This window comes from Triturus cristatus, chromosome 12, assembly GCF_964204655.1.
Source record: "Triturus cristatus chromosome 12, aTriCri1.1, whole genome shotgun sequence".
NCBI classification, from domain to species: domain Eukaryota; kingdom Metazoa; phylum Chordata; class Amphibia; order Caudata; family Salamandridae; genus Triturus; species Triturus cristatus.
In genome coordinates this window covers 750,095,642-750,217,237 of record NC_140595.1, presented here as the reverse complement: position 1 = coordinate 750,217,237, position 121,596 = coordinate 750,095,642, and the positions used below count along the sequence as shown (strand labels likewise).

The window sequence follows — 121,596 nt, the reverse complement described above, 5'->3', positions numbered from 1 at the left end:
CATTGCAAAACAAGGTTGTTTTGTGTTCATCCTTTTTTATGCTTCTACAATAAGTTTTGGGCCCTTACCTGTTGCGGGCCCTTGGCCCACCCACACAAATGAGGTAGTATTTTTATTGTGAGACTTGGGGGAACACTGGATGGTAGATTTTTAGTGTTGTTTTGGTGATCCCACAAACTTTCCACACAGAAATGAGAGGAAAACATGTTTGTTTTTGTTTAGCTAAATTTAAGGTTTGCAGGGGATTCTGGGTAATAAAACATTGGGGTATCTATGCAAGCCACACCCACCTAGACTCCCCTGGATATCTAGTTTTCAGAAATGTCTGGGTTTGGTAGGTTTCCCTGGATGGTCCCCGAGCCTGGGACAAAAAACACAGCTGAGCCCCTTGCAAAAACAGTTTGTTTTGTGATAAATAGTGGGCATCTGAGTTTTTGGTCCTGGGCTTGGCGGCCATCTATGGAAACCTACTAAAACCAGACATTTATAAAAACTAGGAACCCAGAGGAGTCCAGGGATGTGTGCCTTGCGTGGATCTACCAAGGTTTTCCTACCCAGAATCCCCTGCAAACCTTAAAGTTAGCTAAAAAGTTACATTTTTCTCACATTTGTGTGTGGCAAGTTTGGGAGATCACCACCTGCGTTACCCTCAATCACCCTATAAAAATGATACCTCACTTGTGTGGGTGCCCAAAGCAGAGTCCGCCTAAACTCTTATGGACCCACTTTGGTTCCACCTCAGTTTTTCATTTTATAAGTTGTTAGGTTCTGTGCTATGAGCAGCCACAAAAGTGAGGTATCATTTTAATCAGGAGACGAGGGGAACGCTGGGTGGTAGGAAATTTGTGCCGGCGCGGTGATCCCACAACTTTCCCACAGAGAAATTTGAGGAAAGTGTGACTTTTTAGCTAAATTTAAGGTTTGCAGGGGATTCTGGGTAATAAAATACTGAAGGATCCACGCAAGCCACACTGCCGGCCAAGCGCCATCCATGCACACGACCAGCCAAGCGCCATCCATGTACTCCACCAGCCAAGCGACAGAGCATGCACACCACCAGCCAAGCGACAGTCCACTCCTGACACCAGCCAAGCGGTGGTCCACACACACCGCCAGATATGTCCCATCCATGCAGACTGCTAGCCAAGGGAAAATCCACGCACACTGCCAGCCAAGCACTAGTCCATACACACAGCCAGCTAAGTGCATGTCCAGACACACCGCTCGCAAAATGCAGGTTCACACACAGCCAGCCAAACTCCAGTGCACAGACCATCATCCGAACTCCAGTTCACACACACACAGAAACGTTCGCTAGTGTCTAGTGGTTTTCTGCCCCCTTGGGGCAGATGAGCCTAAAAACAATTCTGATGTTCTGTCCCCAAGGGAAGACAGAAGCAGTCAAAATGTGTTCACACAAAAAGGGTAGCAACGCTTGCCTAGCGGGCAGCTCCCTGACATGCCATAAACATATCTCTGGTGCCTAGCAAGCCCACATATGCCCATTTAGGACAGACCCACCCCCTATATTTAATGGGGGGAGCAAATGCTATTTACCAAGGGGCCCCTCCCCTCTCCCTAGTGTCTAGTGGGAGGATACCTGCTTGGGGATCGCCCTTCTGTGGGAGAGTCCACCCTTTCCAATGATACATCTCCCATTTGTCTACATGCTCAAGGGCTGAGATAGCCCCCTGAGCACATAGGCAATGAAATTTAAATGAGCCGATCAACTCATTTCAGTTTAGTTTTAAGTGTAATAATGTTGTCACTACACTGAAACAAAAAAAATGCCCCAGGCAGCTGGGGAAGCTCGTACCCAGCACCCGAGGCTCAAAAAAAAAAAAAAGAAACCCCTCTGCTGTTCTCAGCAGAGGGATTTCTGACTGCTGTGCCGAAGATGTCATGGTTACGTCCTTGGCACAGCAGCACCACTGCCGAGGACGTAACCATTGTATCCTTGGCATTGAAGGGGTTAAAGGCTGAACACCCAGCTTTGTAGAGAAAGCAAAAAGAGGGGTTAGTGTCCTCGCAAACTGGTCAATTTTATTGTTAACTTGCTGCTTCCACTTACCTACCACATCAAAATGAACCCCCAAGTTCGAGAAGGTCATGGTATGTTTTAACTAACTTCACATTATTCACAAAGAATCAATGATGAGAAGGCATGCAAGTGCTACAAGTCAAAAATGAAAGTAAGATCTAGATCCCTCCTGAATATCATGAAATTATCCAGAAACGTCTGTGGTGCTATTGGATTTCACATCAAAAGGACTGCATTGTACACATACAATAACGCAGGGATCGGTCATTGACCAATCGGGGGCATGTCCTTGCACCTCTTCATCAGTACGATCTGAAAATTATTGATATAGAGGGTAAAGAAGAAGGGGCAAAGTTCACCCCTTATTTATAGAAACATCCTCTGTTCATTCCTCTAATGTGGATTTTCACTTTAGCTGTAGAAGTATTATATATTTAATTCACTAAGTTAATGATTAACCTGCTCACCCCAGCCTCTTCCATCAGATGCCAGAGCTTACTGTGTGAGGCTCAATCAAATGTGCTGCAGGAATCCATATATGCTAAATAAATTGTGATCTGTTTCGCAGGTGTATAATTGCTGATTAATAACCCGGGATGGGTAGTTAGGGGGAGACACCTTTCATGCTGATTTTGGACCTTACATGACACAATCAGCAAACGTTTACAAGATTTAATCAGGGCCTTGGAGGAGCAGGTGTTAGTTTTATTGGGCAATGAGCACTCAGAGGCAGGCGTCTACTTTTTGTGCCCTCAAAACAGGAAAAAGGGAGGCCAGCCAGGAGACCCTTCTAAACACATTCCAAGTCTCTGGCTGCCATGAGAACACAGGAGTCCTTGAGCTCTTGGGTCTTTGAATGATTCTTCTTCTTCTAGCAGGAGTTAGGTGTCTTTTTCCAATCTAGCTTTTTTTCAGATTGAATCTTCCCAGGTTCAAAAATGTTCTGAGCAGCTGCTAGTTAATGTAGCAGATTTATCCTGTGGGCTAACGACTGTTTGGAGAAATTCTACCACAAGTCCTAACTATGTTCTTGCTTTCCTCTCACCTCCTATTGCCATACTACCTCTTTGTGTTACCGTATAATTACCCATGAACCCCTATTTCAATATTAGATAACCCTTTTGCTACCAGACAGGTCCATCTTCTGCTTCTTAGTCAAGCCCTGATTTATATGAGCTTTCCCCCCAACCAACTGGATCAAAACAGTGTTTCTCCCTTCTCATGACCATAGCCTGGCTGTTAGTGAGGGTCAGTGGTATAAATGGAAGTAATTCCTGGCATTTCAGACTCAAAAGACATAGTGCTAAAAACTGCCCTTTGTTCTGCCATATGTTTTAGTCCAGTCCCAGATAGCTAAACCCTGCTAAGTAGCCAGCCGTTAACACCAATCTGCTCTTCCTGGTTCAGAGGCAGGTTATGGTCCTTTACGCCACATTTCTTTACTCGCCAAACCAGGGGCGGGTATTCCTGTACAGAGGTGGGGCTGAGCATATTTAAACAACAATCCTGCCTGAGCACAGTCAAAATATATTTTTGTCCAACATGTTGATGGTGTAAATACACCCAGCAGCCCTTATGTGACATTTAACTCCCAAACATAAGGTTTTCTGTACCAATCCACAATGGTTTTACAGAACAACTAAATAGACCAATTGAGAGATACCAATATTACCAATACCATGTCAGGGGCAGAGTACATGCATTTTGGTACTGAATATCAGTGTCACAGTTCAGTGTATTTGAATGCAAGCAAACATATGGTCCAGGAAACAAGCAAAAAATCTGGGATGACCTTGCAGATAAGGCAAATAGCTACACATGCTTATTGCACAAAAACAATGCCATCCCTGCAGCTAGAGATCTTAATAGCATTGTACAGAAACCAGGCCTACAGCAGGTAATGGAAAATTTGGAGTTTACATTGCTTCATCTGTGCATTTGAACACAAGACATATGAGCTTGAAAACTCATTCTACCTTTTTCTTTGATTCAGAAGACCTTATGTTCATTGCATTAACATTCCCTGTGTTGGACCTTAACATTTTGGCATGGTTTTCTCCCAGACTTTTTGGCTTCACTACCCTGTTTTTGCTGAACTCATTTTTGTTGACATTAGGACTCAGTGCACTTTACCCATGCTAACCAATGGTAAAGTGTCTGCGCTCTCCCTTCCAAACATGGTACAATTAGTATGCACTTTTAAGTCTCAAGTAACTTGTTCTACATGTACCCAGGGTCTGCAAATTAGATGCTTCAAGTGAGCTGCTGCTCTCCTTGTGCCACACACTAAAGTGGCACTGTACAACATGTCTCAGGCCTGCCATTCCAGTCTATAGTGTAGTTTTAAACTGTAATTTCGGCCTGACAAAATAAATATTTTTGCCAGGCCTAACTTTTGTTTTTTATACTAACCTTTCTTTTTTATATTAACCTTTCTTTACTATACTTATAAATCACCTATTAAGGCTGATAAGGCAGGGCGCACAGTATTTAAAAAGTGAGTCTAGTGCACATAAGTTGTTCATGTCCAGACATTGAAAAACTTCTAAAGTCCTTTTTCACTGTAGCCAGACTACCTCCCCCATAGAGTAACATGGGTTTCCTTATTACGCTTAATAAGTGATAACTTCAATTTGGGAACAGATTGAAAAATGCTTCCTTCACTCATTTGAATAGCAATTTAAAATCCTCTTTCATGGTAAATTTGGATATTAAATTACTATTTTGAAAAAAGATGCTTTTAGAAAGTTGCATTTTTCTGCCTAAATCAAATTTGCCTTTGTAACAGTGTCCAGGGTCACATGACTCTTAATGGCTCTTCTGCTGTGTAATGTGTATTTGTTCCAGAAATGGAGGGGAAATGGCCATGGGTTTGGGGAAGGCTGTTCCTCTCCTGAGCAAGATGGCCTAGGGGGGTTATACTTTCCTGCACTTTAATGGGTAGCATTAGGGATGTCCCCAACCCTTCCTGACTTCTAAGATTTTCTGTCCTGTCACTAGTAAATGTAGCTCACACTTCGGCATGCCTGCCCCTTGGTTACCATAGGCAGATTGGAGCCAAACCCAGGAAGGAGGATGGTTAGACAAAGGGGTCTTCCCTCACTCACAGGTTGGCACTGGGTATAAAAGTGGCACCCTCAGAAACTCTCATCAGAGCACTCCTGGGCCTGTAGAGAAGATTCAGATGAAGGACTAACCTAGCATCTGAAGTTGGAATACTTTATCTGCTTGCCTTTAAACGCAGGATCCCTGTTGTGATTCCAAGAGTCCGTAAGCTAACCTCCTGTTTGAGCTAAAGGAACACTTCAAGCTTCCAGAAGCCTCTCCTTCAAATGTCCACCAGCTGATTAGCACCAACTGGAGCTGCCTGGCCTTCCCTGGACGCTGCTGCTGGCCTCTGCTGACCCCCAGGCATTGCCTCTCCAGGTCCTGTACCCTTGGCTGGTGTCAGAGTGACTACTATTACTTTAAAGCTGTACTCCAGGTGAAAATCAAGAAGTTCTGGGCTCTTAAACAACAACCATCCACGCCACCCGCCAGCATAAAGCTCTAGTGCCGACCTTCTCTTCACATCAGCAACTACCTCCTTGTGATTCCCGGCAACACAAGCTCAAACGAAGACCTGCTCTTCGCACTGCCAGCAACCTCCTCTTTGCTCCCCGCAAAGCGGAGCTCCTGCGATAGCCTTCTCTGTTCACCTGGAGCAACCTCCTCCTGGCCCCCATCAACCTGAAACTCCAGCTGAGGCTCTACACATGGAACAGAACTAAGTAGAAGGTAAATGTTTGCTGGTATGAAGCTCGTCTCTGTATCAGACCCATGCTCATCACAATCAGTCTGAACTTCTGACTTTGACCCAGTCCACCTCGGCCAGGAAACCATGATTGGCACTTTATGCATCCCACCAATGATCTTTAAAATGTACCTCTTCTGTGACTATAAAGTTTTACTTAAAGCTGCAGTCAACAGATAAGCCAGTTATTATGGGTCAACCTTTGGGGTCCTTGCAGCTAACTGTCCAGCACAATTATGAATAGCTTTTCCAGGTGACTCCACAGAACAAGGACACCATATAGCAATTTTATGTTCAGGGCCGGCATTAGCGCCGTGGCGCCTGGTGTGACAATCATTTTTGGCACCCCCACACCTAATGACGGCTTCCTCAGATCAGGCCCAGTTCTATAGGATAGGCTGGGTGGGCCAGGCCCACCCAATCATCACCCTCAGCCCTCCCAGTCATGACATGAGACCAATTGCAAAATGCACATTACATTTGTCTTAATCTGTGTCATGGGGCTGTACATTGTGGTGTTCTTGAGCTGCTGAGGCATTGGCTATGCCGTCTGGTATCCCATCGCAGCCACACCAGAGTTTTTCACAGGTCATTAAAAGTCCATTTACATGTCTTTATGGACTTCTTAGCCCTGCTTTTTTTCCACTGCTTCTAGTACCCCTTGGGCCACCACTCCCTTACATTTACATTACATTACATTTGTATTTTAATTTTACTGCCACAGAGGGAGAATGCATTTCATGAAAAGGCATATCACGGCAGAAAATCATATTATAGGTATTCATTTGAAAGATGACTTTTCGTTTTTTAATTATTAGCCATGGATCATTAATGCAGCTCTCAAAAACATTAAAATGTACTTTGTATTCATATGTGCTGTTTGAAGTATGCACAGATAAGTACTAATAATACCAGCTTTTGGTGCTTTGTGTACTGACTGGGACATCAAAATACTGGTCTTGCCTGTAAAAATCCAGTCAGCTGACAACCCTAATCACAAGATTTTGTTTGTTGTAGGATCAGTAAAATATTTAATTCCTTCACCCTCCATCGCTGATTGATGCCATAATAGCAGCATTTTAACTTATATCTGAAACCCTAGTAGCCAGCAGTCAATAACATGCTTAGTTACTCCAAGTGTCTGGGCATACATCCTGCATTCAGACAACCTACGCCTCATTTTTGCCACTCACACTCACCCTGCACTCACAGCGATCACACTGTACTCACAATGCACTCATGCCCTGCATACACACAACTGACACACAGGCAGACTAGTCACCCTGGATTTACACTGCTCACACCTCCATGCGCTCACTCCTCTCACTCTGTATCCACTCCTCTCACCTGACCCTCACATGGGCACTCCTCTCGTATTGCAGTCATGCAGCACAATCGACACTCACATCGGCACAGTTTTCACCCTACACTCGCACCACTCATGCTGCACCCTCTCACACTGTTCCCCTTTACCCAGCAGAAGACAAGAGATACCAGGGTGCAGCAGGTGCAGTGGCACCTGGGCCCAGAAGCCAGAAGGGGCTACTGAAATCTGATCATTGTGGTATTTCACAGTTCAAACAGGAGATCTTTTTTAGGTCGAGCCTAGCGCATTGCGCATGCGCTGTCTATGGGGAGGCTTCTAGTAAGCACTCCAAACTTCCCAGAGACTTCTCTGTGTGGGTCGGACTCCTCCCACACATTCCATTGGCCTTTGCGTGTGGCTTTCCATAAAGAAGGCTCGCAAATGGCTAAAGACGTGTGCATGTCCGGCCTTTCCTCTAAACGTTCACTCCCATGGCGTTTGGGTCTCAAGGTCGAGTAGCGGCGCGCAGACTGGCAGCTGGTCGTGGATCAGGTTACTAATTTAACATAGCGCGGCCGCTTCCACTTTCGCGGCCGCTCCTGTTTTCTGCTTGTTTCTGGGACATTTTTTTTTCACTCTGACGTCTCGCACCACATGCACTGGTGGTTTTATTGTCCAAGTTTACTGCGCCAGTGTTCTAAGTGTGAGCCCGAGTGATGAAAGGCGTGCACTGATGTCACCGATCATCCATGAAAATTGTTGACCAACAGCACTGTTCTCAGAAATTTCCTGTGTACTCTTGTCAGGCCGCGACTGTATCACTGCACGCCCCCAGTCAGAGAGCTCGTTCGCCAGGGCTTCCCAGCAGGGGCGGGTTACTGCACCCCTGGTAAACATTCACCATGCTGACAGCCGAAAATCACTCTATACACCTTGGCCCTCTTGAAGAGCCTCGGCAGCGGATTGAAGCTGATACTGACCCCCCTCCCCACAGAAGGCCCAAAACAGTAACAGAACATCGAACATGAGCCGCTCTTTGGTCGACATTGCCCTACGTATTTCGGAAAATACGCACAGCAAATAATATTCCCTCATTGCCAACTCTCACGCAGAGGAAAACTGCCATAACGTGCTGTCAGATCCGGTCTAGCTTTTTATATGTCGGTTGATGCCTCGATCGTGATGCTTGTAGACAACCCTTTAATTCACAATAAAATAATCCGCCCCAATCAAAAGGGAAAGGTTTGGCAGGAGTGTAGCGTCGTCAGTTTTGATCTCTGAATCCACGGCATTGCATTCGTGCACACCTTACTGGCTATTTCTTATAGTCACTGCTGATCGCCGAGCTCTGATGTAACCGTGATCACAGATAAGGTAGGAATTGTTGTGTTGATTGAGACCCAGAACGTTTCTACCAGACGGGGAAAACCGCCACAGGCCAAGAGTCCATCTCATCACAGTGTTAGGTGTCGCCTATGTGAGATCTTTTGGCTTTGTCAATGTTTTTATAGTATACATGCCATTAGACCCGATCGAAGTGGGAGACTCCCGAATTTAAGGCAAAAAAATGGCTTTATTTTGGCCGTCTCCCATCTGAAAATATCTCTCCTTCAATAGAAGTCAATGGGGGAAATACATTCTCCCGATTATTTTTTATAAATCTCCCACTTTCCTCTTTTAAAATGTTGGCAATATAGCCATATTGTACAGCAGGGCTGGCTTCAGTGCAGCATGGCTGGAAATAATTATTAAAAAAGCGCTATGACGCGGTCAATGCTGGCTGTGTCATACATTTTTGTTTTATTTACTTTCAGCCGTGTTGCAACTTGGTAAAGGAACATTGGCAAAGCCAATAGATCTTACATAGGCGAGACCTATTGGCTTTGCCAATGCTTATTGTTTCTTGCACTCTGGCCCATGACACACTGGCTGCGCTATTGACAGTAGTCAGAGATGAAGGCTCTTGGAGGTGAGGCTTTTTATGTTTGCATTTCAAGTTTAATATTATAGCCAAACACTGTAACTTCTTCCTCAACCATTGGAGAAATCATGACGTGAGAATACAGTGCACCTTTCTTAAGACCGCAGTGGGGTCAGCAGATTGATGTGGTGGGATCACCTGGACCCTAATGGAGCCAGATCATTCCCAAAGGCATAACCTAAAATGATGGGGCCTCCTTGCAGAATGGATGAGGGGCCCTTGAGTTGCCCATATCTCACAGATATACATTAGCCTTGGGATGACTTAAGCCCTCTGAAGGGTTGAGGGCCTCCCTGCACCGAAAGGCTGCAGAGGCCCTGTTACACCCTTGAGCATCCTAATCTATGCTATAATCAGTGTAGAAATATGAAGAATGTAGGTGCTCTGGGACACAGCTTTCAAATTTAAATTACAAGAGTAAACTTAGAGTTTATCAATAAAAAGTTTAACATACCGTCAGAAGTAGAACAAACAAGTTTTATTCCACTTTTTTAGACTTTGATTGATGGAAATGCACAGATCATTTAATGCATTATCACGGGTTATCATTTGCACTTAATTGTTCATTGGGGGTGGTTGATCAAATCTGGAAGAAGGAGCCTATGTCCTGCTTAAGGCCATAGGGTTTGATCTCCTGCATTAAGTGGCAACCATCGCTTGTAAAAGAGGCAAACACCTTAAAGTTGATGTAGGCTTAACTGTGAGCCGGTTGCAGGCCTGGTGCTTGTGGTAATGAGATTCTGTTGGCTCTATTCACATCCAACATCAATGCAAAGTGTTTTGTGTAGTTGTACTAATAGACTAAATGAGAGATTAACCCAGAGAGAGGTACCATGAATCAGATGGCTATGTACCACGCTGCACGCAACCAGCTTCCATTCTGTCTGGGATGAGAGGTGGCATCTTGTTGAAGGGCCTCATCTTGAACTTATGATTAAATGGCATCCTGAATCTCATGGTATGGGAGCTTTTTGGAGGTGCACCGCTGTTACTCTGGGTTCACTCACTTGTGGCCCTTCAATGCTTGATCTTGAGGATTTTCTTCGGCTCAACTTCACTTTTTGAGTCTCGCTTTGCCATCAGTTCCCATACATTTCTATTATATCAACCTACTCTTGCGTATCTTCCTTACTCCTCCTACTCAGTTGTCTGAGATGGTGGAACTCCGGTTTTAACAGTTCCACATGATATGGCATCCCCAACCTCCTGGGCAAAGGACATGAGGATTGCAGCCCGGAGAGCTGGTAATTTCAATCCCAATTCCAGCGGTTCTGTCAAGGCGTCATTCCATTTAGAAAGCTTTCTGGAGGTACGAGGAGCATTCGCCTGTGTGTGTAGGATGACAACTTCCCTCCATGTTCACACAGACATTGTTTCCAGTCATACAGTTCAAACTCACAAATCATTGGTATTCAGTGTTTGTCTAATTTGAGAGAAGCAAACTGAGACCACAACACACAAAATGCTTACATTCCTGTACCACTACCCACTCCTAACCTCTTGAACAGGCGCCCCCTGCGCCTAGGGGAGGGGCGCCCTTAGTCGCGCCAGGGTACTTAGCCACCTCCAGGGCCAGGAAGGGGGCTGGTTGTACGAAGAAGCTAGGTGACGTCATCGGGGGGCGCTAAAAGACCTGGCAAGGATATTTAAGGTTGCGCCCTGGGGTTTTCACCCTCTTTGTCCCCTTGGACCTCCGACAAGCGGCAGGAGCGCATCATCAATGATGAGGCATGTTTCCGGTCGGCGGCTGGTGGCACGGTAGGTTGGAGGGGGCCAAGGCGTAGTGTGTCGCCCGCATATTTGGGCGTTTAGTAATTTGTAGTAGTGGTTAACCATATTGGTAAACGCATATTTGCAAAAATGAAAATGCGGTCAGTCTCAGCACCTCGCTAAACAAGCATTTGCAATGCAATCGGTCTCACCTTCGCGAGAGTTTGAGCTATTGGCACTGTAAACGGCAATGCATTTTATTTATGTGTTGGTTTTAAAAACAGATACATTAAACACGTCATTTACAATGCCGTTAGCTCAAACTTTCGCAAATGTGAGAATTATTGTATTGCAAATGCTTGTTTTGTATTTGTCACCCCGAATGGGGCGGGTATGCACAGATGTGGGTCCTGTGCTTTCCATGCCACTGGAGTCAAGCTATCCTGGCTGATGAGGGGTGAAACCCTGAAACCAGTCCTAGGATGCTTTTTTCTGCTGCAGGGAGGACCTGGCCTGGCAGGTGAAGCTGGACTGTTCCCATGGGACGCAGGGTCAAGACTGGATGGACAAGGAAAGCAGTAACGACAACATGGGAGGGGGGCTAGAAGGGACAGGGGCAAATGTGAGCATCTCGGGAAAGCATGAACATAGGAGGCACGGGGAAACAATAACGCAGGAGGGAGTAAGCAACGGAAGTGGTGGCTGTAAACAATGCGGGTGTCAGGGAGAGTGGAAGGACACTGACCAAAAAAGCAGTACTTGGGCCATGCCCCAGCGGAGGGGGAACACCTGAAGAGGAAGTGAAGCCAGCATGTGCACACCAAAGAGAAGCAAGGAAATGAAAGTGACGCTGAAACTTAGGAATGCAAAGCAACGGGCGGGCTCCCCTGTAAGTAAACAAATTGTGCGCTGCCTCAGATGAGACCTAAAACGGAGGCAGAAGCAAAAGGGTTTTAAGGAAGGGATATGGAACAGTCCATAAAAGCAAGAGAGGACAAAACAAAGGGTCACAGGGAGGAGAAGGGATAGTGCATGGAGAGAGAGAAGCGAGACAGCAAGGAGATGAGACAAGAAAAGATGAACAGAGTGCACGGGGAGGATAGAACAAAGGCTGAGGTATGGGAGAGAAGAAACAGATGCTACAGAGAGTGTAACTAGCTCGTGGGAGGAGAAAGAGGAACAGGGGGAGCATGGCGAAAGCAGAGTTCTTGCAGGGTCCAGGAGAGAATGGAGAGAATTTTAGGGAGAAGAACAAGGAGAGAATGAAAGAATAGAGGAAAAGGTCAGAGGACATAACAGAAAATAAAAGAAAGAGTGCATAGAATGGCTGAAGAGAGGGAGGGCAGGTTTAGTAACATAAGGGAGAGAAAAAAGCGGGAGGGGGCAAGAGTGCTGAATTATGCAGGGAGGTGGGGAAGAGCAAAGGAGGTGCCGGGTGAGAAACGAGTAGGGATGGGTTGACAGAGGAAAGAGCTCCAATGAAATCCAGTAGTGGATGTGCGTAAGAGGAGGCCCTGTCTGGGTGAGTGGAATTCTGTGCTCCTGTCAGTCCTTTGAATGGGCAGTTCCTGTTGGGCCCGGTACTGAGTGCCTGAGCTGCTTTCATTTGAAAGGGAGAGTACCAGTTCTCCTTAGTTACAAAAGGTACTTTCCAGGGTCGGGAGCATCCGCACCTATGGGTTTAGGGCATCTGAAAAACAACACTCCAGGGCAGCAGAGGTCGGATGCGGGGTAATTAAAAGATGCAGTCAGGGTCTCAAGGTGCTGGCGATGCTGGCTGTTTCACGGTGCTGTGTTCATTTCCAACAGTACTGGGAACAACGCTTCATTGCAAGCGCTTTGAGTCACCGATCTGTAAAGTGCTTGAAGATGGACTCGCTGATGTAAGACCTGTATAGAATTGGACTTAACTAGGAGCGAGAGCACAGATACAATTCATGGCCAGTGGGGTACCGAGCCTGCCAGAGGCCCCATTGCCTCCTGGTTGGGTAGTAAAAGAAAGCTGATATCTGTGGTGCTGTCATAGGCCCCGGTGACACTGCACCTGCTGCACTTCTGGTTGTTGCTCAAGGAGAACCACTTGGACTTGTTTAGACACGTAGGCCGGCCCCCGTCCCTGAACAAATTGTTGCACACAGAATGTATGCCAAGCAAGTGCACCCTCCTGTGCCCTAAGATGGAGATCTTCGCCTTTGAAATCCACTCCCTTTGATGCAAAGCGTTGTGTGTGCATCTTCATCTGTCACCGACCAAGGAGGCAGACCAAGTCCTTGGCTAAGAGAGGAAACTAGGCTTCACTCGTGGCTTCTGGACCCGTGCCAGGGACACGCCCTCCTGTGCCAGATGTTTTTTTTTTATTGCCTGCAGATGGCGCTGGCAGCCATCCCCGACACTGCCCACGCCAGTGCTGGGGGCACAAACTGCAGTCTAATGCACACGAGAGATCTATTGTGTCAGAGAGCGTGGGTCACTGGTCACTGCAATCCTCAGGGAGAGGGTCACTGCAAGTGTAAGGGTGGGGGTGATTGCAAGCGTCAGGGTGGGGGTTACTGCAAGTGTCAGGGTGGGGGTCACTGAAAGCGTCAGGGAGGGGGTTACTGCAAACTGCAAGCATCAGAGAGTGGTGTCAGTGCAAGTGCCAGGGAGGGGGGTCACTGCAAGGGTCTGGAAAGGGGGTCATCGCAAGCCTCAGGGAGGGGGGTCACTGCAAGCGTCAGGGTGGGGGTCACTGCAAGCATCAGGGAGGGGGTTACTGAAAACTGCAAGCGTCAGGGAGGGGTGTCAGTGCAAGCGTCAGGGAGGGGGGGTTACCACAAGCGTCCAGGAGGGGGATCACCGCAAGCCTCAAGGAGAGGGGTCACTGCAAGCATTAGGTAGGGGGGGTCACTGCAAGCATCAGGGAGAGGGGGTCACTGCAAGCTGCAAGCATCAGGGTAGGGGTCACTGCAAACGGCCCACAATACCAGCTCTCACGTGGAGGTAGAAAACTAGAGCCGGGCAGGTGAACTTGTGATAAGTGTGCACAATAGTGCCCAGGTGTGCTGCTGGCTGAGCTCAGTACAAGCACTGCAGAATGCTGCTGAGGTCGCACTATGTGAGGAGCGCACACATACGAATGACACGCTGTGTAAGCGTGTGCACGGGCGACTGTTGTGGGCTTTTGACGAGAGCACAGACCTGCTGGTGAATGCTGCGTCGATGTGTGGAATGGAAGATGTGCAAGGGGCTGTGTGCTGCATAAACATGTGACCAGACCGTCGAACATGTGCACAGGCCATCTAGTGTGCACCGCATGAACATGTGACTGGGCGCAAGCCACCGTGAAACATATCTGACCGACCTCTCAAACCTGCCAGCACCGCAGCACGCTTCTTTTCCTGCTCTGCTGGGTGGCCTCCTGGGTCCTAGTAAACACCATCCTTTTTGTGCGCAGGAGCATCTGTATAGCGGCTGCTGGATGACGCATGCGTAATATAGCCATTTGGACAGGTCAGGCAAAATATAGTGCGAACTCACCCAGCCAATCCCAGGAGGAAACAAGCATTTACAAATGCAATAGGACTCGTATTTATGCGAGACCAATTGCATTGTGAACAAAAGTGCGGGAGTCCAAGAACATACGAACGGGATTGGGGGGGTGGTGGTGGGCAGAGAAGTTACAAACAGCAGGAGGGAATGGGGGAGGCAGGAGAACAAAAGATTTTTTAAAGTAAAGGGGCTGATAGCCGTGAAAGGAGAAAAATGATGACATGGCTGTCAGGAGGAGGGACTAGCTAGCTGAAAACCAATGAGAATGCAGTATTTACAATTTAAGCCAATGCAAAAGATGCTCGGAAAGTGGGCGGAGCTTCCCCTCACTATTCTGTATACCACATGCCTCGCAAAGCGAGCAGCAAGTTGTGCTGCAACGCTACGCGTGACCTAAAAAAGGACTTGGCGGTAAACGAGATTAACATTGAGGCCGCTGCAGGCTTGTCTGACCTAGCATCGCACCCAGAATGACGATTCTCCAATTATTATGCAGAGAGAATCTTGATTTCATTAAAGACAAACGGAGGCTAACATTATGCGATTATTATAATCCCACATTCACAAACTGCAAAGAGTTTCTTAAGTACCATTTTCCTCGTGAAAAAGAAGGACAAGGGCTGGCGTCCCGTCATAAATCTCAAGTCATTAAACAATTTTCTAATATACAGACATTTCAAGATGGAAGGTATCCATCTTTTGAGGGACATCCTTCAGAACAGGGACTGGTTAGTAAAGTTAGACCTGAAGGATGCCTATTTTACCATTCCCATGCACGAGGGATACCACAAGTACCTTCGTTTCACATGGAAAGGAACCCTCTACCAATTCCAATGCCTTCCTTTCGGCCTATCTTCAGCCCCTTGGTGCTTCACCAAGGTCCTACGTCCAGTAGTCAGCTTTCTCAGAGAAAGAGGGATTCGTCTTATTATTTATTTAGACGATATCCTTATCATGTCTCAAGACAAGCTGGAGATTACGAAACATTTAAACACAACCATGAATCTGCTTCAAGATTTGGGATTCATCATAAATTTGGAAAAGTCTGTTTTGATTCCCTCTCAAAGTCTAGAGTTCCTGGGCTTCAACATGAATACCGTTCTTTCCAATTTAACCCTCCCTCACAAGAAGGTTGCCAAAATAAGGAAAAATGTTTCTCATACTCTTTCCAAAGAGTCTATCCGTTTAAAAGACCTGGCCAGGATATTAGGACTCCTTTCTTCATCCATCCAAGCAATATCACCGGGTCCGCTCCATTACAGGGGCCTACAAAGATTAAAGGCTCTAGGCCTGAGGAAGGGGCTCTGGTACCAAGACTCCGTTCCTCTCTCACAAGATGCCCGAGAAGATCTTCATTGGTGGACCTAGCATCGCACCCAGAATTGCACTAATGAAATGCGGTAGGTGCTGCAGTAGAGTAGATAGATAATGAGGCCGCTTCCATATGCAGGGGGCACTCCATCTCTCTCGGAGTGGCAGTATGGTGTCGCGCAATAGTTTGCAAAAATTTAAGGTGGGATTGTATCAGATTAGGAGGCTGCCCCCGTATGCAAGGGGTATGGGCAATACTATTAAATACATTTGTGGGATAAAGAGGCCGAGGGGTATGGGCAATACTATAAAATAAATTTGCAGGATAACGAGGCCGCTGAAAGAGGCGGGCCGCGCCCGTATGTGGGTAGCAGAGGTAATTGGGGCTCGCACACCAGCCAGTATACCTTTGAAAAAATGCCCGCGGTGGGGGGTGTACCATTGATGTAGCCTGGGACAAGGCTGCAGTAATGCAACAATAGTGCAGTAAATAATTTGGGGGGTTTACAGTACAACTGACACTGGAAACGGATGTAATCAGCTTATGGGGTAAACCATGTTTTGGCTGATCTGCCCGGGCAACAACACGATGGGCAGGCGAGGTAAGCAATCCTAGTGAAGGCATGCAGGGCAGGGCCTGGCTCACTGCATAGAGGGGCACAGCCTGGGGAGAAGGAGCAGTGTGCCAGGGGAGGAAGGGGGGAGTTCTCGAGGAACCGTGCTTCTGAGCCAAAGCTGGGAAGCTCGAGGGGCTCTGCACCAGCACGAAGGCATGGTCCATTGCTGTTGCACAACCAACGTGAATGCTTTTCCATCTCTTGACCAGTTTATTCTATTTCTTCTAACTTCGCAGGGTTTTCTGCTGACGGTTCAGCAGCTGGAAGTGTTTTCATAGTTTCATTTTGCTCTCATTGGCCAGGGGAAATAGATCTTTTCACTTTGCTTAGTAAAACAGGAAAGGGAGGCTTTGGTAAATGTCTCATGTATAAAATCAATAGCGGCCATTTAAGCTTATGAATACGTTCACTTTCAATATCACCTGGTTCGAAAATGAATAAATCCAGTAGAGGAACCAAAGTAACAAAAACAATATTGCCTTGCCATGAAGGAGCATGTTCAGACTATTAACAAATGCGGATTGGTGATCTGCTGGGGCAACAAGCAGGAACCTCCTGATGCCCCTTTTGGCCTCGCCTTTGAACTGGGATTACGGGCATGTACGTTTACTGTTTAAGCCTCTCAACATAAAGGGCCCAATACCTGCTGCGAGGGTAGTAAGAGGTCCTGACATTAGTGTTGGGCAAATGAAGCCAAATGAGAGGCGGGCGAGTGTACGGTCTAACAGGGAGCCCTGTAACCAATGCCACGGTCTGTCTTGGCTCTGAGAGCACAGACAGGAGCAGTGAAATATTGAGGAGGTATATCATGCAACAGGCGTCATACTCATAATAATAGGGTATAGGTCTTTAACGAGTCAGGACTTGCACATTATTGCATTAAGGGGTATTTATTAGGCTTGTGCAGCGTGGTCACTATATCAAGGCCTCCTTATATACCAGCTGGTAGGTGATTATTGACCTAACCCCGATGTACGTCAGTGCAGCATTTGGTTTTGCTTCACAGCGAGTTACATTAGCCTGCAAGGTGTGGTACTTTGAAATTTGGGACCGCGTAGGCGGCAGGGCCCTACCCCTGTCTATTCCGGTATTAGCGAACCGCGAATGGTCAATGCGGTATGTACAAGTGCTTTGTATAACGTTTTGGCTATAAATGCACTGTGTATATGATATTATACACTGACTACGTGGGTTCCATCTTAGAGCGGTGGCCATCTTATGGTTGCCCTCACATAGGCTACACATTACGAACAAATACGGGCCTTTACATCACATGTGCTTTCTGTTTGACTTCTCTGTGACCTGTGCAGCTTGGCTCCGCTGCCCCAGGTCAGTCCGGTCTCATGAGCTCCCCGTCCTACGGCCACCTGTGATTAGCATCAGGGTTTGACACACCATAAAGCCTTTTCATCCTACACAAGCCTCCGGCTAATCTCTTTCACACCTGACTCTTTCTGCTTTATGGCTTGTTTTCCAAACAGGAGATGCCCGTGTTTATTGGGGCCTATTGATATCTGATGTGGGATCTGAGCCTCGCTGGGTAAAAAATTGTGGGCTGGCTTATCTGGAATGTGGGATGGTCATCATGACTCTGCCTTTTCGTTTGTAATGTATACATGTGAATGACCATACCATAAAACAAGGAATGTGTGCCTGAAGCATGATATTTTGTATTTAAGGAGAAGCTCGTTTCTGTAACTTTAAGCAGTCTCCTGAGAACATACATTGTGGTGTACTTCTCGGACACCTGTAATTGGTCTGCAGCCAATAAATCGATCTTTGACTTCACCCAGAAGACTCTGTGTTTCTGTTGGTCTGAAACAGGAAGAACCCGAAGTCTTAGGGTGTGTTCCCCTGCACCGCTGGGCTTAAAATTCCCTGTACTTCAGTTGGCGCCCAACTCGGGACGATTTCAGCGGTACCGGTCCAAGCCAGAGGTTCGCGAGGAGCTTCGTGTGGAAATTCTGGAGGAAGGCCGCCACTTCATCGACCCCTGCATGTCGACGTGGTCCGAAAGTCTTTTCTGTGAGGTTCACCGCGTCCCGACGGCTACGAAGGACTGCTGCCCTGATTAATCGCCCTGTTTTGGACCCTTGACGATTTTGGTAGAGTGAAACAATCGAGAGAGTCTTCTGGTGACGCCATCGATCATCGATATTCAGTTAAGTATAAGTGGAGCGTCTCCCAGTTTGTTTGGTATCCTTCGGGATTTTTGGTATCCTTCGGGATCGCTTTGATTTGGAGCTTGCAAGCGCCAAAGCCAGAGGACTCGTGTATTCACGAGACTATCGTAATCGATAATCCTTTGAAGTTTGAAACTAGACTAGTGAGCGAAGATGCCTAGTTCTAGTGTATTTGGAAGAATGTTTTGTTTGGGTTGTGGAAGGGATTTCCAGTTGGAGGATTCATGTCCGGTTCCTCCAATTGGAACTCCAACTTATGAGCTTTATGTAAAACATGGCGTGGGCCCCATTGCATATAATGAAGTATGGATCCGATACACCAGAAAGGACGGTGTTTTAAAATAGCCCCAAAATGGTAGTTTCGATACAGATATCTTAGATAATTTGGAAGTTAAATTGTTTAAAAAGAAAGCCCGGCTGGCGATGTTTGATTCTTTCTGCCCATGGCGAAAGGAAGCCAAACAGAAGGAAATTAAGCTAGCGAAAAGAAATAAGAGAGAAAGAGGTATGTCAATAATGCAAGCAGCTGTGCAATTTAAAGATAATGAGGAGGAACAAATGAATGAGCAATTACATAGACAGCGCAAACTAGGGATCGATAAATGTTACCCTGTTTTGTCACCCCTTGTGCAAGATGAAAAAAAAAAAAGGAAAGAGAAAGATTCCCTAATGTCCCATTTGCTAAGTTCGCCACCCCCGTATGCGCAAAATGCCACAGCGCCTCCACAGCTTGTAAATGTGCAGCCTCCAGTAAATATGCCGCAATCCTTCCCACAGCCGCCAGCTCCTCCTCAGCTGGCTCCTATCCCTGCAGTGCAGCCCTCTCAAGGGCCGCCAGTTGTGTTACCTATTGCCCCTGCGCTTCCTGCGACTTTGCCTAGCACATCGGCTGCCTCCCCTGGCGCTCTTTCTTACACTACCCAGGTACCTGTATCTGAATCCGCTTTTCTTTCCTCTGTCTATCCCCCCGTTTTCGCCTCAACTTCTCCTTCAGCACGACAACGACTAGCTAATGTAGTTACTAGTTTAATGTCTCCTCTCTTTGGGTCATCTAGTGTGACTCCTGGTTTACAACTTAAGCAATTGCGTAGTCAGCTGCCTGGTCCCGACGAAAAAGAGGTGTTAGTTCATCTGGCGCGTAGGTGGATTGGTTTCCCTTCACTCTATAATGTGGAATCAGTTGTTAACGTTTTCGACCAATGGGATGCCCCAAAACAGAGATATGTCTTTGACAAAATGTGTGAATGCCTCTATGAGGAATTGGAGGATCATGGTTCAAGCACAATCCCGCAGGAATTGTGTCGAGTACGATTCGATTTCGACAAATGTATAATTGTGGGTCCCGATGTAGATAAAGCAGTTGCGATTTTACTGTCCTTCAGGAATAGCGATTGTCAGCAATCATTGTTCGAACAGGAATTCCCTGTGGGGAAGAAGGTAAAAGCGCGCCAATATCCGATGCGTGAGGTTCCCCCAGTTTGGAGACCTGCTGATCCAAATGCTAATCCACCTGTCTTAGCACATTTTCAGCGTGTTTGGGTGCATGTCCCTTGGAAGCGTTCTGAGGTGTTAGCGCTTAAGCAGACATTGCCTGACCCCCGTAAAAACCCTATAGGATATTATAAGGAGTTATCCCAAACTGCAGAATCGTGTGTCATGAATCTGGCTGACATAGATATGTTATTCGGGAATGTTGTTCCACAACCTTTATGGGGATCCATCCGTAATACGGATCATGCTGCAGAACTAGGGGGCACATGGGCTAATATCGTTGCTGCAGACGCTAGACAAGTTGGTGGCGCAAAGCCTGACCCTTTGGTAGCAGAACTCCCTGGTAGAATTATTACATACATGAAAACTATAATGCCCGCGATGCGCGTGAATTGGGATAAACTGTCCGCATGCAAGCAGAAGAAAGATGAGACAGTGTCCGATTTCTTTACACGGTTTGAAGAAACGTTCATCGACCACAGTGGTCAAGACATGAGCACTGAAGGTGGCCAACGGTTATTTGTTGATAAATTTGTACAGAATCTACTTCCCGAATTGTGTAAAAAATTAAAAGATTCAGAAAGTTCTTGGGCTGTTTCCTCTTCAGCGCAAATACTGGCTACTGCACAGTATTATGAAAATAGAGATAAAGATGAGAAGAATAGAACAGATAAGAAAACGAAAGAACTGAAAACGAAGGTCCTCTTGCAGCAGGCTTATCCGCCACGTGGAGGACAGAATAATTATAGGCAAACCCAAGGTATCTATCAGCAGCCCCAACAGTTTCAGAATAACCAGCAAATGAATGGGTATTATCAACCACGTATCCCTGTAGGTCCCAATCAATGTTCATATTGCAGAGAGGAAGGTAATTTCAAGTATAGTTGCCCTAAATTAATGCAGCGCACTAGTAATGCGTATGGCGTAAGAGGTAGAGGTGGTCAGCAAGCTCCTAGAGGTAGAGGGCGTGGAAATGTTCCCCAGAACGTGCGTCCTCTTCCGCCTCAAAATACCATAAATAGCTTTGATCAGCAAGCCAACGCGACTGGTAGTACAGCTCAGTACTACAATAATGATTATTATGCAGAAGACGACAATGTGGAAGGTAATGATTACTAGGACAGTCATAGACAGAGAGAGGGAGTTGTTTCAGTACCAGTGGATCAGAGTGGACCGTATGTTAAGGTGACTACAGCAAATGTAACAGAGCCCCTTCTGCTGGACACTGGTGCTGCAAAGAGTTCAATCATGCATTCAAAACTCCCTGGCGCGCCTTTGTCTGGCGAAATGAATGTTTCAGTAGGTTTTTCTGGCGCCCCAGTTAGGAACCCGATTTCTAGTCCTATGCCACTCTCTGTTGGACCTTGTGAGCTAAAAGCACCCCTCATCCTAACGACAGGATGTGGTGAAAATCTGCTAGGATTAGATTTGCTAAAAAGACTGCATGCAACGCTATATTGTTCTCCCTCAGGAGTACAACTTACATTGGGTAAGAAAGTGATTTCCCCAATGTATTTGTCTAAGAATGCAATGCCACCTGAATTGTCATCCCTTCCAGATTTCCTTTGGGCTACTGGTCCCAATGATGTGGGTCTCTTGGAAATACCGCCATACGTGGTAACTTTAAAAGCCAATGTTAGATTGCCACGCATTCCCCAGTACAAGATCTCAAATGAGGGTCAAAAAGCGTTGTTAGCAATTGTCAGCGATTTGGTTAAAAAGGATGTAATTGAAGAGACAAGAGGCAACGTTTGCAATAGTCCTGTTTTACCTGTCTTAAAACGAACAGACCCTTCACAGCCACCTGTTTACAGATTTGTGATTGATCTTAGAGAGGTTAATAAGATTGTTGTGCCACAGTTTCCAGTTGTCCCTGATATAACTGCCTTGTTAACTATGATTCCACCTTCCGCTGCATGGTTCTCAGTGATCGATTTAAAGAATGCCTTCTTTAGCATCCCAATTGCAGAAGAGAGCAGAGACATTTTTGGCTTCAGTTTAGGAGGTCGAAGCTTCCGCTTTAAACGCGCTCCCCAGGGCTACTGTGAAAGCCCATCAATATACAGTCAGGCTTTAAAAGCGCAGCTTGATGCACTTGTTTTACCCAGTGGCGCTATCCTCATTCAGTATGTTGACGATTTACTAATCGCCGTGGATACTGAAGAGATTTGCAAGAAAGCTACACTGTCTTTGTTGCGTCATTTGTCTGCCTTTCATCACAAAGTGTCTCTCTCAAAAATACAATATTGTCGACAAGAAGTAACCTATTTAGGTCATCTCTTATCGAAGGAGGGAAGGAAACTGACCCCAGAGAGAATTCAGGCCATTGCACAATTAAGTGTGCCAAGAACACAGAGAGAAGTGCATGCTTTCTTGGGCATTACTTCATACTGTAGGCACTGGATACCAAATTTCTCTTTACTGGCAAAACCTTTGTTAGCATTAACATGTAAAGACACACCAAATCCTATTCCATGGTCTGAAGAGTGTCAGAAAAGTTTTTGGGAATTGGGAAATGCATTATGTTCAGCTCCTGTGTTGGGTACCCCCGACTACAGTAAGCCTTTTACATTGTATGTTCACGAAAAGAACGGTTGCGCATTATCAGTGTTGACACAGCCTTTTGGTGACAGACCGCGTCCATGCGCATATTTTTCGTCAACCTTGGACCCGGTAGCGAGGGCATTGCCAAGTTGTCTGAGAGCTACAGCTGCCGCAGCTATGTCTATTCGACAGTCTGCTGGACTAGTGATGGATAATACATTGATTGTTATAGTTCCACATGCTGTGGACACATTGTTAAACAGGACCAAGACACAGCACTTAACTAGTGCGCGATTGTCTGGATATGAACTGACACTGTTGGCAAATCATATACACATAAAGAGATGCAACACGTTGAATCCAGCTACATTATTACCAATCCCAGCAGACCTAGATGAGATTGAGCAACATGATTGTCTGTTCAGAACAGAAGAAGAGACAAAAGGGAGAATAGATCTTAAAGATACTCCCCTGACTGAGTGTGATGGTACCTTATGGGTGGATGGTTCGTGTTTCAAGCTTCCGAATGGTGATACGACTGCTGCATATGCTATCACGACTTTGCACACGATTGTTGAAACTGCACGTGTGCCACAAAATTCGGCTCAAGCAGCAGAATTGATTGCCCTTACAAGAGCATGCGTGTTGTCTGAAGGAATGAAAGTGAACATATATACCGACAGCCAGTACGCCTTTGGCGTGGCTCATAGTTTTGGGCGATTGTGGAAAGAACGTGGGTTCCTGACTTCGCATGGAGCTAAGATTCAGAATGGCAAGTTGGTGAATGATCTCCTTGAGTCACTGACCCTACCGTTACAAGTTGCGATCATGAAATGCAGTGCGCACAAGAAAATCACTGATGATGTTGGTCGTGGTAATGCGTTTGCTGATGAAGTCGCGAAAGAAACAGCAAAAGATGTGAAGACTCGAATGTATGTTGCAGGCCCTGCAAGATGGGTTGGTGATGTTGGAATGTGTGAAAACACGATAGAGAGTGTAAAGTCCCTTCAAGCTGAAGCCACAGAGAAAGAGTTGAGCAAGTGGAGAGAAAGTACGGGTAAATTGGATGAGAATGGCTGTTGGATTGATTTGTCAGAACATCGGCAATGGTTGTTACCTGATGCATATGTGCTTCCAGTGGTTACTATGGCACATGGAATGGCACATATCAGTATGAAAGGAATCTGTAAGTTGTTGGCTCCAGTATGGCAGAATGCTGGAATTCCCAAGTGTGCAGAGAATGTGGTCAAGAATTGTATGGTATGTTTGAAGTACAACCCTGGTAGGGGAACCCCAACTCCAGCTGGTCATTTTGAGCCTCCATCATATCCATTTGAAGTTTTGCAGCTAGATTTTATCCACATGGAAAGGTGCAACAACCTGAAATATGTATTGGTTGTTGTTTGCGCTTTTTCAAAATGGATAGAAGCATATCCCCTAAAAGACAACACTGCTTTATCCACAGCCAAAGCCCTTGTGAAGGAATTTTTCCCTAGGTTTGGAAAACCAAGAATGGTGTGGAGTGATAATGGGAGTGAGTTTGTGGGTCGAGTGATGAAGAATGTGTGTGAGGGATTAGGGATTAAGCAGAAGTTCCACGCTGCAAATCACCCCCAATCAGCTGGATTAGTAGAGCGCTACAATGGCGCTCTAAAACTCAAGCTGGCCAAAATCCAGGCGAGCTCCGGTCTTAAATGGCCTGACGCTCTGCCTTTAGCGCTCCTATCCACCAGAATGACCGTACACTCATGAGTGGGACTTAGCCCATACGAGATTATTTTTGGCCGCCCGGCCAATGTATGGGGTGTGCCAAGACCGACGAAATTCAGTGAAATCGAACATCCAGTACTGCTTGATTATTTGTACGAATTGACGGCTAAATTGCGTGTTTTACACCAACAGGTGCATGATACTCTCCCCCAGGCCTCTGAAGCTCCAGGACACCCTATCGACCCTGGCACGTGGGTTCTGGTGAAGAATTTCCAGTGAAAGAGCAACGATGAGCCCCGTTGGATTGGCCCTCACCTCGTACTTTTGTCTACAAGGTCAGCTGTTCGAGTAAAGGGGAAAAAGAATTGGATCCACGGCGCCCACATCAAGAGGATCCCTTTGCCTCTACCGTATGACCAGTGGGTCCAGGAGGGTATCGCCGACTCTGAAACAGACACTGTACCTCGTTTCGTACCATTTAGTGATGCACGCGTAAGAGGCACAACTTCAGCACAACAGAGTGACGATATTTTGCAAGAAGCTGTGCCACCGTCAATTCGATTGGACACCACAGAGCCTGAACTCTTGTTTCAAGATCAGACAGTACCTGGCCGTTTCCACTACAACCTGAGACCAAGGCCTATGGACAAATAAAAATTCCCTTACCTTTTTGTTTTTTGATACCATAGCTCTCCCATCTGAAGGACTTTCTTGATTTTTGTTTTTCGAACCACCATCCGGGTTCAGCCGCAGGGTCGCGGTGCCAAGACTTTGGGGTACAGGCCGAAGACGTTAGGTCAACGGTTCTGGTTGGTCTAGGGCGTTCCCTGGACTGACAAGCGTACTCCTTAGCAGAAGATACTCACCCGCCGCGAGCGGCACGATTAGAGGATGGAGTTTTTCAAGATGGAGAGACCCGCTGAGGAAATGAACTTTAAAGCAAGAATATGTAAAATAATGAAGAGCAAACGTTTTGTATTGTTATGTCTGTTTATACTATGTAGTATGATAGTGTTTACTGTAGGATTTGTATTCTTCTCCTCTCAAGAGCCCTTTGCACCCACTGTACAGCCTATACCTCCTCCTACTGTCTCCTCACACTCTTTTCACCCTCTGCCTGAACACGAACAAGCCAGACGATCAGAGTTTGTGAACAACTCGTTTATTCAGCTCCTGCACCAGCACCAACTAGTCATGAATACAACCAATTGCTGGGTGTGTGGTTTAATGCCACATACCATTAATAAGGGTATTCCTTATCTAGTGCTGCCGTTTAGTTACAATGGGTCGTCATGGGCATTCCAGACCATGTTTCTCTTTGCACTAGATGCCTACTCCCCGCGACAACCGCGTTCCATCAGACCTAGCACAAATAATAAGGCCTTAATGAAAGGAGTTACCGATATGAGCAGAGATATCGACGCATACTCACCTATACCCAAGGATGAATTGAGAGCTTATGTAGGGAGGAACGCGACGGGGTATAGCATTAGTCTGGGTGAAAGGCAGCGAAAGATCTCATCCCCAATCTGGGTCGTACCCCACATAGGTCGGTTCTGTTTACAAGGTAATGGTCAGAATCCAAGAGCTCAACTGGGGAAAAGTGACTGTACTGAAACGTACACTTTCCCATCACAGTTTTCCCCTGCGTTTTTGGCTGCCAAGGGTACATATTTTGTCTGCAATGACCGAGCATGTACATGATTGCCCCCTGATTTCTCGGGCACATGTTATATTGCAAATTTGCTACCGCCGACATTTACTGCTGCCTCTGACTATCACAAGACCAGTGTTGTTAGAGGCGTGATTAGTAAGGAAGATACTGCCGGTCAGGAAGCGGGAGACTTCTTTTTGGGTTTCCTGCCATTTTGGGGACCTATGGTCAATAGTAGGAACCTGAGACAACTGACTTGTGTGGTTGAATCCACTGTTAATGTTACGGCTGGTGCCCTTGGTAATTTGACAGCTCAGCTCCAAGCGGATCGCCTCATGACTTTGCAGAACCACATGGTTCTAGACGTTATACTTGCAGACCGCGGTGGGGTATGTAAGGTTATCCAATCTAGTTGTTGCATTTTCATACCAGATAACGCTCCAACAGTTTATCAAGCCATCTCCAAACTGCATAAAATATCTGAATCCATACACGTGGATAAAGGAGATTGGTCACTGCTGGGGTGGTTCTGGGAACTGATATCTGCCTGGGGTTGGAAAATTCTGATGGTCATTGGAATGATTTTAGCCATCCTTTTCCTGTTCTGTCTGTGCATACAGTGTGCTACTGCGATATGTGGCCTCTGTGCTACATTATGTGTAAGGAAACCTGTATCGAGGGACGAGCTAAGTAATAGGATGATGCTACAGCAACATCTCCATGACTTCGTGAATATTGACCTAGACTCGGATTGATGTGAGTATAGTTATTGCCTATGTAAGGGCAAAAGGAGGGTCTGTGGTACTTTGAAATTTGGGACCGCGTAGGCGGCAGGGCCCTACCCCTGCCTATTCCGGTATTAGCGAACCGCGAATGGTCAATGCGGTATGTACAAGTGCTTTGTATAACGTTTTAGCTATAAATGCACAGTGTATTTGATATTATACACTGACTACGTGGGTTCCATCTTAGAGCGGTGGCCATCTTATGGTTGCCCTCACATAGGCTACACATTACGAACAAATACGGGCCTTTACATCACATGTGCTTTCTTTTTGACTTCTCTGTGACCTGTGCAGCTTGGCTCCGCTGCCCCAGGTCAGTCCGGTCTCACGAGCTCCCCGTCCTACGGCCACCTGTGATTAGCATCAGGGTTTGACACACCATAAAGCCTTTTCATCCTACACAAGCCTCCGGCTAATCTCTTTCACACCTGACTCTTCCTGCTTTATGGCTTGTTTTCCAAACAGGAGATGCCCGTGTTTATTGGGGCCTATTGATATCTGATGTGGGATCTGAGCCTCGCTGGGTAAATAATTGTGGGCTGGCTTAACTGGAATGTGGGATGGTCATCATGACTCTGCCTTTTCGTTTGTAATGTATACATGTGAATGACCATACCATAAAACAAGGAATGTGTGCCTGAAGCATGATATTTTGTATTTAAGGAGAAGCTCGTTTCTGTAACTTTAAGCAGTCTCCTGAGAACATACATTGTGGTGTACTTCTCGGACACCTGTAATTGGTCTGCAGCCAATAAATCGATCTTTGACTTCACCCAGAAGACTCTGTGTTTCTGTTGGTCTGAAACAGGAAGAACCCGAAGTCTTAGGGTGTGTTCCCCTGCACCGCTGGGCTTAAAATTCCCAGTACTTCAAAGGGAGGAGTAACTTGCTACAAAAACAGCACATGAGACGGTCCCGGATCATTCCGAGATGTGATACATGTTCCGTATGTGTAATCCTGGCTTGTCTTTGGATGGAAAAGAAAATAATTTAACCCATTTGCCATTTGATACTTTTGAAGAAGCGTGATGGCCTCTGGGTTCTGGCAATTGGTGCGTTTTGCGTTCCTGCTTTGCTGCTCGGTCAGGGCAGTAAGTTGGTTGCTGGTGTGGTCTGGAACGCACCTGTTATCCTGTTCCACCCACGTCCAGGTTATAGTCGTTTTTGTTAAGAAAAGATGGCATTTAACTACAGGCCTTATGTCAAAGGATTGCTATGAACATTCTGTGGTAGACATGGGCATTGGTACGCAGGTGCCTTTAGAAGATAGGGGCCCTGTCTTTAATTTGAGTATGCCTTAATGGAGGGTGTTGTTAACCAGCACCTCCACTGGAATCCAGCATAACAGGGGGCACGTAGCAGCAGTGAGTGCACAGCAGGGCTCAAATACTCAAACCATTGTGCTGCTGCATTGGGAGCCCAGCTTGGAGGTGTTCGCTCCATCTCCCCCGACAGACAACGGACAATGATAGAAATCTTATGAAATAAACTCTCCTCTTCTTAGAGCCAAGAGCCAGTTGGCCTTGCCAGAGGGGCACATCTATGGTAGGAAACAAACAAGCTGCTCACCATGGTGAGCCGTTTGTGAAAGATTAGTTGGAATCTTGGAATAGGGGAACCAAATTAGTTAAGATCTATATAGTGGATGATTAGGCAAAACGGACTAAGGCGTTCCGCAAGATGCTGCGCATCCGGACTCTCCATCGGGGGCATTGATTATTCACACTGGTATCACAGCCACTGTGGGTATAGTTAATTCTGGCCAAGCCAGTTAAGCATCGCTCAAGCGTCATGCTGACCTAGACCTAGCTAGCGTCCAGCCCCTGCTCCCTTCAGCCCCCATATCTAGTGCATATACATGGTATGCATTACAACGGTGAGGTGCCCTGCAGACCCCTGGGGCATTCTGCCATGTTTGTTTCCCAGAACTTGCGGTACAACATTTTCACCCATTTGTTAGGGGATTCATGTACTCGTGCATCATGATAAGGGTGAGTTTGTCCTCCAATATCCACTAACTTATCCAGAACAGCCAGCGCAGGAGGTGAGGGCACACAAGTAATGACTGCATTTGCTGGTGATGGGCCTTCACTGGTGTTGGTCACCCCAGACAAGGAGGCACAGAACTCTAGGGCCAGGGTCTCGCACCCCTTTTTTAGTATCAGAACCCAAATTGAGAGGGGACGCTGTCTGCTGATCTGTTTCCATGTTGGGCTGGTAGCCTGTTTTAGATGTAAATGGCATAGCTGGAAAGGTCATGGGTGTACACAAGCGTCCAAGATGGCAGTGGGATGAGTGGAGCGGCACACCCTTTAGAAGGAGAAACCGAGGTCATACTTTATTTGGGCCAGTGGTTACAGGGGGGGTCCACTAGCACTCCTTCGGGGGTCCAGCATATACTTTGCTAGGCAGCCTGCTGAATTGGGGTGATACTGGGTGCCAGGATTCTTGAATGTCTGTGCACTCAGGTGGTACCCTCTGGCCAGGGTGCTCCTCTTCCCACCCCTCCCACAGCGAGGCTGTGGCTGTAGCAATCGTCTTCAAAGATTCGGCCTGGTAAGGCCAAGACTAGAAGCTAGTCTGTGGAATGACAGTAAAGCATGGGAGGTGTCAGTTATTTTAACATGCATAGGTATCAAAAGTACATGGCTTGGAAGTGAGATAGCATTCCACGATAGAGTGGCCTACAATAACGGGGTAGGGAGTTAAGCCTCAATGGTCCATTACCAGGAGTCTCAGAAGTTGGCTGAGAAGTGGGTGGAAACCCTGGAGTAAGTGAGGGGTGCGTTGGGCCCTCACACAGCGTACACGCTGACCTGGCATAGACAAGGGCTGGTCTACAAGCATTAGGCATATCGACAACTGAGAATTGGTCTTCGAGGGGCGGCAGCGCAGAGTCCATGGATGTACGGACGGTGTGTTATGTGGCTTTTGGGAGGCACTGGTAAGGGGGCTGATTGGCTGCCATCAGCCGGTAAATAGCTGGTGGGGCACCTGGCTGGTGGGAGAGTGGGCTGACCTGCTGGTGGTCCCAGACTTTCCGGCCATACCTTAGAAGGGTGGATCTTTGGGGGTGGAATCCTTTTTTGGAGGTACTGGATTGGTAGTTCCCTCTGGGAGGGAGGATAATGGAAGTACAACTGGGCACTGGGTCTTGTCGGGCAGGTATGGATTCCTTGGGTGGAAAATGGAGATGGAGTGAATGGGGGCCTTCCCTACTCAATGGGCACTGAGATAGGCCTCGGAGCAAGGTGTTGCTACTGAGGTTTGTGACCAAGAATTATTTAGGATGGGGTACATCTGTCAGATAAAGGGCAGGAGCTCTTTATCCAGACTATACTGGGGGCTATTGTGGAGCACAGTAAGCGCCGGGGGGGGGGGGGGAGGGCGAGTGCGCCAGGTAGCTTCACACCCTGTGGCGGAGCGCTGACAGTTAACAACAAAGGGGGATGTGCAACAATGGAGGTTCAGCAACTGGATGGACCCCAGGAGGGGGTAGGATAGACGTGTGCAGAGGGTAGGTGGAAAGGGGGGACTGACCTGCTGGTGGTCCTAGACTCTACTGCCCTAACCCGCAACGTATGGACTATATAGAAACTTGGGGAGGCTGCCTGTGTGCAGGTACCCCGGTGGGACGGTGCGTTATGCGAGGTCCTGGATTGCAAGTTGTGCAACTGTTTACTCTAGCGCATTGGGGCCTGCTGGCACAATGCGCGCAGCAGAGTGGGGGCTTGCTGGTCCAAGACAGCCAAGTTCAAGTATACGGCCAAGCTCAATTTCGAATGTAATGTCGTGCCTAATTTCCTTACTGCCATTGGCATGTTGATGAGGCTAAAGCGTGATGCTGTGAGTAATTTTGTATATCCAAGTAGGATACTCTTACTCTCATATTGGTTTGTGGTGAATTACCTGGTTGATGTGAATATAAAGGCTACGCCTTGGACAACATGCTCTGATTCTGAGAGTTCTTGGGCACAGCGGAGAGGAAAGGTAACGGAAATTGGGGAGGAGGGAATGTCACGTTGTGCGCGTACTATAAATGAGCCTTAGCTCAATTTACCACCACTCTACCCTCTATATGCACTGCATATACACAGAGTCTACTGCTGGTATCATGCTGCCTGTTTGGAAGTAGATATGATGTAATCTAGCGCTTGTAGGCTACCTCCAGATGGACCACAAATTGGTCCCACCGTGGCCTATCCGAAGGCACCTTTGGACCATCCAGATGAAAATTCCTGGAGCCGGACCTGCATTGGATTCTCTCATTACCACAGGGCAAAAGTGCCTCTCATCTCTTCAATCATAAGTTATTGGTAAACACAGCGCCCCCTTGAGGTCAGGACCCCTCCACTGGTCTACGTCCGGTGAGGCTGCACCGGTGGTACTGCCCTAAATCCGGCCCTGACTGTGTTTTTGATTTGCCAATAATTGTTTTCAGCAGCCTTAGTCCAATCGGCTGACTTGAAAGAAGCAAGACTACATACCCCAGGTGCCACAGGTTGAAAATTCAAGGATCAGCGTGGGGAAATGGAGTCCCATTGACATGGAGTCTTCAGGTGGCGGTAATTATGGTTTGCTCTGACAGATCAGTGAAAAGTGTACTAAGATTTCTGCATAATTAGCCCAGGACAATTAATTTAAATGGTTAACTTTTTCACACTTAATCACAAGACGTAGCTGCTACCTCTTACCCTTCTCTCGAGAATTCAAACATATTTAAAAGCCTCGTTATGTTGTCCATTCACTTCTTCGCAGATGTGCTGCAGAGAGAAGTGTCGCCGGCGTGCACTCTGCAGGGGGCTGCCGGGAGCGCCACCCGCGTGCATTCTACAGGGGCAGCAGTAAGTGCCGCCCGCGTGCACTCTGCAGGGGCTGCCGGGAGCGCCACCCGCGTGCATTCTACAGGGGCAGCAGGAAGTGCCGCCCGCGTGCACTCTGCAGGGGCTGCCGGGAGCGCCGCCCGCGTGCACACTGCAAGGGCTGCCGGTGACTCAGCTGAAAAGACAAACATAGAGATCGTCGCCTTTTCTACTTCTCATCCAGAGGCAATTGCAATTGGACTGTCTGGTTAATACAGGAAACCTATGTTTAAGAGTCAAGGTGCGCTCCCGAGGACTCTTCAGGCCTGTTTGGAATTATTAAGGTGAATCTAAGTGGTTTTACATTTGAAGGTATTTTAAATTATTGCAGCAGCTTTACAGGCGACGTAAGAAGCTCTCAAGCTTTCCAGTCCCATGTATTTCCACGAGTATCTCACTTAGTCCAGGTATTTGCTTTGCATTTTAGGACTAATAGTCCTGATGTTAGAATGGGTCATACAGGACTACAAATCCCAGAATGTATCTGAAAATATATGAACTAGATGAGCCACGCATAGAACTGGGAAATGTGAGAGCTCTGCTTCCTATCGCATGAGTCGAGATAAATCATAGCGGCCCGGTTTTTCAAGTCCACGCGGTGTTATTTGTTTCCCTTAGGATTCCGGAGCTTGCAGTTTTATTTAAAACCCAGTAGAAAAATAGGGCTACTAGTCCCAGAAAATAAAACAAAGCACGGGAGTGCCCTTAGTCACCCATGGAAATGAAAAACTTGACTGCAACATTTGTTTTTGGTTTCAGTGCACATCGATTGTTTTTCTCCCAGAATTGTATCTCAGAATGTTTGCACCACCAGCGCGAAAACAAAAAGCGGTATTCTGTTTACACCATGTTTGCTGCTTGTCTAATGGGGCAAATGGAGTGTTTAACAGAAACCAAATCCTTGTGCCTTATTTTTTAACAAACGGTTATTCATAGATTATGATGCATTTTTTTAAATGTGCTTTTTTTATTTGCGATCGCTAACGTTAATACGTGTAACTCAGAAGTTCTCCAAATGAATGCATGAAAGACAGACAGCACAGCTCCGAAACAGTGAGGCAGGGGCTGCCTCTTCCTGTTGTGCTGCGTAAAGTCCATGCGTTATTTCCGAGACGTTCCGAGCTATAAGCATGAACTTTTAGACATCCGATACGCAAAAAACACACGGGTGCTATTCAGGCCCGGTTCTAGTGGGTGAGCCAGGTGGGCCAGGCCCACTCAAAGATGAGCCTGGCCCCCCCAAACATGAGCCTTGGCCCTCGCAGTGAATCAGCCACCGATGCGCAACAATAAAGAATGTTCAGATAATAGGTGATTTACGATCCTGCTGCAGAGCAACCATTTGTCTGTTGGTAGTTTTTAAATGCTGATAAACTGAATTTTATGGGAATAGCTCAGTGGGCTACTGGCTTTGTCACAGATATCCTTGTGTTACTTGCAGTTGAGAAGTTGCAATCCTAAAATAGGACAGTGACCTATGAGTTGCATACAAACTTCGCTTTTTTTGTGTTGTGATATAGTTAGAACTTCCCCATTCTTTTATTATTCTAACGCTACTAAAAAGAGTTTGTTTGGGCAGTTATACATTTTTATCAGTAAAGCCAACCCCCAACCACTGGAGTACTCTTTAAATATATTGCCCACCAGCATGGGTGACATGTGATTCCTACACCATGTAATTCTCATTGCCTTATGTGACATTCCCTGTAGACTGATTTATTATCTCTGTATAATGTGTGCGTGATCATGCGAAGTAGTTAGACCTCTTACACTGATATGAGTAGCGCTATACAACAAATTAAATGCATGAGAGAGGGTCAACGGAGAGATGAGGCGCACTGGTGGAGGGTGGTAGTGGGGGAATCCAAGGAGGAGGTCATGGGCTTGGTGGGGGGGAGCTATAGAGATATGAAGGGCACTAGTGGAGGGTGGCAGTGAGGGAATCCGAGGAGGAGATCACGGGGTGGGGGGGCTATGGAGAGATGAGGAGCACTAGTGGAAGGTGACAGTGAGGCAATCCGAGGAGAAGATCATGGGGTGGGGGGGCTATGGAGAGATGAGGGACACTGGTGGAGGGTGGTAGTGGGGGAGTCTGAGGAGGAGGAGGTCATGAGGGGGAGGGGCTACCGAGAGATAAAGGGCACTGTTGGAGGGTGGTTGTAAAGGTATCTACGGAGAAAGAGGTCATTGGTGGGGTGGCAAAAAAGACTTTCGCACCAGTGCTAAAGCCAGTCCTGTCATGGTCTTTCTGTTTTTGGTTGTTTAATTAATAGTTGGGTCATTAGGGCAACCTTGGAACATACTTTAAAGTACATGCTAATTACATTTGCTGCTATATTCAATGTTTCAAGTTTGAAGGTGATTTTACTGATGTTTTTTCCAGGAAGAATGAAAGTGGAACCGGATGGTGGCTGATATGGGGCTGGGGCCCAGGGTCAACTATGAGATAATGTGCACTGGAGAGGGGTGGTAGAAAAGTGGAAAATTAAGCCTGTAAGGGAGCGCTGCAGAGTCCGGGGTCAGGTGGAGGTAGTAATCAAGAGGAATTTTCCCTAAAGGCTCGCACAGAGGGAGCCCGAGTAGTGTCACTTGCCTGATACCCCCACCAGAAACCTCCTCTTCCCATCAAAGGGACATTACATGGAAAAAAATACTTTTTGAGAGTGATAACATTTAGAAAGCGATTTGGAAAAGAGTGCGTTTTACTGGGCCTGGTAAGATTAAGAAGAGATAAAGGAGGGCCCAGAAGCAGGCCTGGCTAGACATATAGGAGACAAATAGGGCCCACAGTGGCCCACCCTAATGCACCCTTGGCCCACCCAAATAAAAACTCCTGCAGCCGGCCTGGTGCTATTGTGTTACCTCTGAGCAGAGCGATCTACGCGACGCAGTCCCTGGGGCTCATGAAGGTGTGAATTCACGCAAGGCAGTGGTGACACTGCTTGCGTGTGATTGCACCTTTTTAGGTCTCGCCTGAGCCAGCGCCTTAGCGCTGCTCTCGCGAGAGCTTTTGTAAATGGGGGATCTGGTAGTGCAACGAGTGCTTTCAGGCCTCCAAATACAGTGCATGTGCGCCGGGCGCGCGCACCATTTGGCAGCCTGCACACCATTTGCTTTCACTTTCGTGGCCGCACGGCTGCTTTGATGTTTGATCGCGATCGCGATCACTTTCACTTTCGCGGCCGCACGGCCGCTTGTTCTAATGTAAACCCGTTTCGTTCTTTACGTACTTCTCGCTCCCCGTCTTTATTTTATTGAACAGTTCAACGGTCGATGTTACCATTGTGAAAGTGAAATTCGAGAAATGTTTGCCTCACCAATTGCATGTCGCAATCAGTACGCAGGAGACAACTCTCATAATAGCCATGAAGTCTCTTCATTGTGATTGTTGTACCTTACAGCGAACTCATTTCATTCGTGTTTTTTTGTCAAATACCTTTTCTGTTCAAAACAAATACTCATGAAAAGCATGTAAGGCACATTCCATGGATGCAGAACCACGCGGTGTGATGTGTTGTTTATGTCCATGGTTTAAGGAGATGCGTTCTGGGTTCTGATTTGAGCCACTTGAGGTTTCGCCTCTCTTGAGTCATGGCCCATCAAACCATGGCAAGAAATAGTATATTGCACCCTGCACATCATCTCAACATAGACACACAATAAAGGGACACACAATTTCGCAACACCATATTTAACACTGTAGTATGTGCCTTAACAAGCCATGCTCAAAGCATTGCAGAAGTACCTGGCACCGCTTGGTGCATCATCAAATAAGGATAAGAGAGCATCTTAAAGTCGATAACCATTAAACCGATGTTTTTTTCATCAGTGAGCATGCAAGCTTTCATGTCCTCTGTGATTGGCTAAGCTCCTCTTCTGTTGTATAGCTGGAGGAAGATTACTCTCAACGAAAAGACCCTATAAGCAATATTGCACTATTACCCGAGCACAAAAGCAGAGGCAATACTGATAGGGTCTTGTCCTTAAGGTCACAAGCTGCAGAGGGAGGCAGGTTAATGAAGAAAGGCTCTTACCCGGGACCAGGAAATGTAGTCCCTGCCAACAGGTATGACTTCACCAGGCTTCACACAAACTTGTATACAACAAATTATTTTGTATAATGTAAATTTTTCTTAGCAAGCATACAAGCGACATCAAACTGAGGTGGCCTTTTTTCCCCCATTTTAACTTTCATTTTACTAAACTATTTTAAAGTGTTAAGACCTAGCGGTTGATGGTCACATTTTAAATGAATAGATTTTTAAGCATTTCTCTTCTTAAAAGTCAGAAAAACACAACCACAACATATCGTAAGAACATTGGAAACAGTCAAATAGATGCACATTTCCCCAACACGGTAAATAATGCCGATTTGCTTTTAAACGTTATTACTAAAAATGAAAGCGTAATTTCGCAAATAAAACAGAGGCGTACGCTACACAGACCCCATGTTCATTGCGCCTACACAACTCAAGACTGAAAAATGCACTAACACGTTAGTGAAAAATACTTGAGCGCAGCTTACAACTCAGGGGCGCCATCCAGGAGTACCTCTTCAGCAATCCTGAGCACGGAGGGCGATACCGTGGGCACTGCCCTCTGCCCACTCCTATGGCTGAGCACTTCACGCTCCTTTCCCCTAGCCTTTCTAAAGGCATTACATGGAGGTGGACGGGAGACAATCCCCTAATCATGAATTCGTAGCTAATTTATGCATTCCACATTGATCTGGGCCTGCCATAAAGATTCCTGACGTTCCACAGGGCGGTGTGAGACAGGCCTGGCCTGCTTTGAAGTTGGATCACTAAACTAGGAGAAAAGCGCACCCAACCCCGGACACTAAAAATAACTGATAACAGGCAAAGGCCGCTTTAATTGTTTTTAAATGGCACAATAAACACAAGTATTTACATTGCAGTTCACTCCCACGCTTGACTTCCAACAGGGGCTGCTCCCTGGTAGCAGATTGGGCATGCGCTACTATTTATCGATTGTAACCTTTGCTTGGGTTTATGAAGAGTTAAACAGTCACCTTTCAACAAGGTGAAAAGCAAGGCCTCCACTTAGCTCCAGGAATTGTTTCATATCATGAGCAGTACCAAGAATGTTTCTATATAAAAAAACAACTTCGAAAACAAACATTTTCCAATTCTAATATCCAATTCCGATAAAACCATATATAAAAAATCCACATAAGACAAGCATTTGCAATGCAATAGGTCTCGCATTTACACGAGTTTAAGCAATTGGCAATGTAAATTACAATGCCTTTTATTTATGTTCAAAAAACAAAAATAAAAGGCATTGTCATTTGCAATGTCAATAGCTCAAACTCGCGTAAATGCGAGACCTATTGCATTGCAAATGCTTGTTAATACATGCAGCTCTTAATGTCTCCGAGATTGTGCACGTGCTGCTCACCGCACTGCTCATGAACAGTAAGCAGTGATTGGCTCTCTGTTCCCGAGCTGTGCTGTCTGCAGCTCATGCACTAACGGAGGAATTTCGAAGTACAATTATGAGCTTTAAACTGAATTATCCCATAAGCAGGGCTTGAAATGGAAACATTGAATGCAGGTACTCTGCATCAGAGTACCTGCTTGTTTCTGAGAAGTGCCGGTACTCTCCCATTAAAAGATTTATGTCACTCTTGAGAAGGGCTGGTACTCTCCCTCTCAAAATAAAAAAGTGCCGGAACTCAGTACCGGAGAGTACCGGCCCATTTAAACCACTGCACACACCCTTGTGATAGAGGCCACGATCGTTGTGTGTCTTGCTTTTCTGTTGTGGTGACTTCAGTTATGTATACCGATGCTGGGACAGTATTAGCGCCTCATTTTCTGCGCTGTGCGACTCTGAAGTGACCTGGGCGTTTATTTTTGACGCCTTTTGAGCATAAATTATCTCGAAATGTCACCGAGTTAGTGTATGTTTTATTGACGACAAAACTTGGTAACACACGGCAGCAATTGCATCTTGGAGCCATATCATGATGGGCCGGTTCAATGGAGCACTGCGCATTTAAAAAAAATTATGTTTACTAAATTTCAGACATATAACTCAGGAAGTTAATGCATAAACTTTAGACAGAAAAAGCTGGAAATAGTTCGCTCTTGTTCTGACTTGTTGCAAGTTTTATGTATGAACTTTAGACACCTTGAGTCACACACAAAAAAAGAAAAATGTACACGGCTCTGTGCTGAGCTAGCACGACCCATCCCCATCACAAGGCCATTTGTGTTCCTGAAATCTGCTGTCAGTAAGACGTGCATTAATTAGTCGATATTTCGAGTTAATGTATGCGCTCAAGATGCCGATGTCTGAAATAGCTACACACTAAACAATTACTAAACAGCAGTGTTCACATTTTTTCCATTTATGTGGCGAAAGCTTTGATCAAAAGTCTCCATAATGGAGGATTATTCTTTTTAGGTTAAAACAACTTTTATTTTTGCCATGTTTCCTGAAAACGTCATGCATGATTGTTCTTGGAAGAAGTGCAGATGGAAGAAGTGCAGAACAACATTTCTGAGTCCAATATCCGTCTGAATCTTTTCTCTTTCAATGCACTACCACGAATGCCCTCCCAGGGATCCAACAAATAGTGGCCATTTCCAAATTTTGAGCCCTCTACCCAAAAAAAAACCCAGCGCACTTCAACAAACTAACAGGTGACTATATCCAGTGCTTAATTTGAGCTGGTGGCTTCCACTGGCGCCCACATGCCCTTATTTTTGGAGACCGGCTCTTTTTTTCCTTATCGGATGTTGACCTCGAGCAAGAGAGAGAGAAAAACACACAAGCGGCAAAAAAGAAGGAGGAAAAGAAAGATGGAAGAAAGGGGACAGACGGAGGAGGCAGGACTAGCGACAGTGAGATAAAGGGACAGAGAGTGTCTGGCAGTGGATCATAGAGGCCTGAGGTGGATTTGTCATTACGCATCCCTGGTATTTAGAGGCCGATTTTTAAAAGCGCCCCGGGAGCAGAGCTCTGGGCACTGGCACTCATTCTTTTACATATTAGGCACTAACTGCATCTGGGGTCCCCTCTAGCTGGGGTGCAGTTATCAATAGTGTGTATAACAAGGAACAGTGGTTCCTGTGGACAATGTGTGCAACATCTGGGTATCTTTAGCTCAATGGCAATATTTCTGGGTGAGGAGATGTCTGAGAGAGAAAAAGGAACCATATACAGCAAAACATTTATGAATATTTGCGTTTTATGTAAATAAGTAATCAATTAAATCATCAAAGGTGTGGGGTGTCAGAAGTGAACATAGAACCTAAATATCAAATTTGTGACAGCTTGTAACATACAAGTAGGTTTCAAAAACACAAAAACGACCATGTCATAAATGTTCATTAATAAATCACCGCCATCTAGAACAATGGTAGGGGCTGGAGAATGGTTCGTTTTGGGATTCTGTCGACGGCGTTTCAACCCCACCATCTACAGGGCTCTCTTCAGGACCTAGCATTGACGGACACCTGAAACAATTCTGAAACAAGTCTGTCAGTGTCAAGTGCACACCACAGGGAAGTGTGTTGTAAGAGAGAGATACTCACACGGGGCCCCACCGGGCACCCAGAGAGGGGAAGAGAACTGACAGTTCTTACGGCGTGTATCCTGGTATGCCACATCCGTAACTGTGTTGAAGAAACTCTAGAATTTGTGTTTACAGAGGTGATCCGTTTTTAGCAGCAAGTGAGAAGTCTCAAGTAAACGCTCAGCTCGCGGCCGCCGTAGTCAGCCTGCAAGCTGTTCCAGGTTGGAATGTAAATGTAAATCCAGTATTTTTAAAGCACACAGCTACCCAGAGGCATCCCGGTGTTGGGGGCCGTCGGGAAGATTAAGCGAGCTATTGCCCAGAGTCACATGGTGCTGGTCTGACCTGCCACTGGTGCCGGGGATCGAACCTTGAGCCCCAGCATCCGGTGTCAGTTGCCCTGGCCGCAGCGCCACACCTCTTCCCCAGGTGGAGGGTGGAAGACCACCAAAGTCGGCCTTCGTACGAGAAATGTCGGGTTAATTGTGCAGCAGGAGCAGTGACAGCAGGTCCCAACTTCTGCTGTGCCCACTGCACTCAAATATAGCTGTTTTTATCAAACCAGGGGATAGGAGACCCATTTCCCGTGCTTCTATTAGGGCCCATGACACACTCACTATACTGATGCCACCTTGCGCTACGTCTGGTGGTCGCTGGCACAATCTGTGTACACAGCCAAATGAACAGGTGGTCCCCAGACAACTAGCAGTCTCAATAGTAGTATCGCAAGGAGGATGGTCCACTCCCAAGGAGAGTGGGTGGAATTCCAGACATGCTCATTTCTTATTGACTGTGTGTATTATAGTGCTTTTTACATATGAGTAAAGTTCCAGGGGAGCTACAGCACTTGATTTATGCATCACCGTTGGATGAATGCTAGTGATCAGGGACGAATGGAGAATATATTTACGCACTGAGAGAGGTAACCAATGTACAATACGAACATAAATTCACCTTGATGCCTTACTGGGTGATTAGCAGCTCTATAATAATCCAGATTTATTGATTGAATCCTGAAAGACAGTGGCATAGGCATGGAAGGGCGGTCCGCTCTGGGAGGAAAGAATTTTGGGGGCGGCGGCCTAATGAAATTTCGGAGCAGCAACCTCATGATTTTTGGGAGCAGCGTTCTCCCCCGCACTTAGCTGCTGTCTCGGGGCAGGTAATCGCCACCAGCAGCCCCGCTCTCAATGCGGCCGGTCGTGGGGCGGAAATAAGAGGAATGATTCTTGCCAGCACCCCTCCCTCCCCGCTCTTTAATGCGGTGCGGCAAACGCAGGGACCACCATGGGCGGCCAAAGGGCTAGCTACGCCACTCCTGGCAGAACATCGAGGAGTGCATTGCCTGGTTGCAGAGACCAAGTTACCAGGGAAGATTCGCGACAATGACAAGCATGTGAAAGAGCACGGCTACCGGGAGAGTCAAGTGACAGAGAATAGCCTGTGGATGAGCGCATCCTGCCAAGTGAAACTAGTAATACAGAGGAGTTAGAGTTAATGCAGCCGGTCCGATGAAAATAGTGCCAGAGAACAGTCTGTCAAGGAGTGCAACTTACCATGTGAAGTGCCACCCCATTTGCCATCTCCCTCAAATAAACTATTAAAAAATGGGTTTTAAACCCATTTTATTATTGTTTTATTTTAATCCTCCTAGACCTGCCCCCAGGACTCTGACAAGTCTTGGTGGTTGATCCAGGTGGATGACACTGCTCCTGAGGGAGTGGTGGTGCACTGTTAGTGCGCAGCGCATGACGGTTTGGCCGGCCGCCTCAGGCAGGCTAAACCATTATGCACACTGAAGCTCTCGCCAGTCCCAGCTGCATTGCTGGGGATGGAGAGAGAAGGCAGTCTGCCTGGGAGCGCAACTTGACAGCGCTTAGACCAATCCTGATGCTGCTTTCATGCACAATCAGAATTGGCCGCTGTGCAGTTTAATTTTTGTTCCTAGCCTCACCCTCCCCATCTCCCTGCTCCGGGCCACCCACCACTGTGCCATGGGATGGGCTGCTACGGTTTAACGCAGATCACTCTATGGATTAATTCAACCTGTTTGGTGAGATTAGTGTCAGAGAACAGTCTGTGACCTATCATGTGATACTTTTAACACAGATCGGTCTATGCATTAATGCAACTCCAGATACGGCTGAGGCTAATGACAGAGAACACTCTGTGAAAGAATGCTACCTGCTAGGCAAGTCTAGTGACAGAGAACAGTTTGTAGAAGAGTGCGACCTGTCAGGTGGGTCTAGTGACAGAGAACAGTTTGTGATGTGGCGTAGGAATGGGGTGCGGTGGGTGCGGGCCGCCCCGGGTGTCATCAATGAGGGGCATGACAAAATGTCACTGAGGAGGTAACACAATGGCAAACTTCCATTCCCCCAGCTCTCACCTTCCGTCTTCAGTGTGGAAACGTCACGGGGCGGCAATCCGTGGATATGCCAGCACCCCCCCTTTCATGGAGTCCTGCCGCGGTGCGGCACATGCAGGTACCGTCCTGGACTGTCTCAGGTCTAGCTACGCCACTGAGTTTGTGGAAGAGTGCAACCTGTCAGGTGAGTCTACTGACAGAGTATATCCTGTAAAGAAATGTAACCTACCACATGAAAAAAATGAAACAGTCTGTCAATGGATTAATGCAACCTGTCTGGTTAAATGTAGGGGTGGGCGGAATTTGCGTAGTCACGCTACGCAAAGCTCCACAAAACGTTAAAAAATCTCCTCAAGAACGCAGAGTTCCGCGAACACGCGGAATTGCTTGTACTGCCCGTTCGCGATGCCTTTTCCCTGTTTGTGAACGCTGTTTGCGCGCTCGGGGGGGGAAATATCTCGCGAAACGCATTTCGAAAACGCGAACAAGCAAAAAATTCGGCAAAGCTGCGGATCGTGGAATTTTGGAGAATTCCACATTGTCCGCGGAACGCAAAATTACCCAGATTCCGCAAATTCCGCTAGCGGAACGGAATTTACCGCCCAGGCAAAGTTAAATGATGACATGCCTGCGAAGGAGGGCAACCTGCCTGGTGAAACCAGTAACGCATAGGAGTCTATGAATTAATGCAACCTGTCTGATCAAATTGGAGACAGAGAACAGTATGAAGAAGTGCAACTTGCCAGGTGCGACTAGTGACACAGAGCAGCCAGTAAAGGAGTGTAACCTACCGATCCTCTAACTTATCGCTTCTTCCTCCTATTTCTTCCTGACGTGTTGTTTTGGGATATACAACACTGGGCCTTTTACCACTGCTGATCAGTGCTAAAGTGCATATGCTCTCTATGTAAATTGCATTTATGGATTGGTGTTTCCATGATTGGCATATTTGATTTACTGGTAAGCCCCTAGTAGAGTGCACTGAGTGTGCCAGGGCCTGTAAATCAAATGCTACTAGTGGGCCTGCAGTACTGATTGTGCCACCGACATGAGTAGCCTGAAAAGTTATCTCAGACCTGCCACTGCAGTGTGTGTGTGCAGTTTAACTGCCATGGTGAACTGGCAAGTGCACCCACTTGCCAGGCACTAACCTTCCCTTTTTTACATGTAAGGCACCCCTATGTTAGGCCCAAGGTACCCCCTGGACAGGGTGCAGTGTATGTGAAAGGTAGGGCATGTACTGGTATGTGTGACATGTCCTGATTGTGAAATACTGCCAATTTCGTTTTTTCACTATTGAAAGACTATCTGCCCCATAGGATAGAATTGGAGGTACTTTGTAACATCTTACAAGTATAACTTCCCATTATGACAAGATAGAGAAATAAAGTTTAGGCTCTATGAACTCAGAATTTAATTACATATCTTTTAGTAAAGATGTTTTTTAATTGTGTGTTTGAAAACGCCACTATTGGAAAGTACGCATTTTCTTGTTTAAACATTCTGTGTGCCTCTGCCTGTTTGTGGATTGACTGTCTAAATTTGGAGTGACAGGGGCTGGGGATGTGCATTCACTGTAGACAGCCTCTGGGGGCGTTTGAGGTGTGCCTGGCCCTTCCTGGATGACTCAGAGCTGAGCTGAATGGGGCTTGGCTGCATTTAGAGAAGTAAGAGGAGATTTACTTGCACCTGAATAGGGCCTGTCTCCCTTGCACAATGTGGTCTCCACCCCCTGTGATCGTACTGCACCAGTGAGACAGAACTGGCTTGGACTGGGCTTGGAGACCCTTGCACAAAGAGAACAAAGACAATAGACCTTAAACCCCAGATCTTTAGATCACTTCTGGACTCAAAAGGAACCATTGCTAAGGAGAAGAGCTGTTACGAGGAGTACTGCCCCTTTGCTGTGTGCTGTGTGAGGTTGGCCTGCAGTTCCTGTTTCTGCCAAGGAGAAGACAAAGACTGAAACTTTGCCTTGAAACTGCTTGAAGAAGAACTCCAAGGGCCTGTGTGTGCTGGCCTCCCGTTTTGAAGTTTCAGGGACACAAAGATTTCACCCCCAGCTCCACTGAGCTCTGCTGCTGAGAGTTCTGACCTGTCAGGATGTGCCTGTTTGAGTTCTAGACCTCTGGAGGTTGTTCCTGCTGTTGGGGGCTGGAAGAAAGCTAAAGAACTGAAGAAATCGATGCATCGCTCTTCTTGTGGCTGTTTTTCCTATGCAGCACCACTGTGCAAGAAGAATCTCCATGCATCAGTGCGCCGCTGCAGAGCTGACGCAACGTCTGTTGCCGCTGCAAGAACCAACGCTTTCAGGGATTGCGGCTGAAGAAACCGATGCAGTGCCGCTCAATGCCGCCACATTGATCGCCGACGCATACCGGATTTCCACTCATCACACCTGTGCGGCAAGTTTTCCTGTCGCATCACCTGCCACCAGAATCGTCTTGCAGTCAGCGTATCACTTCACCCTACAGACCGGATTTGAGGCATCACTTCTCCTGAAACAGCAGAACTGTTGCATCGCCTCCCCATTGTCTCAGGAACTGACTCATCCATAGTTTTGTATGGCCCCAGTTGCTTGAAACCTTTGAAAAATCATACTCTTATTACATGTATGTTGGATTTTTGTTGTTTTGGTCTTGTTGAGTTGAGTTTAGATAAAGATACTTTATGTTTCCTTAACTGTGGTGTTATCACTGTATTGCTGTGTGTTTTGAGTACAAACACTTTTCACATTGCCTTTGGGATAAGCCTGTCTGCTGGTGCCAAGCTACCCAGGGGATGAGCAGGGGTTATCCAATGTGTGCATCCCCCTTACCCTGACTAGAAGCAAGGGTCCCTATTAGGGCAAAGGTAACTACCTCTGCCAACTAGAGACCTCCATTTCCAACAATGCAATTTGTCTGGTTCAATTAGTGACAGAGAACAGCCTGTGAAGGAGTGAACCTGCTAGGTGAGATCAGCGATGGAGAAGATTCTGTAGAGGAGTATAACCTGCCAGATGAAGCTAGTGACAGAAAACAGCCTGTGTATATCTAGGGATGCGGAGGATCTGTGACCCCTCCCCATCTCGTGCCTGAGACCTGATTGGCTGCCAACACTTCAAACCAGGAACCGAGTCACAAGAAAAATTGTTAAAAAAAGAAAAGGGGGCAGAGTAGAAACACCCCGACCTCCTAGGCCTTTTCAGTGGTCCCACAGGGACACCCTGGGCCAAAAAAGCATTTAAAAGAATGTTTGTCGAGCGTAACGGTGTGTCGGCAAATCTGGCAGAAATAAAAAAAAAAAAATGAAGCATTTAAGTTAGGTCCCTGGGTGGACCAGGTTCTGAGGACAATAAAAGATAATTATGGGGTCCCCACATGGGCCCCCACCTCCCTGGGCCTGATTCACTGAAAAACTGGGGGCACGCACCCCCTCTGCCCCAGGGACCGCCACCACCCTGGGGCTGTAATAAATTATAATGCGTGGGGAGCTCCAGCACCCCCACACAGCCTGAGGGAATGCCACCTCCCCGGGGCTAATACACTGAAATGCAGGGAAGTCATGTGCCCCCCTCACAGCCCCAGGAACCACCCACCTCCCCGGGGCTATATTTACAAATAATGCATGGGGGCTCCAAACCCCCATGCAGTCACAGGTACCACCACCTCCCGGGGGCAACTGTATACTCACTTAGATACAGGGGCCACAGCCCCAGGGACTACCACCTCCCCAGGGCATGCATGGGGGGCTCCAACCCCCCCACTCAGCCGAAGGGACCACCACCTCCCCGGGGCAACTGTATACTAAATTAGATATGGGGGCCACAGCCCCACGGACCACCACCTCCCCAGGGCTTGATTTTTGTTGGAGGGACACCGCTCGTGATGCTGTAAATGGGCCTGGGAACCGCCACCCCCAATGTCCCGGGATGCCCACCTCCAGGACATTGCAGTTTGTATGGCTTGGCGGGATCACTGCTTCTGCCAAGCCACAGCAAACTCCGGTCCGCTTCATGGAAGCTAGAGCAGTAAAAATGCTTTTGCTTCCATGAAGTGGAGCAGAATTGCTTTTAGACAGAGGGAGCTGCCTGTTTGCAGCTCCCTCTATCCAAAAGCAACGCTGGCTCCTGCAGGAGGTGGGAAAACGGCAGTGACCATGGGGGCCTTGAGGCGTCCCCAACGAGATGGCCATGCCCCAGGGGTTGGGGTCCCTGGGACAATTTCGGTCCGTGGATGGGGAGCTGCACTGGCTCACCTCCCCATTAAAAAAAACCTATTTTTGAAGGCCTGCCCTGGGGGATGGGGTCCCGGGGTCAAAATAGGCCTAGGGCCGTGTGGCCACCCTCCCATGTAAAAAAAAAAAACAATCAAGACCTGGCCTCGGGGATGGGATCCCAGGGCCAAAATCGTCCTCGAGAGGGGAGCCACGTGGCTCCCTCCTATTAATTTATTTGAAACAAAAATGGCCATTGCTCGTACTATTGGGTCCCCGGGATGAAAATGGCCCGGGAGGATGGGCCCCTCGGCCCCGCCTCCCTTTGAAATCTAAACAAAATAAAAATCAAGGCTGGGCCCCAGGTGATGGGATCCCCGGGGCCGAAATCAGGTGGGGGGGACCTGACTTCCCTCTCATTTTTAAATAAAAAAAATCAAAAAAGGATCAGGAACTGGGGGATGGGGTCCCTTGGCCCCAAAATGGTCCAGGGATGGGAGGCCATGAGGCCCCTCCTTTCAAAGCTGCAACTCGAGGGAGGCCCTGCTCCCCTTTCTGCACTACTCTGCAAATGCACCTCCTGGTATGCTCCTGGTTGGGGGATGAAGTCCCTTGGCTGCTGAGGGTCCTTAGGTGCCAAGAAGACCTCCTGTTACCTCCAGTAAGCCCCACACAGTGGGATTGCTGAGAGGTAGTCACAGCCCACGCCCCTTTCTTGTCTCCTGAGGGCCTCAGGACTAATGTGGACTTCTCCCCCCAATCAGCAGTGCACCCGGAGGCGTGTTTGCAAAATGATTGAGAAAGGGGGCATGGCCTCTGACCAACTTTCAGCAATCTAGCTGTGTGGGCCTAACAGGAGGTCACAGAAGGGCTTGTTTGCCCCCAAGGACCCTCAAGAGCCAAGGGGACTTCATCCCCCAAATTGTAGTGCACCAGGGCGCGCGTTTGCATAGTGGTGGAGAAAGGGGGTGTGACCTGCTATCAGATCTCAGTAATCCTGCTGAATGGGACTTACTGGAGGTAATAGGAGGGGTAGTTGGCCCCCAAGGACCCTCTATAGCCAAGGGGACTTCATCCTTCCACTAGTAGTGCACCTGGAGGTGCGATTGGAGAGTGTTAGAAAAAGGGGTGTGGCCTAAAGGATCTCAGCTATCCTGTTGTATGGGAATTACTGGAGGTAATAGGAGGGGTCACTGGCCCCTAAGGATGTCCTTTTGCCACCTACCCCTCCTGTTAACTCCAGTTCCACACAGCAGGATTGCTGAGAAGTTGTCAGAGGCACGCCCCCGTTATCCCCCTCTCTGCCTTCGTGCGTCCTGGCACATTACTTGTTGGGGGATGAAGTCCCCTTAGCTCCAGAGGGACCTTGATGGCCAGGAAGCCCTCATGATACCTCCTGTAAGTACTACACTGCGGAATTCCTGTGAGATGGTCAGAGGCCCTGCCCCATTTCTACACTACTTTGCAAATGTGACAACTACTTTAAAACCCATAGAAATTCACTGAAAAAACCAAAGGTTACAGGACGTTATAGTTAGGAATTAGCATTTAAAAAAACCTTAGAAATGTACTGAAAAAGCCAAAGGTTACAGGGACGTTATAGTTAGGCTGACATTTCACTTGTACAAAACCAGAGAAATTCAGCACTCATAGTTTGCTTAGATAACTATAACTCACTCCCCCGCAATGCACTACTTATGACCTCACATATTACATTACTCATGACATGGTCCATGACATCTGTCAACACGTGATTTCTCAGGAACTTGCTCGCTGCCGGAATGTTCCACCTCCAGGCCCCACCAAGTCTGAATGACATTATGGAGCAGATTATTGATGTGGTCAGGTCAGGGAAAGGGTGTAGGGATGAGAATTCCAGGGAGAAAGACCTGTAAGAAATTCATAAGATTTTCATAAGTGAGTTCCAGACTGACCTCTCTTATGCCCGCTAGTATTGAATATCTCTATAAACAAAAAAACAGCTGAACCCAGCACCACAGACTCTTGAAACAAGGATGGTGTTTTCTCCCCTGGTCTAAATCAAGATGTCTTGAGTTGACCCTTGTATGACTTTTATCAACAAAATATATTATTCATAGGTAGTTCTACATTTCTCTTTATGTACAAAAATCAAATGTGCTTTTTAGTTCTTCTTACATCTGGACCAACCTCGCAACTTAAGATTACTGATTATTCAAAGGTTCCAAAAATGAACTCAAAGTTTTTCAAGATTAACTGTCAAACGTGACTTTATTCTTGTTTATGAAACTCAGAAGTTTTTACAGTCAGAGATTAGGCCAATCTCAACATTTTCTGTATTCACTAATGTGGGTTTCCATCTGGCAGCAATGTTTCCCTTGACTGTGGACAGCGAACCGTTGTCTAAACTCGCCGAAGGCTCTGAAAACATCCACATGCTCTCGGAGCAGGAACACGATCAAGACTGCATCTCCAAGCCAGAAAGAATAGCGAGTGAGTGGTCTAGGGCTGGGCTCTTTTTATACTTGAGTCTCCCGCGACGTAGCCGTCACGCTCGCATAACTAAACAAGGAAGTTTCTGGTATGTGTCCGTTCTCCTGCAATGGAAACAGCAAGGAACAACGATACAGCGATATGTGCCAGTGATGATTCAATGTTCCCAATTAACAAAGACAAAAAAGGAAAATGGCAAACAAAATAAGAAGAAACATAATGTCAGCAAACAAAGAATAGTTTTTGTGCAATTCTTCTTGCATCATGGTACCAGCCTTATTAGATCCTTGGACCCCTAGAAACACTGGTTAAAGTCATGACACATCACAGATGACATCACTGGTGACATCTCAAATTTCATCACTGATGACATCACTGACATCATCCACATAATGTCTGATGCACCCACTCACACCCCAATATAACCTTTCATACACCCACTCCAACTTCTACACTGCCATTCTAAAAACCATTGACACAACCATACCAGTGTGTACACACCCACTCACTGATTCATAGGTCTACACACACATCCATTCAGTCACCCATACAGCCACTCATACACCAACTCACTCACTAATACCGCCCCTGATATACATAGTCATACACCCATACAGCCACTCACACACTTTCAGTCACCCATAGACCTACTCACACACCTACTCACCCATTCATAGTCAGTCACACATTTACTCACCTCTACAGTTGTACACACACAAACTCACTTTTTCATATATTTATTAACATGTACTCACTTACCTATTCACTCACTGATAGAAGCACACACTCACGCATGCAGCCACTCTCACAATCACTTACTCACACATAAAGTCACTTATATACTTCAACTCTCACTTATACTGCCTTTCACATATGCAGTTACTCACTCATAAACCACTGGCACATCGATTCACTCACTGACATAGCAATACACACAATCACTCACCCATGCAGCACCTCAAAGACGCACTCATGAACCCACACAGCCACTGACTCAACCACTCACTCATCCATGTAGGCAGTCACACACATGCTCACCCATCCACACGGACACTCATACACCCGAACAGGTACTCAGACAAGCAATCAATAAGCTATACAGCCACTCATGTACCTATCCACCAACCCATACAGCCACTTACACACCATCTCATGAGCAATAGTTGCTGCCCTCCCGGTACATGCTACATTAATGTAAATTGCGGATTGTGCGACGTCAAAACTGCAACAGGGACACACACATAAGCACACTTCCTTCCCAGGCAGGAACTGAACAACGTCCAGGTCCCCGGAATAATTGTTCACACCCCTACGCTGGCCTAGCGTACGCAAGCCCAGCCCACTTTGCATACGCATAAATAGGAAAACAACAACGCCACATGTCCCAGTTCTTCCACACTGCCTCAGGTGATATGATCCACCTCGCATATCACAATACGCAATAAAAAAAAAAGGGATCCATGAGGTGTACACCATCTTGGCAATCAAAACTACATCTGAATTGTGAACCCTGCTGGCCGTCGTGTTTGGACACACACCAATGATAGCAGGTGAGCAGTGGAGCCGGGTGCACAGGGGTTGCAATTGAGCGTGTTGCGGCGGGAGGGATGGGATGCATCAGCCTGGGTGCGCAGGTGCAAACAAGCGATGTTGCTGTGTGTAATGACTGGTGAGACCCACCTTGCATATTTAAGTAAAGCCCCGGAGGTTGCCGATCCCCGGACTTGAGTTGGCCTCGAAGCCCCCCGAACAATTAGTAAACAATACCCGAGGAGGTGGCGATCCCCTAGGCTGCAAAAAGTTTCTGTGGCCTCCCACGCCTAATTTACATGTGAGATTAAGGTCCCCAGTGCTGCAAAGACCGCTGCAATATAATAATAGGATTGGCCCGGAACATTACCCACCAGGGGGCTCATTTAAATGAACGGTTGAGACCCCGCTTCATTTTTTTTCTCAATTTTTACCATCCGCATCCGCTTTCTTGAAGCAATCGAGGTTTTCCTCCTCTCGCTTCAACGAGGCAAACAAGGATTTGCTATCACAGGGTGGAAGCCATGCTCCCGCCCTGTAATAGCAAACATAAATGTCCCACGGATGCACACCCCGGGACATTGTATGAGCTGCGCCTGGGAGGTGGCGCTCCATAGGGCCATGATGCATTGGTTACTGCATAACTACAGAATTAGTATAAACGCATACTAACACTACTTGCACACGTGTAGTACAGCGACCAGAGTGTAGTGAAGAGGGAGAGGAAACCCAAAATCAAAAAATATAAATCCTACCAGAGGTAGGATCACATAGTTCGATGAGCCGACGACCCTGGGATGAGTAGAAACAGCTTCACAAAGAAAACGGGTCTTCAGCAGAACGCAAGGAAGCTCAAAATATTGTCGAGTGCCGCCTTCTTTTTCCCTTCTCCCGCTCGTCGCCAAATTCATGAAGTAAAGAGGAAGACAGCAGTGGATCCGATAAGTAGATTTATTGCAGGAAAAGAAGACAGTTTAAACAGCCACCAACAGGAGCAGACAGCAAGGCAACCGTCTTCCCCAGCACCGTGTACAAACTCCCCAAGTTTCCCCTCATGACAGCCCTACATTCTAACAGTGTGAGAAGTTCACTTCCCATTCCCTGTATTGTATAAACACAAACTAACACTACTTCCACAGGTATGCTACAGCAACCAGAGCACATCACTTTACAACAATGAGCTCACGGTTTAATCCCAGAGTATTCAGACCAGTAGGGGTAAGTAGCTCACTTCCCACTCCCTGTATAGTATAAACGCATACTAACAGTACTTACACAGTTATACTACAGCGGCCAGTATGCTACAGTGCCCAGAGTCCATCACTTTACAGCAATCAGCTCAGTTTTATCCCTGAGTCTTCACACCGGTAGGCGTGAGTACTTCGCTTCCCACTTCCGGTATAGTATAAACGCACGGTAGAGGTCAGTAGTTCGCTTCCCACTCCCTGTATGGTATAAACACCTACTAACACTACTTCCACAGGTATGCTACAAAGACCAGAGCACATCACTTTACAGCAATGACCTCACAGTTTAGGCTCTTGGTTTCATACCCAAGTGTAGCAGCATCTCATCTCAGCACCATGTCACTCTGAGCAGCACCGCACTTTCGGTAGGAGTGACTACTTCGCTTTACACTCCCCCACAGAGGTTACAGTGCTCCTATCCTCCTGTTTCCTACTCTTTTTGCCCTTTTTCCCCCTTACTCGTTTCAACGGAATCACAAAATGGCTGCCAACACTTCCTAGTTGCAACAGCTCGAAGCCAATAAGCAGCAAGCTCGTGCTCGTAACGCCTGAGCCAATCAGATGGCAGAATTCCCAAATATCTATCTGCAAATTTCTCCAAAACTACTGAACAGATTTACACCAAATAAACAAAAGCGTGCTTGCTAGACCAAGACCCTTCTCCCTGCCAAATTTGGGGTAACACGTTCGTCCTGTAGCCTTGTCTAAAGTTTCCTATGGAAATTGCATGGAGAAAACATGTTTTGGGACCCCCCTTTTTTCTCAGCCCCCCTTGATGAATCACCCCCAAACTTGTAACATAGGAGCTGATATGAACAAAGAATTAGTTTGGAAAATTTCATGAAGATTCATCAAACGACGCCAAAGTTATAAGCAAAACAAAAAATTCTCTTCCTATGGAAACTTGGTCCTAACTATAACTACCTACTGGCGACCACCAGTAGGTAATATATATAAATATATATATATATATATATATATATATATATATTTATATATATACATATATATTATCTACTGGTGGTCGCCAGTAGATAGTTATAGTTAGGACCGTGTTTCCATAGGAAATCTCAAAATTCTATTTTGAATAACTTTGGCGCCGGTTGACGAATCTTCGCGAAATTTTCAAAACTAATGGGGCGCTCCGCTCAGCTCCTACCCTGAAAGTCTCGGGGGGATTCATCAAGCGGGGGCCGAGAAAAAAGGGGGGTCCCAAAACGCGTTTTCCCCATGCATTTTCCCATAGGACCTTTAGTCGAAGGTACAGCCCGAACGGCTGAACAGAATTACTTGAAATTTGGCAGAGAGGTAGTCCTCGGGTCAGGAATGTGTCTTTTGCATATATGGAGTCAATCTGTTCAGTAGTTCCTGAGAAAATTGCATTTAAAAGCACATACATATCTATAGCCGCGCACCGTGCACGCACCGTGCGCGCACCGTGCGCGCACCCTAACGTGCGCGAGCGTAATTCTGATTGGTTGTTACATGTCAGTCAACATTCCAATCGGTCGAAATCAGGAAGTGACGGCCGCCATTTTGTTTGTTTTCAGTGCGAGAGTGGAAAAGGAAGGTGGCGAACGTGAAAAGGGGGCAGGGTAGAGACCCCCTAGCCTTTGTCAGGAGGTCCCTGAAGGACCCCGAAGGCAGAAAAAAAACATTTAAATGTTTTTTTTTTAAATCGCGGGGGTGCACGGTGAAAAACCATTAAAAAAAAAAAAATTAATACGTAGTTTATTGAAAAATAAATATATAAAAAAAATAATAATACATACATAACTTAGTATTTAAAAAACCTTGCAAATTCACTTAAAAAACCATAGGTTTCACACATGTTATAGTTAGGTGGATATTTCACTCATAAAAAAACAATGAAATTCCACCGTTATAGTTAGTTCAGATAACTATAACTTGCGCGACCGCCACTCTATCACAAGGATGATGTCATCAGTGATGTCAAGAGTGATGCCACTGACCATGTCATGAGTGATGTAATATGTAAGGGTGCATTTGTAATGTTAATTCTCATAGGAACATTTAGGCACACCTACAGCCCGAACCGCTGAACGGACTTGCACCAAATTTGGCAGGGAGGTAGATGGTGGTTCAAGGAAGTGCCATTTGCCTACTTGGTGTAAATCCATTGAGTAGTTTAAAAAAAATGTAAGTTTAAAATTATAGTGATATCTCAGATCGCAAAGTCTTCACAAACATGATTGCTCGTGAAGGGAAATGCACTGCTCTGATCAGCTGCCAACACATCAACCAGGAAGTGTTGGCAGCCATTTTGGGACTTGGCTTCAAGCCACGTCCCCCCAAAAAGTGAAAATAAAGAAAAGGGGGCAGCGTAGGAATACCCCAACACCCGAGCCATGATAAAAAAAATTGCTGCAAATTCACAAATTTGTGGCAAAGAAATTAAACTTTTGATTATCTCCATCTGGTCATTTGCAGCCAGCGGGCGTTTGCTTTCGTCTGCGCTGTGAAGAAGGGTATGGACCCTCTCACATTGACTTGTGTGTCAGAAAACAGGCTGAATTCTTCCGGAATGTCCTTGAACTGAGCCCAGCCAAAATTATCAGCAGTTCTTTTCTCGAGTCTGAAGCAATAGAGTTGTTTTCTTCTGTGGCAGATGTTGGTACAACTCTGACAGATCTTCTCCAGGGATGACCAGGGTAGGGGTGGTAGGGGTGTGTATGTTGACCTGGGAGCACAGACCTCACCATCTGGGGACAAGCTGGGTGTAGGCAAATTCACTGCACTGCCACTATGTATCCATAAGTGTGGAGGTGCCCCATTGCATGTCCATTACGTGTAGTATTGCGCCACAGTTCTCATTAGTTCTGAGTGGAATCGCTTATTTGCATCTGAAACACAAAGAATACAGTGTAGGTTTCCATACCATTAAGGATTGCCCCTTCCGTTCCAACCACATGTACCTTTCCCATATTTACAGACCGGGGTTATCTATACTGGCATTCAACCCTTCCCTACAAGACTCATTTCCCTTTGTGTTATCGAGGTGGATGGCCCTACACTGAAACTCCATGTCTGGCATCCATTTGTTGAGAAAGAAGACTGCAATAGACACTCTAAATGCCACCCAGGGACCACAGATGCAAATGGGAGTGGACATGCTTGAATCCCTTTTCTCGGAAGTTTTGTCAAACAATTCATTAAGAATTCATGCTCCAACTTCACGATGACACAAGCCTTCTGCCCAGGAAAGACAGAGCACTACTAGACGTCTGTTAGGGAACGAACAAAGGACATACAAGTACATTTTGATGATTTTGTTTAATAACTATATTATGAGTTAAAACACTGTTCTTGCAATTCACAGATACTCCTCTGATCAGGTGTTTGCACAAGATGGGTGACAGGTCTTTTTGAGACCCACAGTAGCTGCCACAGAGGAGCACAACAGCATCTTGCTTGTCTTTCTCAACCCCAACCGCCTTTCCCCTTGGGGCCTGGAATGGTACAGTGTCCTTTCCTGCCACCGGACGTAGACCCTAGGAGTAATAAGGGATCTAGTGTCACCCTATTGGAACCGCATGGGATTTAGGTGAGTGGTTTGTAACACCTTGTGTCCTGGGTGTCGAATTGTGAAGTTCTGCATTGGCCTGCGCTAGCTAGCGTTGAGAAGCTGTCAATGCTAGTGAAGTCCCTGGGGCTATGTTGCAACAGAGGACATTGTGCCGCATTGAGGGCGATGAAGCCCCTGGGGCTAAGAAGACATGTGATGAGGTACATCAAGCATGACCAGTAGGCGACATTGAGATACGCTGTGCTGGGTTAGAGCTTGCAAAGCCTTCAGAAGTTGTGATGCACAGTTCTGAGTGAAGTTGCTCCAGTCTTATGGAGACTGTTGTGTCCATGTAGATCATGTGAGCTGAGCCGGTCCCTCTGAAATGCAAGGGGGGTAGGCAACAGCTCCACCCCCTATAAAGTCCAAGATGGCCAATCCTGGCAACACAATTCTCCCTGTGTCACACAGGCAGGGAGGAATACACAAAGGCCAACTGCTAAGTACACCTATTCAAATGACCCCAGGACAGGCTGCAGGCACCAAATGGTTAGGATAAGAAAATTGCAACTTTCTAAAAGTGGAAGTTTCTGAATTGTGTGTTAAAATCTGACTTTACCATTAAAGAGGTTTTTAAATTACAGTTATTCAGGCTCGAAACATGACTTCAGGACTTGCTTCCAATCAAAAGTTATCACTTATTAAATGTAATAAGGTAACCCTGTGTTATCCCATGGGCAAGGTGGACCTTGCAATAGTGAAAAACAAATCTGGCAGTTTTTCACTAGTAGGACATGAAAACTTAAAAGTACATGTCCGACTTTTTAAGTACACTGCACCGTGCCTCATATGATGTTACGGCCTACTCTAGAGGTGAATTCTATGTATTAATAGGTTTAGGCCTGGACAAAGGCTTATGTTGCTAGGTTGAAATGGCAGTTTAAAACTGCACACAAGTTTCTACAGAGCTACTCAAGTGGGTGGCACAATTTGTGCTGAAGGCCCACTAGCAGCATTTAATTTACAGATCACAGGTATATGTAGTACCAATTTACTAGGGACTTAAAAGTAATTTAAATATGCCAATTGGGTGTAGGCCAATTTTACTATGTTTAAAGAAGAGAGAACAAGCACTTTACCACTGGATTTCTAAGGTAAAATGCACAGTCTTAAAAGCCAACATACACTGGTTCAGAAAACAGGAGAGTAAAGGCAAAACGTTTGGGGATGACCTTGCAGAGGGGGTCACGTCTAGCAGCATTCAACAATAATTTTAATGTTTAAGGGGCTGCAGGGGAAGACCCATAGCCTTCACGACCCTGCCATATTCCCTACCAGTACCCATCCTGGGTGGGGCAGGAGTCAACCATTCATTTTGTTTGGTGAGCGGCCAGGTCCCACCTGATGCACCTACACCATCGCCTGATGTTGGGGACTATAGGGGGAAACCCATGACCACTGCCAGTTCACCTGCCAGTACCCATCCTCAATTACTAGTTGGAAGTCAAGGTGACTGGTTTGCTAGAAAGGAAGTATGTCCCAGCATGGATAGAGTGAGCTAGAGATGCCTATCCACTTGTACTCTTTCAAAACCTATTTGCTCAGAAATACTCAATTGTACACAAATTTGTGTATGGAATAATAAAGATTCTTTTAGTATAGATCATGGAAGTCACTTACGACTCCCTAAGGGTCGCAGCTGAAACCCCGATCTTGCCCCTTGAGACTCCCCCTCGTCCTGTCTTTGCAATACCTGGCCTTAGAGGTGGCAAAAGCAGTCCCAGGGACAGAGGTAAACAGTTTACTTCCTGCTGCACAAATTCGGATCTAGTTTTGTAAATTCATTACATTCAGCAGAGCAATGTTAAGTCTTTTGAATAAATAAAAAGTTAAATAAAATCACACATTCTTAGCAAGAGTGACTGTGTCTTTCAAGTGATCATACATCAAAGCATTTAAGGAATATAGAAAGCTAATAAACTAATTCACAGTCAATGCATGGTCTATTTGAATGAATAGAGGAGAATGTAACCACTGTTGTCAAGACAGCTTGACTGGTTTGCTCCTTCCAGACAGGACCAATTCTTTGTGTTCTGCCAGCAAAACCGCGGGCAGCAAAACATGTTTCTGCTCCCGTCTGGCTGGGGCCTTTTTGCTCCCACCAGGTGGGGGCAACAAAGTCTTACTTCATACAGTGTCCCAATAGATGAGGTCACCAGGACACTATAATGCGATGGGCCCCCAGGGGATGGGGTCCCCGTGGCCACTAAATGGCTTTGGGAGGAGATGACATGCCCCCCTCCCCAAACAATTATTATGTGGCAGGCCCCAGGTGATGGGGCCCACATGCCATCAGATGGCTTGGCGAATGGGAGCCCACATCCTCCTCTTCAAATATATTTAATGTGTTGCAGGCTGGGCGGATGTGATCCATAGGGCACTTTTGTGGCTTGTAGGGCACATACCTACCTCCTCCCCATAATTTGTTTGGAAAAAATGGTTGCATCGACCCTCGATCCTTGGCCAACATCAGGGGGTTTTATATAATAAGGGAAGGACCAGAATTTTTCTTCACTGTACCAGAGTACCCAAAACAAAAGAAAAAGAATCGGGGTATCCATACCGTGCCCACTCATTTTATTTTCAGGACAAGGGAACTGTTGGAAAGGGCCCTTTATGCCAGGTCCCCCAGTACTTTTTAACTTCCTACTCCTTTTTTCGGACCTTGTTTTTGTTGGCTTTAGGACCCTTGGCACCTTACCACTGATAAATAGTGTTAAAGTGCATGTGCTCTCATCCTAAAACATGGTAACATTGGTTTAACCACAATTGGCATATTTCATTTACTTATAAGTCCCTTGTAAAGGGCACTACATGTGCCCAGGGCCTGTCCATTAAAATCTACTAGTGGACCTGCAGCACTGATTGTGCCACCGACTTAAGTAGACCTTTAGAACATGTCTCGGGCCTGCCACTGCAGAGCCTGTGTGTGCAGTTTACTCAGCCATTTCAACTTGGCATTTAAATCCCCTTGCAAAGCCTTAAATTCCCCTTTTATTGCATATGTGACCTCTAAGGTAGGCCCTAAGTAGCCCATACGGCATGGTGCTATGTAATTGAAAGCTAGGACATATCCTGGTAGTGAACACAAAATCCAAAATTTGCCTTTCACTACTGTTAGTCCTACCCTTTAAATAGCTTATCATTGGGGATTCTTTGTTAGATCTGATAGGTGTAATTCCCTAGTAAAAAGGAGATAAATCTGTTATGTTTAGTACCTATGTAAGTCTAATGATAAAGCCTCTTTAATGGTAATCTCATATCTTTCATAAGTTTTAAAATGGCACTTTTCGAACGTTGCCATTTCTTTGGGTTTAGCCGTGTATGCCTGCTGCCCATCTCTGGGGTGGGTGATAGCTGGGCCTTGTGCATTCCATCTAGACATCCACACATAATGTGAGCTTAGGTGTGATTTGATGGGCCTTAATCAGCCATTAACTGGCTCGATGAGAGGCTTAGCTGAGCACTGACTCACTTACATCTGAATGGGCTGTGTCCTGTCCCCACACAAAGGACTGCTTGACCCCCTATAGTGAGTCTGGAGCCAGGGAAGGAAAGGAGGGCCCCCTGGGTATTTCAAAGCCACTCTTTGAAGTCTCCCCCACTTCAAAGGCACCACCGGGTATAAGAACTGGACTTCTGACCCTACCACATCAGAATACTTCTGGACCTGTGGCTACTCTCCCAAGAGACTGCTGTGCTGCTGATGGACTGTGACTCTTTTGAACTGCTTCTTTGCAAGAAATGCTTTTCAGCCCTGCTGCCCTGCCTGCTTCCCTCTCTTCCTGGGTGAGAAGGACTGAACCTACACTACTTGAACCCATGGTGACTCCAAGGGCTTGTTTGCTTGCCTCCTGTTCTGAAGCCTCAGGGACATAAAAGACTTCCAGCAACCCTGCAACAGCACCTGGACTCTGGTATCTGAGAGTCTTGCCCTGCCAAGTGGTGCCTGCCAATCCAGTCCTGATGCATTTGAAGTGGACTTTCTGTGCTTTAACATCCAAACTCATTCATTGCCTTCGGTGCGTCGGTTGAAACCGACCCATGTCCTTCAGTGTCGATGCATTGCCTCCATCAAGAACATTTCAATGCTGGCTGTGTGGCTCGATAACGATGTATTGCCGATATCCATTCCTGCTCGATGATGACACATCTCCGAGTGTGCGGCTTGATGATGACACATTGCCTTCGAATCCTAAGGATCGGAACTGATGCATTGCCTCCCTGCTCCCTGCATCTCGCCCTCCCCCCGATGCATCCTCTAGCCAACATACTTTCTCAACGGGACAAGCTTGATTCCTGTATATGACCCGTTCTCCATCACAGTCGGCCTGAACTTTAGCCTCCTCAATTGTGACTAGATAACACCGGTTGGCGCTTTATGCTTTTACTATATTTGCAGATTTTCTTTAAAAAATCATATCTCTGGTTCCTTATTGGACTTTGTCATTTTGGTTTTCTTTTGTTAATTAAATTAGGCTCTGTTTTGCTAACCTGGTGTGGATTATTGTTTCGTGGTGTTTTCATTGTTTTACTGGATTGAGTGTTGCACAAATACTAGGTTAATTTAGGGTGTGTATCTTACTTACCCTAAGTAGGATTGTGGTTCCTGCTTAGACAGAGTGCATACCTTTACTAACCAGAAACCCCAATTTCTAACACTGGTAATCACCAGTGGGATAGGACTTGTGTTTGTACAGTACCTTACAGTAATTTGGTGTGCAGTACCAATCCATACCTAAAGACCATTTCCATTTTTTTAAATTCTCCCTTAGCTTTTAATTGTCTTATTCCCCTCTTTTCCAAATTTAAATGCCCTAAACCTTCAATTGTTGAACCATGTATGCCTCTAATTTGAATACCCTCAACAGGTATGAGCTGCTGAAGCTCTGCACCCAGAAGGGGCTGAAGGCAGACCAGAAGGCTATCAAGTTGGATTTGAAGGTAGCCCTCAGGGCCTTTGAGAAGGTACAAAGATGGCAGGCTACCTCAGGAGAGTATGAGGTGGAGAACGAAAAGAAGGAGAAGTACTCTGACGATGAGGAGAGAGAGACCCCAGACCAGGGTCTTGGCATCCAAGGAGAGTCCTATGTTGTCCCAGCAGATGACATGGATGCTCCTGATGCTTAGGATCTCAAATACACTCTCATGGGCCCCGCAAATTTCCAAGAGTCTGCTACCTCTACAAAATGTAAGCACAGCCATATCTAAAAAATGTAAAACCTCCACTTTTAGGCCTGTTATCCTAGCAATCGAAATCTATCGGTATTGATGAAGCACTTTATGGTGCAGAGCTATGGGGCCTGAATAACGTAGGGGGCCTTGAAAAAACAGAGAATACCTTCATGAGACCAGCCTTCGAACCTCCTCAGAATGCACCATTAACTCCTATGCATTTGGCTCTAAGTCGAAAAAACATAGTGCATGTGGCCGCATTTAGACGGCTAACTTATTAAACCAGTATATGAAGAAAATAATTCACACTACCCCCAGAGAATATAATTTTGTGATGTAATCACACTTGATACCAATGGGAGTATACTCTGGTTGAAATATATAAAGAAGTGGTTAATCAGACTGTGATTCAAAGAAATGTGGTCCAATCCAGAACACATACAGAGAAACACCTTAATGTGCCATAAAATAAGATACTGGAACCATATCAATGGTCTATGGTTGAGTCACAGTTCTGTTGGGAGTTAGCAAGGAGGTACCTGGATTTGTAAGACAATATGAAATGTGGGGAATTTTTAAACCCAATTGAACCACCTCATGTAAAAATATTATATTTGGAATTGCAGAATGGTATCCTTCCAGTAAAGGAGTTCTGCAGCAGGTGGAACAGTTGTGACACATCAGCAACGTGCCCCTCTTGCTTGTCTTGCTCTGAAACAATTGAACATTTTCTTTTCTTTTGTCCCAGATATACTGATATTAGTAGGACTTGGCTAATCCTAATCTGTCGCGTTTTATTTATGAGATCCTTAATGGGCACTAATAAAGTCTTCAAAAGTGATAGTACAGAGTGGTTAGTGTTCACATTGTCTAGATACCTGTTATATGCATGGTGGACGAGATGTAAGAACAGAAAATAATCTGTTATGACATGCATCTGATTCTCCTCTCCAAATAAACTGCATTTTTGCTATTTTTTTGGAAAGTTGTATGCATTACCTTTAAATATGTGATGTTCCCCCACATGAATGGTTTGCTGTTCAAATTGAATGCACAAGCACTTTTTGGTTTACAATGAAATTGACTATCTTCTAAGGCTGCTATGCCAAAGATAGAGTGCAGTCTATAACTAACGCAACAGCACTTTAGGTAACTACAGTTTTATTATCATTTTATTGTTGCTAGTTACGGAGTGTTTTAACTGTTTGATTTGGCGAGCAGAAAGAAGTAGTAGTAATACCTTTATTCAGTTTGTAAACATAAAATATAAAAGCGCAGGCATATATACAATAGACAATCCTAACTTCCTTTGGCCTCTAAAATATAGTTATATATCCAAACCATCTATAGGGTGTAGGTATTTTGAACAGGACATAAAATACATTAACTCATCAGCAAAACGTCTGGCAATAAAGTGTTCTTAGTGCATTGTTTAACCAATAGTGCTTGTTCATTGTATATCCAATAGTGCTAGTGCACTGATTGATGGCTGGACACTAACTGTATCTTATATGCTGTTGCAGAGGAACAACATTTACTGTCTAATGTGTACTTAAACCTATAAACAATTAACAAGATTTATAATAGCTCACTAGTTTAAATTCACCACCCTCTTCAAATTGAGGACAAGACCTATATGCTGAATGCTCTCCAAATAAAACAGTTAACATAACTCCATAACTAGCAACAATAAAATGACAATAAAAATGTAGTTACCTAAAGTGCTTTTGCATTAGTTATAGACTGCGCTCTATCTTTGGCATAGCAGCCTTAGAAGAGATGACACGTCATTAGATAGTCAATTTCACTGTAAACCAAAAAGTGCTTGTGCATTCTATTTTAACAGCAACCCTTCTTAAAATTCTTGCTCTCATGTGGGGGAACATCACATATTTAAAGGAAAAACATCAAACTTTCCAAGAAAATAGCAAAAATGCAGTTCATTTGGAGAGGAGAATCAGATACATGTCCTAACAGATTATTTCCGGTTCTTAGATCTCATCTACCATGCATATGACAGGTATCTAGACAATATGAAGACAAACCACTCTGTACTATCACATCTGAGGATTCGAATAGTGCCCTTTAAGGATCTCATAGATAAAATGCAACAGAGTGGGATTAGCCAAGTCATACTAATATCAGTATATATGGGATGCACAGAAAATAAAATGTTCAATTGTTTCAGAGCAAGATAAGCACAAGGGGCACTTTGGTGATGTCATAACCTTTCCATCTGCTGCAGAACCCGTTTACTGGAAGGATACCATACCGGAAATCCAAATGCAACATTTTTACATGCTGTGATTCAATTTGGTTGAAAAATTCCTCACATTTCATATTTTCTTTAAAATCCAGGAACCTCCCGGTTAACCCCCCGAACAGAACTATGACTCAACCATAGACCATTGATATGGTTCCAGTATCTCTTTTTAAGGCACATTAAGGTGTTTCTCTGTATGTGTTCTGGATTGGACCAAAGTTATCTGAATCCCAGTCTGATCAACCACTTCTTTATATATTTCAACCAGGGTATAATCCCATTGGTATCAAGTACGATTACACCACAAAATGATTGTCTCCGGGGTGAGTGGTGAATTAATCATCCATATTCTGATCCAATAAGCTAGCGCTCTAACTGCGGCCACTTGCACTATGTTTTTTCAATCTAGATTCAGATAGATAGGGGTTAATGGTACATTCTGAGGAAGTTTGAGGATTGAGCTTATGTAAGGTTTTCTCAGTTTTTTCAAGGGTCCCTAGGTTATTCAGGACCCATAACTCTGCACCATAAATAGCTGCATCAATACCCTTTGCCCAATAGATTTCTTTTGCCAGAATAACAGGCGTAAAAGTAGAGGTTTTCAATTTTTTATATATGGCAGTGCTAACATTTTGTAGAGATAGCAGATTCTTGCAAATTTGCAGGGTCTGTGAAAGTGTATTTGAGAACCTAACCCCCAATTGTTTTACTTGCTCCCAAAAAGTATCCCCTAATTTGACCTTGCTTCCGAAATGATCTATGTGGGTTATAAGTCAAAAATGTCATTTTGGCTATGGTGACTTCCAGTCCATGTTTTCCACATGCAGCTAGAAACCGGCCTAGTAAACTTTGTAGCCCTATGGGGTCCTGGATACTAGTAAGGTGTCGTCAATAAATGAAGATGATTCCTTATCCTCTGCAATCTTAGGAGGATCTCCATGGCAGTCAGCTAGAGTCTCAATCAGCCTGTTGATATATAGGATGAACAGAGTTGGTGCTAATACGCTCGAAGCGTTCTCTCAAAGAGTTATGGTTAGAGGGTGCCAAAAGGATGATCCTAGAACTTTCAATGTTTAGAAAAGTATAATTTATCCCATTTTGAGATGGTCAGAGTCTGTGTAAATACTGTTACTCTTTAGGTTAGGTATTGGAGTTTAAAGTAAATGTGTATTGGCACCACTTTTACCATGGTAAAACAATGAACCACATTTTTTAGCTGCCTCTTGACTGATTTTTCTTTTGAATATGCTCTTCTAGGAATAGATATTTGAAAAAAGGGAAGGTAGATTTGGTCTGAAGACTTTTTTCTACGTTTGAGAAAGAACATGGTTCTGAAATATTTTGTGAAACTTCCTTCGAGTACAAACTTCTTCCTCTGCTTAATAATAACCTCTCTGAGGCCAGAGTGTGTTGACCAGACTACAATGCTCATGTGTGATCTGCAAGGATCTGAGGTGACAGGACTTTCACAGGATGGAGATATTCTCATTGGTGGGATCTTTAATGTTCATACTGACATGTTTTACCGAGAAATCTACTTCACAGAAAATCCTCCCCCAATCACTTGCCAAAGGTAAGATATTCTTGTTTTGTCTTTGTCTTCAACGTAGTCATCTGGTTCAAAGTATGGTAGTTCAACCTCCAGTTTCACTGAATTGGTCACCATGCATCCTATTCCAGTTTTCTATTAATTTTTGACTAGCTAGGAGGGGTTTGATTGTCTCAATAACATAGGTAAACACTAAGCTGTTTAACAATAGATACTTTGGACAATCATTGTCAAGTGAAGACATTAAAAGGAGGATGAAGCCTATGGAACAAGAATATAGTTGTCAGAATATCTTCTGACAATAATATTTTGTCCTTAAAATTGTTTGAAAAAATATTGCCCATTGGAGTACATAATCGAAAATCTGCACCCTGTGGGCTAATAATTTTGTAGGTGATACTTAGGAGACTATGGGGCAGGTTTATGTTCCCTGGCGCATTCCTGCAAATCAGCATGGATGCGCCAGGGAAGATGCGTCACGAAAGTTTACCCTTGCGCCACAATAGATGCGCCGCATTTACAATGCAGCGCATCGTGGCGCAAGGATAAACAGATGCGTGACGCATCTGATGGCGGAAGGTTGGCGCATTGCTGGAGTTGCGTCGCAAGTGCGACGCAGCTCCAGCAAGGCTCGGGGGTGCCCTATCGTTACAATGCTGCGTCAATCCCTACGCCTGCTTCAAGCAGGCGCAGGGTTTTGACGCAGCATGGCCGGAAAAGTGACTGAGTGAAATCTTGTAGATTTCACTCAGCCACTTCTCGGAGGCGTTCCTGCGCCGGAATGCCCCTCCCCCTGTGCAGGTACGCCCACATCTGGCGCAAGCTTTACAACGTGACGAAGCTCCCTAGATGTGTCACGTTGTAAATGGAGCACAACATGGAGCAGGGTTTACGCCGCCGCTGCGTCACAAAAGTGACGCAACGGCGGCGTAAAAGTGGCGCAAGTCCGTTATAAATCTGCCCCTATATCTGTACCAACCTAAAATTCATTAGACGATAATCGTACATATAACCTTGAGAAAGATCTGAAGTCTTTCTGAACAGATGATATTTCCTGAGTGTCCTGCTGTCTGCTTTCTGTGAAAGTTATGGGTGGAGGGTGCCACAAGGATGATCCTAAAACTTGCAAGGTTTAGAAACCAAAAGGCTCGAGTCTTGGCAAATTGTTGAGGCGCTCTGTTGTGGTAGTCCAATTTAGATGTATGGTGGAGTGGTATGGTGCAATTAATCTAGGGAGATGAGTGATCCTCAATGATATAATAATGTGTGACTAAGGCATAGTATCCTTATTCAATACTTTACTTTATTGGGAGCAAATGGAGGGTCATTAGCTGTCAAGAAATGTTATTCTTGAGCTTTGAGCTAAGTAATGATCAACATGCATTGAACAGAACTCCCTGAAGTTTGGTAACCACTTTGACAAGGTGGCCTATGTGAATCTCAATTAAAGTAGGTCCATGTGGGAGACAGCCAATGAAAATATGTTGGAGATTTACTGTGGCATTTTGGGTTCATGATTTCACAGAAGATGCTTCGAAGGCAAATATCGCCTTCATGACACTATGACTCTGGGGCAGCTGGTATAGGTTGAAGCACACAATTACACATAGATTTAGGATTTGTTTAGATAAAGCTAGAGAAATGCCCATGGATGGGGGCCACACTAATGAAAGCTCTAAATTGCAGTTATTCACAATTGGCCAATTCAACTTGCCAAATCCTTTAACATTTTCCTAACAATCCAAAATTAACATGCGTTCTCCTCGCTCTTTGACCAGTCTGATTGTCAATCTTTATCCCACGTTTTGGTTGCTGATAAAGGATTGCAAGGAAACGATGTGGACTCCGGTCTAGAAATACATAACCTGAGTTTAGGAGTGGTGTGATAGTCTATAGCTAGTTCTAAGCAGAAAGGTGTATGAAGTACAACTCAATTGCAATAGCCACATAGAAAACATTCAAATTAAGAAGAATGGAAAGGTGCAACAGGTATGTGATTTATGACTGGGTGCTCCATGCTGTCCCTACAACAGGAGGACATTTAACAAAGCAATATATACATGTGTATATGGGGAGAAGATAGCAGTGTTGCAGTCCTAGAATGGTGGTGCAGCTTCTGTTCTAAGCAAAGTAGCATAATATTTAATTGATAGTTGTATATAGCAACCCAGCGTTGAAGACTATTTGGTATCCTTACATGTAACTCCGATTCAGTGCAGAATTGAGATTGTGCATGTAGGAATGTCAACATGTGTTTTAATAAACACTGTGAATCTCCACTGATACTGTTGTTTGAATTAGAATATTCTCCAGAATGCCAGAGTAATACAGTGATTTTTTTCTTCATAAACATGCTTGAAGAACCGTAGTTTTTTCTAATGTTTCGCCTAGCACAAATAGTGGTCCCTTTGGTTCGAGCTAGTTATCCTTACCATTGCAAAACAAAGCAGACTGATATTGTGACTTGTAATTGTAAAGTGATACTCTCTGTCGATGGAATAATTACGATCCACCCATCTCTGAATGGGTGAGAATGAGTGACATTAAATATACATAATAGATATAAAGTATGCATCCAGATGCACTAGAGGTCAGAAGGGTTTAGTTGTCTCCTCCTAAACTAATCTGGAAATGGCAGCATGAGTACATGACCATTTAATATTGCCAAGTCTTCCAAGATCACCTTGTGCCTCTCATACCTCCTGGTCCATCCATTTCTAATTAAAAAGAAAGTGCATGAATGGAGCGGGCATGAAAGAAACATTGTTAGTATATTATAATAGGTCTCACACTTGTTGTCAGACAACTACAGTCTCAGTCAATGCAGGATAAGCAGGACCTATAAGTCAATGGTCATTAAATGATTTTACAATATAATACAGATGTACAACACAAACACAAGGCAAAATTCGAGGTCAGCTCAAGAGTTGCAATGTTTTTTTTGTAACGTGATCTCATTTATTTCCATGCCTGTTCTCTCACTAATTGAATGTTCCGGAAAAAAGTTTAGGTTTATTATTTGTGAATGAGCACAAAATATGGTCATGCAAGATTTTTTGAAATATTACAAATGTATTTGTTGTATTTTATAAATTGTATTGCATTTACAATATGCTCATTTTATCCATATCTGACATCACTGAAATGTCTTAAGAAAATACATTTTGGGGCTAATTTAGAGTTTAGCAGAGCGGTAGCACTACTGTAAAATCTTGGTGTTACTGCCCCATTACATTTACACTTCCCCTCCCACCACTTTGTATCAGGGAAGTTCTGAGTTTCTGATGGTGTGGCATCAGCTGACATTGCTGTTGGAAATCTCTGATCTTGCACCTGTTCCACCACAAGACCATCAGTTCACACTGACGGTTGTCCAACCTTGTTTATAGTGGTGGGACCATCGCTAGAAACATGGCGGTTTCTACATCCATGGGTTTGGGGATGGTTCCTGGAAAGTTGAGTGAGATGCATGGATGCTCATTTAAACCTTTGCAATTTATGCACTCCCTAATTCTTTCATAGCAACTCACAGACATGACCAATGCTTCTATCTTTGATCATGCACATATATTTTGTTATATAAATATTATTACAATTAATTTTTAGAATTAAATTAAACTTAAACACTTCAAATCATGGCGGATGCTAGGGGAGAATTCTAGCAGGCATCACTGACTATAGTAAAATGTACATTCAAGTGACAAATTCTCATGACTGTCACATGCTTTTCAACAGATTGATCTGTATGCCCTCTCAAGTGTGATGTGTAATTTCCCAGGTTTGGTTTGCTAAATTATCAGTGGCTGCAGGCCCTGATGTTTGCTGTTGAAGAGATAAATAGAGACCCTGACATTTTGCCCAATATTACCCTCGGCTTCCATATCTATGATTCCTGCTTAACAAGGCAACGGGCTGTGGAAGGGACATTCTGGGCACTAACAGGGTCATGGAGGCCGGTTCCAAACTACAAATGTCATCGGAATCGTGACATCGCAGGAGTGGTTGGAGATGGAGGATCATCGTGTTCCATTGCCATAGCCCGGGTCGTGGGTCTTTATAGGCTCCCGCAGGTATGAATAAGTAGGGATCTTTTAAGGAAGGTGTATATCACAACAGTACAATTGATTGGACATCAATGAGTGATGTGTGAGATAGACATGAATGGGAGAGCCTATGATGTAACACTAAACATGTCACTGGAACATATTCAAAGTGATTGAAACCAAGGCTAGATGGTGAAGAAATACAACACTGAATGATACATAAAGCAAAGGAATTATCTTACCTCAAGTCTACGAATTCTTATAAGAGTAGTCCGAGGCCCAGAACTCTCCTAAAATGCTGCCAGTGGTACTTTACAAATGCCCAAGTCAAGATTTATGAAAAAGACCCAGACCTTTACCTTAAAGGAGCTTGATTGCAGCCCCAATCTTTTCTTACCAGATCATAATAACCATCCATGTGAAGAACAAAATTGTAAATAATTCAGGAAAAGCAATATGTTAAAGTGACATATGTATATAGGACAAAGCAATCTTTGCCCTACACTGCAGGTCACCGAGAAGTCCATGATCCTATAGAGGAACAAGGTCAAAGGCTGCGTTCCTTTATAAGCTCATGGGTCTCCGAGCTGACTTGCAATATCCTTATAATATATATCAAGGAGTACTGTATTCCTTGTAATACATGGTCACACCATCACCCTTCCTACAAACTACTTACATTCTTGGGTGTTGCTCTTTCAAATGAAAGAGATAGGATATTTGTAAACATGAAGATAAGGTAAATCATTAATGCAAATCAAACATACTAAAAGCAGTGATTTGTTACAAAGAGATATTAGAATTAGTTTAATTCAAATCTGTTTTTTAAACAAAAACACCATGGCTCAGAATGTGTAGAAACATGAAGAGATGTTCCGTTTCCTAACATTTCCTAAAGAAACATGTTGCCATAAAATCCTACTGTCATCTTCTCACTGCTCAGCTAAAGAAACTAGACAGAATAAGGAAAAATCATGTTTCATTGTTGTTTTTGAAACTGAAGCTTTACATATGCTCTGTGAAATGCCTTTCCTCTCGGCTCTGGCAGAAGGTAATTAAATGTCAGACCTCAACTGTAATGTCATTGCAGTTGAGCGGCTATGTCATTTCTTTATTACAGGCAGTCACCTGTGTCACAAGTCACCTGTAATAAGGACATTAGAGACAGGCTTTTATACAGGGATTGCAGGATCCCATGCATCAGAGTAAAATAATTTAGGCTTTTACTAATTGCATTTTTTGTCAGGGAACTACCTCTTAAGACTTCAATACAACCACAATTAGCAAGGTAAGGAAGGAGCTAGAAAAACGTCATTTATTGTGCCACATGCAAACTCCACTGTGATGTAAACTGACCTGGGTTGAATCCAGGCCATATATTAGGATATTAATATAATACACATGTACTAAATTAGATACATTTTAATACCTCGTGGGCATCTGAAATGTGTTACAATTCTTCAGTCCTTGGCTTGAATTTGGACATTTTGATACCTCTGTTCCAGACATTTTATTCAAAGTCCAGACCTTTAGTAACCAACCTATTATAAACCTTTGGCTCTTAAAAATGGCCCAATCAGTTACTGGGGATAATACAATAAAATGTTGAGCAAACTATTGCAATAAACTGAAAATGTGCTCCAACATACCATTAAGTGCCCTCTGATAGTTGATATTTGTTAAAAATATTGACTGATAATCCGAAAGAGCAATCACTATAAAAGAGAATAGTGAATCTATATAATAATGTGGTTGGGATTCAGGGTTATGCAAGGCAGCAAAAACTGATTTTATTACTATAAATATTTCAACATATATTTTTTCCATGGAGATGGGAATTCAGATTTCAACAAACATGGAGCATCTTCACCTGTGTTTTCTCTATTTTTGCTTCTTTTCATGCAATATATCCCATTTTTGAAAAACGTCCCTTACTCTTTTAAAAAATGCTCTATCACACAGCCCCACTATTTTTTTATAATCACACAGCAAATTAGCAACCTGGGTCTCGGTGTACTAATGGTTTTTCATGATACAGCAAATTGAAATGTCACAACTAATCATCTGTTAGCTGTCCATCATATTTTTTGTATGTTACTCTTCTACTAATGATCCAAATCACTAATGTTTTTTGCAAGAGGGTCCAAATCATCCTACCCCATAAGTATTAATTAGAAAAGACCCTATAAGAGAGCCCTATGAGCATCTGCAAACACAAAGATGGAGGCCTGTGGCAGAGAGCAGACATGTGTCCCTGCATTTGTGGATAAGCATAATTTTGTCTCCATCCTTTTACATTTGGTTAGGCCACATATATATTTATATTTGGCCTTATGCATTCATTGATGTAATAATACCAATGAGATATGGTTCACTAAAGGTATGCAAAGTGCATTTATAGTGTGTTTTGAAATGTATGTGTCTGTATATTAACATTTTTCTTTTCCAGAAACATCTGAATTGCTGATATTAACCTTCTATAGGTTTAAATTGTAAGGTGATGTGCTAAAATGCATTTAATGTACTGCATTCGCCAGGTATTAGTGAGGATGAATCATGTGGGTTCAATGCTTTCTTCATAATTGACTAGTTCTCGTTTTGCTGCATAAGACTTGTATTAGTTTATTGGGCCAAATACATTATGTACAGTATAATATAGTTGGATTCTTTATGAAAGATTTCACTGTTTGGGTTATATGTAGGTTGCAGAACTAATGTGCAATTAAAGAAAACTGTTAAGTTAACATGATTGAGACATTGAATGTTAACGTGAAGGCTGTTTTTCTGCATGTTTCTCCTCTGCAGGTGCAGACCAAAGGCAGTCATTAGTTAGTGAAATGCACATTGTATTTCAGAGATAGTGTGGCAAGGAACAACTGGCAAAGTCAACTAACTTTAACAAACTAAGAGAGTGTTACCCGTTGGTACTATCAGACAATGGGAGTAATCCAAGGACACTTTGGAAGTGGACACTGAAACATGGGAGTAGGGATCAAGTTGACAAGTTTTTTTCTGAGAGCTGGAAAAGTATTGTTAGGCATATGAGGTCATATTTCTCAAATGTTCTTTGTGCCCTTTAATTAGTGAACCCACCTTGGGGTTGGTCGAATTCCCTTTAGATTTGGAGAGGTATAGACCTCAATTCATCTCTGATTGTGTGGCTTTATGCCATACATGACTCCTTACCTATAGAACTTCTACAGAGGTTCTGATGCTGACGCCTTTCTTGCTTCCTTAGTTTAATAGGGTTTCCCCTCTTCTTAGTTTAGTGTAGGGTTTAGTAGATGTTGCAAATCTTTTCCATGTATGGACAGAAGGATCGAAACCATTTGTCTAGTCATCAAATCATTTTTCTGATCTTTTGCATTGCAGCTACAAAAATTCTTATATGCTCTTTGCTATTTAAAACCAATATTGTACAATGCTTTGATTTTCCTTTTGTAATCCTTTATTTTGATACTATGTTCTTGAGACTGATATATATCAGTCTGGTTTTGAGTTTGTGATAAACCTTTTAACTTCAAGTCACTGACTCAGACTTTTATTGTGTGGTCCTGATGATCACATTGTACCTTAAGATTTAAATTGTTGTTACCACTTTTCCTCTCATGCTACTAAAAAAGTCTATTGACCATGGTTAAATTGGACAAAACGACCCAGAGCATTCTCATTTGCATTGCAATCCCTGGAAGTCAACATTTTTCTAGAAGCAGCCAGACTTTATATAGGAACAAGACTTAGCAAACACCCTTGAGTAGAAAGACTTTTGCAAGTCACAAACTAGCTTTGGTACATTGTTGAAATTTATTTTGTGGTTCAAAAGCTTAGCAACTACAATGTGCCTTTACACATTGGGTGCATGGAATTTTCTCTTGCAAATGCTCATGAGCTAAATAGTGCAATTGTCTGTCTGTGCTACAGGCTCTGAATTGACAAATTGGGGCAGAATCAATGCCAGCTACTGATTTACCATGCATAGTCACACTCTGTGTCTCTGGTAGTGCACAATCAGGAGGATGGCTGTAGCCACCTCCGTTGTCACAAAGTAGACAAGTACACCAGGCACCATTCCTGGTGCCAATTATACATTTGCACAGGCAGTCCTCATAGTCACCAATGGCTTTTTTGAGGAAAATCTCAGCCCCTCACTTTCTTCATTCCCTCTTTCTTAAGCTACATCATTACAGTGTCTCCAGTTGGAGCGTCAATCTGATGTTTTAAATGGAAACAATTGTTGTAAACCTAAACGTTGTAAGGGGGGGTGTAGCCAAGTCCTGCAAGATGAAGTATTCAAAGTGCTTGAGCTCCCTGCCCGGTCCATCAATATCAAGCTCTCTGTTCCTGTAGAGGCTCATCTCTCACCTGCAAACTTGTCTGTTGTGTTATGGAGTGACTGCCGGATTTGCGAATGTGTTTGCTGGAGCGCAAAGACATGAATGGCAGTTGAGGCACCTCGACCTGAGCAGTGAGTGGAGCATAGTGGAGACTGCGTGGCCTGGACTGCCTACGACTGGTGTCTAGTGCCCCTTTGTGTGTTGCGGATGGCACTCAAACTGTGTGAGGGTTGCACTTCAGACCCTGACCCTATTGAGCAACTATGGGGCTGCTGGGCCTGGAGATTGATGCACACTGCTATTGACACCCCTCTCCACTGTCACTGCTCTGACGAGGTGAGCAGGGATTGGGAGGCAGATGTTTTGCAGTGAGTGAAGCACCATCTTTTCTCTACCGCTGATTGACCTGATTACCGAAACCTGCCACCAATTGTCCCAGAGGCCCAGGGCGTGACTAACCCATAGTGTGAACACCTGCTGTGACCTAGATCTAATATGATCATCTCATACCCTTGTCAGTTTCTGGCCACCAGAGCTCAAGATTGGGTGCATGTGGAACTCACTTATTCTGCTGCCCCGTCATGATGGACTGCTCCTGGTGCCTAGGTCCCCCATCGGACTTTCATTCGCTTTATTGTCATGAAAGAGGCCCTATACTCCTTTTTGGTCTTCATCAGAGCTTTCTTGCTTCTTGCACTGGCCACCTAACACCAGGATACCAACAGCTGACACTCTTGTGCTTGGATGGAGCCACTTTGGACCTAACCCTGCAACATCTTTGTGATCTGACTTTGTCCACCCTTTTTGACTTTCTGTACTCTATTTACTGTTGTGTCTGTGCTTTGAATCTGTGCTCTCTAACAGGCATGGTATGCTGACTGATGTGCTGATTGTTGGAATTACCTTCCCCATACCCCTGGAGTGCTAGTGTTTGCGCTCTGTCATATGAATTGCCCCAAGATCACATGTAGAGCTAATAGAACGCTAGATTTGGTGGGCCACACTGCATGGTTCACATACGTACCATCACCAAGTGCCCACAAACTAACTGCTGGACCTCGACTCTGCAATTGCCCCCCAGCTTCACTTCAATAATGAAAAAAGGATAGGGCAGGAAGGATTTTAAAATCAAGGCTTTCCTCCCACAGTCCTCGCATTACAATTCATAAGATGATAAATGACCATTAACTGAATTAGAAGAACCTAGCGACTCTCAGGAGGTCTAGCCACAACATATTACCAAAGACATGCTTCAGGAATTCAAGACAAAATCAAAGGGGGTAAAAAATATTATTCAACAGCGTATTCATGCCCTCCAGCATGTGGAAGATCTAGGGGAGAGGCTGGAAGATCAACATATTCTCTTTCAGGAGATGTTTGAGGGCCTTGAGAACATGTCTCACTGTAAAACAGTTTGTGTTAGAAGAGTGAATGCTTTTTTACCAAAATACCTCTCTGAGCTCCTCAATGCTATCTTTAAAAGGAGCAGAGTTGACCCTATGCACAGGTAGAACCCAGCAAGTCTGGATCCCTCCTTTTACGGCCAACCCCCAGCATCTGATGACTGGGATGCCACAAGGGTCAGTCTTGAGCCCTCTGCTGTTCAATATCTATATGTCTCCCCTCATTCGGAACTAAACTCATCGCATACGCTGATGACACTCAGCTGCTCTTAACTTGAAGTTGTCCTCTTCCCATGTCAAAACTTGTTTGACAGCAGTGTTCCACTGGCTTTTTGTGGCCCAGCTAAAATGTAATGAGGACAAAACAGAGATTCTTTTCTTTGGCAATTTCCCTCCTCACCTCCAGCACTCTTTTTGGCCAGACGAGTCCCCTCGGCCTACTCCACAGGGTCACACTGCTAAGAACCTAGGGATCTTGTTTGACGAAAAGCTGAGCTTTGGCCCTCAGATCAACAAGTTGACTGGAATGTGCTTTGGCATCTTGAAAGCTCTAAAAAGAGTTTTGCCATTACTCTCTCTCTCCGCTAGGGAAACAGTTACTCAAGCACTTATTACCTTACGCATTGACTATGCCAATGCACTGTATATTGGTCTACCCGGCTATCTACTGAATAAGCTCCAGGTAGTTCAAAATGCCGCAGTCAGAACACTTCTCAACCTCCCTAAGAGGGTCAGCATTAGCCAGCACCTTTGTCACCTTTACTGGCTACAGGTAAAATCTCAGGTGAAATTAAAGGCCCTGGTAATGGCAAATGCTGCCCTCCATGGGCTCGTCCTGGTATACCTGAGGAAGCAATTTTAGCTCTATCCTACCATTAGGCTGCTTCACGCTGCCACACTGCTGATGGCCTGTACTCCCAGGTTCTGCCTAAAAAGGGTAGGTTACAACTCCCTTTCATACATGGGGGCAATGGCCTGAAACCAACTCCCTCTTGACCTACACCGCCTTTAGGATCCAAAGATATTTTGGAAGAGACTCAAGACTTTCCTTTTTAATTAAGCTGTCTTTCCTTTCCCTTGTCCTCACACTGGGCTAGCGCCAGGATACTTTAATGAGTAGCTGTGAGTGCTACAAAAAGTACTATAACATAACACAACATAGATCCCACAGAGTTATCCCCCTTCAGAGAGCTCCAGAATGCACTCCAGATCTTCTCACCCTCATCCACTGTTTCATGTACAATGAAAAAATTATGGATAAGGCGAGGCATGGGGCTCATCTCTTTCAACGGCGCACACATTCTTCTCTTTCATGACCTATTTATGGCCACGTTCGCAAAGCGCCGCAGCTTCAAACCAGTTATGGACTTTCTTATCTCACATGATACTAAGTAGCTTGATGCACATCCATTCTGTGTCCTCTTTTCATGGGATGGGCAAATGCATGCCATGACCTTACTCAGAGAGGCAAAGAAAATCCTGGGTCTACCCTGTACGCTATGTAGGATGGAGCCCCTGAGATGTGGTTGGTGCCACAGACCCAGAAGTGCAAATGGCTATTTTTTCTCTGATGAGCAGGGTGACACCAGCCTAGTCCCATGTAAATCAAAACCAGCAAGGTCCTGCTTTTGGTCCTTCTATGCTGCTCCACCAATGACCACTCATAGGACAATGACTAGGTGAATAATCTTCCCAGCACCATTACTTCTTCTCTCTCCATAGGCCCACTCTGCTGCAGGGATGGGCTTAAATCAGCTTTTCCCTCTTCACCCAGGGCCAGGTGGGGACCTGGAATTAGATCAATGTCTACACAGCCCTTAAACCTCCTTCAAACATCCCCAATTTGATAATATTGGTCCATAATATTAAGGGTGGACTCCATTGTTTGATATTATTCTGTTTTATTTGTCTCTCTGATTTTCCTCATAATTCATAGTTGTACAAGATTGAGCATTGTGGGGGACATGGGGAGAGAGGATAGGCAATGGTGACCATTCTCTAATATGACATCCTCCTTGGTCTGAGACTGAGGAGACCACAACGCGGTTTTGCATTCCAAGACTCCACAATGACCACTAACCCTGCAATGATAGTGGTTGTGAGATGTATAATGTTTGGGGCCTTATTAACCCCTTCAAAAGGCTCTGTATCTTAGGAGCACTTAAGTCGATAGGTGCCACTATGTGCCTAATCAGAGACACATCGCTTGAGGGCGGATTCTTGGGGCCCTACTCACTTATCTTCCAAAAAGGCAAGACTGTTGATCCTTACTGCTAAATGTGTGCATTTCACCGAGCACAACTACAAATTGGATACAAATGGCAGTTGTTTGGGTGTTAATGGCCTGTGGGATACTCAACAGATCTGCATTGCCTCCATCTATGCCTCCAACTGCAGTCAAGAAACATTCCTGAGACACACATCACAGATCATGACAGCCTTTGCAGAGGGCCCTTTAACAACTGAAGAAGACTTTAATATGATTCTTACTTCACCTTAAGACAGATCAGAGTAGATTTATTGGTAGCCCCACATTATATCCTGGGGAATAGACAATCGATTACTGTCATTACGCAGAGTCACATCGCACATATGCCAGAATCTACCTAATTTTTCCAGACAAAAGACTCAAGCCCTCTTTTTTAACAGCTGACCAACCTCTCCAGACTCTTTCAGACTTCATCCCTGTTCCTATTGCCCTTTGGTAGGACAATTCCATTTTGGCGATCAGTGAGCTGGTGGCAGTTTCATGACTGCCTCATCAGGGACCCAGTGGTTCTGGCTAAAGTTCGGGGGAGGCTTGCTGAATAGTTTGCCCTAATGACACGGGAACATGAACAAACAGGTTGTCTATGATGCCCTTAAGGTGGTCATCCGTGGAATCTTTGTTCAAGAAGCTGCACACCTCAAGCGCATGTGTGAACTTACCAGGACTCACCTGGCTGCAGAGCTAGCGGACCTTGAACTGCAACATAATCGCACTCCCGCCAATAGGCTTTTCTGAAAAGTGCTGGTAGTGAGAGGTCGACCCCACACACTCGAACTGGATCAAGCTAATTACATCCTCGCCAGACTGGGGCTCTCTTGCATGAGGGGACAACAAACCAGGCACCATGTTAGTGCATAAAATGTGGGCACATTACATCCAGAGACATGGTTGTTAAATCAAAGATTGCAATGATACCATGCACAACACCACTGAGTGTTAACTAAAGGCCTTCCAATTGTTTTACCAGTCACGCTACATGGCAGAACACACTCCCCAGGACTCGCAGGATGCTTGGGTAGAATCTCACTCTCTCTCACCTTTCTGCTGCATCTGCAACAGGACTGGATGAACCTATTATTGTGACTGAGGTACACTAACCAACTCAAGCCCTCTAAGGCGCTGGACCCGAACGAGTGTACCGCATCATTCTACAATATATTTTCCCACTAACTTCTCCCCACCCTAACCACCCTTTGTTTAATGATTTTCCTACTAGCAGAGGAGCAACACATATCTTGTCTGAGGCTTCTATTGCATTAATCCCTAATCTGGGCAAGGATCAGATGTTTTCCCTCCCTATTGGCCGATCTCTGTGCTTAATCTAGATCACAAGCTCATTGCCAAATTACTGGTCAGTAGGTTGGACAAGCTGTTTTCTGCTTTGTCCACTCTGATCAAGGTGGCTTTGTTACCAATCGAGCTACCTGTGGCAAATCCTACGATGTTCTGCATCTGATTGGTGTAGCCAGCAAAAAAGGGTAGAGCTGTCCACCTGCGATGTGTAATGTATTCAGAACACTTAATACTTCAAGTTTAGGGAGGCTAACATTGTGATTAATATACATTTATCATTAAAAGAAAATGGAAACCTATTTGTAGGTGAAGATTGCTATGTACAGAGATCTCTGCATGAAAACATACCTTTGTGAATAGGGGCATTACAGTTTAGGATTACCTGTAACTATTTCTGTTTTTCCAAGCATAACAGTCAACAGTTATAAGAAGAAATTTGAGCGTGATTAATAGCTAATGTAGGCAGATTGCATTTGGGTGGGAGATCTACCAGGTTTCTGGTTAGACAGAAACTCTCCTCCTTGCCTGCCTGGTGGAGGATATCTAGCCCAGTTTAGAGATCCCTGCTGTGTGGCTTGAATCATTTTGGAAAAAAGTATCCCACAGCGAATGTGAGGAGATTTGTCGAAAAAGTAATAGAAACCAGACACCATGTCTTGGTGGCCAGTTCTGTTCTATATTAGGAACAATGCCTTAAAGCACAAGTTTGATTCTGAAGCCAAAAATACTTAAAATTCGAAACCACGGGGACTTCTCCCTAAGCATCTAAGAATAGATTCCATTGACAATTGTTTCTTCATGCGTCACGGCAATTTGTCAAGGAAAAGTATACTTTGGAAGATCTGGTATAAACATAGGAGGCCTAACTAGGTCAGGACTTCAGACATATCTGCCACTGGATCATAGGCTCCCTGCTCCTGAACCAGATGAGACTCCACAGTTTGTAACCTAATGTATCTGCCACTCCTAAACAAGGCTACCACTCTGCCAAATTCTAAATAGCATAAAAAGTAGTGAAAATACCCTTTGAGTGCATCATAACTGAATGAAATTGCAGGTACAAATTAAACTGTCCATTGTTATCATCCATTTACATTTCTTGTTTGAAGGGGCTTTCATAGCCCTAGGGATTTCACTAGGAAAGGAGTATGACGAGTGAGATAAGGGCTACAATATACAGCCATTCTGGCCAACATGGAGCTCATTAAGATCAGTGCAGAGAAGTGTGAGAACCACTCGATCTATGATGTAGGATAGAGTAAGGCAGTCCACTTGGTCTACTACTTTGCCTTTTCTCATCCTCTCTCATTTTTACTTTCACAGATCAGTTATTTTTCATCAAGTCCCCTACTGAGTGACCGGAACCAGTTCCCTTCCTTTTTTCGGACCATCCCCAGTGATGACTTCCAGTCCCGTGGGTTGGCACAAATGCTGATACACTTTGGTTGGACATGGGTAGGCCTGGTGGCTGAAGACAATGACTATGGCCAACAGGGTATTCAAATATTACATGAAGAACTTATCAAGGCTGGTGCTTGTGTTGCCTTTTCCGAGCGCATTATCATCAGCAGGGCTGACAAGAATGCTTTCCACATCGTTCGTATGATTAAGCACTCCTCAGCCATTGCAATTGTTTTATTTGCCAGTGACCCTGGGCTGGCCCCTGTTCTTGATGAAATCGTAAGACAGAAAGTAATTGGTAAGATTTGGATTGCAAGTGAATCGTGGTCAACATCTCTTCTGATATCTGCAGAGAAGTATTCAGGAATTCTCACTGGTACAATTGGATTTGCAATCCATAAAAAGGAGATGCCCGGATTTAAAGAGCACCTCAGCATTGTGCACCCTTCAAGATCAGCCAATGATACCCTTATTAGAATCTTTTGGGAAAAAGCGTTTGGCTGCACATGGTCAATTGAAGAAAGCATTAAATCATTGAAAAATGAAGCCTACCAATGCACAGGAGCAGAAAAACTGGATGATCTTATGACTAGTTACTATGACGTCGACAACCTAGGAGGTGCATACAATGTCTACAATGCTGCCTATGCCATTGCGCTGGCTTTACAGAACCTTGCATCCTGCAGGCATGGGCAGGGTCCTTTCCATCTGGGGAGTTGTGCAGACAGCATGAATTTTCAGCCATGGCAGGTAGGCAGTTAGAATCATATACATTTTAGAGGTTTATTTACTGACCTTGTATGTTAGGTCATAATTTCCCCCTTAATAGTATATGCTGTGGAGTTTAAGGAAAGACAGTCAAGTACCTTTTCACTAAGACTTGTGCACAACCGCAAAAGTAGATGATGACTTTCCCTGGCCTCTGACATTGGTCATTGGAAAAAGGCCAGGGCGTCTCCCACACACTCAGCTGAACTATTTTTCAATCATTTTTTATTTTTTTGCCCCATGACCATTTGAAGCCTATGAATATTCTTCAACAGTAACTATCGTAACATAAATGCACATCTCAAAATGTGTTCTGCACTTCACTACCAAATCAGCAGATGTTGACTTTAACTACGTGTTTTGACTCCAGAGGAAAAAGAACACTGGCACTTTACGACTGCCTTGCCATTCTTACACCCAGCCACAGATTCTTTTACACCACTGTTCAGGAACCTGCCCTTGGACACACAAAACCATATACATAGCAACATCTTTTGCTCTGGAAGGCTGATAACATTCAAAATGTGGATTAAAATTTGAAGCAAACATCTGTTCCCAGACTTAAAAAATGTCTCCACCCTGATACATACTGATAAATGTCTCAACAACGCTTAAAGAATTTGCACAAAACCAAAACAGGTAGCAAGCATCCATTAGTCATTGAGTGTAGACCATGTTTGCAGGCATGCTATCAAGGGACTTTCCCTGTAGCTGAAAATGATACTTCTCTCCGAGAATTACCATGAACACAAATATCGGCAAAGCTAATCTGCCTTGCTTTGCCAATGTTGAGTGAGTGACGCAATCTGAGAAGACCACTACGCTATTGCTGCTTTCATTGATCTTGCTGCTCGTTTTTAACTTTTTAGCACTGCTTTTGTGATTTTTAATATTACATTGTTTGAGAGTATAATTGTGTTTTTTACTTTCCTCATTCCCCCTTACGTCCGCACTGCCCGCACTTTAAAACAAAAACGCACAAAGACTCACCATTTCGGTGTTCTAAACGCGGTGCTGCTCCCGACCGCCATCTTGTGTGGGTGTAGTTGACGCTCCCAGGACGCTTCTGGGGGCAGCGGTTCTAGTGGCGGCACAAACCTTCTGCCACACACTATTTAGGGGGCAGTATGCAAGGGCGCAGCGTACGCGCGCAGCGTCACGCCGGACGAGCGCCAGAGGAAAGCCCGTCTGTGCCCGTCCGGGCCCGGAGGCGCGCCAGAGGAAAGCCCGTCTGTGCCCGTCCGGGCCCGGACGTGCCCAGGGCCGGCCATTATGTCCGGTACGTCATATTTGCAAGGTAGTCGCATCAGGTATGACACGACTGATCTTCTCACATTACGACCACCGAAATCGGATACATGTGGATTTATCGTGAAGGATGGTCAACCTTTTGTAAGTTGTAAGGTGTGTAGCCCGGGGTTTGGGGCCCATAAGACCAGAAAAAATTTAGAATTTGGCCTGTTGAACTGTAGGTCACTTCCTCGCCACTCCACGGAAATTAATTCATTAATCGTGGACTATGACCTTGATATTTTATTCTTAACAGAGACATGGATCACGTCCACTTCCAGCCCAGACATGGTCCAAGCCCTCCCGCCGGGATTTGTGATTTTCCATCTTGATAGACCCATAGGGCGGGGAGGGGGTTTGGCTATTTTGTATAGGATACGCTCAGTTGCAAAGCACAGGAAGCAGGGATTAAGGACTGTGAAAGTTGTCAATTTACTCTTCAACTGTCCCCCACGGTTGTTATTTCAGGGCTCCTGGTGTACCGCCCCCCTGGGGCAGTGGCCAGTTTCATTGATTCACTAATGGAATCCGTCACCTGTCTTGCCTCCTCAACTACGAATTTTATCGTGCTAGGAGACTTGAACCTTCATTTTGAAGACGCAACGGACCTGCCGGCTACTGACCTGCAGTCTGACATGGGTGCTATGCAGATGAAAAGAATCAATTCAGGTGCGACCCATGGAAAGGGTCACCTGCTTGATCCTATTTTCTCCAATATGGAGCAACTAACCGCCCTACCTCCCCTTGCTCTACCATGGTCGGACCATTGTCTAGTTTTAGCTAGCTGGTCTCCTGTGGGTTGGGATTCTTCCACACCTAGGACATTCAGGATAGATAGAGCTTGGTCGAGGCTCCCCATGGATAAATGGACGGCCCATTTGGAGTCCACATGCCCCCAAGGGGGGTCTGACCCGGAGGAGGCGGACGCCACCTTGGAGAGCTGGTTGAGTAGTTCCTTAGATGCCATCCTTCCAATGAAAAAGATGCTCATCAGGGAGAAGAGAGTGGGCTCGGCCCCTTGGTACTCTCCTGAGTTAAGGGCACTAAGAAAGAGCTGCAAAAGGTCAGAACGGGCGTGGAGGAAGGACTGGGGGATAACAAGTAGGAACAAGTATCGCCTAGCCATGAGACTGTATAAGAACGCGATAAGGGAGGCTAAGATCAAATACTTTGACGAAAGAATTTGTAAAGCCACCTGTTCCTCGAGAGAGTCCTTCAAAGTAATGAAAGAGTTGCTTAAAACCCCCGACCCACCGGTTATTTACGATAATGCCCAAGGGAAATGTCTGGAGCTGGCTACTTACTTCAGTTCCAAAATTGAGACCATCCTACGCTCACTCCCCCAGCTAACCGCAGTGGCAGTGTCAACGGCTCCGCATAGGGCAGGTACACCGGAGTTGGATTTGTTTGGCCCTGTGACGGCGGAAGAGGTACTGAGTGTGCTTGGGAAATTGAAGAGTGGCTCCCCTAAAGACCCTGTCCCGATGCGATTTTTAAAGCAGGCTGCGACGACCATTGTGGCCCCAGTGACCGAGCTAATTAATCTGTCTCTGTCACAGGGAGTGGTGCCACCTGGATGGAAAGGAGCGGTCGTCAAGGCCCTCCTGAAGAAGCCGAGCCTGGACCCCTCTGATCTGGCTAATTTTAGGCCAATTTCCCTGCTCCCGGGTGTAAGCAAGATTGCGGAAAGATTGGTTAACCACCAACTATCTAATTTCTTGGAGACCAATGGCCGGCTACGGGATTCCCAGACGGGATTCCGCCCTGGACAGGGTACCGACACCGCCCTTCTGGCCGTGGTGGAGGAAGCCAGGTGCATTCTGGATTCGGGAGGGTCAGTGGCAGTGATCCTCCTGGACCTGAGTGCGGCTTTTGATACCGTAAACCACCAGGTATTACTCCAACGGTTGGAAGGGCTGGGTGTCACAGGGATGGCTCTGAGATGGCTTGCCTCCTTCTTAGGAGGACGGTCATTTGAAGTGTGGGAAGGAAATGAGAAGTCTCCCCCCTTTACCCTCCAGTGTGGGGTCCCTCAGGACTCGTCGCTGAGCCCTACCTTAATGTATATATGGCCCCCCTGGAGGATGTGGTGTCTCCGTTCGGCTTTAACATCATTAGCTACGCGGATGACACGCAGTTGGTTGTTGGGCTCTCTCAATTAGAGAAGCAACCTGCGGTACTTCATTCTTGCTTGGAGGAAGTGTTTAGGTGGATGTCGATTTCATCCCTTAAACTGAATGGCTCAAAAACTGAGCTCATGATCTTAGGCCAAACGTCCTTTGCTCTGTCTCCCAGTAGCTGGCCTGACTGCATGGGAGTCCCTCCCAGCCCGAAGAAGGAGATCAAGAGCCTGGGGATGTGGCTGGAGCAGGATCTAACATTTAGAACACACGCCAAAAAGACCGCTGGTGTATGTTTTGGTATGCTCCGGTCAGCCCGCAAGATTCTGTCACTCCTCCCTGACACCTCCCGTAAACTGCTTATACAGGGGCTTGTCATTTCGAGGCTGGATTACAGCAATGCACTCTTCTTGGGCGCGCCGGAATCTACATTTAAGAAGTTGCAGCAGGTGCAAAATGCCGCGGCCAGACTGCTGACAAACGTTTCCAGAAGGCAGTCCGCCAAACCGGCACTAAAGGCGCTTCACTGGCTTCCGGTGCGGGAAAGAGTAACCTTCAAAGCACTCTGCATGGCACAGAAGAGTCTGCAGGGGAAGGGTCCTGCGATCTTAAGAAATATGATCCAACCCTATAAAGCAGCAAGGGCCCTCCGTTCGGATCATAAATTCCTCCTTCAGTCTCCTAGAGTAAGACGAGCCCGTACTGGAGGGAGAAGGTTCTCAGTGAACACGGCCTCCGCTTGGAACTCGCTTCCACTTGTTCTGCGGGCAGAGACTAGTACTCGGCGTTTCCGCAAACTACTAAAAACTCATCTTTTCCCAGACTAGTGGGTCACGTGTTAGCTTCGGTCGGTCTCTGGATAGCGCTGGGATGCTCTAGGGTAACCGTGCGCGATATAAAACTCCAAATAATAATAATAATAATAATAATCTGCTTTGCCAGTGTCTGACTGACCATGTTAAAAGTAGAGATGGCAATAAAAAAAAAAATAGCAAGATGGCTATCACTTTGACTGATGCAACATAAATTGCGTCTTCATGTGTGGAATTTGTGTTGCGGCAGCGGTCATCTTGAAGGTATAGAAAATAACATTTTCATTGTTTTCTATACTTTTAACATGGCTGGTTGCTGCTGTTGCTTTACACAACCTTCAGACCATAGGAGTTGATCAATATAGCCAGTGGCATGATGCACAAATTGAATAATGTGGTACTCAGGGATCCTCCCTGAATCCCATGTTATTCAACTTGTACATCACGTCACTGGCTATACTGATTCGCTCCAATGGTCTGCAGGATTTGTCATATGCCCACGACACACAGATCATTGTATCCATCTCGAAAGATATGGAAGCCACAGCATTCAACTTTAGCAACTGCATGAAGGCGGTGGCCTCATGGATGAGCATGAACTGCCTCAAGTTAAACAGTATTGATGTTTGGAATGCACGCATCTGTATGGAACCATAGATCGTGGCCCAACAGCTTTGGGGCACTGCCCAACCCTACCAATTCAGCCTAAAATTTAGGAGTCATGCTGGATCTTCAGGTTAATCTTACAATGTCGTCCTGCCACTGTCATGTCCTTAAGGATAGTCCCATCATGTACATACCAATTACATACATTTTGTCCCATCCACACGACCTAATGATCCTAAACAGGTGACCTTTTACCTAGTAGGTTACTTCTGTCTATTCATCACCAGGCTCTCGGTGCCCTATCTCAATCCCTGTAGCTGACGTACAGAAACATGTCCACATGCACGGCAGATTTATTCTGTATAAGGGTCACCACTTTTTTTCTTCCATGGCCAGAAGCTGGCTGTGCATTATCATTTTTGTTTAGAAAAGGATTAACAAAGGATAAGTGAATGTTTTCAAAACATGTCAATTCCAGAAGAAACCTTGGAGTGACCACTTTAGTATAAAAGACCCTCACTCCCCCTTACAAAACAGAGGAAAATTCCTTACAGGCTGGACCGAGACTCTGCAGGCTGATCATTTGACAGGCAGAGGCCTGACATCCCTTGTGGGGTGCCATCCTCGACGCAGAGACAAGGGGTCATTCAGAACCATCAGGTGAGGGGTTAGCACTTCCCCAAGGGATTCTTGGCTCCATCAGGATATATCTTAGCACTTACATACAAATGCTTCACCTATATATCTAGGCTAGGCACATTTAGGTACGGAATGCATCGTATGAGTACGCCAATGCTATTGTTTTATATAATCTTCTTTTACTAATTTTATTAGCACTATGGTAGAAATGTATCTACTATTTTTGATATAGGTGCTGGCTATCACATTTGTCTGTACCTGTCTTTTGATTGTCCCAGCGAATATGTTTCATACTAGACTGACGCTTGATCAATAAATAATTATTGAAACCGTTCCAATCGTCCTTCTATGTGTATTTTGAGAAAAGTAAGCACGGGCGACTGAGCGAAAGATACCATATTGCTTTCCATGATACCTGAGGAATCAGGGTTGTCATGATCAGTGGTTGCCAGAAACTACCCACATCACTGTAGAATACAGGGGAGTGGTAGTGACATTGTAGAGCTAGCTGGTCTAACGACTGACTCATCCTGTTGGGGTGTCCAGAGACAATCTGCACACCAATCCCCCAGTTTAGGTCATCCAAAACATGCAGGTCCTGGGGGGTCCGAGGAACTACAAGACATTCTGCAAAAGCTGTTTCCTTTTATTCCTACCTATACGTGGAAACAGGTGGACCTGGCATTAATCACATCTAGGATCGACTCGAACGCTCTATCTGAACACCAAAAAGACTATTCTTGCTAAATTACAACTGTTGCAAAATGCAGTTGCCAGACTGACACTGGGCATCCCTAAATTCATGTCAGTATCTAAAGGACTACATGAACTTCACTGGATCCCTGTACAGAAACAGATCACCTTCAAGGGCATGTGTCGTGTTCACAGAGCACTTTACAGTGCAAACCTGAGAGGAATCAAATCCATGTTTCAGTGGTATTCTCCAAGTAGATTTCTTTGATCGGCAAGTCACAATTTATTGGTCACCACAAGAGTGCGCAGTAAGAGATGGGGAGGCAGAGCTTTTTCTATAGTGAGGGCCAAGCTCTGGAAAACCCTCCCCCATCTGACCAGTATGAAGCTCCATATGCATTTTAGGAAGTCTTCGAAAGCCTGGCTTTTTTCCTTGTGATTGACCCCGTCATCTGGTTGGGTTCAGGTATTCTGAAGGGACTGTCAAGAAGTGCCTTGACGTCCGTTGGGGAATAGAAGGTATCACCATGGGATGAGGGGCAGCACTAGATAGCGCAATGCAACAACATTCATGGCATCACTAAAGCTGGCACCTGGTGTGCCACAGAGCAACATGAGGATGAGAGAGAGGATAAATGAACATCCCAAGAATCACCTAGACTGCCCCACTGGGTGCCTGGCACTCCATCTTGGAGAATTGGGAGGGATGACGTTAGGGGTTAGATAGGGGAATGGCAGCACACTCTGAAAATCAGGACCGACACTCCAACGGTGTGCCAAAGAAGTAGTGAAATTAAAAAAAACTAAAGAAAAACAAAATTTCCACAACTTCAGTAGTGGAAGGCTACACCCTACCCAATCAAAAGCAAAGTCAAACAAGTTAGACTGCAAGGGAGGGACAAGCACATAATTAGGATAAAAGTCACCAACAAAAAGCAAGCAACTGAGATTGACAATTAAGACTTTTAATTATGAGCAAGGGCGGACTCTGTAAAGTATTATATACTATTCTGTCTAGGACAGATAGCTGGAAAATAATGTATTACTATCTTCTGTATAACTTGCAAGGGTACTTAGCAAAGGGCAAGAGTAAATGCCACATCCTATACACAGTACCTACACTAGCATGTACAAATGTCATGTTATCAGGGTACTGGAAGTATGGGACGGGAAGCATGGGACTGGAAGCAAGGCATACTCAAGGTAGATGCCCTGTGTGTTGTATAAACAGAAGGTGGCAACTGGTAATGCAGTGTTGTCCGTAAAGGTAGGAGCAGGGTTGGAAACATAGCCAAAGTAGATGCCTTGTGTCTTATACCTGCAGGCCTCTGCCTATCCCATTGCTGGCAAAGATCAATGTATGACAAAACTAACCCTGGGTGTAGTTCGCGTAGTCGCGCTTCGCGAATCTTCACAAAGCTTCACGAAGATGTACTTGCACTACGTGAGCTACGCGCAGCTTCGCGAGCTTGTGTAGTTGCTTGGGGCGCCCGTTCGCGATGGCTTTTTCTTGTTCGGGAGCACGGTGGGCGTGTTCGGGGAGCTGTTTGCATGCTCTGGGGATATATCTCGCGATCTTACCCATGCGGTCGCCAATGGGCGCGGCCATCTTGTTTTTCAATTGTCCTGCCCGATCGCGATGCCTTATTTCCTGTTCCGGGTCGCGGATAGCGTGTTCGCGATGTGCATTGACGTGTTCGGGAGTGCATTTTACTTTTTTGCGATGAATAGTGCATGTGCGCGAGAAATATCGCGCAAATTTACCAACGCGGTCGCGAATGGGCACGGCCATCTTGTTTTTCACTCTATGCTATGGTTCTGGGCCTACTTTTCAATCCTCCCTTTATCTGTGCAATCTTTTGTCTTTAAAGCATTTTTTCAGACTTTTTTTAGTTATCATCTATCTCTCTCTTTGCCTAAGTTTATATTTTGCATTTTATTTCTACTTTTACTGTGTTTTTTTAACTTTTATAAAGTTCTTTCTTTCTTCTTCCCCCTAACTTTTTTTTCCCCTTCTAACTTTTCTTTTCCACCTCTCACCCACCCCAGAACCATGGCCAAGTGCACAGCTAGTGCCAAGGGCAAGGGACCAGCAGGAGCAGCAGACAAGGGCTGCCTGCCTTGCGGCAGAATGCGTCCTGCAGGGGTGCAGGCCCGGCAACTGTTTGGGGAGGAGGAGGTGGCCGCCCTTGATTTTTACATCCAGCGCTACCTCCCCTTGACCTTGGCAGCAGGCGGCAGGCCCGGCTCCGGGTAAGCTACCCAGGAGCGGCACCGTCGGTGTGCGAAGGTGCGCCGGGCTGTGTTCCGGTGCTCTGGGGTCCGGCGCACCCACAATCAGCTATCCCACCGGTGGTCCGACATCCTGGACCGGGAGCAGGACCTGTTGGACCTGCTAGGTGTCGAGGTCGTTGGGCTTGGTGAGTATTAGTAACTTATTGTGTATAAATTTAATTTGAGGAACAACAAGATTACTGCTGCGTGCCAAGCATTGCTGGTAAATTATGTTCCAAAAAGCAAAATCTTCTTTGATTTAAGGACCCAGGTGCTCGGTGGTACTCTTACTTGTTTGCAACTTAGTTTGCGCTAGCTTGTGCTGATTATGTAAGAGTTTATTTTACAGAACTGAAGTTAGGTAATGTGATTTGCTAGAGAGACTCTAGTCCTTCCATTGTCCTACTATGAAATAGTGGTGGATGGATATTGGATACTGGATTTAGTTTGTTAGTATTAGTTAATAATTGTTTTATGCGGTCTGCGTGACGCCTCCTCTGTCACTGAGTGCTGCTTACCCCAGTCCTCCGTAGAACCTTTTGTACTTTGTTTAGTGAGTGGTAGGCTTAGCATGGTCAGTCAGTAGCAGAACTAGATCAGAATCATGCAACCAACCCACAATTTGTTGTATGTATGTATGCACAAATATATGCATGTGTCCTCCATCTCATCTATGCATTTGATGGCTGAAAAAAATGGAAATGCAGACTTAGTGAACAATTAGCCCATCTGGAATAGGTGGTGTAGGTCAGGTGGTACTTACTAGGCTTCGTATTGTAATCAGAATGATTATGGAACACTGGAGTGTTCATAAAACAGTAGACGATCCGTGAATGCAGGAAGAAGCCAGTAGAAGTCGATCCATCTGATTAGATAGGTCAATTTTATTGCAATTGTTGTTTCCTAAAATGTTGTTTGACTTTTCCAAATGATTTATTATTATTTGTTTCACAGCACTCCTTAATGTTTGTCTCTTTCTTTATTATATTTTACATATATTTTACATGATCATCAGCACCACCCAGGGGCAAGAAGACGGGGTCGGAGTCGGCGGGGGAACCACAGGACCACTCCTCTACCGAGGCTCCTGCTGCTGGCCCCAGTAAGTCCTCCAGTGGTTATATTGACATTTATATTTCCCTAACATTTACTGCATCTGTTTTTTCCCAACTATAAATTATGGTTCCACTTTCTAATTCTATTTTTTACAAAAGCTTACTTCTTTGACCTTGAATATCTGTTTCGAAATTCTGTTTATCCCTGCCTCTAACTAAGTTGCTTCTAACTGCCTCTGCTATGACTCTCTGTAATACTACTACTACTATTACTACTCTGTCTGTAGCGAAGCTTGCACAGTTGCCCACTCTTTATTGAAGGTTTTCTTTGGAATAATGAAACTCTGATTGACCAATAGCTCTAGCCACTGTGTCCTGTCCTTTGGGTTGTCCTCTTCTAGTCTTCTCAATGTTGAGGCTTTGACAATTACCACAAACAAAATGGCCAACCAGATATTTGACTAGTATTTTTGATCGGATAGTACATGATACTACTATTGTCTAGTGATTCTGCAGAGCCACATACAGAACTATGCACAACAAAATAGGATGTTGGTGATGGGAGGTTGGACCTTACTGATCACACCTAGGTCCGAAGAACCCACGATCCCCTGACCGACTAGCTATAGTGCCTCACATTAGGGTCCCACTCCCGACCCCCCCACGAAGAAGATACACAATGTTGATGATGACTGAGACAGACAACCCAGAACATAATAACACCATTTTGCTCACTCACTTGTGTAAGTCCACCCCACCACACCAAATACCACAGAGTCTATGTGTAAGTTCAAAAGGTTTATTTGAAACAAGTATCAAACTCTGTACATCGTTAATATGAAATTTAATTTACTACAGCCATAGTCAATAAGCCAGCAAAAAAACCTAAGATTAAAACAGTAAACATTTACAAGTGCATGACAACAAGAACAAGAGTCAAGATCTTTTGAATTCTGGAAGACCCCTCACCGTAGAACGTAGAAATACTGGTTACATCATCTTGCATCATAATATGCTCTGTAAATCTCTGGTTTGTAGAAGGGAATCTCCCGCCTATTATATGAGAAAAATGTTGCACGTTAGCCGTTAGAGAGTATACTGGTGAATGCAAGCATTTTGCAGTCATGGCAAAAAGTGTAACATGTATGTGATGGCTAAGCAATATGGACTAAACAAACTCATTAAGTGGGTTGTTTTTCGACCTAGTTTTCACTTGTACGCAACAGTCAAGTGGCCTCAAAGGCGTCTACTGCACATGTCAATAAGCTGGCAGGTATAATTAAATATATGCGCCAAAAGAGTAGTAGTCGACATGATGAATCTAAAAGGGTTACACATGGCTCAGGCTAACTTTCAAAAGAGGAGACCCTAGGAACCATATCACTACTAGTGTCTGTCTACTGACTGTACTTACTGTCTAGTGCTGATGTTTGTTGGATTAACTTTTTTTTCAATGTTCCAAGTGAACACTATTAAAATAGGGGGAGGTTTCCAGGCATCTAAAAATGTGCGATGTTTTTTTCTAGGCACACTACCATCCACCAGTGCCGGCGGGGCCAGCGGCGATGCGGCCATTCCGGAGGGAGCAGGAGAACTGGCGGTACCTGCAGGAGAGACAGAGGGGGAGCCAGCAGCAGTGGCCGGCGGCGGTAAGTTATATTCATTACTTCTTGACATTACTACTAGATGGAAGTGTGTTCACTATTTCACTGTACTGAGATAAATAATGTGACTGACTGGCAGAGAAGGATATGTTGTTGGAAGCATGCATAGGTGGCTGATAGTAAATCAGATCAGATGCATGGGTCGTTGAAGGATGGGTGGAAGGTGAAAGAATGCCTGCCTGGTGGGCGACACAGTATGGGTGGATAGTGCTAGAGAGCAAGAATCAGCGGTGTTTTGTTAAAAAAAGTCAAACACAAAGCCAAGGCAAGCAAGGAAGGAGCGGAAGCATGGGTGTTTGTTGGTGAAACCAACTAAGTATGAGATATATAAAAAAGAAGGATAAACATTTACTTTAATGGATGTATGCCTGGATATACTATCATCAATATTCAATAGACAGTATAGGTGGAAAGTGTCACTGGAGATTCTTACTTTGAAGAAAATGTAAAAGAAACTGCGCCACAGTAGCAAAGCATAGGGGAATATAGGTAGTATTATCAGAATACAGTAGACTTGCAGTAGTTTGCAAGCACGTCATATATATATATATTATCTACTGGCGGTCGCCAGTAGATAGTTATAGTTAGGACCGTGTTTCCATAGGAAATCCGCAACATTCTATTTGGAATAACTTTGGCGCCGATTGATGAATCCTTGCAAAAGTTTCAAAATAGGTGGGGCGCTCCGCTCCGCTCCTACCCTGAAAATCTCGGGGGGATTTGTCAAGCGGGGGCTGAGAAAAAAGGGGGGTCCCAAAACGCGTTTTTCCCAGACAATTTTCCATAGGGACCTTTAGTCCAAGGTACAGCCCAAACGGCTGAACAGAATTACTTTAAATTTGGCAAAGAGGTAGTCCTCAGGTCAGGGTTATGCCTTTTGCATATCTGGAGTCAATCTGTTCATTAGTTCCTGAGAAAATTGCAGTTAAAAGTACATACATATCTATAGGCGCGCACCGTGCACGCACCGTGCGCGCACGGTGACGTGCGCGAGCGCAATTCTGATTGGTTGTTAGATGTCAGTAAACATTCTAATCGGTCGAAATCAGGAAGTGTCGGCCGCCATTTTGTCTCTCGCAGTCTGAGGCAGTAAAAAACAAAGGTGGAGAACGTGAAAAGGGGGCAGGGTGGACAGTTCCTGACCCCCTAGCCTTTGTCAGGGGGTCACTGAAGGACCCCCAATGGTGGAAAAAACATTTTTTTTTTTCGAAAAAGCGCGGGGTGCGCGCAGGGTGAAAAAGCTGAAAAAAAAATATTAATAAATACATAACTTAGCATTTAAAAAAACGTACAAATTCACTTAAAAAACCATAGGTTTCACACACGTTATAGTTAGGAATTCGCATTAAAAAAACCTTGCAAATTCACTTAAAAAACCATAGGTTTCACACATGTTATAGTTAGCTGGACATTTCCCTCGTAAAAAACCAATGAAATTCCCCCGTTATAGTTAGTGCAGGCAACTATAACTCACGCGACTACAATCCACTGCTGATGACGTCAGATATTACATCACTGATGACATATGTGTCTTTCTGTAAAATAAATATTTGTAATATATGTATAGCTAAAGATTAATGGAAGAATAAATGGGTAAATAAGTGTCTAAATACAGTGATGTAATATCTGACGTCATCAGCAGTGGATTGCTATCAAAGTTTTGTACTGGGCAACATCCATTTCTGAAAAAGGAATTACTGAGCAGCAATAATTTGTAACGTGGATCCAAAATTGAGGCAGTAATGTAATGTGGATGTGACACAATGTTATTTTGAATCCTTGTATTGTCAGATAAGTGAGCGACTAAGGTGTCTGCCAAATAATATGTGTCTACTTTGTCATCCACACCTGCGTACATTTCTGACACCTCCTTCAGCTCTTGCTCTAGCATGTACGACAATGGGATAGCTTGGCCCATAGTACAGTCCTCCCTGCTCACTTCACGTGTGAAGACCTCAAAAGGAAGTAGCATCTCTGTCAGGCATTTGATGAGGTCCCATTGGGCCATCTCAGCTGTCAAGCCTTTCACAGTAGGATCCCCTTACCTTTTCATGACATAAGCATTAAGTGGTATGTACTGCTCAAACAGATGCTCAAGCATGTAATACGTTGAGTTCCAACATGTTGGCACCTCTTGGATGAGTGCTTTGACTGGCATTTTATGCTCATGTTGAATGACCCTCAGCTGCTTCCGGGCTTTAAAAGAATGGTTGAAATGTGTGCATATTCTTCTGCAGGTGGTCAGTAAGCTGCTGACTTTGCTTTCATTTTTCAGAAAGTCTTGAACAACAATGTTAATGCAGTGTGCCAAACATGGGACCCTGAAATAGCCACCAACTTTCACGGCCCTAACTACATTACTGCCATTGTCCGTGGCAACAAAACCAATGGTTGCAGCCACTCAAACACCTTGCTGTTAAACTCATCCAAAATGTTTGCAGCAGTATTTCTCCATAGCAAACATGGCTACAGTTGCATGTTTGCGAGAGTCTTTAAAAATCTCAGCGGTGTCAACAACACCGTCAGATATCTTATCTTTAACAACCGAAAAAGAGACTCAGTGTGCAGTGATGCACATGTAATCAGTGGCTTGGCAACTGGTCCACATGTCTGTTGTCAGGTGTATACTCTGAACAGCACTCTGTTTTAAGGCTTTTCCAAGCAATTCCAGCACGTCGTGATGTAGTGCTGGAACAGCAACTCTTGCGAAATAGTAGCGGCTGGGAACTTTCCATTTAGGGCAGATGGTGGTCACAAATTCAAGAAAACCCACCCCTTGAGCAAAAGAAAAAGGGAGAAGGTCCAGTGCTAACATTTTAGCCAGCTTCGCATTGTACAAACGTGCTATTGGGTGGTTGCGTTCGTACTGCCCCTCCGGCCTAGTAAACATGCTAAGAATGGTAGGCTGCATGGTATTCCTTCCTGTGGTCAACATCGCACTTTTTGGGCAAGCAGTACTCCTTGGTGTCTCAGGCTGACTCTTACTCTTCTGCCAATGAGATGTGGCTGAGGATGTGGACGTTACCACTGCAGTGCTGGGGACAGGGCTACTTTGTGTACCACTACCACAGAGAATGTCTCCCTCTTCTTCCTGTTCCACCGTGAGCGGACTTTCTACTCGTTTATGCCCAACAGCAATGGTTCCAGTTTTCATGCGACTAAGGTGCTTCTCCCACTGGATTGCGTGGTGTTTTTTCAGATGGGTCATTTGGCCTCCGGTACCATAGTTTGTACCAAGCTTACCACGACTAACAGAGGTATGACAAACGGAGCAAATAGCAATGTTCTCCTCCTTTCCGCTAACCGTAAAGAAGTCCCACACTGGGGAGCTTAACTTTTGTCTCCTGTTGGAGGTGCCACTCCCACTTCCAATGCCGGATGAACTGGAGGGTGTGTGTTGAATTTGACTCTGTGCAGTACCACTACCTACTTCTGCTGAGGTGGTGCTTGTGCTGGATGTAGGACACTGCCGGCCCTTTGATAATGTAAATATGGAAGCTGGAGGTCGTGTTGGTGTTACCTGTGTTGGAGGTATGCTTGCTACATCCCTCGCAGCCATTTTGGATAGTGTAAAAATGTTGGTCTCCATCTCCTCAGGCCCGGGAGTGATGTTCGTGATGACTGGCTCATCATCATCCTGCTCTTCTACATCAACTTCCATAAGTGTAAGGCTTTCTGGAACCTTCCTTTTCCCATGCCTGCTCTTGTGACGTGTTTCCCTCTCAGACTCAGTTTGTGGCTTCCAAGTGGCACCTAGATCATCAGAAGGGGGGCTTGGTGAAGAACTTGATGTACTAACCCTCCTTTTCCTTGCTGGGGATTTGGAAGCCAATGGAACTTCTAAAGGAGTGGCTTCCTCTTCATCCTCTGCATGAGGCTCAATTTCCTGAACTGCCCCTACTTCGGGAGGAACTACAGCTACTATTGCAGGCGGTGGTTGCGGCTGTTGACCACTTATCTGCTGTGTTCCCTCCTGCGTTGATTGTGTACTACTTTGAGATAGCGATAAGTTTAGTTCAGGCTCAGCATCACTGCTTTCCACCATAAGGCTGGCTATCTCTTCCACACTCATCTGCTTGGGCCTGGGTTAGTGGGTTGGGCCCACTGATGTGGAGGTGCTGCCCCCAGCTTGGCCCCCCGACACCGCTGCTGCAGGCGTCAATTTTGGTGTCCCAAAAAAGCTTTTGGGAGGCACACCAGACTTAAGTAACACTTCCTTCTTCTTCTGTTCCTTCTTCTCCATGGCAACTTTCTTGGTACCGGAGGACCTGCTACCCGCTTTCTTTGGGGGCATCTTCTTCAGATGTCAAAACAGCACTCAGTTGCACAAGTTGCAGAGATGCCTGGTCAGGTCACTCACACGTCACGTCGTGTACAGCAGCAAGACGTCGGTCTGGCACCACAACGGTCGTTGATGATGACACACCTCCTCTGTCTTTTCTGCACCTAAAAGCAAAAAAGCCAGAAGAACATCAGTCAAAAGATCAATAATATAATATATAACTTCTTAGTCTCTGGTGGGTGGTCACAATTATTAAATTTTATGAAGTCCGTGAACAACAACAGTATAGCCATTAAAGAGACTGACAAGGCTAGGGATCCTGGTGTACTTGTAATGTGTACACTCAGGAAGAAGAATAGCAAAGAACAAAAACATAAATGTAGTCTAGCCTGTTTGCCCTAAATAAAAATTTGTGCATCTTATGGGATGGATGCAGCATCAGGGAGCAACAACAACGAACATATACACATAAAAACTAAAGGCATTTATTTACAACACCCAAAAAGTGAAATGTACCCCCGAAAAAAAGTAAAGGCCACATTTTACAATTCAATCCAAAGCCATACATGATGTTGAAATTTAACGCACAACACAAAAACAGTTGTTTAATTCCATGCACCTGTGATGATTGATGAGTAGTACCCCTGGGCCTACTGTACGACTAGGCCACAAGCTTGGAGGCCTATGGAAAAAGCACAGTGGCTGGTATGTCAGATGCCCATTCAATCCTCTATAGCACAGGAACAGAATGCCGCTATTTCCCAATGCCACCCTCGTATCTTCTCAGCACCACGCACTTATCAGCATGTATGCTTACGAAGACCAAAGGGGGAAAGGGGATGGGACAGAGAAGAGACAGTCGCACCACGCCTGATTCTTCGTTCAGCTTCAGACGTTTTCTTCTTCCTTCTTCTACTCTTAGCACGGGATATGTTTTGTTCTGTAAGGGAATTACATTCATTAACCTTTTCTATCACATGTAATATTTCCCTCTATGTATTCACTCTCCCTTGTTCACCTACCCCAACTTGGTGTGACCATTGCCTCTCTTCTATATGATGTTCTACTGTTCTGGCTTCATGTGCTGAAACTACAATAGTGAGTGATCACTTTTTATTCTTTTTTCTCCTTATGCTGTCTTATAATTCTTTATCTCTTACTAAGTCTACCTGCTCTTTAACTCTGCTTGCAGTACACTGGTGGTCTGTTGTGTAGTAGTAGATACTTATATATAAATATATATTGATTTGCTACTTCTTCGCCTACTCCAGGCAAGGTTGCTATTTCTGACTAACTATGTACAATGTAAGTGTATATTCACATTCTAATATGTATATATATATTGTTGCGTTGTCAGCTATTCAGTATATACACGTAGACTTTCTGTCTATTTTTCCTCCTCTAGTTTCTTCATGTGCTGACTCGATTTTTAGATAACGATGTAGAGACTTGTCAGAACTCGCCCACGCATCTCACTACACGGACTGGTGCTGACTCTTTCTTTCATTAATATATGTTCACTGGATGCGCCTTTTTCTCTCAAGAGCGTTAGAATAACTGAACTCCTTCCTCACAGGAATGCTCCCATTTAATCCCAAAACACGGAGCAGTCTTACTGTATTTTCCTCTTTCTGCAACTACGGACTGGAACTCCTCCTTACGTCAAGCAAAGGTTGCGACGAAGTATATCTTTCCCTGACTAGTATGCGACGCTAAGATTCCTAACCTCCCTCACGGTGAATTCTGGTGAAGTGCGCCACAGCTCAGGTGCCGCACCTGGAGCTTCGTGATTTTCACCTAAACACTAGAGCGCTACCTGTCGCCTCAGTATGTGACTCTTGGCGGCCATTTTAGGGATGAAATTGCTCTGCACCACCGTACTGATTCTTAGTCTTTTTCCATGGTAGGGGTTGGCAATCCTGACAGTACCCCCCCCCCCTCAAAGTACTCTCCCTCAATTTTGGTTTGTTTGGAAATCTTTTATGAAACTCTCTAATTAATCGAGGAGCATGAACTTCTGAAGACAATTCCCATGATCGTTCTTCAGGTCCATAACCCTTCCAGTCCAATAAATAGTACAACAGCCCCTTCTGTACCCTAGCATCCAAAATCCTCTGTACCTCAAACTCTTCTCCCTTCTCAGTGTGAATTGGTTTTGGGGGCTTACTTATTCGTACATCTTTTGCAACCTTCTTTAACAGGGAGACATGAAATACTGGATGAACTCGTAAACCCTTTGGTAACTTTAACTGAAAATTTAGGGCACTCAATTTCTTTTCAATTAGGTAGGGCCAATAAATCTTGGCTGCAGCTTCCTAATACCTTTTAATCTGATGTTTCTTGTATTCAACCAAACCTTATCTCCCACAAGTAACTCTGGCTCTTTTCTTCGTTTCTTGTCTGCAAAATGTTTGTAACTAACCTTCGCCTTGTTTAAATTTTCTGTGGCTACTCTGTGCACTCGTGCCATATGTTCTACTAGGTTAGTAACTGCTGGTACAGCCACCTCTTGGAAACTTAAAGACTGGTGAGGATGTCTTCCCGTATTAAAATAAAAGGGGGATTGACCAGTGGAAGCATGTCTCGCATTATTATGCGCAAACTCCACCGCCCACAAGTAATCCGGCCAATCTCCCTCTTGATCCAACAGACTCAACCTAAGGTACTGTTCTAATTCTTGATTAGTTCGCTCAGTTTGACCATCAGTCTCAGGATGATAACTTGTTGTGTACCTAGTCTCTATATTCAATTTCTTAGTAAAGGCCTTCCAAAAGTGTGACAAAAATTGGGAGCCCCTATCAGATATTAGGATCTTGGGAATTCCATGTGCTCGAACTATACTTTGACTAAATACACCTGCCAGGGTTTTAGCTGTAGGGATTCCTTTCAAAGGTACGAAATGGGCCATCTTGGTAAAAGCGTCTACACATACCAAAATAGTATCGTAACCTTGACTTGATGGTAAGTCGACTATTAGATCTAAGGTCACGGTATGCCAGGGATAAGGTGGGGTTGGTAAAGGTTTTAATAACCCCTTAGGAGATAGTCTCACTGGTTTTCCCCTAGCGCAGATCTCACATGTGGTTACATATTGACGCACATCTTTAATCATGCCCGGCCACCAAAAACGTCGTCTCACCAATTCTTCCGTTTTTGAGATGCCTTTATGGCCAGCCAAAATACTATCATGACTTTCTCACAAGGCCTTTTGTTGCATTTCAATGGTGGGCAAGTAGAGAGCTCCGTCATGATACGGCAAACCTTCTAGAATTTCTCGTCTTGAATCTTCATCTGCCCACTTCCTCATTTCTTCCCCAGTTTGGGAGTTCAGACTGACTTCATTTTGTGACTCTTGCAAAACAGCTCCTATCACCTTTTCTGTTGGTATGATGTTCTGATTCTGGATTTCCTCCGAAATTCCATCTGTACCCAGTCTGGAAAAGGCATCCTCCTTACCATTTTGTGAGCCCGGTCTATAGGTTATTACTAAATCATAGTCTGCGAACTACAAGGACCAACGTAATTGTCTCGGTGTTAATGTTCTGGCTGACTTCAGGAATTTTAAATTTCGGTGATCTGTATAAACAGTAACCACATGTCTTGCACCCATCAAATAGTGTCTCCACTCTTTAAATGCATCCTTGATGGCTAATAACTCCTTGTCTGTTATTGTATAATTGGCCTCTGCCGCAGTCAATTTCCTAGAACGAAATGCGACTGGATGTAGTTGCCCAGTAGTTTTATGCATTTGAGACAAAACACCTCCCAGTGCCAAATTGGAAGCATCTGTTTCCACAAAAAAAGGTTCTGCTGGATCTGGATGAAGCAATATGGGCGCAGTTGTAAAATCCTTTTTCAGCTGATTGAACGCCTCCTCGGTTTCCGTGGAACACTCAAATCTAACTCCTTTCTTCAATAGTCTAGTTATGGGAACTAACTTTTTAGAAAAATTTTGAATTAATCTCCTGTAAAAATTAGCGAATCCAATGAAGCTTTGGATTTCTTTCACTGATTGTGGAGACTCCCAATCAACCACTGCCTTGATTTTATTCTCATCCATGGTTATTCTGTCGGGTGAAAGCACGAACCCCAAAAACTCCACAGTAGTGACTTGAAACGCACATTTCTCTAACTTGACAAACAGATTATTCTCTCGCAGTTTCTGCAAAACCTTCTTAACTTGTTTTTCATGTTCTTCCACGGAATCAGAATAAATTAGGATGTCATCTATATACACTATTGCATTTCGATCAATGAATTCCTTCAACACATCGTTGATAAAATGTTGAAAGGCGGCTGGGGCATTACATAACCCATATGGCATTACTTGATATTCAAAAAGCCCATGCTTGGTCCTAAAGGCTGTTTTCCACTCATCACCTTCTCAAATTCGGACAAGATGATATGCCCCTCTCAAATCCAATTTGGTGTAGACTTTTGCTTCTTTCACCTGGTCTAGCAGCACTGATATTAAGGGCAAAGGATATCGATTCTTTATGGTTATTCGGTTAATTGCCCTATAATCTATGCACGTTCTCAACTCTCCACTCTTCTTTGGAATAAAAAATAGTGGAGAAGATGCTGGGGACTGGGAGGGTCTGATGAATCCATTTTCTAGATACTTCTGTATGTATTCCTTCAAATGCTCATCTTCTCGCTCGGTCAAAGCATAAATTCTGCTGCATGGAAGATTGGATCCTGGTTCCAGGTCTATTTTACAATCGTATTCTCTATGTGGAGGAAGCTTTTCAGCTTCCACCTCATTAAATACGTCTTGAAATTCAAGATACTGCTCCGGAGGTTTTCTTGTATCTATCACACAAACGGTAGTCTCTTTTTCACTTAAATGATATGCTGGTGTTTTCTCTTGTACCTTCTTACATCCTCCTTGACAATTTTCCATACAATATTTTGAGTTGAGTGTAATAGATCGAGCTGCCCAATCTATGGTAAATTTGTGTTCTGTGAGCCATGGTAATCCTAGTATCAATTGGAATAGCGGAGCATCGATTAAGTTGAATTGCAATGTTTCTAGATGTACTTCATCTGATTCCAATTCCACCGGCTCTGTATGACTCACTATGGGTCCAGACGAGAGATTGGTCCCATCCACTGCTTGAACTGCTTCTCTTTTTTCCTTTTTGATAGCCCCAAGTCCAATCTTATCTGCAAACTTTAGATCACAGAAATTGACCGTAGCTCCGGAATCGATCATCATTGATACCAATTTCAATGTCTTTTCTCTGAACCATAAGGTTATCATCAAAACCAAATGTGGAGAAGCAGATTGCAAGGTATTCACCAAGGTGTGGGTATCTGGAGCTGTCTTAGAGTCTGCAACCACCAGTCCAACTCCATTTACTGGTGGTGCGAGGCGTTTTCCGACGATGTCTGCTTGGGTTTCTTTGGACAATTCCGAACAAAATGTCCACTTCCTCCACAATAGAGACATTGCTTATTTACTCTTCGTCTCTCTTTTTCTTCTTTTGACAGGGGCCCTCGAATTGCTCCAATTTGCATGGGTTCACTCCCCCGAGACGAATCTAAATCTTTATTGCCCTCTGTCCTGGCTCGATCAAACCTTGGCACACTGGGTCTATAATCTCTCTTTCTCTCACCTCTTCTTTCATTTTGACGAAAATCAATCTCCAAAACTAGGTCTATTAATGCTGAGATTTCCGTGGGTCTATTAGGCACTTGTGCCAAGGCATCTTTTAATTCGTCCTTTAAGCCTCGATAGAAGACTGCTGCTCGTTTGTTCTCTGGCCATTCCGTCTCTACTACCAATTTATTAAATTGGGCCAAATAAGCAATGAGATCACGACTGCCCTGTTTGATTTCCACTAACTCATTATAGGTTGCTTGAGAGACCCTCCGTCTATCAAATATTCGCAGAAATTCTTTTTTGAGTTTGTCCAGATCATACAGAATAGGATCATTTCTGGTGACCAAAGGCATAGACCAAGATGCTGCGTCTCCACTTAAATACGATAGTATAAATGCCACTCGAGATTGCGCATCGGGGAATACTGCCGGACGACACATAAAATGCAAAGTACATTGTGTCAAAAACACTTGAGCCTTCTGTGGATCTCCATTAAAGCGCTCAGGTGGTGCCAGAGGAATAACTGGAGAGAGAGAATGGATAACTTGTGTTGTAATCTTGGGTTGGGAAACTGATGCATCACTACGATTTCCCTCAGAAGAGGCTGCAAATTTTAAATTAGGACTGGACACTATTCTACTCACTTTTAAGGTCAACTCAGTCGTTTCTTTTTTGAGCTCCCTATTCTCTTCTTTAACTGTGATTAACTCCCTTTGTATTTCTTCTAATATTTCTCCTAACTTCTTTAGTCTAGACTTTCCGTCATTCTGCTCGGGTGCTAATTTTAACGTGGGCACTTCACTCTGTCAGATGCCCAATCAATCCTCTATAGCACAGGAACAGAATGCCGCTATTTCCCAATGCCACGCTCGTATCTTCTCAGCACCACGCACTTATCAGCATGTATGCTTACGAAGACCAAAGGGGGAAAGGGGATGGGACAGAGAAGAGACAGTCGCACCACGCCTGATTCTTCGTTCAGCTTCAGACGTTTTCTTCTTCCTTCTTCTACTCTTAGCACGGGATATGTTTTCTTCTGTAAGGGAATTACATTCATTAACCTTTTCTATCACATGTAATATTTCCCTCTATGTGTTCACTCTCCCTTGTTCACCTACCCCGACTTGGTGTGACCATTGCCTCTCTTCTATATGATGTTCTACTTTTCTGGCTTCATGTGCTGAAACTACAATAGTGAGTGATTACTTCTTATTCTTTTTTCTCCTTATGCTCTCTTATAATTCTTTATCTCTTACTAAGTCTACCTGTTCTTTAACTCTGCTTGCAGTACACTGGGGGTCTGTTGTGTAGTAGTAGATACTTATATATAAATATATATTGATTTGCTCCTTTCTCGCCTACTTCAGGCAAGGTTGCTATTTCTGACTAACTATGTACAATGTAAGTGTATATTCACATTCTAATATGTATATATATATTGTTGCGTTGTCAGCTATTCAGTTTATACACGTAGACTTTCTGTCTATTTTTCCTCCTCTAGTTTCTTCATGTGCTGACTCGATTTTTAGATAACGATGTAGAGACTTGTCAGAACTCGCCCGCGCATATCACTACACGGACTGGTGCTGACTCTTTCTTTCATTAATATATGTTCACTGGATGCGCCTTTTTCTCTCAAGAGCATTAGAATAACTGAACTCCTTCCTCACAGGAATGCTCCCATTTAATCCCAAAACACGGAACAGTCTTACTGTATTTTCTTCTTTCTGCAACTACGGACTGGAACTCCTCCTCACACCAAGCAAAGGTCGCGACGAAGTATATCTTTCCCTGACTAGTACGCGACGCTAAGATTCCTAACCTCCCTCACGGTGAATTCTGGTGAAGTGCGCCACAGCTCAGGCGCCGCACCTGTAGCTTCGTGATTTTCACCTAAACACTAGAGCGCTACCTGTCTCCTCAGTATGTGACTCTTGGCGGCCATTTTAGGGATGAAATTGCTCTGCACCACCGTAGTGATTCTTAGTCTTTTTCCATGGTAGGGGTTGGCAATCCTGACATTGTACCACAAAATGGCCGCCACCACATGGCCAGGCCACTCACAAAAACAAGAAAAGGTCAGGAATACAAGACAGACAATGCAGGCCTATTGCAAAAGCACAATGCCTGCCTCCACAAAATGGCCGCCACACATGCTCAGGCCACCCACCACAATAATAACAAAAAAGTGATTACAAAGGACAGGAACAGGAAGTTGTAGTCTCTGTGGGACTTACTTCCTCTCCTAAAAATATTTTTTTTTACATAAAAGCTTCTCCGTGCTCCAAAACTACAGCAGAATGACAACCTGAGGAGTTTTTTTTGCATAATGCACAAAACCAGCGTTTTCGAGAAGGATTTATGTTGCTCGCGAGATATTGTTTGCCAGATTGCAAATGCTGCGTGTTCGGGATCGCGAACTGTACAAAAAGGCTTTATCGCGTGCGCGAACACGCATATTGAGAGCGCGAAAATGACGAAAACTGTAAGTCTGCGTTGTCACGCTGTGCAGAGTTACCGAAAGTACGCGAGCTGAATCCCTAGGGTTACCTACTGGCTGAAAAGCCCTATTTATTTAACACACACCCAAAAACTGCTATTCCACCCCAAAAAACACCTTTTGCAATGAAATCCAAAGCCATCCACGGTGTAAAAAAATAATTCAACAGACAACACAAAATTTAAATTTAAATAATGCACCAAAGATTTGAGGATGACTACCTCTGGGCGTACTGGCAGACTTGGCCACAAGCTTGGAACAGAATGGTAAAAGCAAGCACACTGCTTGGATGGCTCCACAAAATGGCCGCCACACACCCACAACAACAAGAAATGGAAGACAGTCAATGTACGCCTATGGCAAAAGCAAAATGCCTGCCTTCCTAAAATGGCCGCCACACACATGCTCAGGCCACCCACCACAATAATAACCAAAAAGTGATTACAAAGGACAGGAACAGGAAGTTGTAGTGTCTGTGGAACTTACTTCCTCTCATAAAAATATTTTAAAAAAAATAAAAGCTTCTCCGTGCGCAAAACTACAGCTGAATGACAACCTGAGGAGTTTTTTTAGCAAAATGCACAAAATCAGCGTTTTCGAGAAGGATTTATGTTGCTCGCGAGATATTGTTTGCCAGATTGCAAAGGCTGCGTGTTCGGGATCGCGAACTGTACAAAAAGGCTTTATCGCGTGCACGAACACGCATATTGAGAGCGCGAAAATGACGAAAACCGTAAGTCCGCGTTGTCGCGCTGTGCAGAGTTACCGAAAGTACGCGAGCTGAATCCCTAGGGTTACCTACTGGCTGAAAAGCCCTATTTATTTAACACACACCCAAAAACTGCTATCCCACCCCAAAAAAACACCCTTTGCTATGAAATCCAAAGCCATCCATGGTGTAAAAAAAAAGACAACACAGACTGTAAATTTAAATAACGCACCAAAGATTTGAGGCTGACTACCTCTGGGCCTACTGGCAGACTAGGCCACAAGTTTGGAACAGTCAATGTAAGCCTATGGCAAAAGCACAATGCCTGCCTTCACAAAATGGCCGCTACACACATGGCCAGGAGGACACAACAACAACAAGCATAAGCCAAGGGGAACAAAGAAAAGAAATGCAGGCCTTTATGGAAAAAGAAGCACACACTACTAAACTACCACCACAAAATTGCCATAAGCCACATGGGCACTCACAGTCACAACAGGCATTGAAAACAATGAACTGAAGCAGGCCTATAATATATGACCGGACAAAGGAGGCCTGCTAAACAACACAGCTTTAATACAAAAATGAAAATCAACAGGGCTACGAAAGGATTGGAAAGAAGTTACACATCAAGCACACACATCCAACAAAGGTATTTCACACACACACACACACACACACACACCAACAGTGAAATACACCACAGCCACATTTAGCATTTCAATCCTATGCCATCCATGCCCTACATGATGTTGAAATTCTACAGACACCACGAAACATGGACCCATGGGTATGGCTGAAATTGCAGAGAAAAACAACTAGGCCCCTATTGAAAGTACAGGCCACCCGCCACAACAATAATTTTTAAAAACAATGAAAATCCCAGAAAAATGTAGGTACAAACAAGCCCCAATGAAACAAACACACCAATTCTCCAACTTACTTGTAGTAAATTAAATCTCAAATCAAAAAGTCCTCAAATAAATCCAATCCAATGGTATGATGCAGCAGACAGACACAAAAAGTGATCCTTCCAGCTCCAAATCCAAATGAAAGTGAACAGCACATGCACAAAGCACTGGGAGGAGCCTGCTGGACAGGAACAGGAAGTTGTAGACTCAGGGGCACTTCCTTCCTCTTGAAAAAAAGAGTTAAAAAAATTGAAGGACTCCTCCTTACACAAAAGACTACAGCAAAATCACAATCTGAGGAGTTTTTCTGAGCAAAATGATCATTTTAGAGAAGGTTTTATGAAGCTCGAGAGATATTCTTCGCCAGATTGTAGTTTTTGCATGTTCGGGATCGCGATCTTACCAAGACAGCCGCCGGAAGTCAGCTCGCTCGCCCGAATGACGTGTTCGCGTTCGCACACTCTCGCGGGCTTGGGCAGCCATATTACAAATCTCATGGCGCTCGCGAACGACAGGAAAAGCAAGTTGGCGATCGCAGAATCACGGTAAGACGTTACCGCGCGTGCGAGAATGAATATTGAGCGCGTGAGGAAGCAAAACTACTACGCTACGCGCTAGATTGCGTAGCAATCTGCAACTTCACGCTGTACGCGAATCGCGAAGTTACCAAAACTTCGCAAGCTCCGCGAACGGAGCGTAGTTCAACGCCCAGGCTTAGACAAAACCCAAGAAATTCAAACACCATGTTTTTGGTGGAGATGTGTTATTGATTTCTACTACGATAATATAGGAACCAAAGTTTAAAATGTAGTAAAAAATCACAGAACAACACAATAAAAGAGACAATAAAATAACTCTTTCTAACAAATATGTAAATATGTGAGTAATATACTGTTTGAGATTTCACACAGTCCCACGAGAGTTCACATTGAGGCCATCGTAACTATCATAGTCACTTGCTAACTAAGGACCTAATGTATATTTTGTGCAAACTTGCATGCTTTTTGAACCGCTAATGGCCATTTCTGCAGGTTGACAACACCAACAGAAAAACAATACTTACTCAAAAAATATCAATAATATGTTTAGTTGGATTTGTAATCTATAAAGTACATACAATAAAACATCATCATATAATTTGCAATGCCATTTATCAAATAAAGAATAAACAATTCCAAGTGAAGAGCAGAAAGAAGTACCATAGTTTGGCAGCAACGCTGGATACACATTTTGTGAAATAATTTGTTCCTGTATATTAAGGAGACGAAATGTGAATGCCTAAACAGCAGTAATCATGGCAGTCTGAAACACTTGAAACTATTTCTATTACTTATTATAGTACTGCATATAGACTACCTTTAAATCACGTTTAGCATAGTTACTAGGAACACACAAAGATTTAATTATGAAGTTCAGTGTAGTTGCCAGAACAGTTTGCGGAATTTCTATAACTGAACCAGCTTCTTCCAGAAGGAAAGATTTGAAGCAAAATAGGCATTTGCAAAATCAGTAGTTCTCGCTTGTATTTTGAGTCCCCACTAAATATTAAAAAGCCTGCAATGGTAAGATAAAATGAAAAATGATTGTTCTCTATTTAGAATGAATCTATGAGCTAAATAATTAAGTGTGCGATGATTCAGAGTATTTTTGAGATGTAAAATAGTACCTCATGCATTGCAATTCAAGAAATACAGAGGAGGCAGGATAACACAACAAGCAGCCAATAGCATGTGCTGCGAACAGAGTCCTCCTCTGGGTAGAGCTAAAGCCTACTCCAGGTCTATTTAAAGAATTGCTAGCAATACATCATTTAGAAAGCTGCACTTTCAGACTGTTCTAAAAAGACATATCTTTCTTTCAGCAACTTTAGTGATGGTATATTATTTCCTATATTTAGTCGTATATAATATGTTGATGCTTTCCTTTTCTAACCTTACGTTTAACTCAAAGTTTCTCCTACTTCTTGTCTTAAAAAAAAAATAAACACCTTTTTCTAATAAGTAAACATTTATAAGTTTTTAAAAGAACCCTAAAGAAGATGTGTTTGTAAACCCTATTCACAGCACTAATAGTAATGTAATGTTGTGCTCAGGATGATATGAAAGATGAAGAGAGTCTGGCATTCCACGTTGGTGGAGGAAGGTCATATCTATTGGGAACAGGATGACTAGAGATTTCTGGTGAAACATGGTGCGAAAGATGAGTTGGAGAGGTGGCAGCTTAGTTGCACTGGTCAATCATAGTAAGACAAATTAGAACACGGTCTAAAGGCCCTCAAGTAGCGGCAATGTGCAGGAATAAATCATGGACAGGGTTGAGGGACATCAGAAAGGCTTTGCTGGAAATGTACATTTAATCCGCCTCTGTATTACTTTTTCATTTCAGGATTCAAGCTGAGTTATAATAAATATAAGAAACTAATATAATTCTCGGTACAGATGAGTGACATCACTGTAACTGTAGTGTACATGTACTCTATATTGTTGAAAAATTTATTTATTTTTCTTAAATATCACCAGAAAGCAATCTAGCCATCTTTTTACTATTCCAAATATGACTACTTCATAACAGGGACAAATAGTCTTTATTTAGTGATCAGCCTTCTTGACTTTGTTTAAAGCACCTCAAGGCATAAAGGGATAACATTTCATGAAGAAGAGAAGAATTTGAATGCAATATATTTAATAGTGTGTTGCTGACATCAGACTGGGGTCAATTGGCAATTCTCCGAATATGTGCAGTAAACATGTACTTACGTTTTGTACACTTCATCTCTCACCTAAAGCAATTCTCATTCTGGCTGTCAAAAATTAATAACCATATGTCACACAATTTAACATGTATTCACACAGTTGTTCTCTTTTTTGCACCAATTAGCTTCTCCATTATGTCAAGAATGTTCATTTTCATAATAAATTTGGAGATGAGATTTTTTTTGATAAGAAGGGGAACATCCCGGCCCTGTATGACATTGTAAACTGGCAACCTGGCTCCAGGGGCACTCTCAAGTATGTGAAGGTGGGCAGCTATGACTCTAGTGCCTCTCAAGAAAAAAGCCTTTTCATCAATGTCACTGCCATCCGGTGGGCAGCAGGAGTCCCACAGGTAAGAAATGTCACAATCAGAGCAATTTTCGTTCTAGAGATCAAGGGGATCGTATGGATGTGGGTTGCAGAAATTGGGCAACTAACATGATACAAAGAACAGTGTACTTAACAAAAAAAACTTTAAGGGGGATTCACTTGTAAGGGAAACTGGCATGGTAATTGAGCGAATGTATAACGTTACAAAGCATACATTTACAATGCATGCCTTTACAACGCAGTTTTTACATTGCAACATCCTTTACAACGCATACATTTACATCGCATACCACTACAACAAATTTTTGAAAACTACATTTACAACGCATTCCATTACTTTGCATTATACCTTTACAACGCATACCATTGCAACACATACCATTACATTGCATTTAAGGTAAGTGTTGGATAATGTAGGGGTAAAAATTACTATTCTAACTCCAGGGGGTTTAACAGTAGGGTAAGTGTTGGATAGTGTAGGGGTAAAAATTACTATTCTAACTCCAGGGGGTGCAACAGTAGGGTAAGTGTTGGATAGTGTAGGGGTACAATGTGTTGTAATGGTATGCGTTGTAATGACATGTGATGTAATGCCTGCATTGTGGTGACATGCGTTGTAGTGTCACGCATTGTAGTGACATGCAATGTAATGGATGCGTTGTAGTGAAATGCGTTGTAAAGGATGTTGCGATGTAATGACTGCGTTGTAAATGTAGTGCGATGTAATGTCTGCACTGTAAAGGTTGTTTCCCTATTTGAGCAGGCCCTATCTTTACCATTTTCTATGTACAATTGTCTTTTCAAATACGTTTGATCTGGTAGTTACGTTACTGAATGCCCCAGCTTTACATTTGAACATCAGGTAGTCCTTGTGGCTTCAGTCAATCTGAATCTTTTTAAATACCACAACATATGATTGGTAGAATTTTTCAGGTACATTTGAAGGAGGGATATTCTCTCTGGGCTGTGTATTTAGTTGATAATCTTGTAGCTTGTTTACACCATTACAAACGCCAACCATATGCAAATCAGCCCCCAAAAGGAAAGTCCACCCTAAATTACCAGGCCATATTCCTTCTGAATGATGAGAGAACAACCAGCTGGGCAGCTTCAGAACTATGACACAGCATTCTCATGGTAATTAAGAGTGTCTGAGATTAAGTATTACATTCCACCCCTCAATTGTTTATATTTTTACTAATGAGGTGACCTGAGTGCACAAGTATGTGCAGGAATGTGTCTCCTGCTTATTTTCCAACTGGACAACCTCCATCTTGCAGGTAAGACCCAACAAGACACAAAAGCAGTCTGAGTTTGCCTGTGTTCCCCATTGTTAGTGACGCTGCCTAGAACTTCTGGCAGGTCTGTTCCTATTGAACTATACTATAGCTGACTTTCGTGAGTTTGAGTTCTGTCTGATTTGGCAAAGTGATCAGAAAATGATAAATTTGAATGCAGATGAGAGTAAATACCAGTGGCTTGGATTGATTTAAGCATTCCACCTGTCATTTGTTTGTTTTTCTTTTCCTTCTTCTTAAGCTGCTGTGGACACATGGGTTTGACCATGCAGTTGCATTTCACCATGGAAGCAACCAATAACAGTGCAATAGATGATGTTGTGGTACAAGATGACCAACTTGATTAGGGACTCACCATACACAATAACGTAGTCGCTATTAGGTGGTAATAACAACTTAGGGACAGCAAAAAGAGCCTTTTTTAAGACATTAATAACAAAAACAAACTGTGTTTCTAATGGGTTAAAATGCTCTTCACATTTTATGCACAATTTCTTTTCAAAGTCTGAATAACTTTGAAATGTTTGATTTTTATGAAAGGTCCCAGCCTCTGTATGCAGCCCCAGCTGTCCCACTGGATTCAGGAAAGTGGCTAAAGAAGGAGAGCCTATCTGCTGCTTTCTTTGTGCCGCTTGTCCTCAAGGGGAGATTTCCAATCAGACTGGTGGGTAGTGTTGAATAGCAGCAGCATTGGGTATGATGTTATTTGAAAATCTGGCATATACCATTATCTAAAATAAATATTCTACTATTTATTTTTTCAGACGCTGTTGAGTGTTCCAAATGCCCTTGGAATTTGTGGCCGAATATGAACAGGGACTCCTGTACTCCGAAGAAGATTGAATTCCTCTCATATTCTGAACCCTTAGGAGTAATCTTGACAACAATTTGCATTTTTTTCTCAATCATCCCTTTTGTGGTTTTAGCACTCTTCATCCATTACAGAAACACACCCATTGTTAAGGCGAACAACCGCTCTCTGAGCTACCTCTTACTTCTTTCCCTCTCCTTATGCTTTCTCTGCACATTGGTTTTCATTGGCTACCCAACTCCACAGAAATGCCTCCTCCGTCAAGCTGCTTTTGGGATCACTTTTGCTCTTTGTGTCTCCTGCATTTTGGCCAAAACAATCTTGGTGGTCATCGCCTTCAATTCTACCAAACCCAACATAAACTTGGCACGATGGATTATGCCCCAGCTTTCGTATACAGTCATTGGTGCCTGCACAGTCATTCAGGCTCTTCTGTGTGCCTTGTGGCTGATTCTGTCACCCCCTTTTTCAGACTATAATGTCATCGCTCAACCAGGAATAATGATAGTAGAATGCAATGAGGGATCTTTAATTGCTTTCTGGTGTATGTTGGGATACCTTGGGCTTCTGGCCAGTGTCAGTTTTGCGGTGGCTTTTCTGGCCAGACAACTGCCCGACAGCTTCAACGAAGCACAATTCATCACCTTCAGTATGCTCTCCTTCCTCAGCGTTTGGCTCTCATTTGTTCCAGCTTACTTCAGCACTAAGGGCAAATATATGGTGGCCATGGAGATTTTTGCCATTCTGTCTTCAACACTAGCGTTAGTCTCATGCATATTTTTCCCTAAGTGTTACATCATCCTTTTAAGACCAGAATGTAACTCAAAGCAGCATCTGATGGGCAGAAGAATAGGCCACAAAATGTCAGGTGAAAGTGCTATAGGAGAATAAATCCAATGTTTGACATCATGCACTGCATTTCCACCCTCTCTAATAAATATTGAAGTTTGTTCATATATTACCTTTGTTTGTAATAAAACTCTTTCCAGTCAACCTTTGTCTAATCTACAATGGTTTGATATATTGAAATATTAGTTACCATGAAATTAAATCTAGGCCTTCTCGTTCAATCTGTGGGTTGAACCTAAGGGCCTAATTTAGATTTCGGTGGACGGGTTACTCTGTCACAATGGTGACCCATATCCCATTCGCTGAAATATGAATTTCATAGGATATTATGGAATTTATATTGCGGCGTTATGATGGAGTAACCCGTCCGCCGCATTCTAAAACAGGCCCTAAATCAAAATTCTAATCTTCCTGGAGGTCACCTTTTACAATGACATGCTGATTAGTAAGCAAATGTTCCAGTGGGAGGGTGTTGATTTCCAGACCCAAACAACATTGATACACTGTTGGTATGTCAAGGATTTTGTATGGTGGGCTTGCTTGCTAGGAAGAACTCAGTGGGAGGTGGGGGGGTAGGTTTCTACATCTTCTGTTCTTGTACTGTGGAGTTTTCATGAGACTTCTGTGACCATCATTCAATTTTTTACTTTCCAGGAAATGCAAATCCTCAGCAATGCCATGCATTGTCTAGTTATTAAAAGATAGTGTTCCTTTGGCTTATAGCGTTGTCTACTTCTAGAATCTGGAGCTTGTCTAATAGGTAATATCAGAACTTGAGAAACATGCCACTGAACTAATGACTCCCAAAGAATGTGCCCTTTGACCTTGTAGACGACAATTAAAAAAGATTCATATCAAACATAAATATGACATGTATTTTTAAATACAGATTGAATGAGTATAAAGACAAGTCTGTATGCATAGGTACAGATTGTAATCCTTGATGGCATTCGCGCGCCATCACCTCTTTCATGACAACTTTTTAAAACCTCATCATGCAACCCAGGTTAGGAAGAATGGTTTTCTTTAAAAATGTACAACCACATTAGTAGACAACTTTATGAAAAGATCTGTCCATAAGAAACCTATGCAAATCACTTCTATGTAAAGTAGCAGCATACAATGAACTCCGTGTAGCATGGCAGAGTTTTTTAGTCACTTTGTGGATTTCCATGATGCAGAACACCCCGAACTCCTCCCAGGCCTAGTGAACAGGCGCCAACTTGGAGAAAGTTTGGGTTAAATTAATTCACTTCAAACCCTGCGGGTGCATAATAGAGCCGCTCCTCTGTGCACTGAGCAGAAAAGCCCATCATGATATAGCCCAAAGGCAAAAAGAGGTGAGCAGGATTTGTCTCTTTGTTTCTTGTCTGTGCGGTATCAAACAAAGTTCTAATTTAATTGCTGATTAAATTCATTTTTATTTCCTGGAGGCGCATAAAGCAGGTGCTCGGTTTTGTGCTGTGCCAGAAACCTGGTCATGATACAGCCACTGGAGAGCAAGAAGTGTTTGCTCTAGTTCTGGGTATTCTTGCATAACAGCTTACCAGTTCAGTTGTGGAGTCTGCACAGATTACTCTTACAAAGACATTTCCATCATCCAATCAGTTCAAAATCCACATTCACACTGACTGTTCAGTGCAAAAACATTATTTTGCAGCGTTTGAGTCACATGTCTATTCACGAATGAGACACAATTTGCTGGCATGAGTGTCAAATGGCCTGGCACTGCTTCAATTAATGTGGTCTAGTCCTGGTCTGCTGTGGGACTATTTTGAGCACTGTTGGGTACGTGGAGTGCTGCACAAACAGGCATTTGTGGCCAATTTGTCATTTTGAGTCCCACACAAATATTCCTCATGCATATTCACTACGTAAAACGAGGGGACAAACATTCCCTATTGGTTGTATTAATAAATATCGAGTCGAAGAATATCGAAATTCATGGATATCGTAGAAAAAAATAATAAGGGACAAAATACTGAAAGGCAAGTGGACTTCGAGACCCTTATGGGTGATTTGCAGCGCTCTATAAATGTTTGATTGATTAATTGATTGATAGATGGGCACTCGCTTTCATACTGGGAATGGACTTTATTGGACGGAGGGCGACTCGAAGTAAGAACCCCAAAGTTAGACTCCTAGAGCATTAGCTTGAGTTGGACCCGCTGTGATCTGTGAGCTATTATCCTTGGTGGGAGGATGTTTGGGTCAAGTATTAGATACACTTTTATATAAATCACACCCATTGTGGCCGTACATTTACAACAAACGTATGTATTTGGTCCTGAAGAAAGCCCATATGCACTTATCTCTGCAGATATACTTAAGGGCTGAAACATGGTGATCTATTTGAGGATTGCCAATTTTAACAGACTCACGTGGGCACAAGAATGACAACAGGATCCACCATTAGGTGTTTTATTCAGTTTACACCCTTGTATATATTGCATTAGGAAAAATACATCCCTTCTTTAGACAACTCTCCGAAAAAACATCCAAGAGCTCCCCTGTTTAATCAGGGGTTCAGCCTATGCTTGAGGGTGTGAGGAGGAGCCCTATGGTGAAGCATGCCACCATGCTGGATGGCGAGGGCTTAAAAAAATATTTTTTCATGTAGTCCATCAAGACCCATTTTATTGTGAGTATTTATAACATACCTGAATTCTGTTGTGTTTGCCGGCGGTCCATACCCTAGCGTCTTTTACTTTTCCCCTAATTGTTTTTTTCAGGAGTGTCAACTTGCCCGGCACTGCTTCAGTGACTGTGATCCAGCCCTGGTCTTCGATGCCATGTTTCTGAGCATTGCGGAGTATGTTGAGTGAGGCATCAACAGGTGTCTACCAGGACCGGGCTGGGAACTGAAACCTGCCCTGGCAAACTGCTCGGCTGGCCCTCTGGGGGGCCTGAGGGGGTCCGGCCAAGCTGTTTGCAAGGGCCGGTTTTGGCCGATTTTGTTACCGGGGGCCAAAGTGCCGGCCCCGGTAACAAAAACGCCCCCCCAGGGGCCCAAAACCGGCCCCCACCCTGGCGGCTCACCAGGAAAATGCTCAGTGCCAGCTATGGCCAGTCCAGTCCTGGTGTTTACACCCAATTGGATATTTTGAGTTCCACATAAATAGCGGTATTATTGGAATTTGTCATCATGCTTATCGACTACATAAAACCAGGGGAAAACATTCCCTATTTGTTTTACTAATGAATATTGAGCCCAATATCTACATACAAGAATACCATGGACAGAACACAGAGGAACCTAATATTGAAAGGTAAGGACTTCTAGGAAAATATAGATTTATTATTCCTAACTCCACATCAGTATACCATGAAGATGGGTGTATCACCAAGGTACATAGATGTGGAGCTAGGACTGGAAAACCCACCCTTACTTAACTTTCAATAGTTTGAATATGATACTTTGTTTTCCATATGTACATGGCTCGATCATTTAATTCTTCAGGGTGCACAACTCCCCTATTCTTCATTTTGCTGCACAGGACAAGATCAAACCTGTGGGTTACCGTATGGTAAACCTAAACTGCATGTTTTACCACATCAAAAGCAGTCAAAGGGCCTCATTTTCTTGCTTACACCATGACTCATGTCATCCTTGGTATGTACAATGCGGCCTGAAATAAGAGTCCATAGTCTTCCAACATGACAATTTAGCAAGAATCTCTCTGCGCTACTGTTTAGGAGAATTTAATTTGGCAAATGTTGGTTAATCCAAAAGGCCCGAGAAGGAGGCAGGCATGAAAATCAATTCACTGAGAAGCATGGGGCAGCGGAAGAACCATCATGCACCATTTGACCTTCAATTTCACTTGCACACACATGCTTACACATACACACACATTCACACACTCACTTTCATGTAAACGCTCACTTAGCCGCAAGCAAGCACACAACACACATTTAAAAGCGTACTTACCTCAGTTGCCAGGGATAGCCATAATCCAGCGAATTGTACTCCATTTTTTATTACATTAATAGTGTATAACGAAACATTATTCACTATTAGTGTAATAAAACATTTGATAGAAAGCAAAGTAAGTGGAGACCCAAATGAGATTCAAAAGGTGAGCTGAAACTGATTTTTCCACCTCTGAGGCCAGGGGTTGTAAGGTAAGTGTTAGGGGTTGCAAGAGGCAAGCCAGGGGTCCCAGCTGCGACGCGTAAAGGACGTCCATGGGAGCCTGATGGTTTATGTGCTGAAAATGATATGAAGTTTATAGTGGTATATATTTTCTCAAAAATACTGGTGGTTGAAGCAGGTATCACCATTTAGATCTTTTGTATATCTTTCTGTTCGCAGTCTGCCCACAATATGTCTCTGGACTTGTTTGTGTAAAGTCTTGAGGACAGTGTCTCTACAAGCAGTAGTCCAGCACATAAAATTATACAATCTAACTGGTCTGCGGATTTCACTTTTCATGAATAACAATGATCTGTTTCACAGAACCTTGCAATGGGAAAAGCTTTGGGCAAATATTTTAGTGGCATTTTTTGCGGATTGTATAATGCACAATAGTGCAAATGGTTTTGATTCAGTCGATAAAGCAAATATTTTAAGAGAGCACACAAATGGAGGAAATGGATTGAGAAGCGATGCATTGCTTTAATAACGTTTAATGTCTAATAGAAATTTTAACAAATAAATCTTGATTTCTAAATTTTAATATAAAAAGGAGCAAACAAGGTTTGTACTATTGTTGACTAACTAATGACATAAAAATACATTATGTTTCAGATGGGGTGTTGTTTTTCACTCTAGGAAATGGAGAACAATTTGTTCTCCATTTTCTATCATGTAAATATAGCAGAAATGTTGCAAAATCAGCGTGTTGCCTACTTTGTCTTAGAATAAAAAATACGTTTAGATCAAATGGTATGTCGCCATCTGTGTCACTTTGGAAGCTGAAATAGTGCAAATTAATTTGTCCTGCATGTTTTTGCACCAGTTTGTCAATGGCTTTCTAAGTATTCTGCTAGTCATCTGTGAATATACTTTACAATAGAGACCAGCAGTGGACTTGGCATCATTGTGGAATGTGCATTTCTGATGACTGAGTTTTAGTCGTGAGAGAAGGTTGAAGGGTTGATATCCTTGACCCAATTGGTACTTTCACTCCAGCTCAAAAAGGAGTCCTGTGGCCATTTTGAAATTATGGGCCGTCACAGGCGTTGCTACGATGTGGTTTAGCACTTGAATGGAACCCATATAGCTCTAAAGTAGCAGTGGTTGCTGATCCATATTTTCTAACTGCAATATCCAGACCTTTCCGGGTTAGGCTTTCAGTATGAATGAATTGTTTGGGTTTGTTAAATCTGCCCTACAGGAGTTACCATTACTAGGGAGAACCAGTAACTCTTGGGGCCAAGGAATTCAAGGAGAACTTTCAGCTCCCCCTAAAAAATGGGAAAGTCAGTAAGTCTGGTTTTAAGTCCCCAGTAATGATAGGAAGTCAAACAATTGAGTTGTTTACAGTGCTACCATAATAAGAGCTATCTACTCCAGATGTCCAGAGAGGCCAATGCTCTGAGGTGATTTCTTGGGGTCCAAGGCAGTATGGGATTCCTGATGCACAATACTAAGAATTAAGATCATTTCCCACTCTTGTCCTTGTACCACACTACTGTTCTCCAACTCAATGAACAAGCACTTTCGTTGAGTTTGCTGGAGTGACAGGAACTGTTCTCATCTTAAAGGTTCTCCATTTATCAGCAACAGAGCTGCCCCTCCACCGCTTGGTCTGTATTTTGCGATGGATCTTCACCATTGTTTTAGAGAAGATCAGGAGCTATGCATCAAATAAATTATAATCACACTCACTAATCTATTTCAGTGAATAATGAGAGGTTGATATGAGTTAAATGGTTTTATTAATTAAATATTTTAGTAAATCATCTTTATTATCTCACAAGTTAATTCATAAGAATGGCGATCATCAATATTAATCAGATCATATAATAAATGCATTAAAGCATGTTCCATACAAGAAAACATCCCTATTCTAAGAATCAGGAGAAGTTTGAGTCAGTCAGACCCCATAAAAAGTTCTAGTTTGAAAGCGTGATATCTAAGCATAAAGCTTAAGAATTAAAGTCCGCTCAATAGACCAAAATATATAAAAGCAGAACTTCCCATAAAGAGGGGTTGAAGAAAACTCAGTAGAGTCTCAGAGCAAAGTGACATAAAGTCTGGGTCTGGTATGGAAAGCGGCAAGGGTATTAATGGTAACCTACTCTAGGAACACGCACTAATACAAACAACACATTTTATCAATTTTGCTGATTTTGGCCTTTCTCCTCTTCATCCAGCCAGTCATTGTTTGATGCTTTCACGGGACCAAGATCCATCATCATCTTCTCACTAGAATACACTAGTCCACAGACAGCAGTATTAGGTTTGTAACTAAGTCTATCAATTCTAAGTTCATGTGGGTCATTCTCTTACACAGGTCTGCTTTCCCACATTTAAACCACATTTCTAACCTTCTAATATCAAGTTGCTTAACAATGGTTTATGTAGATGTTGAAACATTATAACAAAAAGAAAACATTTAGCACAGCAAACATACATTTTCTTTAAAAATACTGCACCTTCATATTTCAACCCCTCACTATGCCATTAAAAGACTCATTTCTAATTACTTGTTAACCGTGATCTTTGTACAAGTAAAAACATTCTGTGGAAATATATAAAAGCATTTACGGAACTTTTGTTTTGTTTTTAACCTCTTGAGTGCCCATGACGAGATGGTCTCGTCATGGGCCGCGGTTGCGCTGTGCCCATGATGAGACTATCTCGTCATGAACCCCGCCCGCTAATGAAAGGGCTGGCACAGGACGGGGAAAGGGCGGGGCACTCAAGGGGTTAAAAAAGTGTTCATGGACAGTCAAGAAATAAACATTTTTTTATACATGTTGTATTTCTAGTCAAATCAGCTTGTTAGGTAATGTTGCTTTAGCCATTTGAGGCCTGGTACAAGTAAATATGGTTACCAACTACAATTTTTGCATTTAAAAGCATCTTATTTTTCATGAAAGCTTACATTTTAATTTCTGCACATTATTAAAACTGAATTATTTTCTCATTGTCATTGAAAGACTTATACAATGCCCCCTCTGATGGTTATCTATTTTCTACACCAATCAATCTTTAGAATGCACACTTTCTTTTCAAACTCATATTGTTTTGCCGTCTTGCATTCTTTGCTGAAACAATCATTTAATGCAATTTTCCTCTCTATCTGTTTGTCTAATTTCTCTTCTATTAAAATAAAATCAGCAACTTTTCTAAAAAGCAAACAAGATCATCAAGCAACATTCTACTATTAATATTGGAACAAATATAGATTTGATCATTCTTTTTCCAGCTGTTGCACAACAATTACCAATAAGTCAAGCTCCTTTACCAAAATGTTCTAAAACACTGACTGTCTCTAATAGTTCTAATTCAGGTTTCAGGTCAGAAATGTTGGTTGGGTATTCTAGAATTTTCTTACTTTTGTCAGGTATGTATGCACAACAATGCTGAATTTTCAGCATCTTGCAGACTCAGCTTTTCTCTGCGAGCAAAATGCCCAATGCTAGATGATTTTGTACAATTATGAATGTCTGTCTACAACTGTTGAAAGCTTTCTATTTGTCTCATCATGTAAAACAATTCACACTGGTGGTATGAATGCTTCAAATATGTCACCAACTAGTTATAGTCATCACCTATGCTACGTGTCTGTCTGTATTTCTGTCTGTTTGATAGTGCCATTATTAAAGCATCTACACTATATACATGATACATCCTAGAAAACAGCAAAGCTAAATAGCAAATACCCCCCCCCCAATCAGCTGGTAATTGAAAACATCCATCCTGCCCACAAATAAAATAAACTCCTAAAATGACTGTTTCTTCCCCCTGAAGAATATGCCTTGTACCTCCCAAGATTTAAAATGTGAGTCCACAACTACTGATTCCCACATGTCTACTCGTATTTTGGGTTCTTCTTTTAGAAAAATAAATAAATTGCTTCCTTTTTGTCTTCTCTCTAATTTTAAAGGTTTTTCAAAGCATCTTCCTCTCTGTTTTTACCGCATGAAATGTTTGTACTTCTTCACTCTATCACAATGCATACTTTCCCTAGGGGTCTCATTAAGCATGTTAAATTGTTTTTGTATTCCATAACACTATCTATAGGTATGGATGGTCAAAAATAATGTCAAGCTGTATCCATTTCTTTTGACTGTGTGTGTAAGTTTATGCTCTTCTATAATGGTGCTCTAGAAATAACCAAGTAATAATTTGAGTAAAGATATTCAAAGTGTTCTCGCCTATATACTAAGCCAAGTAAAATACTATGTGTGGTTGCATATGACAAAGGTATGTGGTGATTAGTCATCTCCACTACAGTTGATGAAGATCAGTGAGCACAGACCTGACAATCTTTTGCATCTAGTGCCTCTGTGTATCCTTGAACTAATCTAAGATCAATCAATCAGGGGTTTTAAAGTGTGATACTCACCCGTGAGGGTCTCAAGGTGCTGGGGGGGGGATGCAGCTTCAGATGAGTCGAAGAGCCAGGTCTTGAGGCTCTTCCTGAAGGTGTGCAGAGTGGGGGAGAGTCTGATATTGACTGCGAGCTTGTTCCAGGCCTTTTCTGCGACATAGGAGAAGGTTCTTCCACCAGTTCTGGTTCTGCGGATGTCTCACCAGGGCGAGGTCAGCAGAGCAGAGGTTCCTTTTGGGTACATGGAAGGAAACTCTGTCGTTGAGGTATTTGGGTCCGATGTTGTGGAGGGATTTGAAGGCATGGGTGAGTAGCTTGAATGTTGCTCTCTTCTCGATGGGGAGCTAGTGAAGGTCTCGTAGGTGCTGGGTCATGTGCTCATGTTGTGAGGTTCCGGGGACGAGTCTGGCTGCGGTGTTCTGGATGGTTTGGAGCTTGTGTAGCAGGGATTTGTTGACTGTGGCGTAGACTGCGTTACCGTAGTCCAGTCTGGTGGTTATGAGTGCATGGATGACGGTCTTTCTGCATTCGGGGGTGATCCACTTGAAGGTCTTGCGGAGGATGCAGAGGGAGTTGAAGCAGGTGGAGGCGACAGTCTTGATCTGGCGGGTCATGGTGCTGGAGGAGTCTAGAATGATGCTGAGGTTTCGAGCATGGTCTGTCTGAGTGGGTGGGTGTTTGAGGGCGGAGGGTCACCAGTTGTTGTCCCAGGCAGTGGAGGAGTGTCCAAGGACGAGGACCTCTGTCTTCTCTGAGTTGAGCTTTACTTCAGAGTTCTTCGTGAGGGAGAGGATGAGCTGGGTGTCGTCGGCGTAGGATACTATTCTGAGCTCATGCTTTCTAACGATGGTGGCGAGGGGGGCCATGTATATGTTTAAGTGCGTGGGGCTGAGTGAGGATCTTTGGGGTACTCCGCAGTAAATCTCTGTGGGTTTGGAGAGGAAGGGTGGGAGTCTGATCCTTTGGGTTCTGCTGGTAAGAAAGGAGCGGATCCAGTCGAGGGCAGTTCCCCACATGCCGGCGTCGTGGAGTCTGGTTTCAAGAGTGCAGTGGGAGACAGTGTCGAAGGCTGCGAAGAGGTCTCGAAGGATGAGGGTCGCGGTGTTGCCCTGGTCAAGTAGCATGCGGATGTCATCGGTGGCTGCGAGGAGTGCAGTCATGGTGCTGTGGTTGCTGCGGAATCGGACTGGGAGGAGTCGAGGATGGCATTCTCTTCGATGAAGGCGGTCAGCTGGTGTCAAAACCAAAGTTGCGATCTCCCCAGGAACAGATGACTAATCCACAGATCCCTCTCACCAAAGCCAGCGGCAGAAGATTAACCTCTGTCTCTGAATTCAGCCAAGGGGGAAAGGGGAAGTGGAAGACAAACATAAGAGAGACTGCCTCTGGTCACTGGTGCTTCACTGGGATTTCTTATGAAGATACCTGAAATAATAAACACACTGTATTATACATTCCCTGCCTCCTTACTTTCGTGTATTTATTTTATCTTCAAAACCTATATTTTTACCTTTTTAATACCAGAGATCTAGCAACTTTCTATTTATGTTCTGTCTATTAATTATTTGATCAGTCTTCGGAAATTCGGTATTAATCTCTATTGGATAATCTTGCCACTTAGAATATCATCTCTTCTACCGTAGGAAAATGGTAGAACAGTCTTTTCAACTTTTCAAAAAGAGATTGCTGACAGTCTTGCAACTACTCTCCTCCTGTGTTACTGTATCTTTTATTTCTTGCAGGCAACAAATTGAGTCATTTGCGGAATTACTGTAAGCGGTTCTGCAATTCTTGCTGCTAGAGAATTATAGCTGGTGAGCAACTGAGAGGTTCAGCCAAAATATTCTTCTGTGCTTTCTCCAAACTTTACTTTTTGTAAACCCACTGGAAAATGGAAGTAAAATGAACACGCTTACTTCATAAGAGAGAAGGCTTCTCTTCACAGAAACGCTTCTCCAGGTTCCCAAATCTCCGTCTACTCACTTCTGACGCATGACGCCAACTGGAAGCCAGTTAACTGAACAAGCACTGAAAAATAATGTCAAAAGGCACGTCAGAATTGCTCCAAAATCTTACTAGAATCACTTCTGAAATAACTTCCCTGTTCACTGGGATTCTTGTGTCACTAAATTCACTCGTTTGACTCTCCTCAGGAATAACGGTCATTCAGGAATTCAAGAGGCGACCGTTACGGGGATTTCTACAGTTGAAGTGCGCCGCGCGAAGGTCGCGCAGGTGCATTGTAACCAGAGAAGTGTCTCGCGCCCAGAACAACTAGACCGAGAACCTCACTAAGAAGTGCAAGAACGAACCTAACGGAATATAGAGGAGTCTTTCAAACCATTAAGAATGGATTTAAGAGAGGTCCTCCAGGTCGGAGCCAATCTCAACCAACGCAGATATTTTACAAGGCACAGTCTTTCAGGGAGTGATTTTGCTTCGTCAGAAATTATTTTTGAACAAAGCAATGGCGTCTTGACAGTTGGGCTTCGAAAAATCTCTTGGTTACTTTGGCTGCGAAGAGAAGGAGAGAGATGGGCCTGTAGTTTTTTCAGGTCAGCCGAGAGTTTCTTGAGGAGCGGCTTGACATCTGCCAGTTTCCAGTTGTCAGGGAAGATGCTGGATTCAAAGGAGGCGTTAATGGTCTGGCATAGTTTGAGTGCTATGGCGGCGGCTGTTCTGTGGTAGATGTGTGGCGGGCAGGGGTCCATGGGGCTCCATGGGGCTCCTGAGTGGTTGTTCTTCATGGACGTGGTGGTATCTTTGGTGGTAGCTGGTGGTTCCAGGTAGTGATGGTGTGCTGGTTGTTGATGGCAGAGAGGAGGGTGGTGTCTGGAGTCTGTTCACTGAAGTTGTCGTAGAGGGCCTTGATTTTCAAGTGGAAGTAGGAGTTGAGCTTGTTGCAGAGGTCCTGGGATTGTGTGACAT

At 44.3% G+C, this 121,596-nt stretch overlaps 1 protein-coding gene across 1 annotated transcript; it reads left to right on the top strand.

The window, feature by feature from the left end:
- Positions 1–31,678: 31,678 nt before the first annotated feature.
- LOC146782689 (extracellular calcium-sensing receptor-like) lies at positions 31,679–110,203 on the top strand. The gene is made up of 7 exons (XM_085637183.1): positions 31,679–31,800; positions 63,158–63,473; positions 67,228–67,519; positions 78,115–78,942; positions 106,998–107,234; positions 109,042–109,165; positions 109,266–110,203. Exons 2-7 carry the CDS (start codon positions 63,226–63,228, stop codon positions 110,201–110,203), a joined length of 2,667 nt encoding a protein of 888 aa, XP_085493309.1. The 5' UTR covers positions 31,679–31,800; positions 63,158–63,225.
- The last annotated feature ends 11,393 nt before the right edge of the window (positions 110,204–121,596 follow it).

Bases quoted from the DNA above. Each gene is read 5' to 3' on its own strand.
- LOC146782689 (XM_085637183.1), top strand. From the start codon at position 63,226: ATGGTTCTGAAATATTTTGTGAAACTTCCTTCGAGTACAAACTTCTTC. The intron at 107,235-109,041 runs GTCACAATCAGA...TTTTTATGAAAG, and splicing joins GAGTCCCACAGGTAAGAAAT to GTCCCAGCCTCTGTATGCAG. The intron at 109,166-109,265 runs GTGGGTAGTGTT...TTATTTTTTCAG, and splicing joins GGAGATTTCCAATCAGACTG to ACGCTGTTGAGTGTTCCAAA.